This window comes from Microcaecilia unicolor, chromosome 13 (genome assembly GCF_901765095.1).
Source record: "Microcaecilia unicolor chromosome 13, aMicUni1.1, whole genome shotgun sequence".
In the NCBI taxonomy this organism is placed as follows: Eukaryota; Metazoa; Chordata; class Amphibia; order Gymnophiona; family Siphonopidae; genus Microcaecilia; species Microcaecilia unicolor.
The window spans coordinates 50,078,554-50,216,553 of record NC_044043.1 but is presented as its reverse complement, the minus strand read 5'-3'; the positions used below and the strand labels follow the sequence as shown (position 1 = coordinate 50,216,553).

At 44.5% G+C, this 138,000-nt stretch overlaps 1 protein-coding gene across 2 annotated transcripts; it reads left to right on the top strand.

The window, feature by feature from the left end:
- The first annotated feature begins 65,505 nt into the window (after positions 1-65,505).
- On the top strand, positions 65,506-130,679 carry DHX40 (DEAH-box helicase 40). 2 transcript variants are annotated; one of them, XM_030185849.1, is made up of 18 exons: positions 65,506-65,710; positions 76,963-77,158; positions 81,501-81,646; positions 86,271-86,390; positions 91,984-92,214; positions 93,045-93,111; positions 93,698-93,829; positions 96,948-97,047; positions 97,411-97,497; positions 97,641-97,823; positions 102,997-103,077; positions 107,228-107,385; positions 111,040-111,154; positions 116,174-116,282; positions 117,791-117,885; positions 119,115-119,184; positions 120,126-120,354; positions 129,449-130,679. In XM_030185849.1, exons 2-18 carry the CDS (start codon positions 76,975-76,977, stop codon positions 129,565-129,567), a joined length of 2,226 nt encoding a protein of 741 aa, XP_030041709.1. In that variant the 5' UTR covers positions 65,506-65,710; positions 76,963-76,974; the 3' UTR covers positions 129,568-130,679. The 2 variants fall into 2 exon arrangements, with proteins under 2 accessions (XP_030041709.1, XP_030041708.1); XM_030185848.1 differs by having other exon boundaries at positions 65,506-65,736.
- Positions 130,680-138,000: the final 7,321 nt, after the last annotated feature.

Here is a 138,000-nt window from a genome sequence, read left to right as displayed (position 1 = left end):
GACCGTGCAGGTCTTTTTCTGCCGTCATCTACTATGTTACTATGTTTGTTACTATACACACCTACTGCTATCATTGCATCTGTGAGAACTGGTAAATTCTGGGACAAGGGGCAAGGGCAGAAACATGCAACCCTTACCAAGACCATGGAACTGTGGAATAGATTGGCAGCCTGAATAGAACCAACACGCAGGGCTAGTCCAGTGATATCTAACACCCTAGGCAAACCTTCAGCCACACACCCCCTCATAGTCCAGCAGCATTTTCCCTTCCCAATCCCCCTATAGTCCAGCTTCTCCCCTTCCCAATCACCCTCCCCCCATAGTACAGCTTCTCTCCTTCCCAATCAAATCTCATATTCAAGCATGTCTCCTTCTGTATTCTCTGCCCATAGTCCAGTATCTCCCTTTCCTTACACCTCCATAGTCCAGCATCTCTCATTCCCTATTCTCTGCCAATAGTCCAGTATCTCATAAGTACATAAGTATTATCATACTGGGACAGACCGAAGGTCCATCAAGCCCAGCATCCTGTTTCCAACAGTGACCAATCCAGGTCACATGTACATGGCAAGATCCCAAAACAGTACAATACATTTTATGCTGCTTATCCTAGAAATAAGCAGTGGATTTTCCCCAAGTCATTTTAATAATGGCTTATGGACTTATTTTGTGAATTGCCCGATTAAGAGGATGCAGTGGATAAATGTAAATATATCTGCCTACAGATATAATTAAATACAGATATATGCAGGTATAGATGGATGGATCTGTTCTTATATCTTACAAAATACCCTCTCCCCAAATCATACCCACAATAACATCCTGTCACAATAATCTACCATATATTTAAGCCCAACTGCCAGAAACAGGAGAAACAGCTTAACAGACAGAAACAAGTAAGTCTGGAATAATCAAAGGTGAAAATACCATAGCTATCCTTTTCCCTCCCCCAACCATCTCGCTTTTTACTACCCCTCTCAATGCACATGACCCCTCCAGGCTTATTCAGACAGGAAGCACAGAAGCATCTACTGCATCCTCCCATAAAGTTGGCATTTTACTGCAGCTTAATTTATCATTGGGAATCACTAACTTGTGGCTTCTGCAGTAAAGAAATAATGCAATTTGTGATCAACCTTGTAAGCTGCATTATTTTGCTCTTCAGGAGCCCTGGGCCGCTAATGCATGGCCTGATGCTCCCAGGAAGAACGTCGTCTTAAAGGGGCTGGCATGAGTAAAAAAACAAAAAGCAGGATATGGCACACCCCCTTCCCTCTTTCCTAAGCAAAGACCTCTCCCAATGCTAGACCCACTAGACCCTCCCACCCCCAATTTCCCAGGGGCATGCCAAGTCCTGCCTCCACCCCACTGTAGGCTTTCTTTGCCCAATTCATGCTCCCTCCACTCCTCTAGGCCCCAATAGAGACCTACCTATAGGAATCATTTCTTAACTAGCTTTTGAAGGCCAGAACCTTCTTCCTCAAGTCAGGACAATAGATAATTTTGTAGCCAAAGCTCTGCTCATTTGCGAGCCTTCATGCTCCTTTTGCTTCTGCTCACCTTGTAGCTCTTGAAATGGGAGAAGCTGTTGGAGTTGGTCCTTTGTCCCATGGTAGTAATAGTCAATAAGCATGGGGCCAGACCTGTTAAGTCTCCCACTTTCATGGGTCATCTCCTGCACTCCTGCTGGGGAACCAAGAACTCCCATTCAGCAGCCTTCCCTTCTATCGGTAGCAGAAAATGTACATAAGTACGCGAGTACATAAGTATTGCCACACTGGGACAGATCAAAGGTCCATCAAGTCTAGCAACCTGTTTCCAACAGTGGCCAATCCAGGTCACAAACACCTGGCAAGATCCCAAAAATGTTCAATGCATGTTATGTACTAGTAAGATGTCATCTCCTGCTGCCTCAGGACTAGTCTCGCAGTAAGAACTGCAAAATCTCACAGCTCTTATGGTGAGACTGGTCCTGTGGCAGCAGGTAAAAATGTTTTATTAAGACATCTCCTGCTGCTGAAGGGGGAGGTGTCTTATTAGTACTGCGGTCACGGAATTGAGGCGTACCAGGGGGTGGAGCCAGGAGGTAGAGTGGGCAGGGCTCGGGTATGTCCTAAAATCTTCCTCTCAAAAATTGGGGCTCATATCACCTTCCCACAAAGACATGGTGATTGAGAAGGTGACCTGTGCATTAGCAGGATTTGGGGCGGATTCTTACCAAAACTCAGCCATGGCATGAGGATCCTGGCCCCAGCCCCTTCTCTCCCTTTGTCTCTCTTTTCCTCCTCCTCCTCCTTCTCCTAACCTTGATGCTGCAGCCTGTGCTCTGGCTGCTATTGCTGCAAGCCCCTGCCTCATAGTAGCATAGTGACATAGTAGAAGATGGCAGATAAAGACCTCTACGGTCCATTTAGTATGTCCAACAAGATAAACTCATAGTATAAGGTCTGATATGATACTACATATGCATACTTGATCTTGATTTGTCCTTGCCATTTTCAGGGCACAGACCATAGAAGTCACTAGTCTCATTCTCCGACTATTGAAGCTGTCATCAAAGCCCACTTCAGCCCATCTAAATCTCTCCAGTCATGATTGGGGTACAGACCGTAGAAATCTGCCCAGCACTGGCTTATCTATCCAGCCACGATTAGGGCACAGACTGTAGAGGTTTGCCTGGCACTGGCCTTGTTCTCCAATTACTGAAGCTGAATCTGTCCAACCATAATCAGGACATAGACTGTCAAAGTCTGCCCAGCACTGGCTTTGCTTCTCAATTACTGGTGTTGCCATCTAATCATGCTAAGCTGCTGTAAACTAATTCCAGCAGCAGAATATCCAAGTTTGTCCTCTTAAAGCACAGGAACTCATGAGCTGACAGCCTTTCTTATTGCTGGCCTGGAAATCCCACATTATGAACAATGAGCTCAGGGAAGGTGGCAGAAGCAAGGAGGGAACTAGAAATCTTATGTCCTCTTCTGAGTTACATCCAGTAATACTACTGCTGTACTTGTCCAGCATAGTTGAATCACTGGTCGTTACAAGGAGTGGCTTAACCATCAGACAATCTAGGTGAATGCCTAGGGCGGTAGCTTCTGAGAGGGTGACAAAAGCAAAACAATACCACCCTGACAGCTACTTTTACATGCAGAAAGGTAGGCAAATTTCAAATAACTGACTTTTCTAATCTTTAATATTTAAGAATTACGATGTCCAGTTACACATTTCTGCAGAACTCTTCTGGAAGAAGCAGTGTGTGGGTAACATGACTGCTGAGTTTAATTATAAAATTGTCATAGGAGGGTCTGGGGGACGGAAAGAAAATGATAATTGAGGAGGGGGGAAAGTCTGATGGTTTAGCTAGAGCGACTAATACCCTTGAATTGGCACTGGGTATAACGGAAGACTGAGAATCTGCAGCAGCATTACTAGAATCCCAAGAAAAACAAGACACAATCACTTTATTGGCAGGCCCAGAAATCAGTGCTTACTGGGAGACCTTGGCAGTTTCAGAAAGTACTTATGGTGCTGTCTCCTCAGCCTCTCTTGCCACTTGCTGATGGAAGCTGTGGTGAACCAACAGCTAAAAATGTACCTGAGCTCCTAATACATACTATCTGATTAGCAGATTGATGAGGCTGCTTGGACCCATAATCTGACCACAAGAAGGATTTGGCAGACTGGAGTCTTGGACTTGTCAAGGAGACTCCCTGCTGACAACTGAATTGGGAGGCAGGCAAGGCCACACATTGGTTCTGAGGATATGTGGGCAAAATATATGTGCTGAGGAGTTTCGAGGACCTTGAAAACTTGACTGGATGCTAGAGGACTTTCAGTAGCAGTCTCTACCTCCTAGCACAGGATAGTGCCATAGAGGCGATTTCAAATCATTTTGGAGACCCGATTCCCCAAATGGAAATGAATTTGGTGACCTCAGTCTTTCTCTTTTACAGCAGCCACAAAACACAGAAAGACCTCTTAAGGCATGTTCTGCTCCAGAACTCCCTAGGGTTGCACGTAACCCCTGTCTGATTTGAGAAAGGTGGAGGAGGGGAAGAAGAGGTCACGTATCTATGACTTCAGCACAGGTAGAGATGACCTAAGTAGAAAAAACTGACAGCTCAACCTACTGCCTGCCTCTGACAAACTACTACAGGGATTATTGTTTTATTTTGGGTCAACAAAGAAAGCATTTCCTAGAAAAAACAATCCAGTTGCTTCTGTAATATCCTATAGGAATTACACTAAAGATTTTGCCACCTTGCAAACAAACTCCTCATTTCACTGCATCTCATTCAAGCTAGGACATTCAGCAGACGGTGGTTCTACATTTAGGATCATTTTCTTTTCTTTTTTTTTAATTTATAAATTTTTATTAAACAACCATGTTAACAGCACTGTGGAGCTAGTAACTCCCATAACATTCCAAATTACATTTAGGTAAACAATTTCCATAAATCATTTTCTCCCCATATCTCCTCCGACCCGCTCATTCCCCCCCCCCCCCACACTCCCTCCTGTATTTTTTTGGTTTAACCCTCCCGGCTCTCTAAGTTTTCAGCCAAGATTAATTCTCGATGTATCCATTCTTCAGCAGTGGGACTAAATCTCCCTCTACGTTTATCGGTCATCTTTTCCATGGCTACCACCATCCTAAGCTTCTCAACCCAGTCTTTCCCTGTGGGGGCCCTTGTTTGCTTCCATTTTAAAGCCACAATCGTTTTCGGCGCTGTCAAACCCATTCGCTTAACTCTGCATTGCCATTTCTTTCTCCTTCTATTTCCCCATCCCAACAAACACCACTTAGGTTCACAAGGGACCAAGCTACCCACCGCCCTTGTTAAAAAGCCAGTTACTTCACCCCAAAATACCTGCAATATCGGCCATTCCCACCATATGTGAAAATAGGTTCCCTTCCCCTTCTCACTTCTCCAACAATTATCCGTTACATTCGGGTGCATTGCTTTTATTTTATCTGGTGTATAGCACCATCTGCTTAGTATCTTATAGGCATTTTCTTTAATAAGAACACAAATGGAAGCTTTTTTAACCTCCAGGCAGACTCTCCTCCATTCAGCTTCAGTAAGCTCTGCACCCGGGTCCCGTTCCCAAGCCAGCATAAATGGTAATTTTACAAAATCGCGTCTCCTAATGTAGTCATAAAGTTTAGAAATTCCTTTACCCTTCATGTCTATTTCCCCCCACACATTTTCAAACTTTTCAGTTGTGGCAGGGCCATCCTTCAACCATTTCTCCCTCATAATATAGTCTTTCACCTGTAGATAGGCATGACTGTCTGTCTCAGGCAAGTCATAAGCTTTGCTGAGCTCCTCAAAACTTCTGATTGAACCATTCTCCAGGAGTTCCCTAAAATGAATCAGGCCCTCTTGAAACCATGTGTGAAACACCTGATTCCCCCCCCCCCCCCTGGAAATCCTGGTTCTTGAATTATCCATGCATATGTGGATCTATATTGGGTTCCACGTAGCCTCTTCTTAAGGTCCCCCCAATAGCGTCAATAGATGGGATACAAATGGATTCAGGGACATCTTCTTATAGTTAACTTCAGGAATAGAGCTCCATAGAAAAGCATCCAACCTCCCCCCCCCCCCCCCCCCCCCCCCCCCCCCGGACAAATATCTGTTCTAATCGAGCTATCGGTGATAGGTCCACTTTAATCCACATCCCCAATCTGCTTCAGCTCTGCTGCCCAATAATACCAGAGTATATTTGGCATGCCCCTTCCACCCTGGTCCACCGCCCTCCATAAAATCATCCTGGATAATCGAGCTTGCTGCCCTCCCCAAACGAATCCACCCAATTCTGTTTGTATTTTCCATAACTCCCGCTTGGGGACTGGGATAGGCAAAGTCTGGAACAAAAACAATAGTCTAGGCAAAATATTCATCTTTATCGCGGGTATCCGTCCCCACCATGAGAGCCAGCCCAACTTCCACCTGCTTGAATCCTTTCGTATTGATCTGAGAAGGGGGACATAATTCAACAAATATAAGCTATTAAGATCTCGTGGAATACATATACCCAAATATTGAAAGCTAGCAGCTGTCATCTGAAACTCAAAATTCCTCCCCACCTGTTCCATTTCTTGGTCTGATATCGTAATCCCCATTATTTCCGATTTGTCTAAGTTCACCTTAAAACTCGACAATGCTCCAAAGGATTTTAATTCCCGCATTATTATTGGTAGAGTCAGAAGCGGGTATCCAACATAAAATAGAATATCATCAGCGAATAATGCCATTTTGTGATCCCTCCCACCCATCCGAACTTCTTTAACATCCCGTAACATTCTTATTCATTGTGCTAGCGGCTCTATGGAAATGGCAAACAATAATGGGGACAAGGGACAACTCTGTCTTGTTCCCCGCTGAATGTTAAACTGGCTAGACCAGCCCCCGTTAACTTTGATCCGTGCCACCGGTGTGGTGTAGAGGCCTTTCACCCATCCTACAAATAAACTTCCCAATCCCATCTCTATCATAACATCCCATAAATACTCCCATTCCACCCTATCGAACGCTTTCTCAGCGTCAACCGTAAGTAACGCTAAGGAATCCCCCCTTTTCTGTGCCCCCCAAATGATGTTTAAGGTGCGCCTGATGTTATCACCCACTTGTCTTTGCGCAATGAATCCTGACTGATCTTCGTGTATGAGAAAGGGGAGCATTTTCTTCAATCTGTCCGCCATTACTTTCGCTAAAATCTTAACATCAATGTTAAGCAGGGAGATCGGCCTATACGATCCACAAGTTGTGGGATCTTGTCCCGGTTTTAGCAATACCGAGATCCCCGCCTCTCGCATACTAAGTGGCGGATTTCTGTCAATAAAACAGGTGTTCCCTATCCTCACCAACAATGGTCCTATCTCCTGCTAAAATACTTTATAAAATTTTGCAGTATATCCATCTAATCCTGGGGATTTCCCTCCCTTTAAACCTTTTATGACCGAAAGCACCTTTCTCTTTATAAGCTACGTAGAACAGAACTTAGCATAATGAGATAAGGTCAAAAAGACAAAGAAAAATGGGATAGCTTAACTGGATATTAGATTTTTAACTTGTATTGATTTATTATGTAGTTTATCTTGATTGCTGTGCTTTCCTGTCATGAATGGAATTCCTATGTCTGTTTATTTGTATATACCAATTTTTTATATATATGTAAACCGTTCTGTTTTGCAGATGCAATAAGATACGGTATATAAATTAACATAAATAAATAAATAAATAAAGGGAGCTTCCAGTTCAGCCCTTTGCACTTAACTTTGGCAAATCTAAGTCCTGCAAAAATTCTCGCAGCTCTTCCTTCTGGGTCTCTGAGCCTTTAGAGTATAATTTGGTATAATATTTCACAAATTGCACCCTAATTTCTTCATCCTTCTCTGCTTTAACCTCCTAGCCAGCATATTTCCCGCCCTATTACTAAATTCAAAGAATTTCTGCTGCATTAAGCTTCTATGGAACTCCATCTTTTTCATCTGTATAGCTCTGTTCTACATTTAAGGAGCTCGTGAAGGTTGTAGGCACCCCCTTCCCTTTGGTGCCTGGCTTCGTGTCTCGCTAATTCCTTCCTAACCTGCATTTCATGCTGTTCTCGTTCCTTTTTCCGAAAGGCACCTTTTCGAATGAGGTGTCCCCGGATTACCACTTTCAATGCGTCCCATAAAGTCCCTTCCCCCACCTCCCCATTATCATTGAGTTCTAGATAATCTTTAATGGCCGCCTGAATATCCTGACCACCTCATGATCCAATAGGGTTTCATTTAGCCGCCAAACCTTTCCCTCTCCCTGTCGTCCCATTCCCTTCAATGATATCCATACTGGGGCATGATCAGAGACATGTATGCTCTCAATTTCCGCATTATTTATTGCTCCCCATAATGCTCTACTACACCAAATCATATCAAGCCTAGCATATGAGCTTTGAGCATGGGAATAATGGATGAATGTTCTTTGGGCCGGATGTTTGAGTCTCCACACATCAATCAAGTCTAATTCCCTCATCAATTTAAGTAATAAGCCTCTATTGGGTCCTCCCCCTCCTACCCATCGTTCTGAGTGGTCAATTTCAGCTATTGGGAATATTAATGAGTGTGATTGGGCCAGTATTTATCCTCCCCTTAATGGCAATACATCTCCCTTCCCCATCCTTATAGATAGCTTCTTTAACAAATTGCAGGTGATCCTTCACATAAATTGCCTGCCCTCCCGTTTTGCTCCCCTTCGGATCTGCCAATGTAAAACCTTCTCCCAGACCTGTATTCACTATTAGATGGGTGTCCTGCGCCCTTATGTGGGTTTCTTGCAGCAGAACTATGTCCCAATTCATTCTTCGGAGCTGTTATGATTGGGGTCAGAACCCCTCTCAAACTTACCTCTTTCCTGGGGGTCAGCTTCTTAGCTGGCTTCTGTTTCTTTTGTCTGTCCTGTCTGAGCTGGCTCTGTCTCTCTGTGCTGGCAGCTTCTAGCAGCATGGCTCTAATTGTTTCACTATACTGCACCTGTGTGTGTGTTGCCTGAGTTGCTCTACCTCTCTTTGGGTGTACTGGCTTCAAGTGCTTCACGGTTTTGCATTGGTGTGGGTTGGGCCTCTCTGGGTCAGTGTGCTGTTGCCTGGGGCTAGGGAGTGTGACATCATCAGGGAGGGCCTTGATAAGGAAGTGGTCTTGTTTCCTTCAGAGCCTTTGCAACAGTGGTGTTTGCTTTAGGTAGGGTGGTGCAGTGTGCACTTCTGACTTTGTGTCTAGTTTCCCTGCTTGCTTTTGCTAAGGTCCGTGTTAGTGCAGTGTGCACTGGTGTTTGGGTGTTTAGCTTTCCTGCTTTTCCCTCTTGGTTTTGGAAGCATTGCTATGTGTAGGGCTTTGGAAGCTCTGTTGCTGATAGAAGTACTTCAGGGTTTGGTGTTGTTAGGAACACTGCAGAGTTTGCTGTTAGAAATACTTCTGGTGTTTGTGCTATAGGAGCATTGCAGTCTTTGCTGTTGGTGTTTGGTGATTTAGAATCACTTTTGGCTTATGTGTTAGCTTCCCTGCTTTTCCTTGTGCCTCCCCTGTCTTCCCTTTAAATGCTAGGAGCTCTTCTGGTTGCTTGCCAGAGTAGTGCTTAGGAAGCACCTTGTTAGTTGTATCTAGCTTGCTAGAGCAGTGCTTAGGTAGCTGGTTAGTTTTGTGTTTAGCTTATTAGTGTAAAGCTCTGCTTGTAGCTTGGTGCTTAGTAGCACCTGTTTTAGCTTTGTGTTTAGTTCCCTGCTCTGTTAGTTTAGGGCTTAGGAAGTCCCTTTCTTGAGCAGGGCTTAGGGGCTCCTGTTTAGTATAGGGCTTAGGAAGTCCTTTTGTCAGTTTACTGTTAGGAACACTCCTGCTGGTTTAGGACTTGGGAGCACATAGATCAGTTTAGGTTTAGGAGTACTTCTGTTTCCAGTCCTGGTCCCTGTGTCATCCGGTATCCAGTAAGTCCTGCCGGCTACTCGAACCCAGGAGCTCAACTTCTGGGGGGCTTAGTAGCTAAGTGCAGGTGAAGCTGTACGGGCCAGTCCAGTGTGCTCCAGTCCAGTGTGTTCCGGTCCGGTGTGTTCCAGTCTGGTGCGCTCCAGTCCAGTGTGTTCCGGTCCGGTGTGTGTTCCAGTCCTGTGTCCTCCAGTCCATGTGTTCCGGTTCGCTGGGCGGTGCCTGCAGTCCCTGCCGGTGTCGTTGTGCTTGCCCAGCGTTGGTTGGTGGGTTTTGCCTGCTGCTGTTGCTCCTCGTCAGCAGCCCAAGGGCTCACGTTTGCTCCAGAGCCCAGCCCCACGGGCTTTGAACCTGAGAACCTGACAGGAGCTCTCTAAAAATAACACTTCTCTTATTTGGCTATTCAAACCATTTATATTCCACGTCCCTACCCTTAACCCGCCCCCACCCTCCCTTCCGTGAGCCTTTCCCGCAACTGGCCACCACCCCCTCCTGCCAGTTTTGCCCCTTAGGAAATGAGCCCTCCCCAGATGCCCGCTTCTTAACCTTTTAACTCAATAATGTGCACTCCCCCTCCTTTGTTTTCCCCCCATTCCACATTCCCCCCAAACAACAACCAGCAAACTTCCCCCTGTTTCTACTCCACTAGTCCTTTTTCTGTCCAAATTTTGTCCTTCAAGGCAATCATCTCTTCTGTTCAAGTTCCAGTCTCATTCCCAGGATCTCATCTTTCCACACGCTTCGATGTGCGCTCCCTCTGTGCTGTCACCTTCTGCCAGCCGGACTGTTCCTTTCGAACTGGGCTTCGCTGCTGCTGAGGTCGTGTATCCACTGCCTCTCTCGGGAGATCGTTACATCCCATCTCTCGCAGTATTTTCCATGCTCCCAAGTGTGATTGTAGCCTGCGAGTGGCATTCCACACTGTGATTTGTATGCCAAATGGATGTAGCCATCGGTACCGTAGCCCTGCCTTCTGGAGATATGTCGTAACCTCTTTAAAATCTCTCCTCCTTTGTAATGTTTTTCGAGCTAAGTCCTGGAACACTTTGATTTTCCCTGATTTCCACTCTATTTCTCCCATAGTTCTCGCTTTCCGCCACACAGCTTCTTTGACTGTAAATTTGTGGAAACAGGCTACTATGTCTCTTAGTATTCCACCTCTTTGAGGACCCAGGCTTCTATGGGTCCTCTCTTTTTCCACTTGTTCTTCTCCAGCCGTTTCCCCAGAGCTGCTGTCCTTCTGAAGCAGAAAGGCACAAATGTCTTTAACTGTTTGTACTGCATCTTTAAATTGATCTTCTTCCGGGACTCCGTTGAAACGCAGGTTACATCGCCGTGTGCGATTTTCCAAATCTTCTAACATCATCTCCATCTCCATTTCCATGTGTCACTGCTGTTCTGTTTTAAGGGATTTTTGCAACTCCCTCACCTCCTCAATTATTGCTTCTGTCTTTTCCTCCGTCTCTGCCAGCCTGTTACCTATGTCTCTCATTTCGTCCCGCAACTCCTCTACAGCCGTATGAATGCTGCGTCTTGTCGTCACAAGTTCTGTTTTTATTTCCTTGAACCATCTTATAAAGTCCTGTTTACAAATCTCCGTATCACTGGCCCCATGCTCTTCGATGTCCAGGTCTGAATGATCTGCATCAGCCGCCATTTTGTTACCTCGTGCCACCGCTCTGGCTCCTGTGCCTTTAACCACACTCGGAGCGTCGGATGTAAATTTAAATTTGGCCAGCTTTTTCTTCGTCGCCATAGTGTTTGCGGTTTCTGTGTTTGAGAGTATTTCGCTGCGTTTTCACGGGGATAGCGCCTTAGTTCGCTCCAGAGTTCACAGAGCTCTCCAGTTAAGCGGCCATCTCTAGAAGTTGACGTCACTTCCCCTCTTAGGATCATTTTCTGTCCCTTTAAAAACCTGGATCGTTTCCTTTTGAAAACTTTTAATGGTAAAGAAAAGTTGAACTAATTCAGTCTCTAAGGTCACTGTGGGTATTTTGAAAAGCAAGGGGTAGGCTCTGTTGTAAAGTTCCAGCACTGAGGAGTGAGAGCAGTTTAACCAGCCCTGGAACAAGAACAGATTTCTTCAAGAACTCTGTGAAAGGTGAGACTGCTAGAGCATAGCTGAAAAGAGTAAAGGGTCTTTATACATGACACAAAGCCCCTTCTATTCTACTGAAAAAGGCAGCTATAGTGTAAGCACAGGTCCCAGCTCTTGTGGTCACAGTGCTGGGATCTGGAGCATCCATCCCAATGTTGAAAACTTCTGTATTCAGGAAGTGTTGATTTGTGTTGAAATTAGAAAATTGACTCCTATGACATGCAAATGTATTGCTAAAGTCTGAACTGAACATCATTGTATTCCACTACTTTTCATTCCTTTTGCAGCAGTTTGCACAGGGTCCTTACAGAGCTTTGACACAGATGAAGGATTTGGTCTACTACCCTCTCCTTGATGCCCAATTTTCTTCCCATTCTCCAATCTTCCAGACTGTCCATTTTGAGGGATTATGTTTTGTCAGTAGAATGTTTGATTAATGAAGTCATCAACCTTAACACGCTAGATTGCAATGGCCAATTAAACGCCGCAGCTACCACGATCAGGCAACAACTGTCGCAAACAATTGTAAGCAATGCGATGAAACGATTCTCCTGCCAAAGCTACAGGGATTGAAATCAACAGATTCCAGATGCAAGCACTATCACCAGAACATGGCCGTGTCAAGTCTTATTGATAAATTTCCATTAAAGCTCGCCAGTCACTTCCGTTGCCTTCGCTGTTGTTTTTTGTTTGTTGCTTTTGTGCAGAGTGTGAATTCTTATTTGCTTGCTTGTCATCAGAATATCATCACCAAGGCTAACAGGTGGCGCAGCCTCTTACAACAAGTTTCACTTCTGTGCACCTATGACGAAACAGTAGGTTTCTGAGCCTATGAACTGTATTGTTTTGCTGATGACATGTATTTCTCCTGGTTGTTTTGCTGATGATATGTGTTTCTCCTGGTTGACCAGCAGATGGTGATTGTCTTTTTTTTAAAGCTGTACCAGAAGTGACAGTTTTGTCTTTTTCCCACCTAACTGTGAGGTAATTTTTGTTAGTTTCAGTTTGGAAGTAGAGGAAGAAAGACCTCTCTGTTGAAACCCTGTGATCAATTATATTCTGTAACTTGTGAGCAGCTGTATTTCCTGTACTTCCTGGGCACTATTCAGGTAGTGATAAAATGTTTAGATAATTTAATAATTGATCCATATTCAGTTACCTGTTATTATGTGCTGTTTTTGTTTTATCTGTTTAATGTTCACTGTTCAATATTTTTTATGACAATAAACTTCTTTAGTTTATTGCCTCTGCTTGTCTGGACAGACTAAGAATCCTGGTGGTTTATGGTTTGGGTCTGTGGGTGCTTTCCGGGAACTGTGGGACCCCTGGGAGTGTGGCCCCCAGTGTCCTAGAAATCACTGGGGAATAATTTGAGAGTGGGAGACTTGAACATGGGCAGTTGAGACCCAGTTGATGGTAGGAGGGTGCTAGTGTAGAGCACAAGTGGCAGGTGCAGGTGGACCTTAGCTTTGCTGGGGACAGACTCTCCAGGTGGCCGCAGGTTTGGCCCCAGGCGGGTGACTAGGTATTTCATCACAGCACCACAGTAGACAGTTGTAGATAGTGACAGGGACACTCAGCTGGTGAATTGTAAATAGAGTTAATTCTGTGAGAATATCAACATTTTCAGCAGACATTCCTTTCCGAAGGAAAATAAAGATAGTAATGTCAAACTTTGTTGTCACAATATGATTTCTGTCGTGCTGTCCCATGCTAGTGTTCATTAATCTTTCTAGGTAGTTTCAGTACAGCTATACCACCTTCGCTTCTAATCCTGTAAGAGACAGGGTCAATGTGTTGCTTGGATGACATCTCCCTGAAAAATGGAGAAATACAGAACATGGTTGGTGGATTGCTAGAAGGCATGTCCCCAAAATTTTATCAATGGCACCTACGTTTAGACATGCGATTGTATGCCCAGGATCAGTTACATGTGCAACATAATTAGCACTAATGGGAACTAATTAGCAGTTATGAACATAACTGACTTATGTAAACTGAGTGCCTATGAGGAAAGGCTGAAGTGGCTAGGGCTCTAAAGCTTGAAGAAGCAACAGCTGAGGGGAGATATAGAGCACTATAAACTACTAAGTGGAGTGGATTGAGTAAACATGAATTGCTTGTTTACTCTTTCCAAAAAAAATACAAGGATTAAGGGGCACGCAATGAAGCTACACAGAAAAAATATTTCTTCACTCAATGCGTAATTAAACTCTGGAATCTGTTTCCAAAGAATGTGGTAAAAGCACTTAGCTTAGCAGGGTTTAAAAAAGGTTTGACTAATTTCCTAAAAGAAAAGTCTATAAGCCAGTTAACTTGGGAGACTTTACTGCTAAGTCAATGGGTGGCGGTAAGGTCTCAGGCCCAAAATGGATCAACTCCAATTTTTCTTTTGACGTGCATCCATTTTCAGTTCCCCATAAAAGGCCTTTTTTGCAGGTGCGCTGAAAAATGGACCTGTGCGCGTCTACTACACATGTCCACACCAGCGCAGTCCATTTTTCAGCACACCTTAGTAAAAGGACCCCTCATTTAGAACCCAGTTATGCTATCCCTTCCCATAACACTAATCAAGTAACTGTTTCCTGTTCCACCGATGCTTTACCCTGAAAGAAAGTTTCCAATTGTTGAGCATCCAAAAATATATACTGATTATTCTCATACGTGAACATAGAAACATAGAAAATATAGAAACATGACGGCAGATAAAGGCCATATGACCCATCCAGTCTGCCCATCCTCTGTAACCCCTAATTCTTCCTGTTCCTAACGATCTCACATGCTTATCCCATGACTTTTTAAATTCTGGAACAGTCCTCGACTCTACCACCTCCACCAGGAGGCCATTCCACGCCTCCACAACCCTTTCTGTGAAATAATACTTCCTTAGGTTACTCCTAAGCCTATTCCCTCTTATCTTTGTCATAAGCCCCCTCATTCCAGAGCTCTCCTTCATTTGAAAAAGGCTCTCTTCCTATACATAAATGCCCTTGAGATATTTAAACGTTTCTATCATGTCTCCTCTCTCCCTCCTCTCTTCCAGCATATACATGTTGAGGTTCATAAGCCTGTCCCTATAATTTTTGCATTCAAGACCGCTTACTAATTTCGTAGCTGCCCTCTGGATCGACTCCATCCTGTTTATATCTTATCTTTCTGTAGGTGAGGTCTCCAGAACTGCACGCAGTACTCCAAATGAGGCCTCACCAGAGACTTATACAACGGCACTATCACCTCCTTTTTCCTGCTGGTCATGCCTCTCTTTATGCACCCAAGCATCCTTCTGGCTTTGGCTGTCGCTTTTTCTACCTGTTTGAAAGCTTTAAGGTCGTCTGACACAATCACCCCCAAGTCCCGCTTTTCCTTCGCACACTGAAGCACTACACCCCCTATACTGTACCGTTCCCTCGGATTTTTGCGACCCAAGTGCAGGACCCTGCATTTTTTTGGATTAAACCTTAGTTGCCAAATATTGGTCCATTCCTCTAGCTTCGCTAGGTCCTTCCTCATGTCATTCACACCCTCCAGGGTGTCCACCCTGTTGCAGAGTTTAGTATCATTCGCAAAGAGACAAACCTTATCCGATAGCCCTTCCGCAATATCGCTCACAAAGACGTTAAAAAGAGCCGGCCCTAGGACTGATTCCTGCGGTACTCCACTGACGACATCCTTTTCTTCAGAGCAAGCTCCATTTACCACCACCCTCTGTCTCCTACCATTCAACCAATTTTTTACCCAATCAGTTACTCCAGGTCCCACACTGAGGGCACTCAATTTATTTATCAGTCACCTGGGCGGAACCATGTCAAAGGCTTTGTTGAAATCCAAGTATACCACATCAAGCGCCCCTCCCACATCCAACTGTTTGGTCACCCAGTTGAAGAAGACAGTCAGATTCGTCTGACAAGACCTGCCACTAGTGAAGCCATGCTGCCTCGGGTCCCGCATTCCATGTAGTTCAAGAAATGTCACAATCCTCTTCTTTAGAAGCGTTTCCATTAGCTTAGTCAGCACCGCACAGACAACAGACACTAACAAGGACATTTAAGAAAGAAGGTGGCTCCAACAGCTAAAACTGTAGGCTTCAGCTGTAAAAAAAAAAAAAAAAAGCTTTCCTCTTAAGTTATTATGTTACTCTGGCCACATCAGGAAACATCACAAAATTCTCTCTGTATGATTTCAGGAGCAGCCTCAGTAGGAACCTAGATCCTGAATTTGACTCAGATGTCCAGTTCTTTTTTTTTTTTTTTTTACTTTATTTTATCTTTTATGTGTGTTGTCACCTGAGACCAGATGTGACAATCTGCAGGTCATGTGTGTGACGTTTATTAGCTGTTAAGGATGACGTGAGCAAGTTTCTGAGATTAGTTAGCTTGATAGTTTTTTTCTCTTTGCAGCTGAAGAGGCCAGAGACAGGCTACTCAAATGGCCAGATCATATTGAAACTGGGTGCAAACCAAGGCTTGGCAAGAGACAGAGAACAATGCTGGAAGCAGCAGCGCCAGCTGTCTGCCTTTTGGAGGGAGGGATACTCTTTTTTAGCCAGGCGTGTTGCTATTTTTCCCTGTTTCCCTCTTTAAAATTCCTTCCACCAGTGACTTTGCATGAGATGTTGAATCAGCTCTCTTTCTTTCTCCCCTACCTCTTTAAGTGTTTACAGATGCTAGTGTGCATGAAGAAATCCTCAGATATTCCAGTACAGTCTGAGCTTGGCCAGAGCAAGGGAACATGTGAAAAGAAATAGTATTCAAGGAGGAGGTGTTAATTGACACCAAGGTTCCTGGTAATATACTATAGCTATTTAGTCACATAGATTTTACCCATAATTCTTAGAACTTATTGGCTGTTAAATCTACTATTGTGCCTGCTTGCACCAGGGGATTTACTTGCAAACATATTTGCCTTTGGGTTATCTCTACTTACTCACAAGGATTTGGGGGTGGAGTGGGGCAAAGGGTGTTTGAGGGAAGGGGCTGCCTTAGAAGATTCTCAAATACTGTTCTAAGAATTGCAATGACTGACAGTGATGAAAGTTTTTGTTACACAGTAGTGTAACTAGTGCCTGCTTTATGTAAGATGGTTTCCAGGCTCTGGTACTGTCAAGTGCATTCGATGTGGTCGTTCATAACATCTTGTTAAACCTATTAGACCACTTTGGTATATGTGGTACAGTACATAAGAGGTTTCAAAGATTCCTGAAATCAAGATATTATAGAGTGAAAATGATGGGATCCCTATCTCCACCTTGGATCCTGAATTGTGAATTCCTGCAGGGTTCTCCACTATCTGCTATATTGTTTAATATAATGATGTCACCTTTGGAAAGCAAATTAGAGACAGTGGGTTTTAAAACATTCATTTATGCTGATGACTTCTAGAAACAGCATTCACAAAATTATATACAAAGCAAAACTCGACCTTGACCTGAGGGAATCCTGGACCTCAGAATTCAAATTGAAATTAAATAAAGATAAAACTAAATTCTTGGTCATCGGCAGCCTTTTGGATCATAATGATAATAGTAGGTTCACCACTGATATCGCATCGTATCCCGTAGACAACACTTTGAAAGTACTAGGTGTAATCATAAACAGTCACCTAACCTTTGAATCTCATCAGTAATGTCAAACTCCTTCAGGTCTCTCTGGAAATTGAAGAGAATCAGGCCCTATTTCTCATCAGAAAATTATTCCTTTTCAAACAGTTCCTTATGAAGAATAATTATCTTTAAGCTTGACTACCCTTCAGTCTTAAATTAATCTTGAACTCTATTCTTGACCCATATACAACCCTCCTGGTTACATACCCAAATTCAACGTTACATAAATTGTATTTTTTTTAATCTGCATAATTTCTCCCTGTTTAAATTCTATCAAACAGCTCTTGTCTCTTCTATGATTCAAGTATTTAATGTAACTGAATTATTGTAGCTTCTCTTATGATAGATATCATTTTAATTATATATTGTCAGCCACACTGAACTTAAGCTTGTTTGGGATAACGTGAGATATAAGTGTCTTAAATACAATAAATAATACAAATACATACTGCTGCTGTTTTGTCAATGTGAGCACAGATGGATAGGGCCTTGCAAGGGGAACTCGGGGCTATGGTGTGCTCCCCCAACAGTTTTTCTTCTTTCCCTGTTTTCTTTACTACTCTGTTTTTTTATTATTATAATTTTTTTTTTATTTACATTTGTACCCCGTGCTTTCCCACTCATGGCAGGCTCAATGCGGCTTACATGGGGCAATGGAGGGTTAAGTGACTTGCCCAGAGTCACAAGGAGCTGCCTGTGCCTGCAGTGGGAGTCGAACCCAGTTCCCCAGGACCAAAGTCCACCACTCTAACCACTAGGCCACTCCTCCACTAGCAACATTCCATGTAGAAGCCTGCCCTTGCAGCCACGCAGGCTTCTGTTTCTGTGAGTCTGACGTCCTGCACGTACGTGCAGGACATCAGACTCACAGAAACAGAAGCCTGTGTGGCTGCAAGGGCAGGCTTCTACATGGAATGTTGCTAGTGGAATAGCAACATTAACATTCCATGTAGAATCTCAAATGGTAGCAACATTCCATCTAGAATCTCCAATAGTAGCAACATTCCATGTAGAATCTGAAATAGGGAAAGGGAACTGGGACTTGACATGCTGCCTTTCTGTGGGGTTTACATAGTATATACAGGTACTTATTTGTACCTGGGGCAATGGAGGGTTAAGTGACTTGCCCAGAGTCACAAGGAGCTGCCTGTGCCTGAAGTGGGAATCGAACTCAGTTCCTCAGGACCAGAGTCCACCACCCTAACCACTAGGCCACTCCTCCACAGTAAAAATGGTGAGATGGGGTGTCTATGTGCTCGATGTTGGCAAAGTATGCCATTGGATTAGTGCAGAATGCAATAAATTCCTTCTTGCAGTGAGAAATAAGAACTGCAGTCTGTTTGCTGCTAGTTTTAGTCCTGGCTTAGATGTTTCATCACTCTAAGACAAATTTTGCTCACGTTTAAATAAAAGCAGAATCCCAAGCCTGCAGCTTTCTGTGTACTCAGTGACATGGTGCTACTATGTATGATTTCTCATAACATACCATCCAGGGGGAGGGAGGGACTCTTTTTTCTCTACTACTTTAACTTTTCATCATCTAGTGTACACATGACAAAACCTGTTGCCTTGGCATACAGATGCTGAAGGCTAGCATTCAGTGCTAGCCTATAAAGGATACTCCAGTTGAGCACCCTATGTACTGTCTGTGATCACTTAAGAATTTCATTTTAATTTAATTCCCCTGACATGTCTTCTTTGGCAACTTTTCATATCTACCAATATTTTGGGGGGATTTGCCTCCCACCTTTTTCAGTTGTAGCTTAAGGCAAGTTACATTCATGTGTAATTATCTGTAAGCAATGCACTTTTCAGTTACAAATCCACACTTTTAATGTATTCATATCTAATTGGTACTTGTGACATTTCCCCAGGTTTTATAAAGACAATGAAGACTTGGTTCCAGCAGCAATCTCTCGGGGTAGCCCACTGGTCACTTACCCTTGACTAGTATGGATCCTATTGCTTAACTGCTACATTGAGTTTCTATACTTACTTCCCCTCCCCTTTTCTTCTACCCATTGTCACTGGCATACACGTGTTCTCCCCCCCCCCCCCTCTTCCTTAATGGCACCTACACCTACCCTATCCCTGTTCACTGGGGTTGTTGCCCATAGAAATGTTCCACTACAGGTTCCTTGCACTAGGTAATAATTCTGACTTATTGATGTTCTACTTGCCTTCATTCTATGGTTGATGCATCAGTGTTTAGATTGCACTTCATCTCTCTTCTGCTTTTGATCTGGTTGATGACTACCTTCTTTCTCATCTGACTTTGGGACTCACAGGTACTGTGCTTTCTTAGGTTTTCCTCTTTTTCTCACAGCATGGTCTGCTTCTAGTCTATACTCTTCTATTGTCATCATTGGCTGTTGCTCTCAGTTTCTCCAACCTTCTTTCCGGATAATTCTGACCCAGTCAAAACTGCTCTTGTGCATTTTAACCTGACTGATCATGATATTCTACTCTCTCTCTCTTTTGGGTACCACTGCAGACAACATTTCCATCTTTATTCCATTCATACTTCGTCAGCAGAAGCTCCACTTCTGTTCATCAACAGTAGAAATGTGGTTTAAATTTTAAGTTGAATAAGGTTAAAACAAAACTTCCCTTAAGACCTTAGGGAAAACTCTCGCCTCTTGAGCTATTTCTTTTTTTTACAGCTGTTTTATTTGTTAGTACAATGTTTATTACTTTCTCAATTAGCTTATTGCAAATCCATATCTATATATTGGCTGCATGAAGAACTTAAAAAGCAAGCAACAAAGGATATAAAATGCTGCCATTTCACTTACTTTTCCAGCACTCAAATATGATTTAATTGTCTATTAATGAAACAACTGCACTGGCTATTGATAGAGGCCTGATTAGAATTTAATGTGGTAAAACTGACCCATAACATTCTTTATGGGGATGCTTCTGCCTATGTGTGTCTGATCATGTCTCCATTTACATGGAAATGGTTTGAGAACAACTGGAAAGTGTTACATACTTGCTTGTCTTCCTGTTCGACAGGTACAAGATTTTCATCCCCATAAGTCCTCTTTTCTTTATCAAGCTGCAACTAGTGGATTAAGATACCATCTTTTCCTAGACAACTGGAAAATGATACAGTTATTTAGAAAACTGCTGAAAACCTCTTTTACAAGGACCCTTGAATATCTGTTTGGTCTTAACTTGTTTTTTATGGAACATAACATGGTACTAATGAACATCATTCCTAAGCTAGGGTATGCTGAGTATGATTCTCTCTCTCTCAAATGTATTGCTAACATACTGTCCTTAGTGCTTGCATTGAGCCAAAGACAGTTTCCTTCTATAGTTCATAAGTTGTTGCATGTATAGGCACCCTGTCCAGGTGTTTTTTAAAAATTCCTTTTAATCAGGCTTCTGGTACCCCCCAAAATGAAATATTTCTGTATGCTTCTGCCACATTTTCATGGACTCCGTTTCTTGGTGTTTGAGAATCTTTTTTTTTTCTCTACACCATTCAACCCAGGAGGGGCTGTAAATGCTGCTTCTGCATCACCAAGAGGCCTAGCCACCCCAACGAGCAGAAGACCTGAACTCAGACCCAACTGCTCCTCATGCCTGTATATAGCACGGACTTCTATGAAGCACTACATTATCAAGCTGATAATACTGAGATCTACATAATTAAATATACAGCTAGATGAGAGTGAACTATAGCCTGTGGATAACATCTGGCCTGTGGAAGGGTTTTTTTTTTCCAGGCCTGAAATGGGGAAACAAATGGTCATTTTCACCCAGAAGTGATGTTGCTATGTGTCAGACAGAATTAAGAATCCTTTTATAGCTTGATTAACTGGAGTTCTGGTATGATCCCTTATTCATTTCCTCTACTGAAGCAGGGACAGGCCATCAATGTGGCCCATAGACCAAAGCCATGTTCACTCCTATATTAGACTGAATAATCCCTTCTGAAGAACTAGAAATATTTAAACACAGAATGAAGCTAAAATTCATATGCCAGGGTTAAGTTCAACAATGTGTCAAATTATGTTCCTAGTCGCTTTTTGAAATATGGCCAAGAACATTATCCGGAGATTTCAACAGTTAAAGCGGTGGCGTAGCCAAGGGTGGGCCCAGGCCCACCCACTTTGGGCTTAGGCCCGCCCAGTAGCAGCACACCTATGATGTGTCTGGCAGGGATCCCTAAGCCCCACCAGCCGAAAACTCCCAACTATGCCTCCTGCATACCTTGTAAATAGCAGATCTTCGCCTGCAGCGAGCAGCAACTGATACATACTGCTCACACCGGCCCCACAGTCTTCCTTCTGATGTATTCCCACCTATGCGGAAACAGGAAGTTACATCAGAGGGAAGGCTGTGGAGCCAACATGAGCAGTGCGTATTAGTTGCTGCTCGCTGCCGGTGAAAGTCTGTTATTTAAAAGAGTAGGGGGATGTCTGAGAGACCATATGGTATAAAGGCGAGAGAGGGAGAGACCAAAGCACTTTTGGGATAGGGCAGAGTTCTTCTGCCCACCCATCTTGGGCCCAGGCCCACCCAATATTGGGTGTCTGGCTATGCCCCTGAGTTAAAGAAGTGAAAGGGGAAAGAATAAGATCAAGGATGTTCTCTCTAATGGCTCTGTTTGGTGGAATAGCTTACCAAGCAAACTGTCTGGAAAATGATGTGCAGAAATGTAAGAAAGCATTACAAACCTGACTCTTCACCTCCTGATTTAATAGCAGAACCAGCAAGTGATTGGACATTGGTTCAAGTTGTGAGGAGGTTTTTTTTTTTGACTAGGTCAATATTATGTTGTTAGTCTTTTTGATTTTATGAGTGTTTTTTTTAATGTAAACCACTTAGATCAATCATTTATTTATACTGTGCAGTGGTATATAAGAATGTTAATAAACAAACATATGGGTGAAGTTTAAATTCTCTGTACATAAACAGAGTGCTACTACTGCTTGGAAAGGGCATTTCTATTATCCATCACTTAAAAATAAAGAACCTCAATTTACAAAGCAATGTTCTAGCAACATTTCAGTAACACCTCTCTTGGGAGTGAGGGAGGAATAATTTATCATTAGTTGCAACAATCATATTTGATGTATACTGTATGTACTATGATAGTTGAGATAAATAGACTTAAATACCCCTGTGAATTAAACAGCGTTGCACAACCCTTTATTTACTTATTTATTTATTTTATTTGTTACATTTGTACCCACATTTCCCCACTTATTAGCAGGCTCAATGTGGCTTACACAGTACCGTAACGGTGTTTGCCGGTTCCGGTATGAACAAATACAAGGTGATATTCTGGTAGAATAAGGTTCAGGTATGATGAATACTTGGGGGGAGTTTAGGGGGGAAGAGGAAGAGTTTGGATATGTCCATTACGGTCTTTGGTTTCATTATGTCGCAGATATCCAGGTTTTTAATGTTGTTTCGGTGGGGGATGCCTTTCTGAACAGCTTGGTTTTTAGGGCCTTTCGGAAATTTAAGTGGTCGAGGCATAGTTTTTACTACTTTTGGCAGTGCGTTCCATAATTGTGCGCTTAAATAGGAAAAGCTGGATGCGTAAGTTGATTTGTATTTGAGTCCTTTGCTGCTTGGGTAGTGCAGATTTAGGTATGAACGTGATGATCTTGTAGTGTTTCTAGTTGGCAGAGACACTTACACAGCTTAGTAAAAGGGTCCCAAACTCATCTACAGCTATTTCAGCTGCTTTTGGAACTCACAGGTAGATACCTCTGTCTCATTAGGTAAATAGCTCAAGTATTTCTAATTAAGATCAGCAGCAGCTCACTAAAGAAACTGACCCCTCCAAAGGGACACCACCTTGTAAGTGGTGGAGGGGCTTCTGTGTTTCAATGACTCAGAGGGCTATGCTGAAGGGTTACCCATATCAGACAGGCCTCTGAGGAGAAACCAGACAAAGAGTGTCCCAAATTAGGGAGAGGGGAAAGATGGTGACCTGAAGCTCGTACACTCAACGGCCCAGCTGTCCCAGGGGCGTAGCTACGGGTGGGCCCGGATGGGCCCAGGCCCACCCAATCACAGCCCAGGCCCACCCAATCTGTCCCGCTCCTCCAATCCAGCGCTGGTCCCCCAGGTGCCGGCCAGGCTGCAGCGAGAGTGCTGCACAGCCCCCCAGGTCCGTCCTGGCTCAGCTCCAGTCACACGTGCCTTCGCAGCCGGCAGCAAAAGCAGCAGCTCTCCAGAGATCCAGTCCTCCCACCCGCAGCAGCCATCTCCTTCCAGTGTGGGACGGGTCAAAAGCCAGGAAGTCAGCCGCTCCAGTGCCCCCACCGTTGTCGCTCGCCGCCTTTTCCTAGTGCGGGTCGAGGCCATGAAGTCAGCCGCTGCCACTGGAGCACTGTGCTCCACTGCTCCCATCGCCGTCGCTCTTCCAGCCCCAGAGCACCAGCCCCCGCCCCGCATCACTCCCCAGTGCCCCCGCTGTGTTCAGGTCGGTGCCGCCCAGAAACATCCGTGTGTACCAGTGCCGCCGGGTTTCCTCCACCGAGTCAGCAGCATCCGAAACCACTGGAAAAGACGTCATTGGGCCCTTGCCGCCTGGGTCAGCCCTCAGCTTAGAGCGAGACCCCCCAGGAGTTAGAACATGGAGCAGAGTCCGCACCCGCCACCACACACATACAAATCTGGTCTGAAGCCCAGCTGCCCAGGTAAAATAAACGCTTTTCAGCATGTACAGTGAGTGTTTGCTGGTGGTGGGCTTCTGGGTGGGGATGTGCTCCCCAAAGCCCAGGGGAAGAAAGGTACACTGAATCATTAAATATGCATTTTCCCCCCCAGGCAGTGCAGAGCCCAGCCCCACCCATAAACCCACCAACAATTAATTTTAATGTTGGTGGGTTTCTGGGTGGGAGTGCGCTCAATGCCCAGGTTAAAATAATTTTTTTTTAAAGTTGCATATCTTTTTACATTGGCGAGTTTTTGGGTGGGGAAGTTCTCTGCTGTGCCCAGCTTAAAATTAAAAAAAAAAAGTTTTATATTTAATGTAGGTAGGTTTCTGGGTGGGGGTGGGCTCTGCAGTGGTGTGCCCCAGACATGCCAGACCATGGCGGGATGAGCAGGGGGCAGGACAGGGCCGACACCAGGACACAGGGAGGAGCGGGGGTAGGGTGGGGCCGACACTCAGGCACGGGATGGATGCGGGGAAGGGGAGGGCTGATGCCAGGTTATAGGGATAGATGGGGGCAGTGCAGAGAAAGGAAGGGCCGATGCCAGGCCAAAGGGATGGACGAGGCGAGCAGGGAAGGGCAGGACCGATGTCGGGCCACAGGGAGGAATAGAGGGGCAGGGAAGGACAGAACCGATGCTGGGCAATCGATGAGGTTTGGTCCGTGCTCTGCATGTGACCAAAGTGACTCTTCTGGCATGTGGTCTGTGCTGGGATCCATATCAGTCTGAGTAGTCTGACTCCTCCAGTGATGCATATTGCTGCTGTGTAAATTCACTGCTGCCCTTCTAAAGGTACTGTTATTAGTATTTGTGTGTTCAGAATTGGCAGTGTTAAAGTTTGTTATATAGGCTTTGAGTATGTATGTGGTCCATATTGATGCTGGACAGCTGTTGGGCAGACTGTTTATTTTATTTTAGTTACATTTGTACCCCGCACTTTCCCACTCATGGCAGGTTCAATGTGACTTACATATATAGGTACTTATTTGTACCTGGGGCAATGGAGGGTTAAGTGACTTGCCCAGAGTCACAAGGAGCTGCCTGTGCCTGAAGTGGGAATCGAACTCAGTTCCTCAGTTCCCCAGGACCAGAGTCCACCACCCTAACCACTAGGCCACTCCTCCACTCCTAGAAATCCCTCATCGTGCACTCTAAGGCATCACCTAGGAGTATCTCAAGAAATGCCACTCTCACCTGTATACACAGTGCCCACCCATACCAGCCCTGGGCCCACCCAAAATGTCAGGTCTGGCTACGCCACTGAGCTGTCCTCTGAAGTTTAGTTTTTGTTCACTTGAAATTTCCTCTCTGCATTGCAGTTGCCTTAACAGAGGAAGGGGACAATGGGGGGTCAGCCGCCGATGACCAGCGTTTTGTCCCCTGTGCAGCAAGTGTGGGACTGCTGTGTGACGAGCTGCCCATAGATGACTGGGTTGATGAGTCCTTTGATTAGCGCCGACGAAGGAGCGTCGATGTTCTTGGACCTGGAAACAACTTCATCGCTCAAAAATCATTTAACCACCATGCCCAAATGAGTGGAGGAGTGAGTTAGGAGTGTATGCTGAAACGGAAGTCGTTTACAGCTGAACCCGTGTCGGCGGTGCTACTCCTAAACCCGTAAGAGTTATCAGCTTGGAGTTTTTGGCTCCCGTGGAGGTTGCATTGAATGTCATCTGGAGGGTGCTCCAGGACCTGACGGTGGTAGAGAATGACTTTGCTTCAGATATAGTCTTGTTAATGAGCCACATGGATAATCTAATCGAATCCTTTGAGAATATACAGCAAATGAAGTTCTACTGAAGTAGGAAACGGTTAAGATTTGAAAATGATAAAAGACCAGAAAAATTTGAACAAAATGAATATTGTTACAGATGATTAATATCGAGATTGTTGTTTTCCCAGAGTTCCGGGTATGACTCCAAATGTTTTTTTCCTCTGAAATGATTCCTCTTAATATATTAATTCAAAAGGAGTGAAGCCTGTGAAACTGGGATTACTTTAATCAGCGGGAATTGGATTGGAGATTCAAGGGTTTGTATTGTTAAACAATTTCTGGTTTTAAAAGGGAAAAAAAATGAAATCAGGTGTATTACTTTCACTAATATTGGACAATAAGTATGTTTCCAATGAAATTGACGGACTATGCACCGTTATGTCTTGAAGAAACCAACCAGATGATCAATGTGGAATAATGATTTAGATAAATAATAATTGGGGATAATCGGGTTAATACCACGTTTTCTTTGTTTGCTGTTTGTTGTTTAAATTGATCTTCTTGTCTTGTTTCACTCTCCCTATTTATTTTGTGGTCAAAGAAAGAGAAAGATTGTATAAAATCCATTTATCTTGTTGAGATTGTTTTCTTCTAATATTGTTTTAATGTATAATCATCTCTGTTTTACTGTTTTGCAAGTGATCCTTGTAAAATGAAAAAATTATAAATAAATGATTAAAAAAATTTAAAAAAAAGAAACTGAAATGTGCATAGTTGCAGGAGCAAAAGCCAATTTCCTTAATCCAATTAGGATGCTGGGTCTCAGGGGGCTACTTGTAATTTGAACACTTGGGATTCTGCCCATACTGCTCCCAAATCATGTCCCCAAAACATGCCTATGCACAGGATGCCTAAACATACTGCTCTCATGTCACTAAATGGCTTTTACACATGGAACCCACGGGGTACATAAGTACATAAGTATTGCCATACTGGGAAAGACCAAAGGTCCATCAAGCCCAGCATCCTGTTTCCAACAGTGGCCAATCCAGGTCACAAATACCTGGCAAGATCCCAAAAATGTACAAAACATTTTATACTGCTTATCTCAGAAATAGTGGATTGTCCCCAAGTCCATTTAATAATGGTCTATGGACTTTTCCTTTAGGAAGCCGTCCAAACCTTTTTTAAACTCCGCTAAGCTAACCGCCTTTACCACATTCTCTGGCAACGAATTCCAGAGTTTAATTACAAGTTGAGTGAAGAAACATTTTCTCTGATTCGTTTTAAATTTACTACATTGTAGCTTCATTGCATGCCCCCTAGTCCTAGTATTTTTGGAAAGCGTGAACAGACGCTTCACATCTACCCATTCAACTCCACTCATTATTTTATAAACCTCTATCATATCTCCCCTCAGCCGCTTTTTCTCCAAGCTGAAGATCCCTAGCCGCTTTAGCCTTTCCTCATAGGGAAGTCGTCCCATCCCATTTATCATTTTCGTCGCCCTTCTCTGCACCTTTTCTATTTCCACTATATCTTTTTTGAGACGCGGAGACCAGAATTAAACACAATATTCACGGTGCGGTCACACCATGGAGCGATACAAAGGCATTATAACATCCTCATTTTTGTTTTCCATTCCTTTCCTAATAATACCTAACATTCTATTTGCTTTCTTAGCCGCAGCAGCACACTGAGCAGAAGGTTTCAACGTATCATCAGCGACGACACCTAGATCCCTTTCTTGGTCTGTGACTCCTAATGTGGAACCTTGCATGACGTAGCTATAATTTGGGTTCCTCTTTCCCACATGCATCACTTTACACTTGCTCACATTAAACGTCATCTGCCATTTAGACGCCCAGTCTCCCAGTCTCTTAAGGTCCTCTTGTAATTTTTCACAATCCTCCCGCGATTTAACGACTTTGAATAACTTTGTGTCATCAGCAAATTTAATTACCTCACTAGTTACTCCCATCTCTAGGTCATTTATAAATATGTTAAAAAGCAGCGGTCCCAGCCCAGACCCCTGGGGAACCCCATCCTACCACCATGAGGTCTGGCTACGCCCCTGGTGCTATGTATCTTTCATATTAGTATAAAGGATAGGAACAGGGTTTCAAAGGAATCCATCCTTCGCTCCCTTTTGAATGGAGGTAAGAAAAGAGATTAAGAGAAAGCAAGGGGCAGATAAAGGAAGCATCACCCGGTGACATCACAAACCATGGGGTCACCAGCCAAACCAATTTGCTACAGTGTTGCAGAAAACAATCCCAATTGACACCAGCAGGATGCTGGTGGCCAAAAACTGTTCAGTAAGGCCATGAGCATCCTTCTGGGTGGATGTTTGGGCAGCAGACTCATTGGTTTTGATAATGTAAGGAAGATCATGGAAGGCAGCAGAAGGGGATCTCGGGATAGTGAACTACAAGAACCAGAAGCCCCGGGAGAGGGAGAGGCGCCCTCTGGTGGGTAGGGGACGAATGAAATACCTAAGAAAAGAAGAGAACTTTAGGACCCAGCGCTGCATGAAGGAGGGCGGGGAGCACGGGAAACAGGACTACATCTCCCAGGAGGAAGTAGGATCAGGAGGGGATTGGGAGATAGAAGACAATCAGGAAAATGAGCAGTACCTGGAGGCGGGGGAGGCAGGTGACTCTATGGATTTGGAGGAGTTTGCTCAAGGGGGAGGAAGAGAGTTGGAGGGAGGTGAGGAGCAAATGGAGTTTTTTTTTTTTGCTCAGGACAATAACTGACTGCTGGTGGAAAGAGTCTTAAAAGGGAAGTCTTGTTTTCCTGGACTGTGAGAACTTTTTACTTGGATCAGGTCAGTCTGAACATTGTGGGTGGTTGTCAGAGTATTGGTGGCAGACAAATGTGGGAGGTGAAAATGTCTCTTACTCCTGTGTGAAATTGAATAGGAGGGGAGTTAAAGACTGAACCTGATAGAGAATACTACGAGATTTCTGGGTAAGAGTGAACTTTCACTTTAGAAGAGGGTGAATAGAGGAGCGGAACGCAGAGTGGGTGAACTCTAATTACAGCTACCAGACTGCTTTTGGTGGTGGCTGTGAGGCCCAGCTAAACGGGGCTGGGAACTTTAAGATCTCCAGTTGAAAGGAGAAAGATTGACCCTAGCGGACTGCACGGATGAGGGTGGAGTTAAGGGCAGACTGTTCTAGTGTGTTGAACTGTGGACCAGAGAACAGACTGCACTAACAGAGTTTGGAGTCTAGTACAGACTGCACTAAGGAGTGTGGAGCCGGGAGCAGGCGGCACGGACGAGTGTGGAGTCGGGAGCAGGCAGCACGGACGAGTGTGGAGTCTGGAGCAGGCAGCACTAACAAGGTGGAGTCTAGTACAGACTGCACTAAGGAGTGTGGAGTTGGGAGCAGGCGGCACGGACGAGTGTGGAGTCGGGAGCAGGCAGCACGGACGAGTGTGGAGTCTGGAGCAGGCAGCACTAACAAGGTGGAGTCTAGTACAGACTGCACTAAGGAGTGTGGAGCCGGGAGCAGGCGGCACGGACGAGTGTGGAGTCGGGAGCAGGCAGCACGGACGAGCGTGGAATCTGGAGCAGGCAGCACTAACAAGGTGGATTACTGACAATAACTGTTTAGATGATTGCAAAACTTGGATCATATTCTATATGGAAACTGGCATGCTCTTCTACTCTGGGTGGTACCATGCTAATAAGGAAAACAAGCTGATCAAGTGTGATATCACGTGGTCCAGCATCTATTGTTAAACAGGAGGGAAATATCCTTAGCAGAGTGGGAAGGAATAACTAGGCATATCAGACTCCTGTCTCCTCCCTCGCAGTTTCTCTAAAGTACTTACCTGGCCTAGGAGGCAGCCTTTGTTACCAAGCTGTGTCTTTAGGCTGAGAGAGGCTTTGCTTTCCAACACGTGCTTGCTACTGGCAGCTTGAACCTCTGTCTCATCTCCAGATAAGACAAATACCTGCATTCTATCATTTGTAGGCTTTTGTTGCAAAATAGTATTGTAGTAAGGTGATTTAATACAGCATTGGAGACAGGTTTCACAGCTAACACATTCTACAGATCTTTGGTTGTTTAAGCCCTCTCATCCTACCCCTCAGCCCAACCGTCCCATGGGTGATACTTCCTATATAGTTTGCCCAATCCACTGTTTGTCTCCTAAAATTAAATCTATCCAAATCGCAGCTGGATTTTGTTTGGAAAGACAATCATTCCTGTTAGCAGTAGCTGTCTAGCCTTCTGCTTTGCATCAGGTGCTTTTCCTGTTTCAGATTAAAAAGATCTCTTTTAACATATACACAGGTTTGTTAATCTTTATTTACCTCTAATAGAAAGGTATTAATTTACCTCCTCTTACTCTTAAACTTATTCATCGCCATAATACAAGCTATTCCTTTTGCCCACTTCAAAGGGGGCAAGAGGTCATACTCTTTTGTATACCCTATAGAGATCTGTCCCTTCTGGCACTGTTAGCAGTTGCAGAATTGTTAGAGGGATAACCAAGACAAAAACATTGTCACTTAACTGTTACCTATATAATGAGATCAGTTTAATTTGTGGTCTCTGCTTTGTAAGATTAATCCTTTGAATTAGGCCTACAACCAAACACTACACATCAGGAAAAAGGAAAAATTCCTAAAACCTGACAGGATAAGCTGAATCACTATCGGGCTCATTTTCGAAAGAGATGGATGTCCAAAAAGTGACATAAATTCTGCATTTAGACATCCATTTCACAGAGATGTCCAAATTGGTATAATCAAAACCGCATTTTGGACATCTTTCTCCGAAGTCCATCAGAAGGACGTCCAAATCTCAAGGGGGTGTATCAGAGGCATGTTTAAGGCGGGTCTTGGGTGTTCCTAAGACTTGGATGTCTTTGACCCATAATGGAACAAAGCAAAAACATCCAGCACTAAAACGTAGACATTTTGAGCTGGACCTGTTTTTCTTACGAATAAGGCACAAAAAGGTGCCCGAAATGATCAGATGACCTCCCCTTACTCTCCCAGTGGTCACTAACCCCCTCCCAACCCCAAAAATTGTGATGAAGAGCATTACTTGCCAGCCTCAGATGTCATACTCAGGTCCATTACAGCACATGCAGGTCCCTGGCTGGAGTAGTTTAGTAGTAGGTGCAGTGCACTTCAGGCAGATGGACCCAGGCTCATACCCCCACTACCTGTTACACTTGTGGAGGAAACGAGTCCTCCAAAACCCACCAGAAACCACTGTACCCACCTATAGGTGCCCCTTCACCTGTAAGGGCTATGGTAGTGGTGTACAGTTGTGGGTAGTGGGTTTTGGGGGGCTCAACACACAAGGTAAGGGAGCAATGGTCAGATGTGTACCTGGGAGCTTTTTATGACGTCCACTGCAGTGCCCCCTAGGGTGCCCGATTGCTATCCTGGGATGTCAGAAGGACGAGTCTACTAAAAATTCTGGCTCCTCCCACGTTCAAATGGCTTGAATTTGGACGTTTTAGACTTGGATGTTTTCGAAAATGGCCGAAAATCAAAGACGTCCAAATTGCAAAAAACGTCTTTGTAAAACATCCAAAGTCTGACTTAGATGTTTCTTTCGAAAATGCCCCTCACTATATCCCAACAACATGCAAAGAAGTACATTGAGCTACACCCACAGAGTAAATTTGAACAGGCCCTCAGATATCACAATAAAACTACCTGCTTGCTGTAAATTAAAGAACAGGTGAGGATAAATAAGATTGGGACTTTGGCAGGCCTTTTCATTTCTTTTATCCACAGATACAAATAGCTCCTACACTTGAAGTATGGCAAAGAAACAGAGGACCCCTAAAGCTGTGGCTCTCCTTACAGATTCTGCTTCTGCCCAGACTGATTGCTTGGCCCAAGGCAAGATTCTGGACTCATGTGATAAATGCAAGCACATTGAAGCCCTCATGAAAGAAGTACAAGAACTAAGGGAGGAGGTGGCAAGACTAAGAAGCATCTGTGACAACCAGAAATCCATCCCAGACATACATGTTGAAACATTAGGGATCTCCAGCAAAGGGAGAGACATGGTCCCGCACAGGCGACTGATAAATAAACTGAGTGCCCTCGGTATGGCACCTAAAATGACTGACTAGGTTAAAACTGGTTAAATGGGAGGAGACAGAGGGTAATGGTAAATGGAGCTTCCTCTGAGGAAACGGATGTTATCAGTGGTGTACCGCAGGGGTCAGTCATTGGGCTGGCTCTTTTTGAGGTCTTCACAGGCCAGGTTATATGGTGACAGGTGATAGGCCAGCACAAGCTGCACATGTGGGCTACAAGAGCAGGCATCATTGTCTGGGTCTGGTAGCAACTGAGGTGACCTCAAGCAGAGCCGGGGGGGGGGGGGGGGGGGAAAGACAGTGACAGGCAAAGCAATACAGCTGTGTGAGAAGTCCTGGCGCTGGCAGTTGAAGGCACATGCCGACTTCTGCCTTAAAGGAAGCAGCATGAGGAGGAGGAGGGAAACCATGACACTGTATTTATTTGGCTGGCGGGTCCTCAGCATCCCTACCAGCAAAGGTAAAGGAGTGCTGCAGTTCTGGAGGGGACCTGAACCCAAATTGGGTGGGGGCCCAGCCCTCAAGGCCCCCAATGAATATCCCCTCGTATCTGAAAGTATATCCACAAATGATCTCAATTCAGTTCCCAGTATGTTGGAGGAATTTCACACCAGGCAGGACCATTTGCTCCTCTAAAAGCATCACTTGAGTGTTAAGGATATGTTGCTTGTAGGCACAGATGAACTGAGGGGCCTGTGTAAACAGAGTGACATAGACTATTTCTTTCCTGTAAATATGCCCTAACTCAGCAAAACACTCTGGAAAAACACCTACTAAGCTTCTTATTTCCAATTCATTCTCATCTTTGTTAAATTGCCATTACAGTGCTCCATCCAGCCATAAGTAGGATGGTTAATATTTTATAAAGTATTTTGTTCCTCTGTCTGCTCAATACTGTATTAGTTCAGAGTGGATCTTAACTAAGTAATATGATATATATAGACTTATCGATTGACAGAATGCAGTAGACAGGAATAGCTGCCCGGAATTAGATAGTTTTTACTTTCGAGGGCAATAGCTGTTAACATCTACTATAATAAAACTCACCCTCAACGTTCTGAGGACACTGATGTCAGTGAAGCCAAGCTCTGACTTCCTTCAAAAAGGTTTGAAGGTTCGTGGTGGTGAAGCCACCAAAATCGCTCCGGGCCCCGCCCTCGAGGGCGGAGCAATGGCAGAACAACGAAGGGGTTGGCAGGGAGGGAGGCAGGGAGGTGGGGGGGTGGGAAATCGCTCCGGGCCCCGCCCTCGAGGGCGGAGCAATGGCAGAACAACAAAGGGGTTGGCAGGGAGGGAGGCAGGGGGGTGGGAAATTGCTCCGGGCCCCGCCCTCGCGTCAAACGTCATGACATTGGGGGCGGAGCAATGCCAGAACAACAAAGGGGTTGCCCAGGGACGGAGGGGGGTGTTGGCGACGAAAACCTTGCTAGCGCCCGTTTCATTTGCTCTGAAACGGGCTTCTTTTACTAGTAAGTAATAATAGGGAGGAAAGCAGAAAGCATTTCCTTATCCTTTCCTAAATCATAGGACCCAATTCCAGCCAATCAGGTCACACAATGCTTCTACAAAGTTCAATAATACGAACACTAACTATGATTTAGCTTTTAAGCAAATAATGATGGTATTTTTCAGGGAATATAACATATGGATTTGTATCCTGCATTGTGGAAGTATGGTAAACAATCCAGATAAAAATTCTTAATGAGTGTTTGCCCACTGTCATCTTAATCTGAATCTTACATTCAAAGAAGGACAACCACAACATGACTTCTGAGGTTGCTGCAGGAATGCTGCTCCCTATAAGGCAGCGGTGGGCAACCACAGTCCTTGAGGGCCACAGTCCAGCCGGGATTTCAAGATTTCCTCAATGAATATGCTTGAGATTGATTTGCATGCACTGCTTCTATTTTATGCAAACAGATCCCATACAGATTCATTGTGGAAATCTTGAAAACCTGACTGGGTTGTGGCCCTCAAGTACCGTGGTTGCCCACCCTTGGTGTAAGGCGATGCAAGACTGTTACTGAGAGCATGTTATTTCAAAAAGCAGAACTGGATCAGATTGCTAAAGCAGACCTAGGTCAGAGGACATTTTAGATCAGACAAGAGCCTTCTGAGAAATTCCTGAGGATGTTGACTTAAGCTGCTCCAGACAGATGGTACACATTTGGCCCACAGATAATGCACTCTGGGCTCTGTGTCTGTAATGGTTTTGCCTGTGGATCAGGTGTCAAAATGCCCACTGTATGTATGTACATCTGAATGGAAAGAAGGCCCACTTTATTAAAAGAGGGTACCACTCTTACTTAGGCAGGGTTTAGGTAGAGGACTAGGCAGTGGGCAAATTAATTTCCCTCCAGTAATGTTTTCTTTATTGGGTTTTATCAGGGTCGGTCCTAGGGTCTCTGGCGCCCCCCTGCAGACTATGAGTTGGCGCCCGCGCACCCCCCCTCCGGCACCCACGCGTCCCCACCGCCCTTGGTGCTTTAAATCTTTAATTTACCTCCGTTCCAGCAGCTGCGTCATTTGAAAGCCTTGCCCCGTCTCTAGCCTTCCCTCCCTTCGTGAGTTCGTTCTGCAGTCCCGCCCTCGAGGAAATGACATCAGAAGGCGGGACTGCGGAACGAACTCACGAAGGGAGGGAAGGCTAGAGACGGGGCAAGGCTTTCAAATGACGCAGCTGCTGGAACTGAGGTAAATTAAAGATTTAAAGCACCAAGGGCGGCGCGGTATGGTGGCGCAGCGCCGCAGCAGCGCCCTTGAAGGCAGGCGCCCCCTGCGGCGCTTACCCCACTTACCGGGTTTGACCGGCCCTGGGTTTTATGAACTGCCTTTATGAAGAAATCCAGCCAAGCTGGTTTACAGCAGCTATAGCTTGACATAAATCTTACAATTTTATAAACAGCACAACAATAGTAAAATGACCAAACGTAAGCATAAATACAATCAATGAGGTCAACTTGGAATAGTAAATTAAATCCTAGTAACAGGACTAACATGATACAGTATCAGAAATGTCAACATTTAACAACACTGTAAAACAATCATATAAGAGAAATATTTTATTTATTTATTTGTTACATTATTAATAAATATCAGAATATGAATAAGTACATAAGCACTGCCATATTGGGAATAGACCAAGGGTCCATGAAGCCCAGCATCCTGTCTCCGACAGCGGCCAATCCAGGCTTCAAGAACCCGGCAACCCCCCCCCCCCCCCCCAAAAAAAAAAAATGTTCAATGGACTTTTCCCTCAGGAATCTGTCCAAACCCCCTTTAAATTCCGTAACGCAAGCTGCTGTCACTACATTCTCCGGCAACAAGTTCCAGAGTCTAACTACACGCTGAGTAAAGAAAAACTTTCTCCTATTTGGTTTAAATCTACCATATTCTAGCTTCATCTTGTGTCCCCTGGTTCTGTTGTTGTTTGAAAGTATAAACAAACGCTTCACATCTGTCCGCTCTACTCCACTCATTATCTTATAGACTTCTATCATATCACCCCTCAGCCGCCTTTTCTCCACGCTGAAGAGCCCTAACCTTCTCAGCCTTTCCTCATAGGGAAGTCGTTCCATTCCCTTTATCATTTTCGTCACCCTTCTCTGACTGTAGTAGTCAGAATGGAGGAATATTCATAGAACATAGATATGAAACTAAAGATATTAATACAATACAAATGAAATATCTTAAACAGTTACGCATTAGAACATTCAAATAACATAGATATGGTGCAAATATTGTTCATAGTGTGCAATACAATGAAACATCTTAATAGGTAGATGAAGGGGCAAACAGTTGAGATATATAGACAGGACAAGATGAGTATTACAAAGTCATTGGGATAAATAAACGGGTGGCCAAACTGAAGGCAAATTATATATACAGTTGAATAAGGTATGAGGAGCTGCTCTAAGTTACAGGATATGCAGTAAGATAGTCCATAATATGCCTGTGGAGACAACTGTGGATTGAAGTAGAATAGTTAAACACAAATTGGTCATTTTACTCTTTCAGAAAGTACAAAGATTAGGGGACATGCCATGAAGTTACGAAGTAGAATATTTAAAATAAAATCAGAGGAAAAGCATTTTTTTTCACTCAATGCATAATTAAGCTCTGAAAATTATTGCTAGAGGATGTGGTAAAAGCTCTCAGTACAGCAGGTTTACAAAAGGATTGGACATGTTCCTGGAGGAAAAGTCCATAAACAGTTATTAATGTAGACTTGGGGAAATCCACTACTTATCCCATGGATAAGTAGCAACTTTTATGGATCTTGCCAGGTACTTGTGACTTGGATTGGCCAACATATAAATATATAAGGAAAGGAGGAACCTGATTGGTGACCAAAATCACTGAGCTCCAGATTCTGCTCTGGATTTGGGCTCCACTTGCTAAGGGAACGAGGAAGGCGAACATTATCATTTTGGTCGCTCTTCTTTGAACCTTTTCTAATTCCGCTATATCTTTTTTTGAGACACAGTGACCAGAACTGAACGCAATACTCAAAGTGAGGTTGCACCATGGAGCAATACAGAATAATCCAAACCTTAGTTACCTGATGCTACGGTCCACCTTAGGAGTCTGCACTCAAGAAAAAGATCTAGGTGTCATTGTAGACAATACGCTGAAATCTTCTACCCAGTGTGCGCAGCAGCCAAAAAAGCAAACAGGATGCTAGGAATTATTAGGAAAGGTATGCAAAATAAGATCAAGAATATTATAATGCCTCTGTATTGCTCCATGAGTATTGCGTTCAATTCTGGTTGCCGTATCTCAAAAAAGATATAGCAGAATTAAAAAAGGTTCAAAGAACAGTGACCAAAATGATAAAGGGGATGGAACTCTTCCCATATAAGGAAAGGCTAAAGAGGTTAGGGCTCTTCAGTTTGGAAAAAAGATGGCTGAGGGGGGATATGATTGAGGTCTATAAAATCCTGAGTGCTGTAGAATGAGTAGAAATGAATCAATTTTTCACTCTTTCAAAAAGTACAAAAGACCTGGAGACACTCAATGAAATTACATGGAAATACTTTTAAAACAAATAAAGGAAATATTTTTTCACTCAAAGAATAGTTAAGCTCTGGAACTCGCTACTGGAGGATGTGATAACAACAGTTAGTGCATGTGGGTTTTAAAAATGGTTTGAGCAAGTTCCTGGAGGAAAAGTTCATAGTCTGTTATTGAGATGGACATGGGGGAAGCCATTGCTTGCCCTGGGATTGATAGCATGGAATGTTGCTACTATTTGGGATTCTGCTAGGTGCTTGTGACCTGGATTGGCCACTGTTGGAAGCAGGATACTGGGCTAGATGGACCATTGGTTTGACCCAGTATGGCTATTCTTATGTTCCCTGCTCTGACCTCCAGTCTCCAGCATCAAATTAGCCATCTTTGATGAGCTTTCCGGGATTTGTGGTATGTTGACAGAGGTAGAGTCTGTTGCAGGGCCAGGTGAGTGAGCTATCATCCTGTCTGAATTTGACATCTCAATAAATTTGGACTCTTGAGAGTTTCCCTTGCAACTTGTTTCTTCAGGTGCGACTACAGTGACACCATTTCCTGTAGCGGGGATTAGATTAGCCACAGATACAGTTGCTAGAGGAAGTCCTGTAGATATGGCATCCAAATTGAAAGTGAAAGTACAAACTCAATAGTCTGAAAGCTCATTGTTGCACATCAATCCCTATTTCAGCAGACGTAGGGCCACCTGTGATTGTTTGTATTAGGCTGAGGGACATCATCGAGAGGCAAGTATCTTGCTCAGTATAAAGAAATATAACCCCCTAGTGGTAGTAACACAAAACTACCACTAGGGGCACCATATTGAGGGGTCCTTTTACCAAGCTGCAGGAAAAAGGGCCCTGCGCTAGCAGCAGAGGCTGTTTATCCCACACACCAGGGCCATTTTTACCGCAGTGGGTGAAAAAGCCCCCAGCACACATGGCCATGCAGTAAGAGCCCTCACCGCCACCCATTGAGTTGGCAATAAGGGCTCCCGGTGGCAACTGGGCAATATGTGGCAGTAACTGGGCAGTATCCCACGTTGGGCTGGTTGTAGTCCCATAACAGTGAGTGGTAAGCCCACATTGGGCTTCCCACTGCTCTGTAAAAGGACCCTTGAATGAGAAAACTGGCAAGAGCAGGAGGAAATGAGGATTGCTCCTGCCTGAGGTTTACAACTTTGAATAACTTTGTGTCGTCGGCAAATTTAATTACCGCACTAGTTACTCCCGTCTCTAGATCATTTATAAATATGTTAAAAAGCAGTGGTCCCAGCACAGACCCCTGGGGAACCCTACTATCTACCCTTCTTCATTGAGAATACTGACCATTTAACCCTACTCTTCGTTTTGTATCTTTTAACCACAGTAGAACACTATCCAGTTCATTTTCGAAAGAGAAAGGTGCCCATATTCCAACCCAAATTGGGATATAAGTGTACGTGTACGGAATATATGTGTATGGGATATAAGTGTATGTGTATGGGATATAAGTGTACGTTCGATTATGCCCCTCAATATGTTCCATTTTTGCTTATATCCTATGCTATCTATTAAAGTGTTTTATTATGTACTGTGTTGACATTGTAAGTATTATGCTATGCCAAACTTTGTTTTGTTATTTGAATATTTTTACTGCTGTAATTATCTATTGCTTATGTTTGACTTATTCTTGTTCTACACTGCCTTGAGTGAATTCCTTCACAAAGGGCGGTAAATAAATCCTAATAAGTAAAGAAAATAAACCATTGGACTTTCAGAGACCTATTCTGGGAGGGCCAAAGGATCTAAGGTGGAGTTTGTTTTGGCAGGATGGGATGCCCATTATGGGAAGATTTATTATCAGGAGTTGTTGCAGGGCTTTTTTTGAGGGGGTACTTGGGGGTACTGAGTACCGGCACCTTTTTCATTGTGTGCTGAAATTGGCCCATGGTTCCCAAGTTTTAATCAAAGAGCTCAGGCTCTACACACCAATTCTGCCTTGTCATAGATTCTGTGACTGGTTGCAGGGGTCCTGGCAATTGTGGGGTGAGTCCCTCAGTGATCACCTCATCCCTGAAGGGTGGCCTGACATTTGAGTACCGGGACCTTTTTTGCTAGAAGAAGCACACGGTGTTTAGGTGATGACTGAAGTAGTTGGATTCATGTGCATAGGGGTTGGGTGTCATTGTGGGGGGGTTAGCTTCTTGTGTGTGGGGTTCTGGTATCATCGGGGAGGGTTGGGGTCTTGTGCGAAAGGGGGGGAGTGCTCACGGGGACAGGTTTCAGAGCCCCCAAAAAACACAGAGAAAGCCAGTACTCCCACTCAACTGCAGAAGCGAACCTCAAAAGTTAACAGGGATAAACTACCAAGATAATCCAAAAGTGGTGAAAACGATCTCTTTATTAATTGCTGTATATTCAGTCTTGATAAAAAAACAAGTAGAAACACAGTCCCAGATACACTTGCTCACTCAACACAGCCTGTGTTTCGGCTTTTCCAGCCTTCATCAGGAGTAGACATGACAAATAATAAATAATAATTACAACATACCTTGAGGATCACATCAATTACAAAATAACTTCTAAAGCTTAATGAAAATGTGAAATAATAAGAACCTTCTAATGAGTGAAATGTGATTGTGCAATGGTATGGAATGACCCATGTTATCAGTGCATAAAGGATATGAATGCATGCAAACAATGTTTATGAAAAATTGCCCTTTGTGATTCTACTTGTTTTTCATTAAGATTGAATTTACAGCAACTAATGAAGACATTTGTTTTTATTACTTTGGATCATCCTGGTACTTCATCCTGGACAGGTTTCAGAACTGGAACTTTAACCTGCAGCTTGGGTGCATTGAACCACGGCTTTGAGGCTTAATGCTGTCAAGCGGAAAAATAACCCAAAGCTTTAGCTGGCATTATTTTACCGGCTATACGGTGTGGAACTGCAGTATAGCATTTGTATAGTAATGAGCTGCTGTACATGCATTTGCATCTCATTACTATTTACCCCACAGTGACTTAACTGATGCTATGTTAGGGCAAGACAACCTGCATTATTGCCTTTTAAATTATGTTAAGGAGCAAATATCATGGGAAGTTGCCCTAATGCAACTAACGTCTCCTCTTTATTGGTTACATATGCAACTGGATTATGAAGCTATTTTGTAAGTGCAGAGAAACTACTTTTTTGGATGATGTGACAGTGTCAGTTTTTCCTGAGAGGCTTTATTAGACAGAATTTCTTTCTTTCTAAAGAGCAAGAAGGCTTTGTTAAAGGAGTTGCCTTTATCTTGAGGAGATTTCCTTCCTTGTGTAAGATTGTTTTTCAGGGAAATGTATAAATGTTTTATGATCATCTTCAATTACAAAATGTTCTTCAAAATAAGTCTTTACCAAATGTAATAGTTCCCCCTGGAGTAGTCCAATGAAGTCATTTTCTTGCAAGATTCTTGTGCCTCTTTTTATTAAATTTTTTATTTTATTTTATTGTTGGTGAATTTGTTCTCATTGTGGTATAGGTTCCTTCCCTTTTGGGATCTTCTTAAATTACAAGATGCTACTTTTCTTTTCGTTACACTTTTTGCTTCTAGATGGATCTCTGTTTCAGCTCTTGTAATTGTTTCTATGATCAAGGTAATCCTTGAAAAGTTTTGTAACATTTCATAAAAATTATATATATATTAGAGCTGTACTGAATAGCCATATGTGATTCGATTCTGCCCGAATAGTGCCCCAAATACATTATTCATATTTGGCTGAATAGTGATTTAAATTTCAATACGAATAATCCAGGACTCTACTGTGCTATATCCCACTGAAATAAACACTTGCTCCGGGATTCCATATATTATGCCATGATTTCTGTGCGGAAATCAAAGCATATTCCATAACAATTCGCATAAGCTAATTGGTTAACAAGCTAATCAGTGCTAATTGGATGTTAACAACCAATTATCAGCACTAATTGGTATTAATTAAAATTTACATGCACTACTTGCTAAACTCTAAGTTGCATAGTTGAAAAGGGGCTTGACCATGGGCGTGGAATAGATGGGTTGTGGGCGTATCTAAAATCTATGCATGTTATAGAATACACCTGTTCCATGCCTAATTTAGGCATCGGCATTTACACCAGGTTTTAATTGGCGCAATTGGCTGCGACTAAATCAGAGATCAAGGACTAGATTCTATACATCACGCCTAAAAATTTGGCTTCAGCTTAAGCTTATTCTATAAAGTATGCATTAATTTAGGTGTACTTTATAGAATAAACCTAAATTTCCATGCGGAACTCGTTGTATTCTATAAACCACTTGTAAATTTAATGTCTCCCTCCAGCATGTGAATCACTTGGGTATAGCAGTACTGTCCATATCTATATATTATGTGCAATTGTGCTTTCTCTGCTATCAACATCAAGTTAAGAGGAGTGGAACAGGTAGAAGTGAATCACTTATTTACTCTTTCCAAAAATACTAGGACTAGGGGGCATGCAATGAAGCTATAAAATAGTACATTTAAAACAAATTGGAGAAAATGTTTCTTCACGCAACATTTAATTAAACTCTGGAATTCATTGCCAGAGAATGTGGTAAAAAGTTAGCTTAGCGGGGTTTAAAAAAGGTTTGGATAGCTTCCTAAAAGAAAAATCCGTAAGCCAGTATTAAAATAGACTTGGGGAAAATCCACTGCTTATTGTTAGAATAAGCAGCATAAAATCTATTGTACTGTTTTGGGATCTTGCCAGATATTTGTAACCCGGCTTGGCCACTGTTAGAAACAGGATGCTGGGCGTGATGGACCTTCAGTCTGTCCCAGTACCGTAACACTTATGCACTTATGTAAGTTTGTGTGCACTTCAGGGAGAGTAAAAAGGAACCTGCTGTTTTCATGAATTCTCCTTCCCATGTAGTTTCAGCTGCTCTGCTTCTGTTCCCCAAGGCACTGAGAGAGGAGAAAATGATCACAGTGTGCAGTAGAAACTTGTAGATCTAAGCTGCAAAATCAAAATGGATCACTCTGAGCCCTCAAGAGAAATGGGACTTGATATACCGCCTTTCTGAGGTTTTTGCAACTACATTCAAAGCGGTTTACATATATTCAGGTACTTATTTTGTACCAGGGGCAATGGAGGGTTAAGTGACTTGCCCAGGGTCACGAGGAGCTGCAGTGGGAATCAAACTCAGTTCCCTAGGATCAAAGTCTACTGCACTAACCACTAGGCTACTCCTCCATTGGAAGAGAGGCCTCTGGATGTGCAACCTTCAATTTCTGTAGAGTGACCAACAAGAGTCCAGAGTCTCAATCGAAATCAACTATTTAAGAAGCAGCCAGGTGCATCGGGATGCTGCTTTGCAATCTGATGCTCCCAGGATAGAAAAATACAGCCAGCTTTATGCCCTGTTATTTAATTTACATAGTAATGAACTGTTTTGCATGTAGTTGCATGCTTGGCATCTCATTACTGTGTATCTTGCAGTGCTTAATATTAATGTGCATTACAGTAATTGCCCTTTGACACATATTAAGGGGCAAATAACGCATGATAATAAACTACCCCCTTGATTAAACTAAATAAAAATGACTGTGTTTACCTGGTCAATGGGGAATCATTTTCAGCCCTATAGCTCTAGCAGGATAATTTCGTATCCACACCACTATACAGAAACATTGTCTTGTTCAGATTATTATGATTTATGATTTATTAAACATTTTATATACTGCCTAGCTTGACCAGATCAAGACAGTTTACAAATAAAAATAAACAAATAACCAGATAGGAAAGACCTAACCACTTTCATATCAAGAAAAACACCCATATTTTCATAAACTCTTTCCAATTGTAGTGTATTCAGAAAATCCTTATATCCAAATCATTAACCACATTAAGGGGCCCTTTTACAAAAAGGCGGTAGCGCTGGCTTGGCATGCGGCAATTTGGCCCCACCACCAGGTTTCCGGGGGAGCCTGGCGGTACTTCCAACTCCCACTGTGTGCCATTTCCGGTGTGAGGAAATACTTTGTAATTTTCTAGCGCTGGGGGACTGCCCGGTGGTAATCGGTACTGCCTGGTTACCACTGGGTTACTGCCGGATCCCCTACCGCTTCCTAAATAAGAGGTGGTAAGGGCATCCCCAGGAAATGGCTGCACAGCAAGTGTTTAACATATGACACAGCCATTTCCTTATTTACAAAAGAAAAAGCCTTTTACTGGCATTGGTAAAAGGGGTCTCGGCACATAGGTTTGGGCCCCTTTTACCACTGGTTGGGAAAATGGCCCTAAAAGCCCGGCAACAAGAAAAACGTTTAAGCATAGACTTAAATTTCTCTATCTTCATTTCTGTCCGGATATATTTTGGGATTTCATTCCAAAGGCTGGGTGCAAGACAAGAGAAAGTTCTTTCTCTGAACTATTCTTGCTTTATTTTAGTCCTGAAGGGAAAAACCATTCTGTAGTCTTGTAAGGATCTTAACACCCTACCTGGGATGTATGGGATTGTTAATGAACTTAAATATAATGGCTGCAACTAATAAAATGCTTTATGTGCCAACATTAATATCTTGAAGGAAATTCTATATTTTACGGGCAACCAATGAAAATGCATAAAGAATGGGGTGACACGATCATACCTACGGTTTCAACCCAATAACCGTATTGCCACATTTTGCAGAGTCTGTAATCTTTTCAATCTATATTCAGGTATTCCTGCATAGATAATATTTGCATAATCCAACCACACAATAAATAAAACATGCAACAGCGTGTGTAATGCTGCTCCATTAAAAAGATATTTTAAAGCACACAATATTCGTAATATCATAAACCCCTCCCTAACAACTCTTCTGCAGACAGTGGGGGGGGGGGGGGGGGGGGGGAGGGGGAGGGGAACGTTTCTTCTAGTATCCTCTCTTTAGGATTTTGTGTTAATGAAGCTGGATTAGATTTAATCAATTCCATCTATTGGAAGTCCTATCTTAGATTAGTGAGGCAGGAATAAAACAAAATGTTTTTCTATTGCAATAATGCTGATCTAAACTGAATTTCTCAGAATAAAAAAAACAAACAAACAAAAAAGAACAAAATATAGCCTGGATTGAATAGAAACAATGAAGTATTCCCCTTAATTGCTCCCTCATTAAATATTTACAGTTTTGAAAGGTTGTAAAAATGTAATTATTAATCACACTCAAAAGTGGAAAAAGGGAGCAAGAGAGAGAAGAGAAGAGAATTATTTTTCTTCAGGGACAATCCATCTTTGGAAGCCAAGCCTCAGTTTGTGATAAAGCGAACATCCTCGCTTTCAGCAACAGGGACTTACAGTAGCTACTGCAATCCCATGGGGAGCTATGGCTGATGGTTACAATATCAAACCATTGCCAGGAAATTCAGAGCACAGCCTCTCTCAGCAATCCTTCTGATGCATTTGCATCTCAGGTTACTTTAATGTAAATACATGAAAAATCATTTTAAAATAACCCCACATTACCTGGTAGTAGGAAACTGTAGCCAGGGGTGGAGAAGAAGACAGAAAGGCACAGCCATGGTGGTCTGATGAAATAGAGCTCAGGGTGCTGCCCTGGCCACAGTGTGGGGCCATGAGAGCAGAGCTGGCAGTGGGAACAGACTATCAACAGCAGAGGCTGTGTATTCAGAGGAGTTTGGGCCACAATTAGCCAGATGAAGAAGAGAAAATGCAGCCCAAAGGAGCAGAGCAGTGGCATAGCTAGGACTGAATAGGCCCCAGGCGGAAAAATTGAGATGGGCCACGGCCCCCTATAACACCTTCACTCCCATGATAGTGGGGATTGGGGGGGGGGGGGGAGAGAAGGATGCACATTTCCTAAAGTTGACATATTACAATTAATAAATTCAGAAAAAAATATTTTTTTCTCCCTTTATTCTCTGAGTATTGCTTTGGTTGTAGTATCTCTCTTCTGCTTTTCTCTGTTTTGTTCTTAACTATCTCCAGGGTTTTCTGTCTTTTTGACATTTCTTCTCTCTCTATGTCCAGCGTTCATATTTTTGTATGTCCATATCCAACCCTGTCCAGTGTTTTCCCTCTGTGTCTCTCTCCCTATCTCCCCTCCCCACCATGTTCAATATCTCTTCTTTGTGTTCCTAACTTACTCAGTCCAGCAACCCCCTCTGTGTTCCTATCCCTCCCCTTGTGTTTAGTATTGCACCTGTGTCCCTGTCTCTATGTTCTCTCCACAGTCAGCATCTCTTTTGTCCCTGCCCCTCCAAGGCCAGCATCTCTTCTGTGTCGCTGTCCCTCTCCATGTCCAGCGTCTCTCTTCCCTTCATCCTGCACCCCACCTACCCCCCCCTTCCTCCTTCGTGGTCTGGCATCTTTCCCCACTCTCTCCCCTGGTCCAGGCTCTCTGTCTCTTCTCTTTACTCCCCAGTCCAGCATCTCTCCCCTTTCTTCCTCCTCCCTTTTGCTCCAGGTCTCTCTCTCTCTTCCCTCTGTTGCCCCCCAAATCCAGCATCTCTCTGCCCCCCCCCCCCATCCATTTAGGCATCATCCCCCCTCAAAATCCAGCATCTTCTCCCCTAATGCCTCCTAGACATCTAGGCATGTCGCCATTACCCCCCATATCCAGCATCTCTCCCCCTCTGCCTCCGCTGGACATTTAGGCATATCTCCATTACCCCCATATCCAGCATCTCTCCCCCTCTGCTTCCCCTGGACATTTGGGCATCTCTCCATCACTACCCTCCCAAATCCAGCATCTTTCCTCCTCTGCCCGCCCTGGACATTTAGGCGCCTCTCCAATCCCCCCTCCCTATGCCAGCATCTCTCTCTCCCAATATAGCACTGACAGCACACACTTGTGGGGAAATTCAAGCATGCTGCAGTCATCCATGCCATGCCATACCCACTGTGCTATCCTCTCCCTCTTTCTGTCTGCCCCAGGAACCCTTACCAAGATCCCGGTATTACCACGCAGCACGCCACTCCTCTCCCCAATCTCTGTTTTCCTTGAGTTCAAAGAAAAACAATTGGGGGAGACCAATGTAATTCCAACCAGGGGAAACAATTTATTGATAATACTAAAAATTGTTTAGATACAAAGGCTGATAAGTCCAAAATATCAAGAAGACTGAATGGACGCGACATAGTCCTGTGTTTCGGTGCAGCAAGCGCCTGCCTCAGGAGTCAGAGATATTCCAGTCTAGTTGACAATGGAAAATTGTTAGCCAGTGAATGGCAGTACAGGGATATCAGCCAATAAGTCACTATAACATAAAGCTGTAACACCGTCAAAATGATAAAAGAACAACATGTAGAAATGAGATCATTTTTGTGTCAAAAAAAGACAGCATAAGAGCTAGAAACTGGTCTGTATCTTGACCTTGACCTGGTTGAGGGAGCTCTTTTTCAGTAAGAGGTGCACCATAGCCCTTTGTAGTGTTATTGGCAGGTGTCCTTCTACAAGAGAGGAGTTGACAAATTTAGTGGCCCCTTCAATGATACCTTTGCTTGCTAGCTTTACTATCATTGCCTGTATTCATTTGATAAAATCAGGGAATAATTTACCATCTTTTTGCTTTGCCTAAGATGATACCACCTACTTGTTCTAGCTGTAGCTTGTAAGGTAAAGAGATCCTTTTATGGTCTATAACAGGGGTTCTTAACCTTCTTTGATTCCCACATCCTTTTAACTGATCAATGAAACCCTCGCACCCCCTTTCTTACCAACATGTCCACTACTGACAGCTACATATGTCACTGTTAGCTACTAACATGTCACTAAAATTACAATAGTGCACAAATTATACTGCCAAAATTACACTTAAAGATACAGTACGACATAAATTCTACATAATATTGTTGAATAAAATTGTCATTTACAAATAATATATACTAGATTTCAAGACCCTTCTCTGCACCCCTTTTGCCCTCTTCCTGCACCCCTAAGAGTGGTTAAGAACCCCTGGTTTATAGTATAATTCAAGTCCTTTCAATAGTCTGTTTTTCTCTAACTAGAACAGGCTCAGTTTGTACTACTATTGAGTACATACCAGCTCTTATATCTCTTTTGCTGTCATGTTGCTACCTTTTCTAATATTTGGTTTTTGTTTTTGAGAATTTTTTTTAAATCCCAGAATTAAACTATGGCCTGACAAAGGCTTACTGCAGTGAAAAGGTTGGCTCTTGCTTTCTTCTACCTCTTCCTGAGCACATGTCGGGCCTTCAGGGCTGCCGAGAGGGGGGGGGGCAAAATTCCCCAGGCCTGGCCTCCAGGGGGGCCCAGCGCCAAGGTCTCTCTCTCTCTCTCCTGCTCCTGACGGACCCCAAGTGATTGGGTTCTGACCGGAGCAGAAGAGATAAGACTCTGGCGCCGGGCCCCCCTCCAGTGCTGCTCTTTGCTCGCTTCTACCGCTACGCCGAGCAGCTGCTTTTCCCTCTTAGACGCATGCTCGGTTTTGAGTGGAGTGAAGAGCGGTGCTGAATTCTTCTGCTGGCAGGGCCTTGGGATCCCCGCCAGCCCCAAGGTACCTCAGTTGTGGCAGCAGTGATCGTGGGGAAAGGGGTGGGAGTATCGATGATCCGGGGGGTGGAGGTGGTAATCAGGGAGGGCGGCGATCATGGGGGGCAGCAGCGGCCCTGCCCCTGGCCCGGTTTAGGGTTACCATATGTCCGGATTTCCCCAGACACGTCCTCTTTTTGAGGACATGTCTGGGGTGTCCGGGCGGGTTTTGCCCTCCCGCCTGTTTATCCGGATTTCTGGACAAGCAGGCAGGCGGGCAGGTGAGCGGCGCCGTGGGTCTTCCCTCCCCTCCCCTTCCCTTACTTACTACCTGCCCTATTCTAACCACTAGGCCACTCCTCCACTCCACTCCCTTGAAATTTGGCGTCCCTGTGGAAGGGGGGGGGGGCAGTTCAGGACGTCCAAAATGTTTGAAAGAAGGACGTCCACGCCTTCGCTATGCCTCCGCTGACACACACATACCTCCCCTCCCAGTGGCGTAGCTAAGTGGGGCGCAGGGCGAGCAGTCGCTCCCCCAAATGGATTTTCTCAATAAACGGCGCCTATGCGCACTGCTGCTGCCTTCCTGTGCGGAGTCCGTGAGTGCCTGCTGCTGCTCTGCGCCAGGAGTGGGAAGGGAACAGACTTTTGAGACTCAGCTGCTGCTGCTAAGCTGAGTTTCCCGTGCATTCTCATCAGCGCTCTCGACGACATTCCTGTGTGTCCTCTTTTTTCTCCGACGCGACTCTACTGCAGCGCAGCACTGTGGGGCAGGCAGAGCCAGAGCCAGGCCCACTGCCCGCCCCAGGGGACCTCCTCTCCTCCTCAGGCACAGTGCAGCTGCTGTAGCCCATGCTGCCCACCCACGCCCTGCTGTTTGGCGCTCAGACGATCGGAGCCTCTTGGCCTTGGCTTCAACTTCAGCTGAGGTTTTCTCTGGGGTAAGGTAAGGCCAAGGGACCGCGCGCGCTGTGCTGGTAGTCCGCAGGCTGACTGACTGTGTGTGTGGAATGGAAATTGGAAGGGTTCCTCGGGCACTAGCTGTTCCAACTAAAAATAGAATATAATTCTCAGGGCCCGGGGGGGGGGGGGGGGGGGAGGTGGGTTACGTTCCAGAAGGCGATCGATGGACAGCAGGGGGAAGGGTACACACAGCCTTTATTTTTTAGCCCATAAAATAAAATAAAATAAAAAGGGGAGGGGAGGGGTGGTGTAGTCAAAACAGGACGGATCATCAAGGGAAGCAAGAGGGAGATTTCGGGGGGGGGGGGGGGGGGGGAAGCAGGGGAGATCCAGAGAGGAGGGGGGCCAGGGAAGCAAGGGGTGATGTCCAAGGAGATTGAAGAAAACAGGAGATGGGGTGTTCCTATCTAGTCCTTTATACGGACTTAAGTTCACTCAAAACAATAGCAAATGCTAAAGCAATGTCAAAAGATTATTTAAAGCTGTTCCAGTTGGATAAGCAGTGCCTTAAAAGGTGGCGGACAAACGATTTTGTTTTCTTTTTAACTTATTTGATAGCTTTTTAATGTATTTGAAAGCTTCCCATATCTAGATATAAATATCATTAAATAAAAATTGAACATCACTAAAGTAGCTTAAAAATTATTATAGCTAGGTGAAACCGCAGTTATAATCTCTGTATTTTGTGCTCATTTTTCTACACTGTTCTATACAATACAAATGGCAAAATTTCAGTGAGAATATCCTGTTTCTTGATCTTAACTGTTGCTGTAATCTGCCTTTGGGAAGCCTGGTGTTATACTGATGGAATATGCTGAAATTAAATGGAAGTAAAATTAAACTCTTCTTTCATTGGGACACATGGAACCACATCTGCATCTGATGTCTGTATTGGTGACCTTTTACTAGGTGAAAACATCTCTGCAGGAATACATGAGGGTGAGGGGGAGTCCCTATATAGCCAGAGTATTTTGTAGAATACAGGAGAAAATGCATTTCTGTTTCTCGTGTACTGATACTGCGCTGCTTATAGAGCCTAGCTTTCTTGGATAGAGAGGAGGGGGGGTCACCATTTCAGTTTTTATGAATGTTTTTTGTGGTCTCCCTATTTTGTACCAGGTGTGCTTCTGCATGTGCCTAGACCACTCGTTCTTAACCAAGGAAGTGTGTTGCGGACCAGCAGCATGCATTGCTCTCTGCGCCTTCTGAATTCCAACACAAGCTTCTTGTTGGTGTGGATATCAAAACTGTAGTGTACATGAGGTCCAAGAAGACCCTGCACTGCTTTTCCCTTGAAGCATATCATATGTGGGTTTATTTAAAGAAATTGTTGTCTAGATCTGTATTGGTTGGTTTGGGATTCAACTTTATCATTCTTGAGTTTCCTTTTTTAAGGACTTTGAGTCGCGCACTGACTGTATTTTTGGTTAACTATTTTCTGCTGTTTTGTGTGAAGATTAGTTCTTCCTTCTCTGCTGTGGGATGCTATGGCCGGCCTACCCTTCTGGCGCCTATTTTACAAAAGTCTGCTCCCCCAGACGTCAAAGCCTAGCTACACCCCTGTCCCCTCCCAGGGACCTGCATACTGCTGCAATGGACCTGAGTATGACATTTCAGGCTGGCAAAAAAAGTTTTTAAAGTTGTTTTTTTCAGGGTGGGAGGGGGTTAGTCACCACTGGGGGAGTCATGAGAGGTCATCCCCAATTCCCTCCGGTGGTCATCTGGTCAGTTCACGCACCTTTTTGAGGCTTGGTCTTAAGAAAAAATGGACCAAGTAAAGTCACCCAAGTGCTCGTCAGGGACACCCTTCTTTTTTCCATTATCGCTCGAGGATGCCCATCTGTTAGGCACGCCCCAGTCCCGCCTTCGCTACGCCTCCAACATGTCCCCGGGAACTTTGGTCATCCCCGTGATGGGAAGAAGTTGGGGACGCCTAAAATTGGCTTTCGATTATGCCGATTTGGGTGACCCTGAGAGAAGGACGCCCATCTCCCGATTTGTGTCGAAAGATGGGTGCCCTTCTCTTTCGAAAATAAGCCTGTAAGTGACCTCATTTCCATACATTTACATTTATTTCAGTACAATTTGCGGCAATGTTTAGCATACACATTAACACCTGCGCTTCAGTCTTTTGAGCATTCCGTGTACAATAACATACACGCAAATCAGGTGCTAACTGCTTCTTAGCCCTGGAGTTAGCTTTGAGTATCAGCCCCTATAAGAATATGTCCTGGTCTATTGAGCACTAGCCATTAATGCTCTATTCAAAGCACATTACATCTGCCTAATCCTGTGCAAGTTGATAAACCCTACCCTTGTTCTCAAGTCTGTTCCCCTTCCATCCAATGGGAGCCATATCCATTTTAAAATCATTGATTCCTACAGTATATTGACAATGCCACACATTTTGCTGACATCTGCAAGGAAAACAAGCAAATGGATTGCTGCATTTAAAATTTAAACAGAAACATCATGGAAGGCTGACATGCCAAGGAGCCATTGCTGCTGGATGGGTGGCACCCTCAGAGTTTTATGGAAAAAGGCAGGTTGATTAGCACAGAGAGTCTGGCTGCCATGTGCTTCTTTCCTCTGACAGGCACATGAGCCCTAATCCTCAGGGGATGTGCCTTAATGGTATCAGGCCTCTACCAGGAGGGGGGGGGGGGCTGCTTTTGTGTCAGAAAGAACAGTCAAGTCCCTTCCTTTACCCTAATGACCTTTCATTTACAGCCTGCACCTGCCAGCTCCCCTGTGCCAGGAGTATAATTTAGATATGCATCCATGTGATGGCACAGCTGTCTCTGGTTCTATTTTAATGCAAATAGAGTAACGGGGCGGATGAATGGTTCAGTATACTTTGGGGGCCAATTGAACACCTGAGGTCTGAATGGGAAAGTGCATTTTGGTTAAAAAGCACTACATACAGTTAAAAAAACATTTTTAAAAATCATAACCAGGTAAACATTCTGCTTATTTTATTTATTCATTTACACTTGATTAAACACTATCTCCTGACATTCAAAGCTATTTAACTGGCCAGACAAGGCCGCTGACCGGTTAAATAACATATCAGCACCTAACCATGGATATTCAGTGGGAGATAAACGATTATCTCCTGCTAAATATCCAAGGTTAACAGCTAACCACTAACTGACTATATCATGCAACATAGCTGGTTAGGCCAGATATTCAGCATTTCACCAGCTACGTTCAGCGGTTAAAATAGGTCATATAAATAGCAGGCCTATCTTTAACCAGTAAAATGTTAACCAGTTAGTGCTGAATATCGCTGAAATGGCCTGACATTGATTATCTAGGTTTAACGCTGGCAGCGGACAGCAAAAGCGCTGCCCACCACCGACTGAATATCGGGCCCTGTGTTTACATGCAAAATTAGTGCATTGCACAATGAAACAAGAATTAAACAATTCAGTAACATCTAGATTCTGTATAGGTTGCTCAAAGCTGGGCGTTCAATTTTGGGAGCGGGTAAGTGATAACAATCAATTATTGGCATTTAACAAATGTTAATTGATAGTCACTAGTAGTTACACATGGATCTGCCCCATGCTACTATTCTATAATCTCAATCTTGATGGCAAAAGAAGTATTTATTTCCAGCAATAATATAAACCACTGTTAGTTTTGTTGGAATTTAATAAAGAAACATAACGCTTTATAGATTTAACAAGACCTCAGCCATGCAACCCAAAGGATCAGACTCATACCATCAAGAATTAAGCTGTTCTATAATCTGCACGTCTAACTTATCTTGCAACTCCAAAAAGGGCGTGGGCAGGGGAGGGGCATGGGCGAGTCAGGGGTGTTCGCTGGATTTAGGCATGTGGTTATAGCTTACTTGCATTTCTGTGCCTAAATGACAGTAGTTGGGCGCGAGCTGGGGTGTGCTGGTAAATTTTTAACAATAGGCTTTCTCTCCAGGCGTAGCCAGCCCTGCAGTTTGGGGGAGCCAGGGATGGACTGGCAAGGGCAACACATGCCTCTCTGTTCCCCCCTAGTGCAGGCAGGCTAGGTATACCTTTGCTCAGGGCCGTGCCTAGGGTCTCTGGTGCCCCCCTGCAGACTATCAGTTGCCCCCCCCCCCCCCCCCGTGAAAATGATCACTCACCACTTGCCACACTGACAGGAATTGTCAGCAATATTCTTAGAAACAAATTGCTGTACATTGCAAAATAAGATAGCAGATGTAAATTCTCAAAGTGGACATATTCCAAACACTAAAATGAAAATAAAATGATTTTTTTCTATCTTTGTTGTCTGGTGACTTTCTTTTTCTGATCATGCTGGCCCAGTATCTGATTCTGCTGCTATCTGTCCTCTTAACTCTGTTTCCAGCAGGGCTTCCTTTCCATTTATTTCTTTCCTTTCCTCCTTTCTTCTTCATTTCTGGTCCTCAGCTTCTGCCTATTTTCTTCATCCATGTGCAGTTTTTTTCCTCTCTTCCTTTTCCCTCATTTCATCTCCTTCATCTCTCTTCCCTCCCCTCTATGTACAGCAATTTCTCCTCTCTCCCTGAGCCATGCCCTCCCATCCATGCTCCTCTGTCCCCTGCACCCTCCATTCATTCCTATCCAGCAATTCCCCTCTCTCCCTGAGCCCTGCCCTCCCATCCATGCTCCTCTGTCCCCTGCCCACCTCCATCCATCCATATTAAGCAATTTCTCCTCTCTCCCTGGCCCTGCAATCCCATCCATGTCCATCCATGCTCCTCTGTCCCCTGCACCCTCCATTCATTCCTATCCAGCAATTCCCCTCTCTCCCTGAGCCCTGCCCTCCCATCCATGCTCCTCTGTCCCCTGCCCACCTCCATCCATCCATATCCAGCAATTCCCCTCTCTCCCTGAGCCCTGCCCTCCCATCCATGCTCCTCTGTCCCCTGCCCCCTCCATTCATCCCTATCCAGCAATTCCCCTCTCTCCCTGAGCCCTGCCCTCTCATCCATGCTCCTCTGTCCCCTGCCCCCTCCATTCATCCCTATCCAGCAATTCCCCTCTCTCTCTCCCTTTCATGAACCCTGCCCTCGCATCCATGCTCCTCCTCTCTCTCATGCACTCCCGCTCTCATGTCCCAACTGCTTGCCCTCTTCTCCCCCCCAACATCCCTTTCCTTTTTTTTTTCTTTTTCTTTTAAATTTACCTCCCTCCGGCAGCACAGGCGCAGCATCAGTGAAGGAGGCGGCGCTCCCGATGTGTCTAGCCTTCCCTTCGCTCAGTGTCCCGCCTTCTTCTGACGTCATTTCCTTGACTTCAGAAGAAGGCACAACACTGAGCGAAGGGAAGGCTAGACACGTTGGGAGCGCCGCCTCCTTCACTGACGCTGTGCTGCCGGATGGAGGTAAATTTAAAGGAGAAAAAAAGGGAAGGGATCTTGCGGGAGAGAAGAGGGCGGGCAGTTGGGCAATGGGAGTGAGAGGGCGAGGTAAGCATGGTGCGGCGGCGCCCCCTAGAGGATGGCGCCCCCCTGCCGTGCTTACCCCACTTACCGTGTTGGTACGGCCCTGCCTTTGCTGGCAGGGATGCCGAGCCCCACCAGCCGATAAATGGACAGCCACCACTTCCCGCTGCTTGTTTCTGTCTCTGAGCAGCAGGCTGGGACTTCTCTCGCATGCATGACAAGTCCCAGCCTGCTGCTCAGAACTGGAAACAAGGAGTAGGGAGCAGTTGGATCAAGGGAGAATGCTAGATGTAGTAGTGTATTTAGATTTTAGCAAATCTTTTGGCATGGTTCTGCATAGATAACTAATAAACAAACTGAGTGCCCTTGGTTTGGGCCCCAAAGTGACTGACTGGGTTACGAATGGTTGAGTGGAAGACGAATGGTAGTGGTAAACGGAGCTCAGGTTTGGTTCTTGGGCCAGTTATTTTTTTTACATTTTTGTAAGCGATATTGCTGAAGGGCTGTCGGGTAAGGTTTGCTTCTTTGTGGATGATACCAAAGACTTACCACCCAGGAATGCTAAAAAATCATCCCGTACATTCCTTAATCTTCACTTCCCAAATTGTAAAGGTCTCAAATACAAACTAACGCATGCGTCAACCTTTTCCTTCCTGAGCACACAATTCTGGAATGCGTTGCCGCGAAACCTAAAAACGATCTATGAACAAGCCAACTTCCGAAGTCTACTGAAGACCCATCTCTTCAACAAGGCATACAACAAGGATCAACAAATATGAACTCATGTACACATACCCAGAACTGCCCTTACAATTCTGACTGCCAAACCACTATCATGTTTTTTTCACTATTACTAGATGCACATTTTCTATATAATTCTTATACAATTCTTAAATATTTCTTACTATGATTGCTTGCTAATGTACTATCATGTTCTACCATTCATGTTACCCCCAAATCCTTCTGTTATACTAAATGTATACTTTCTCATGTATTCTCACTATTCATGATGTATTGTAAGCCACATTGAGCCTGCAAAAAAAGGTGGGATAATGTGGGATACAAATGCAACAAATAAATAAAAAAATAAAAAAAGAGACCCTGCAGCTTTCATTTAGCTGCAGTAGCCATTCCTGATGTTTGCAGCATAAATTGCTTGTCAAGATTTGAAAGGCTGATGACTTAATCATCACAGATCTTGTCTAATTGTAGACCTATGTTCTCTGTATAAGTGTAACAGACTCCTGTCGCAGGCCCTTTCTCCGAAACATGGTCTGTGTCTAATCAGATTGAAGATTTGTTAATAAAGAACTCCAGCCACTCATCAACTCTGCTGTTTTTTTTTCCCTTGCTTGGAAGTCTTATGGTACTATGGGCCAGTAGATGCCATTTACAACTCAGCGGTAAGCCCATAGGATCAGCAGGAAAACCTCAAGGTCAATAATAATAATTTTATTTTATTTGGATTTTGTTCACACCTTTTTCAGTAGTAGCTCAAGGTGAGTTACATTCAGGTACTCTAGATATTCCCTTGTCCCTGGAGGGCTCACAATCTAATTTTATAACTGAGGCAATGGACAGTTAAGTGACTTAATTGTCTTGAAATCTGTTTCTAATACTGAATGGCAATAGGAAAAACAGGCTGTAGTGGGGACTGTTCTTGCACTCTTCCCAGGAGTGGGAGGCACCAGGGCACAGGAAAAAAACAGGCACCTGCCTGGAGCCCAAAAGTTTAGGAAAGGCCCTCTCAGATATGTAATTCAATAGCTCTGGAGGCAGATTTTTACCTTGATGAGTCAGCTGCTGGCAGAAAGGGGGAGGGACCACAGCCATCGCTGCCTGTAGAGTTCTGTCTATTCTTACCATTTCTTGTGCACTGTCCTTAGTCAAAAAGAGGAGTTAGGGTGCAGCACATCTTACCTCCTGGTTCCTCCTCTGCAGTTATAACTATGCAAGCCCTGTTTGTGGCCATTTGTATATTATTTATATTATTATAATATATCATTGTATATTATTTGTACATTATTGTTTGTGCAGAGATACCGACTAGGAGGAGAGAGATTAGTAAGCTCGACTCAGGAGAGAGATCTTGGGGGGGTTGGTGTCGGAGGATATGAAGGTGAAGAAACAATGTGGCAAGGTGATGGCCACGGCCAGAAGGATGCTAGGCTGCATAGAAAGGGGTATAACCAGCAGAAGAAAGGAGGTGTTGATGCCCCTCTACAAGTCGTTGGTGAGGCCCCACTTGGAGTATTGTGTTCAGTTTTGGAGGCCGTATCTTGCTAAAGATGTAAAAAGACTGGAAGCGGTGCAAAGAAAAACTACAAAAATGATATGGGATTTGCATTGCAAACCGTACGAGGAGAGACTTGCCGACCTGAACATGTATACCTTGGAGGAAGGGAGAAACAGTGGTGACATGATACAGACATTCAAATATTTGAAAGGTATTAATCCGCAAACGAACCTTTTCCAGAGACAGGAAGGCGGTAGTACTAGAGGACATGAATTGAGGTTGAAGGGGGGCAGAATCGGGAGTAATGTCAGGAAGTATTTTTTCACAGAGAGGGTGGTAGATACATCGAATGCCCTCCCGCGGGAGGTGGTGGAGATAAAAACGGTAATGGAATTCAAACATGCGTGGGATAAACACAAAGGAATCCTGTTTAGAAGGAATGGATCTATGAATCTTAGCAGAGATTGGGTGGCGACGTCGGTATTTGGAGAATAAAACCGGTGCAGGGCGGACTTCTAGGGTCTGTGCCTTGATCGTGACTGAATAGATATTTTTTATTTTTATTTTTTGTTACATTTGTACCCCGCGCTTTCCCACTCATGGCAGGTTCAATGCGCTTACATGGGGCAATGGAGGGTTAGATATGGAGGGGCTGGAGTGTAAATTTTAAGAGGCTTCGATGTTAGCTTCAGAACTTTTAGTACAGGAACAGTGCTGGGCAGACTTTTACGGTCTGTGACCTGAGAAAGGCAAGGACAAATCAAACTCGGGTATACATATAAAATATCACATACCACGTAAAATGAGTTTATCTTGTTGGGCAGACTGGATGGACCATTCAGGTCTTTATCTGCCGTCATTTACTATGTTACTATATATTATGAAGAGGGGGCCCAACATGCAGGGACACACATGCATTTCTTTCTTTCCAGCCGAATGACTGCTCTGAGATTTTGCCTCCCTCACATTTACTTTGAGATTCTGAGCTCAGAGCAATTATCTGTCCAGACATGTTCCTTGTAATTAATGGCGGGAGGCTCTGTCTCCAAGCAGCTATTGGAGTTTTCTCTAGCCTCACATGGCAGCAAACAAGGAAGGTGCAGGGAGAGCTCCTGGTGACTCTGACGACCTTTCTCTTTTTTTAATGTGATCTTTGCAGGGCAGCTGTGTGAAGTGACCCTTCCTGAAGTGTAACCCAAAGCAGTAAAAGGGAAGCACATGTACTGCTAGTAGGATTGGAAAAGTGAACCTGTTAGTGTGACACAGACTCCTTTCGTTTGTACAACCAACAAATGCCAGCTTCTTTTCAGCAGTTTTCTCCTTTCTTACTGAAGGTGAGAAATACCAAACCTAATACATGCAATAGCAAGTTTAAGTATCAACTACCCTGGCAGGCCAGGGAGCAGTTCAGAGTTGTTGGCGGAGGATCACTTGTGACTGAGCTTAGAATAGAGAATGGAGATGAAGTTTCTCTTCTTTTACAATATAACTGAGCTGAACCTGGAGGCAGATTAACATGATCCAGTAGTCTACTGCCCCTTACCAACAGACAGCAGGGTGTCCCAAGGCACATGGTTCAGAGCCCAGAATAGCCTACCATGGACAGAGTGTCCATAACAAGGACCAGTTGAGTCCTGTAAGTGATTTACCTTTGCTGGGAGCTAATGAGGGGTTAGTTGCCGGTTTGTCACCCCTGACCCTTCTGACTCACCTGAGGTCCTCAGACGAACGTTGCTCCTCAGCTACAGATACACACCACACACATCTGCACCCCGCTGCTGCCATTGCTCCAGACCCAGGGTCCTGTTGCACCCTGCTGACCCCTGCAGCAGGGGCATAGCCAGACACATAATTTGGCGTGGGCTTGGGCCCAAGATGGGTGAGCAGAACTCCGCTTGTCCCACAAGTGATTTGGTCTCTCCCTCTCTCTTGCCCATAGGTGTGCTGCTACTGGGTGGGCCTGAGCTCAAAGTGGGTGGGCCTGGGCCCACCCGGGCCCACCCTTGGCCATGCCACTGCCCTGCAGAATAACAAGCATTCTCATTGCAGGTTGTAACATCTGAATATTTGTCAGGTTAAACCTGGAGACAAAGAAAGTTGACACCAACCAGAGACAGAATGTTCTGTGGTTCAAGCAGAAGCATGAAAACGCCAAGACAAGGTGCACAAACACCAAGCAAAACTCTCTTCCTCATTTAAAATTTGAAAGCAAAAAGAGAGCAGGGTCATATGCCAACGTCTGTAAACAACCTTTAATATGAATGACAGACTGTGCAGAGCTCGAATACTAATAGCTCTGCACTAACCTCAATCCTATGCCATTCCACAAGCAGTACTGGAGACCTAAAAATGCAGCAGAATCTAGAAATCCTTTAATTATTAATACTGAGTGTATTTTTTTCTCATGACTCACCCCCTTTGCAAAATAGATAACCTCCAGAGTACTGCCCTATGCCGCTTTTGACTATAATATTTGAAGAGTATTGATTATGATTTAGTAGACTACTGGCAATTTGGAACTGCAGATGCTGCATTTGCCTTGCGGCATAGGCGTGCACTGCAGCTAGATCGTCACTTCTTCTGTGTGTAGAGTGTGCCACCTCCTGGGCATGTTAAATATTTTTAGTGATGCTGCTAAGGATGGGGAAGTTTGCATTTGCAAACTCTCATGCTGCTGCAGTGCAGCAGCTTCAATAGTCCATCTTAAGCAACAGATTGAATCCGTTCTGCTATGCCATTTCATTCTACCTTGCTGCAAATCCAGTTAGGGGTGGTGGAGCATCTTTTTGGTTAAGGGGGCCAAAACAATATCCAGCCCTGCTCCCAAGCACTCTAATTACTAATGCTATGTTGGGCAAAATATTAGGAGGGCCATAGTCACAGTGGCCCACCCTACTCTGCTGCCTATGAGTTCAGTTTTTCTTCAATCTCTCTGACTCTTCATAATTTGTCTGACAGGAGTGGGGTTTGGCAACTGGCTCCTGATTTTCAGGATATGTTGATCCATTTTCAGTTTTATCCCATACTAGTGAGAAATGCCCGTTTCGGATAAAAATGAAATGGGCGCTAGCAAGGTAATCCCCCCCCCATCCTCCCTCCCTCCCGAGTTCCAGACCCCCCCTCCGATTTCCACACCCCCCTCTTCCTCCCTCCGTCCCTCAGTCACTTGGTTGCGAGTTTGTGATTAAAGTTCACAGCGCTCTCCCCGCTGCTGTCACAGAATCTGTGGAACTCGTGCGTTGTGCCTTCTCTGCCCCGCCCTCTTCGTCATCGCGTTTTGACGCGAGGGCGGAAGTACAGTGACTGCAGGCCCGCCCCGCCTTCTGCATCATCGTGTTTTGACACGAGGGCAGAGCTACACTGACTGCAGGCCAAACCGGATATCTCTGGCGCCTCAAGTTTCCGGCTTGAGGCTTCATTGGAATGTTGGAGGTGCCTTTTATATATATAGATAGTTCTAATGTCTCCATTATATAAGTACATAAGTATAGCCATACTGGGACAGACTGAAGGTCCATCAAACCCAGCATCCTGTTTCCAACAGTGGCCAATCCAGGTCACAAGTACCTAGCAAGATCCCCAAACAGAACAATACATTTTATGCTGCTTATCCTAAAAATCCTATTAATTTCCCTAAGAAAAATAAGACTACATCCATTTAGGCAGTGGGGAAAAGTCAGAAGTATAATCAGGTTTTGTCACCAGGGGGAGCAGACCTTTTGTAAAACAGCCGCCAGTGTGAGGCTTATGGACCTCAACATGTATACGCTGGAAGAGAGGCGGGAGAGAGGGGATATGACAGAGATGTTTAAATACCTCAATAGCGTTAATGTACAGGAGGTGAGCCTCTTTCAAATAAAGGAAAACTCTGGAATGAGAGGACATAGGATAAAGTTAAGAGGAAATAGGCTTAGGAGGAATCTGAGAAAATACTATCAGGTGAATTTTCGAAAGAGAAAGGCGCCCATCTTCTGACACAAATTGGGAGATGGGCATCCTTCTCTCAGGGTCGCCCAAATCAGCATAATTGAAAGCCAATTTTGGGCATCCTCAACTGCTTTCCGTCGCGGGGATGACCAAAGTTCACGGGGCCGTGTCGGCACTGTACCAAAGGCGGGACTGGGGCGTAATTAAGAGATGGGCGTCCTCGGCCGATAATGGAAAAAAGAAGGGCGTCCATGACGAGCATTTGGCCGACTTTACTTGGTCCATTTTTTTTCACGACCAAGCCTCAAAAAGGTGCGCGAACTGACCAGATGACCTCCCCTTACTCCCCCAGTGGTCACCAACCCCCTCCCACCCAAAAAAAACATTTTAAAACATTTTTTGCCAGCCTCTATGCCAGCCTCAAATGTCATACCCAGTTCCATCACAGCAGTATGCAGGTCCCTGGAGCAGTTTTTAGTGGGAGCAGTGCACTTCAGGCAGGCGGACCCAGGCCCATCCCCCCCACCTCTTACACTTGTGGTGGTAAATGTTGAGCCCTCCAACCCCCCCCCAAACCCACTGTACCCACATGTAGGTGCCCCCCTTTACCCATAAGGGCTATGGTAATGGTGCACAGTTGTGGGTTTGGGGGGGGAGGGCTCAGCACACAAGGGAAGGGAGCTATGGACTTGGGAGCAATTTAGGAAGTCCACTGCAGTGCACCCTAGGGTGCCCAGTTGGTGTCCTGGCATGTGAGGGGGACCAGTGCACTACGAATGCTGACTCCTCCCATGACCAAATGCCTTGGATTTGGTAATTTTTGAGATGGGCGTCCTCAGTTTCCACTATCGGCGAAAACCGAGGTTGCCCATCTCTAAGGTCGGCGATCTCAACCATCTCTAAGGTTGACCTAAATGTTGAGATATGGGCGTCCCCGACCGTATTATTGAAACGAAAGATGGACGCCCATCTTGTTTCGATAATACAGGTTTCCCCGCCCCTTCGTGGTGCCGTCCTTAGAGATGGTCGTCCCCGTTCGATTATGCCCCTCCATGTCACAGAAAGGGTGGTAGATGCATGGACAGAAAGGGTCAGTTAAAGCATTAGCACCTTCCTGCTTGCTGTTTTAATGTCACACAGTTCACTGGAATTTCATCTTGCACACATCTTGGTGCATATATCAAAGGCAGACAGGAATAGGATGTCAAAGATAAATTAGTGGTAAATTAGTGGTTCTGGGCATGATGTTTTCATGAATATTGTGTTGACATTGGCTCTAATTATATATTAATGTTTTACTGTGCTTTTATGTGTACTGTGCTATGAATATTTATTGCATCGTGATTACGTTATTCCTGTGGAATAGTTTACTCCTTGATATTAGGACTGAAAGATCTTTTACGAAATATAAAAGTACTTTAAAGACATATCTGTGTACGAAAGCATATTCTTGATGAAGGCACCTGAGGGTAGTTTTCCACTTGCCAGTTATGTATACTGTAATAGGGTGAGTGTGATCTATCCTGTCATTTGGTTCTGTAGATAGATTTGCATACATACAAATATCCTACTACCTGGCTTGTTTAAATTCACAAAGTTTAACTTTACGTTTTGACAGCAGGATACGGGAATTTTTGGAAGGAGATGCGGTGGGTGAAATATCTATCTCTTGGTTTCAGAAAGTATTATGTAAATATCAGCCTTCAAAACTGTACATTCCAAAAAAAAAAAACCCTGTACATTCCACTGTTGGATGCATGGATTAAAGATATGGGTAGGCCATTGAGAATGACTCTATATCAAGAAATGTTTAAATCAATACCTGAATTAGTTCATAATGCAGAACTGCAGGAATGTCAGTTTTGGGTACTTAGGTCCATAGGGCCTATTTTTCACAGAAACAGGCTTTTCATGCTAGATGTGCCAATACCCCTCACTGCACAAAGTGTAAGAACAGTCACAACACCCTTTTCCTTGGTTTGTGGCAGTGTAGGCAGATATAGAGGGGCATTTTCGAAAGGGACGTCCAAGTTGCGATTTGGACGTCCTTGCAAAATGGTGAAATCCAGGGATGGGGAAACCCGTATTTTCGAAACAAGATGGACGTCCATCTTTCATTTTGAAAATACTGTCAGAGACGTCCAAATCCTTAAATTTGGACGTCTCTAGATTTGATCGTCCCTAGACATGGACATTTCTGACTTTCGGCGATTTTCAAAACCAAAGATGTTCATGACAAAAACATCCTAATGCAAGCCATTTGGTCATGGAAGGAGCCAGCATTCGTAGTGCACTGGTCCCCCTGACATGCCAGGAAACCAACCAGGCACCCTAGGGGGCACTGCAGTGGACTTTATAAATTGCTTCCAGGTACATAGCTCCCTTCCCTTGTGTGCAGAGCCCCCTCAACCCCCCACAAAACCCACTACCTACAACCGTACACCACTACCATAGCCCTAAGGGGTGAGGGGGGCACCTAGATGTGGGTACAGTGGGTTTGTGGTGGGTTTGCTCTGTTGAGCAGGGACTGTCTTTTCATGTTAATTTGTACAGCGCTACGTAAGTCTAGTAGCGCTATAGAAATGTTTAATAGTAGTAGTAGTAGTAGTAGCTTGCTGTTTCCTCCACAAATGTAACAGGTATGGGGGTATGGGCCTGGGTCTGCCTGTCTGAAAAACAATGTAGTTATACTCAGGCACTGATCTAAAATGTGTTATGTTAACTATCTTAAAGAATGGCTAATGAATTTAAATGTGGCAAGAATACCGTAGTTGTACACTTTAATATTAATAGGTAGTAGGCTCTGATAGAAACAAAAGTAATATTTTGAGACCACTGAGTGCTGAACTGTTGCTGTATCAGCAGTTGATTTGGTGCCACATCACTGAACAAAGGACAAGAGCCAGGGTTGAGCTCACACATGGTTGGTATCTTGGTTATGGTTTGATTCTCTGCATGTGTTCCTTCCTTGTACATAGGGTGACAAACTGCCCGGTTTTGGACCAAAACTTTAAAAGAGGTAGCCACAGGGCCAGTCTGACCAGTAGACACACTAGGTATACATAAAGGGCAGCACAATTTGGGGGCAGCACCAACACAGCAGTCGTGGTGTCTACAAAAGATTAATTGTATCCAGCATGGGGCCTTGACCATCTGTATATGATGAAGGCTTGCTGGCTTGCACCTGCTCCAGAACACAAAATTCAGAGCATGGTGGATGCCCAAGACTCCATGCTGGCTACAATTAGTATTTAGTAAACACCCTGACTGCCATGCTGGCACTGCCTCAGAAAGAATAGGGAAGGCAGGGAAACTGAAGAATACCTTGTGTAGTGGGGACAATGGAAGTGACATGCTTGAATACCTTGGGTAAGGTAGGGAAGGGAACAGAGAAATAATGAACATCTGGGGTGGGGGGAAGGAAAGTAAGAGACAGTGGACACCATGGCAGGGGTAAAGATGGAGAGGTATACTGGACTATGGAAGGGAAGTGAATGAAAGGAGAGATGTTGGATATGGGAATAGGGGGTGGCACAGGACTGAAGATTCACCTATGGTGCAGGGACTCTTGAGCTAGCTCTGGGTAGACATGTTAGTCTGGTGAAACAAAAATGACAGAGCTGACTCTGTGGGTGCTGTGGGTGCTTGAGCACCCCCAATATTAAGAAAATTCCTTTGGATGTGTCCAGGGAAGGGTTATTTCCATTGGACTTAGCACCCCCAATAATTTTGAAAAGTTGGCTCCTATGGACAGAGGCAAGTGCACTTTATGAACCAACCAATGTATTGAGGCATGTGCTTAGGAGGACTCTGGTTTTTGACACCTCATGCCTCACTAAATGGTTACAGACATGCCAAGTCACATACATTAGATATGTGATACACACATTTGGCCCTGTTCTCTAGCTCACATGCTGAAGGTTACTCCTCTCATGCATTTAAGCTCATCACTCCCCTACCCCATGTCTCTGTGGCGTCAAAAGGTTGAAACCAATTAGGTTAGTCTAAGTTTTCCCTTCCCCACATAGCCATCATCCATGTACACTCAAAACAAAGCAAGTAAATCCATGAGCTGCTACATCCAAGTTGTCATTCTTTGTTGCTGGTAGCATTTTTATTAATCTCACTATATTTTCAAACATGCCGGCTTGTGCAATATATGGATCTGTACATCTGCAGTGTGGAATTAATAAGGAAATAAAAATTAAATTTTGGATGTAATCTTTTTGCAATGTGATGGATGCCTGTTCTGGTGTATGCATGTGATAATCTTTGAATAACTGCCTATATTAATGGCTATGGATTTCTGAAAATGTGGTATAATTAAAGGACAAACTTTTAAATTCCCAGTTGGGTATATATGCTAATCTCAACTTTGTTAAATGTTTCAGACATACATATCCATCTATTTGTTCCCATGATATAGCTGAATTCTATTATTCTGTCTCACTGTATTTTCAAATGTATGCCACATTGAACCTGACTTTGCTTGGGATAATGTGTGATATAAATGTAAAAAAAAGAAATCCTTTATCCTCCAGCTTTTAAGACACTGCCTACCTTCCTGGCTTGTGATGGCACAAGGAGAGCAAGTTTGGTCCAGTGAAGACTAACTCAAAATAACCTGTTCCTTAGTATTACCATATTGAAAATGCGACCATACCATGCCTCTGTGGTTATGCTCCACTAATAAGTTAAAAGATTAACTGGATTTCTTGAAAGGATTATATAAATTTAGGATGCATAACTAGGGACACAAACATACACTTATTTATTCAATATCACAATTCTTCATGTACAGCCGTAAAACAACCTTTTAGGGTGGATAGTGTTCACAATAATCTCCTTTTGTTATCTATCAGAGATAAGTTTTTAGTTTTGGCACAGTATAAGTTATCATAAGAACAAAAAATAAGAAAATCAATGGGCTGCATTAGGGACATAACCCATTTATGTTTAAACAAAAGAGATCTGCATGAAACAAAATATTTATTTTTATTTTGACTTATAAAACCACTTGCCCCTGCAACATGTTCAAAACAGAATAATCCATTTGTGTATCTAAAAGGTAAACTTCTACAAAACAGATGAAGATGTGATTCCATGTGCCCAAATGAAAGGAGAGTTTAATTATACTTCCATTTAATGTCAATATATTTCATGGTCTTTGTAACACCACGCTTCCCAAGGCAGATTACAACAACAGTTAAGAATAAGATGAACCCATCAGGAAACAGGATATCCTCACTGAAATTTGGCCAGATCTGTATTGTATACCGTGTATTTATTTACGTATTTAGTTTTTAGTGTAGAAAAATGAGTACAAAATACAGAGTTTAAAACCAGCTATAATAATTTTGCAAGCTGTTTTAATGATATTCAAGTGCTATTTCATGATATTTATTTCTATATATGGGACGCTTTCAAATAAATTAAAAAGCTGTCCAATATGTAAAAAAAAATAAATCTTTTGTCCTCCACATTTTAAGGCAATGCCTTTCCAACTGAAACACGTTTAGACTTGTTAAAGATGGACCAACAATAAAGAACGACAACGTGGATACAGCAGCTCATAGGTTTGCTTGCTTTGTTTTGAGTGTACTAGAGATGACGGCTGCGCAGGGGAGTGGAAACAGAGATTAACCACATTGGCTTCCTTGCTTTCAGTGGACTAGATAGGCTCACTTCCACTCCTGTCTATTAAATTTCCTGAGTCCTTGGTGCAATCCAAGCCTCACTCCCAGTGTGTTTCAAGCCTCATTCTGGTGCTCCAATAATCTCTCCCAAACCTCATTCTGGTGGGCCAATAGTTTCTTCTCAATGTGTTCCAAGCGGCATCCCCTGAGCCTCTCACTCTAGTCTGGCGTTGCCATTATTTATTTATGTGCTTTCGGAGGTGTGTGGTGGCGGAGATCAATCTCTTTTAAAGGGGATGACTGCGGCTGGCTACCTTAGAAGGGAAGTTTGGAGTCTAGAGAACAAGGTGTCAGATAAACTGTCTCTGCACGAAGAAATTCTCGGGAGTTACTGGCTCTAGACATCTTAAGAAAAGTAAAGAAGGCTGGATATTCTTCTTGGTATTTAGATTTGTTTATCTTGTAGTTTTATATATGGGTTTTTTTTTTTGTTTTAAATATTTAAAAAAGCTGGCGTTGCAAAGTGCAAGGTTGAGCTTTTTTTGCAAAATACTACATAAGTGGAAACATTAGAAAGAGGGCTGGAGCTGTGATACTACTACTACTACTACTTATCGTTTCTATAGCGCTACAAGGCATACACAGCGCTGTACACCACACACAAAAAGACAGTCCCTGCTCAAAGAGCTTACAATCTAGATAAGACAGGAAAACAGACAGAACAATTAAGGGTAAGGGAATAAAGAGGTGAGGATAAAAGGACAGGGCAAGTGAGTAGTGGTTAGGAGTCAAAAGCAGTGGTAAAGAGGTGGGCTTTAAGTATGGACTTGAAAACGGCCAAATACGGGGCTAGACGTACATGCTCGGGAAGTTTCTGCCAGGTGTGAGGTGCAGCAAGATAAAAGGAACTAAGTCTGGAATTAGCAGTAGAGAAGGGGACAGATAAGAGAGATTTATCTACAGAATGGAGTACTCGAGGGGGGGCGTAAGGAGAGACAAGAGTGGAGAGGTACTGGGGAGCGGCAGAGTGAATGCACTTATAGGTTAATAAGATAGTGATAGTGTTCAGGTTTTGCTTGACTGCTGTTCTTCTTGCAAAAGCTCACAAATAGTGATATATTAAATGACAGCAGATAAAGACCTGTAGGGTCCATCCAATCTGCCCAACAAGAAAAACTCATAGTTATGTATAATATGTAAACTTGAGCTTGATTTGTCCTTGGCATTTTCAGGGCACAGACTGACTGCCCGACACTATCCTTGTTCTCCCGTTATGGAAACAGAATCTGTCCAGTCACAATCAGGGCACAGACCATAGAAGTCTGCCAAGTAGTGGCTTCGCTTTGCAATTACTGGTCAAGCTACTGTGTTTTAGCTTGAAAAAGAGGGAGTCAGCTGGAGACGTGAAGGCCTTTTTTTGTTAGTAGCTGGGAAGCAGGTTTTCAACTTTGTTGTGCTCTTAGGAGAGTGCACTCAATATCTGCTGCGCCATTCCTAAGTCTGCATCGCAATGAATGCGAGTGTCGACAGGGGCATTGTTCAGTCAGGTGCTGCAGAACAGCTGTGCTGGTGTACAGTTTGTCACTTTCCTAATAAAAAATATTTGTTTGTGATAGTATCTATCTTAATTAGAAAATCCCTATCTTAATTAGAAAATCCCAAGATAGGGGAACTTTGATCATATATAGTGCTAAAATTCAAAGTTTATTACTTATTCCTCTTAAATGTGATATTTTGTTTTGAGAAAAGAATATATGGGAGTACTGATAGAACTGAAAAATGTGTTTGCGGAGCTGTTGTTAGTAATATGTAATTTATCCTTAAAATCGAGCGTGGTACCAGAAGATTGGAGGGTGGCCAGTGTAACGCCGATTTTTAAAAAAGGTTCCAGAGGAGATCCAGAAAATTATAGATCGGTGAGTCTGACGTTGGTGCCAGGCAAAATGGTAGAGACTATTATTAAGAACAAAATTACAGAGCATATTCAAAAGTATGGATTAATGAGACAAAGAGGGGCATAATCGAACGGGGCGCCCAAGTTTTCCTGAGGGCGTCCTCGCGAAGGGGCGGGGAAACCCGTATTATTGAAGCAAGATGGGCATCCATCTTTCGATTCGATAATAGGGTCCGGGACGCCCAAATCTCCACATTTAGGTCGACCTTAGAGATGGCCGTCCCTGGTTTTCAGCATTAATGGAAACCGAGGATGCCCATCTCAGAAATGACCAAATCCAAGCCATTTGGTTGTGGGAGGAGCCAGCATTCGTAATGCACTGGTCGACCTCACATGCCAGGACACCAACCGGGCACCCTAGGGTGCACTGCAGTGGACTTTATAAATTGTTTCCAGGTGCATAACTCCCTTACCTTGGGTGCTGAGCCCACCAAACCCCCCCCCCCCCAAAAAAAAAAAAAACCTTCTCCCCACAACTGTACAACACTACCATAGCCCTACGGGGTGAAGGGGGGGGCACCTAGATGTGGATACAGTGGGTTTCTGGTGGGTTTTGAAGGGCTCACGTTTACCAGCACAAGTGTAACAGGTAGGGGGGGGATGGGCCTGGGTCCGCCTGCCTGAAGTGCACTGCACCCACTAAAACTGCTCCAGGGACCTGCATACTGCTGTCAGGGTAAGACATTTGAGGCAGGCAAAAAATATTTTAAAAGTTTTTTTTTTTTGAGGGTGGGAGGGGGTTTGTGACCACTGGGGGAATAAGGGGAGGTCATCCCCGATTCCCTCCGGTGGTCATCTGGTCCATTCGGGCACCTTTTTGAGGCTTGGTTGCAAGAAAAACTGGACCAAGAAAAGTCGGCCAAGTGCTCGTCAGGGACGCCCTTCTTTTTTCCATTATCGGCCGAGGACGCCCATGTGTTAAGCACGCCCCAGTCCCGCCTTCGCTATGCTTCCAACACGCCCCCGCGACGGAAAGCAGTTGAGGACGCCGAAAATTGGCTTTCGATTATGCCGATTTGGGCGACCCTGGGAGAAGGACGCCCATCTCCCGATTTGTGTCGAAAGATGGGCGCCCTTCTCTTTTGAAAATAAGCCTGAAAGTCAATATGGATTTAGGGAAGGGAAATCTTGCCTCAACAATCTACTTAATTTCTTTGAAGGGGTGAACAAACATGGATAAAGGTGAGCCGGTTGATATTGTGTATCTGGATTTTCAGAAAGCGTTTGACAAAGTACCTCATGAAAGACTCCAGAGGAAATTGGAGAGTCATGGGATAGGAGGTACTGTTCTATCAGTGGCGTAGCAAGGGCGGGGTGGTGGGAGTGGTCCACCACGGCTGTCAGCGGGTGGGGGGTGCTCCGTCGAGAGCCGACAGCTCTCGTCTCCTGCCACCACCCTGCCTTTTTTAAAAAAATCCATGCAGCGACGCAGGCAGCACCGCGTCTGCCCTGCGTGTGCTGGGAAAGGAGAAAATCGCCTCGCTGGTGTCGGGCTTTCCCTTGCTGTGTCCCGCCCTCTTCTGAGGTAACTTCCGATTTCCTCGAGGGCAGGACACAGTGAGGGAAGGTCCGATGCCAGCGAGGCGATTTTCTCCTTTCACAGCACACACAGGGCAGACGCGAGGCGCTGCCTGCGCCGCTGCATGGATTTAAAAAAAAAGGCAGGGTGGTGGCAGGAGAAGAGGGCTCTGTCGGCTCTCGACGGAGGGGGGACTGGACCAGGTCGGGGGGGGGGGGGGGCTCAGATGGGAGAGGGGGAGCTCAGAGGGGAGAAGGGGATTGGGGAGGGGTGGGGGAGCTCAGAGGGGTGCTCAGAGGGGAGAAGGGGACTGGGGAGGGGAATACTCAGATGGGAGAAGGGGTCTGAAGCTGGAACTGTGGTCTGGGGGGCAGGAGGGAAAATGGGTCCATGCCTGGGGCAGGTGGGAGAATGGGTCTGGGGCTGAAAAGGGGGGATGCAAGGCATGTGGTGGATGAAGGGGGCTGGAACTGGGGACTGAAAAGGAGGGTAGTTGGGATAAGGGGGCTAGTACTAGAACTGGGTGCTGAAAAGGGGCAGGGGCTGAAACTGTGGGGACTGGGGGCTTTAAAGGGGACAGGGAGAACTGGCTGGGGCGGAAGCTCAGGACTGGTGAGAGGAAAGGGCTGGGGTTGAAACTAGGGGCTGAAAAGGGGACAGGGAGAAGTGGCTGGGGGCTGAAGCTCGGGACTGGTGGGATAGTGGGGCTGAAAAGGGGGACAGGTGGGAGATGTGGGCTGACAGGTGGGAGATGTGGGCTGGGGCTGGAACTAGAGGCAGGTGGAATAAGGGGGCTGAAAAGAGGGGGCAGAGAGAGAGGGGACAGACCCTGGATGGAAGGGGGGCGCGTGAGGGAGGGCAGACCCTGGACGGATGGGAGAGGGAGGGCAGACGGATTGAAGGGGCAGAGAGAAAGGGCAGATGGTGGGTGGAAGGGGGAGAGAGAAAGAGGGCAGACTGGGGCAAATGATGGATGGAAGGGGCAGAGATAGAGGGCAGATGTGGATGGAAGGGAGAGAGAGAGGGCAGATTTTGATGGAAGGGGGAGAGATGGCAGACTGGGGCAGATGGTGGATGGAAGGGGCAGAAATAGAGGGCAGATGGGGATGGAAGGGAGAGAGAGGGCAGACAGTGGATGGAAGGGGCAGAGAGAGAGGGCAGACACTGGATGGAAGGGACATTGGAGAGGGCAGACACTGGATGGCAGAGAGAGAGAGAGCGACATGCTGGATGGAAGGAAGACAGTGAAAAGAAGATGAGGAAAGCAGAAACCAGAGACGACAAACTGTAAATAAAATATATATTTTAATTTTTTTGCTTTAGGATATAGTATTGTAGCTGTGTTAATAAATGTTTATAAATAGAACATGTAAATAAGGTAATCTTTTTATTGGACTAATTTTAATACATTTCGACTTAACTTTCAGAGAAGAAAACCCCCTTCCTCAGGTCAGGATAGGATACTGTAATAGTACTATACTGTATTGACCTGAGGAAGAAGATTTTGGCCTTTGGAAGCTAAATGTATTAGTCCAATAAAATGGTATTATTTTATTTTCTGTATTTGTTTTATTTCTATTTGTTAATTTGTAAAGTGGTGATTGGTATTTGTTAGTTTTTTCAAATTTACATCTGCTTTCTTTATATTTTGCACAGTACTAGGGGACATTTTCTGTTTCTGTGGTGTTGCATTGTATGCAGAGTCTGGCATCGGGAGTTCAGTTTAATTTTTGTCTAAATAGAAAGTTTATGATTACTTATTCTATAGTGGATTAGGGTGTATCTGTGTTTATGAAAAAGACATGGCTTTCGGTTGGCATTGACTGTGCAGGATCGATGAGCTGTACTAATCTGTCTGTTTTCGTTTTACAATAGGTGAATTGATGTTCTAGTGCTCACTGTAGTGTTTAAGATGCTTTCCTTTTCCTTGTGTGACTTGTACAAATTACTGCTTATGGTATGGTAGAATTGCTCTATAGGTCCTGAGTGTTTTGTATTCTCGGTATGCCTAGTACTGGATTTGGGGGGGGGGTTAAAAAATGACCGGCCCCGGGTGTCAACTACCCTAGCTATGCCACTGTGTTCTATTGTGGATTAAAAACTGGTTAAAAGATAGAAAACAGAGAGTAGGATTAAATGGTCAGTATTCTTAATGGAGAAGGGTAGTTAATGGGGTTCCCCAGGGGTCTGTGCTGGGTCCGCTGCTTTTTAACATTATAAATGACCTAGAGATGGGAGTAACTAGTGAGGTAATTACATTTGCTGATGACACAAAGTTATTCAAAGTCGTTCAATCACGGGAGGATTGTGAAAAATTACAAGAGGACCTTACAAGACTGGGAGACTGGGCGTCTAAGTGGCAGATGGCGTTTAATGTGAGCAAGAGCAAAGTGATGCATGTGGGAAAGAGGAACCCGAATTATAGCGACGTCATGCAAGGTTCCACGTTAGGAGTCACGGACCAAGAAAGGGATCTAGGTGTCGTCGTTGATACGTTGAAACCTTCTGCTCAGTGTGCTGCTGCGGCTAAGAAAGCAAATAGAATGTTAGGTATTATTAGGAAAGGAATGGAAAACAAAAATGAGGATGTTATAATGCTCCATGATGCGAGCGCACCTTGAATATTGTGTTCAATTCTGGTCGCCGCATCTCAAAAAAGATATAGTGGAATTAGAAAAGGTGCAGAGAAGGGCGACGAAAATGATAAATGGGATGGGACGACTTCCCTATGAGGAAAGGCTAAAGCGGCTACGGCTCTTCAGCTTGGAGAAAAGGCAGCTGAGGGGAGATATGATAGAGGTCTATAAAATAATGAGTGGAGTTGAACGGGTAGATGTGAAGCGTCTGTTTATGCTTTCCAAAAATACTAGGACTAGGGGGCATTCGATGAAGCTACAATGTAGTAAATTTAAACGAATCGGAGAAAATGTTTCTTCACTCAACGTGTAATTAAACTCTGGAATTCATTGCCAGAGAATGTGGTAAAGGCGGTTAGCTTAGCAAAATTTTAAAAAGGTTTGGATGGCTTCCTAAAGGAAAAGTCCATAGACCATTATTAAATGGACTTGGGGAAAATCCACTATTTCAGGGATAAGCAGTATAAAATGTTTTGTACTTTTTTGGGATCTTGCCAGGTATTTGTGACCTGGATTGGCCACTGTTGGAAACAGGATGCTGGGCTTGATGGACCTTTGGTCTTTCCCAGTATGTCAATACTTATGTATGTACAATGTTACTATGGTGCTCATTTTCAAAGCACATAGACTTGCAAAATTACATGGCGGGGCATTTTCGTTATGATGTCTCAGTTCGACTTTGGATGTTTTACAAAAAACGTTTAAAATCTGAATAGGAAAGAAGGTCATTTTCAAAAAAGAAAAATGTCTCTTTTTTTTTTTAAATACTGTTTTCGAACAAGGTTTTGTGCTTTGGACATTTTGTTTTTTTTGGTCTATATTAAAGAAAAACAAAATACCCCAAGTGCAAAATGTTTTGGTTTGTTTTATTCCATTATGGCTGAAAAATGTCCAAGTCTTAGGAATGGCCAAATCCCTCCCTTAATACACCCCCAACACCCCCCCCCCTTGAGATTTGGATGCATTGCAGACGAACAGCATAGAAAAACACCTGAAAATAGGTTTTGAATATACTGATTTGGACATTTTTGTGAGAAAAATGACCAAATGCCGCTTTCTGCCACTTTTTAGACATTTTTTGTCTTTCGAAAATGAGCTCCTTAGTAACCTATATATCTTTGTAAGCCTATGTGCTTTGAAAATGAGCCTCTATATTTCTGCAGCTGACTGTGGGGAATGAGTTTCTCAGATCCCGCATCTGAAGTCCCCTTTTGCTGTTGTGATGCTGCTCAGGGTTAGGTTTGTCCTTTTCTTAACTGTGCTTTTATTAGTTACTAGTAAAAAAGGCCCGTTTCTGTTAGAAATGAAACGGGCACTAGCAAGGTTTTCCTTGGAGTGTATGTTTCAGAAAGAGCGTGTGTGAGAGATGGAGCGTGTGTGTCAGAGAGAGAATGTGAGAGAGAGAGAGACAGAGTGTATGTGTTTGTGCGAGAGAGAGAGTGTGTGAGAGACAGTGTTTGTGTTTCTGTGTGACACTGTGTGAGAGAGAGGGACAAAGACAGTGAGTGTGTGAGTGAGAGTGTATGTGGCAGACAGAGAATGAGTGACTGCGTGTGTGGTGTGAGGAACCCCCTCCCTCTCCCCTGCCCCCTTGCAGCCAGGCATGTGCAGCGACCCTCCTCTCCCCGTGTTCCCCCTCCAGCCACCCATGTCCAGCATCCCCCTGCAGCCACCCATGCCCATCAACCCTCCTCTCCCCCTGCTGCGTCCTTCCTGTCTCCCCTGCTCCCCCTGCAGCCACCCATGTGGTCTCAGCCCCCCCCCCCTCAGCATCCCTCCTGTCCCCCTGCAGGCACGCATGTGCAGCGTCCCTCCTCTCTCCCCTGTCCCCCCTGTAGCCAGCCATGTCCAGCGACCCTTCTGTCCCCCTGCCCCCCCTGCAGCTACCCATGTCCAGCGACCCTCCTCTCCTGTGCAGCCACCCATGTCTGAGGACACTCCTCTCCTTTTTCCCTGTTCCTCCCCTGTGGCCAGCCATGTCCATCGACCCACCTGTCCCCCCTGATGACCACCAACCCTTCTGTCCCCCTGCCCACCCTGCAGTATCCGTCCTGTATCCCCTGTCCCCCTTGCAGGCACCCATGTGGTGTGTGGAGCCCCATCCCTATCTCCCTGTTCCCTGCCCCCCCTGCAGCCACCCATGTGCAGCTCCCCTCCCCTCCCCCTGCTTCCTTCCAGCCACCCATATCCAGCGAGACCCCCCTTCCCCCCCTAGCCGGCGCAGCACCCAAAGAAAGCCCCTTGTCCCCCCTCCCTTCGCGCATCCCCCAACCCCCCCCCCCCCCCACCGTGGCACATCACCAAGCCCCTCCCCCCCTCATCAACCCTCTCACCACCCGCAACCACTAATACAAACTGTGTCTGATGGATGCTGCTTCTGCTATTCAGCAGCAGCAGACCGTACATAAAGAAAACAAACAAAAAAAAAATCCTCCTAAAACGCACCTCCGTTGAGAAGCATCTCACATTGGCTGAAGTCTCAGCATGCGCTCCTCCTCTCCCCTCTGACGTCTCGGCGTTTCTCCGGGGTCTTCCGGCAGGGACACTGACGTTGAGGGGAGAGGAGGAGCGGCTGCAGAGACGTCAGCCAATGTGAGATGGTTCTCCACGGAGGTGCGTTTTAGGAGGTTGTTTTTTTGTTTGTTTGTTTTCTTTATGTACGGGCTGCTGCTGCTGAATAGAAGCAGCAGCAGCCGCTGGACAGAGTTTGTATTAGCGGTCGCGGGTGGCGAGGCGGTCGATGTGGGGGGGAGGGGCTTGGTGAAGCAGCGGGGGAGGGGTTGGGTGATGCGGCGAGGAGGGAAGGGGGGTAGGGCCTTTCTGATGCCCCGTTGCACGGGTTGTTGTGGCGATGCGGTGGGGGGGCACTTAGAGGTGCACCATCGAGGCTGTTTGTGTGTGTTTGTGTGTGTTTGTGTTTCTGTGTGTGTTTGTGTGTGTGTTTGCATTTATGTGTGTTTGCGTTTGTGTGTGTTTGCGTTTGTTTGTGTGTGTGTTTTTTGTGTTTGTGTGTGTGTGTTTGTGTGTGTGTGTGTGTGTTTGTGTGTGTGTGTTTGTGTTTGCATTTGTGTGTGTGTGTGTTTATGTGTGTTTGTGTGTTTCTGTGTGTGTGTGTTTGTGTGTGTGTTTATGTGTGTGTGTGCGTTTTTGTGTGTTTGTGTCTGTGTTTATGTGTGTGTGTGTGTGTGTTTATGTGTGTGTGTGTTTACATGTGTGTTTGCGTTTACATGTGTGTGTGTGTTTGCGTTTGTGCGTGTGTGTGTGTGTTTGCGTTTGTGTGTGTGTGTTTGTGTGTGTGTGTGTTTATGTGTGTGTGTTTATGTGTGTGTGTGTTTGTGTGTGTGTGTTTGTGTGTGTGTGTTTGCATTTGTGTGTGTGTTTGTGTGTGTGTTTGTGTGTGTGTTTGTGTGTGTGTTTGTGTGTGTGTTTGTGTGTGTGTTCGTGCGTGTGTTTGTGTTTGCGTTTGTGTGTGTGTTTGCGTGTGTGTGTGTGTTTGTGTTTGCGTTCGTGTGTTTGCGTTCGTGTGTGTGTGTTTGCGTTTGTGTGTGTGTTTGTGTTTGCGTGTGTTTGTGTTTCTGTGTGTTTGTGTGTGTTTGTGTGTTTTTTGTGTGTGTGTGTTTGCATTTGTGTGTGTGTTTATGTGTGTGTATATGTGTGTGTATGTGTTTGTGTGTGTATGTGTATGTGTTTGTGTGTGTGTGTGTGTTTGTGTGTGTGTGGGGGGGGGGTTGCGGGTGGCTTTTGTGGTCGTGTGGTTGGGGAGTTTGCCAGCAGTCTGTAGCGATTCCTAGGCAGGGGGAGGAGTACGGAAACACTCCCCCTGCCTGGGTCGTTGTTTGTTGGAGGGGGTTGCCAGTTGGTAGGGGTGCCTTTATGGATCCCTTTACTCTCTGTGTTCCGCCCTCGAGGGCGGGGCAGAGAGACATGGTGAGTTGGATGGCTTCACCACCATGAACTTACGAACTGTTTAGGGATTTTGCAGATGGCTTCAGCAGGTTGTCTTCAAAATGTTGAGGTAGCGTTTTATGTACAGATGGGGCGTGGCTGAGGGCGGGTCTATGAGTGAGGGTGACTGGTCTTAGCCTATGAAGACTACAGGATTTTTGTGCTTCTCTGCCTTAGAGTGAGCTTCTCTGCCTTGGAGTGAGCTTCAGAACGTTCAAGGTGGGATTTATTAATATAGATATTCTCTGGGCTCAATATTCAAGGAAAAAAAGCCCCCATCTTCTAAATTTATGGCATTTTTAGCCAAATTTAGGATGCAAAGTTTGGCTAAAAATTTCAGCTGAAAATTCATCCTAATTTAGGATCCTAAAAGTTATGCTTATTAATGTAGGGCAGCCCTTCATTTGCCTAGATTTATGAACCTAGTGCTGAAAATTAGTGCTAAGCTAACTTTTCTCCTTTCCCTAAATCTAACCCAGTTGCCACCTATGGCCCTAAATTTAGGTGTTTAGTGAAATCCTAAGTACAAAATTTAGGCATTCGACCCTAGTAAATTTTCAAAGAGGCCAATCTAGGAGTACAACTATCAAAGTTATGAGCATAAATCCTTTGAATATTGGGCCCCCTGGGTTTAAATAAGGATGAATCCAAGCATTCACCATGTAGGGGGTAGATAGTCAAGATGATTTAACTGTACAGGAGAGGCTCTAGAGCAGTGTTTCCCAACCAGATTTGATCAGGTGCACCACAGAGAAGTCAATATTGCCTGATACTCACATCCAAAGTAGAACCTGGATGGTGCTGTTAGCACTTCACAGCAGTAAAAGACACTGGCAGTGATTCTTAAATGTGCAGGAACTCCTTTATGAGAACATGTAAAATCATTCGTGCCTCTCCTTCAAGACATAGAACAGCATGAGCACCTGAGAATTCCTGGATGGCATTCAGAGCACAGGTAGTTCAGCTGTGCTTTATGCAGGGTACACAGTGTTTCCTCCCTCCTGAACCACTTCCCTTGATCCTCCTAGCTTCTGAGTAATACAGGGAGAGTGTGAACTGTACACTGGAATAAAACATACATAGAATAACGTAAAGCAAAAAAATGATATCTTCAACTAGGTTGAGGAGTTCTGCTGCTCAACTGTAGCAACCAAAGTACTTAACCGAGTCAGCTGCCTCCATCACACCAACTTTTCCTGCATTCTTGTGGCGAAACTGTGACTGTTTGTGCTGTGATGAACGTATTACCATAGCAGTTTTTCTGCTATATATACATATATTTTGTGGAAAGACGTTGGTGACAGTTTCACAGATGCTTTGACTCCTGAGGCAGGCATATTGTTGCCAAAACATGGGACGGTGTTGAGTCCCTTGTATCTGCCTTTTGGCAGTGAAGACTTTGTTTACCTGCATCTGGAGTCCTGCTGATTATTGGTTGACCTTCATCCCTTCCCTACTTTGTTTGGCATATATACTGTTTCCTTAGGGGATCCTTCCTTTGTTGTTTGTATGCAAATCTGTCTCATGAATATTTATTTTAAGACCAGTGTTCATCTGCATATTGTTTTCATGAAAAGTGATTCAGCATTACATTAGAAATATCTGTTTTACAGGATGAACAGTAGATGTTTACAGAAATGAATAGGAAAGTGAAGTATGATAAAGGAGTGTCATGCACCTCACACCTTCCTATTCACGAACAGCAAACGACACTGGTCCAGGCTGTCAGAGATCATCCGTTCCTTATTGTGACTGGGGAGACTGGCAGTGGCAAAACTACACAGCTCCCCCAGTTCTTGTATGGAGCAGGTAACGCAAAAACACCTTTAAATTTAACTCTTCAGGTATAATGAGTATTTTTTGGTCCCTGAAGGTCCCTGGAGGGTTAAGTGACTTGCCTAAAATCACAAGGAGCTGCAGTGGGGTTCAAACTGGCCTCCCCTGGTTCTCTGTTCTAACCAATAGGTTACACCTAAATGCTAATGCTAAGAAGCCCATAGGTATAAAATGGGCTTCATAGCATTTAGCGCACATTAGTTCACATAGCATGTGTTAAGGCCATAATGCCCGTGCAAAGGCCCGAATGCTCCTTGATGAATTAGTTGCAAAAATGTCATTTGGGTGCCTAAGTGGTATTCGACAAATAGGCGTTCAAATGGCATGGCACATAATTTTAAGGGAAGTGGGCATTCACATTGGTGGGCATAGGCAGGGCAGACATTTAGGCTGGCAACTTATAGAATGGTTGCTTGCATGCCTGCTACATATAGGTGCCCCATTTATGCCAAGTCTGAGGCAGCTGTAAATGGGGATGCCCAAGTATCCATACAGAATAGGCCAGTGATGGCGAACCTATGGCATGCGTGCCAGAGAGGGCACGCAGAGCCCTTTCTGTTGGCACGCGCGCCGTCGCCTCAGCCAGTTCCAGCCCCCCTCCGAATAAAAGTCATACCTGGTCGGGGTTAAGGTGGCGTCGGCAGCAGCAGTGAAAAGCGTGCTGGCTCGGTGCGCCTTCAGCCTTCCCTTCTGTCTCTCAAGCTGTGGTCCCGCCCTCATTTCCTGTTTCTGCAAGGGCGGGACCAGAGCTTGAGAGACAGAAGGGAAGGCGCGCCGAGCCAGCACGCTTTTCATTGCTGCTGCCGCTGCCACCTTAACCCCGACCAGGTATGACTTTTAAATTTCGGAGGGGGGGCCCTGGTGCTCAGAAGGAGGGCGGGCGACCTGGTGCTTGGGCGGCCTGGTGCTGGGTGGGAGGGAGGGAGGGGTGCCGGGTGCTGGGTGGGAGGGATGCCTGATGCTGTGAGGGAGGCCTGCCTGGTGCTGGGAGGGAGGGAGGGCGGGTGGGTGGCTGGAGGGGAGGGCAGGGGGAGAGGAGGGTGGCTGGATGAGAGGGCAGGGGGGAGAGGAGGGTGGCTGGACATGGGTGGCTGGAGGGGAGAGGAGGGTTGCTGGACATGGGTGGATGGAGGGGAGAGGAGGGTTGCTGGACATGGGTGGATGGAGGGGTGGGCAGGGAGGAGAAAAACTGCACATGGATGGAGAAAATAGGCAAAAGCTGGATCCACATTATACCTCCTCCAGTCAATTCCACAGAGGAGGACCCAGCTTTTACTTATGGATGCAGGGCAAGAAATGAAGAAGAAAGGAGGAAAGTAAAGAAATAAATGGAAAGGAAGCCCTGGAAACGGAGTTAAGAGAACAGATAGAGAGCAGCAGAATCAGAGACTAGGACCAATATGGATAGAAAAACAAAATAACCAGACAACAAAGGTAGAAAAAATCATTTTATTTTCATTTTAGTGTTTGGAATATGTCCAATTTGAGAATTTAACATCTTCTGTCTTATTTTGCACTGGGTATACTGGAGCTGTAACAGCTTACAGAAATGATTTATAATGAGGTCATTACTGTGCATTAACTCAGTTAGTGGTACCTCAAGAGGTGAGACTATTTGAATTGTGTGTTGTTGGTTGTGCTGTTAATGCATGGTAGTGGCCATTGCTCAATGTTAACTTCCTGGCTGCCTTCCCCAAAAATGCTGGGAATGCCCCCAACACTTAGCACAGAGGACTTACACTTAATGGTCTACCTTTGGACGTTCTCTGTGCTAAGGTTGTGCACCTAGGACTTGATTCTATAAACGTGCTCAGCACCGGGTCCAAACCTAACTGTAGATGCGAAGATTTGCACCAACTAAACCCTGGTGTAAATCCTCACTCCTAAATTAGGCACAGATCCTTCTTATTCTATAACAGCACGTGCAAATTGCAGGAATGCCCCTGATCTGCTCATGACCCTCCCATGGCTGTGCCCCCTTTTTGGAGCAGCCTAAAAATGCATGTGTAAATGTTAATGCCAGTTAGCACCGATAATGGATTGTTAGGGCCCAGGAATAGAGGAGTAGCCTAGTGGTTAGTGCAGCAGACTTTGATCTTGGGGAACTGGTTTCAATTCCCACTGCAGCTTCTCGTGTCTCTGGGCAAGTCATTTAACCCTCCATTGCCCCAGGTACAAGTAAGTACCTGCATGTACCATGTAAACCGCTTTGAATGTAGTTACAAAAACCACAGAAAGGCAGTCTCTCAAGTCCCACTCCCTTTCCCTCTTATCGGTGCTAATCGGCTAATTATTCAGTCAAACTGCATGCACAAATTGGACACATGCAATTTAAAGCGCAGGGCTCCTTCATGTGATGCTTGCATGTACTTTCCCCACTGTATGCAAATAGTTTCAGAAAAAACAAAGGTAATAGAAATAAATCAAAACAGTGAAAGAAAATAAGATACCTTTTTTATTGGACTAACTTAATACATCTTTTGATTAGCTTTCGAAGGTAACCCCTTCTTCATTTCCTATCTGAAGAAGAAGGGTTACCTTTGACAACTAAGGTGTAGTAAGTTATTCCAATAAAAAAAAGGTTAAGTTAGTCCAAAGATAACAGATTCCGAGAATATGTAATTTATTGTTCCATATAGTTTATTTATCAATGGTTCATACTGGTAAACCCCACACGGACTGTGTTTCGGCACAGTATCCTTCATCAGGGGTCCTCAAAAAACATAAACAGAAATACATATTATTAAGAACACTATAATATATGTATGTGAAGATAATAAATATAAATGTGTGTACATTAAAACTAATAATCATGAAATATATGTGATATAACAATAGTGAATATGAATATACAAACACAAAGGTTTTTTTTTACTAAGCCGTATAAGCGCTTACGTGCGCCCGTCAATTCTGAGTTACCACCTGGCTACATGTGACATGGGTGGTAATTTCATTTTTGACATGCGTCCGATATGCGCATCAGAAAAGTCAATGGCTGGCGGTAAGGTCTTGGACCCAAAAATGGATGCGGACCAATTTTCATCTTGCCGCATGTCCATTTTCGGCCCCCAAAAAAGGCATTTTTTTACTGGTGCGCTGAAAAATGATCCTGCGCAGAGCCAAAACCTGCACCTACACTACCACAGGCCATTTTTCAGTGCACCTTAGTAAAAGGACCCCATTAAAGTGCTATCAGACTTTGGATGTATTGTGAAGAATCCAAAAGTGAAAGCATATCATGAAACAATGGCAAGGGAAAAAGAAATTAAATGTAATGGATCTGAAAGAAATTGATCATATAAATAATGTATAAACAATAATAAATAATAACAAAAATTACCAGTTCTATACAAAAAAAGACACCAGAGGAGATATTAACAAAATCATATACCTGTATGGAACCAAAACAAACACAGATGTATCAATGAACACACACCTCTGTAGATATTAAGTGGTCCCTCAGGCTGAATGTAATTGATGATCAGATTACATATGACAGTGTAATTACATAAGATCATATGGAGTGGGGGGGGGGGGTTAGAACTGATTACTTTCTTTCTGTCCTGCATTCAATCTAAAGTTAATTTCATAGCAGTGATGCCTCCTACGATATTTTCAGCTACATGCAATAACTAGAATTTGCCAAACTTATTCTTTTACTACCTTTTTATTTGTTTGTAAAATCCGTTCATTCATTTTTATTTTTATATTTTAACTTTGAATTTTTATTGAAAATCACAAAACAGTGATACTGTACATAAGGAGAAATATACAACACTGCAGTACTGCAAAATAACCCACCAATATCCATCCTCCTGATATTAATATATGACTCCCAAACTCTTAGCTATTCTTCCAGCCCATTTTTGTAACTCCCTTTATCCCCCCAAGAACCTCCCTCTCACCCTCCTGTAATCCTGAATACAATGAACCCCCCCCCCCCCCACCCCTATGTCCGTTAAAGTTCACTTAGTAATTTGTTCATTCATTTTTTAATGTTGACTGGCCGGGCTCCTTTGCTGTGGGAGATATCTCACCTTGCTCATGTGATTTATGAATTCATTAGGTTTATTCCTTGTATGATGATGGGCAGAGGAATTACTCAGATTTAAGTTCAAACTCAGCCAAGTTTTAATCAAAACAATCTGGAGAAACTGTTAGACTGGAAAAGAAGTTCAGATTGTTCCTGATATAGTCAAAGGAGTTTGAGCGAGGGGTTTGGCTGCTGAAAGAAATGACAATAAGGAAGTGATTAAATACCAACCTTTCTAATCAAAGCTATGCATTGACAGTTAAGGTGCTGTTTCTTGTGCAGGGCTTGCAAAACATGGAATGATCGGTGTGACCCAGCCACGGCGAGTAGCTACAATAGCTGTGGCTCAAAGAGTTGCAGAGGAAATGAACTGCTCTTTGGGAAGCATCGTGGGATATCAAGTTCGCTTTGATGACTGCACTTCTCAGGTATGAGTTCAGAATTTGTGTTATCTGAGTTTTCACGGATATGCTGATGGTTCTTTGCGCAGTGTGTATTTGCGTTATGTATGGTGAATGATCCAATAAGCGTTAAAAGAAAAAACAATTTGTATTGGAAATAAAATGAGTTCCAATTTGTATACGACTTGCAGCAGACTTTTTCTGATGGTTCAAGTGTAGTCCAGGATTCTCTGAGGACAAGCAGGACTGCTAAATCCTCACAAATAGATGACGTCATCGATGGAACCTGGCATGGGAAGCACTAGTCCAGCAACTTTTCTAGAAGTCTTTGAATAGGCTCACCACCCAAGCATGCCCATTCCCACCTGCCGCTGTTGCATGGGACCTCCTCCTCAGTCTAAACTCTTCTGTAGAGCTGATCAGTTCAGTTTTTCTACCACTGTCACCTCTGCATCAAGATTTTCATATTTCAGTGTTTTTCAGTCTGTAAGTCTTGTCATTGTTGCAGGGTCTTAATTCCTTATTCAGATGTTTTGATATGTTTCAAGTTTTATTTATTTTTTCACATTAGCTTGGTGTGGGCTGCCTGTAGGCCTTGAGCTTCCAGCTGGAGACTTTTTTTTTTTTTATTTGCATGAAATCTTTATTAAACAGGAAAACAAAATAACACTGCTTCATTAACATTTAGAGTGATGCCATTCTTCATAACCAGCTGGAGACTTTTTGTCACCATCAAGTCACTTGATGTCCTTGCTGCTATTTTTCTGGATGAGATGTTCCAAATGAAGACCCCAGGAACTCTGAACGTTGTTCCTGGTGCAGTAGGATGTGTCCATTATGGATATCCATTTCCGGTGCCTGCAATGCATGGAATCCAACCATGATCCCTTTCTTTGTATTCATAGATGCAAAGAGAGGGATTCAGGGAGGAGAAAAACAGAGAGTAAACCTCTTTGGTGGTACGACCAGTCTATTGACATCAGCACTGGAAACATTGGTCTCCATTAGTCCAGGAGCTGCACAGGATGCACTGATATCAGGAGTGTCTCGATCACCCTGGACACTGAGCATCAAGTAAAGCCCACTTGGAGTGGTCATTGTCTGATTTCCATCTGCAAAAGGGGAAGGATTCAACCTCAGTGCTGAGGGAGGGAGTGTGATGCATGACATTGGGTGGGGGCTGAGACATCTTGACACTTCTCCCCATCAGAGCATGGCACTGAGGGTGCTTTGAGGACACTGGCAACCTCGATACAAGGACCACTCATCCTCCATGGCATTGAAAAGGGTGCAACATACCTCAAGTAATTCAGGAGGATGTGGTCACTCCTGCTGTAATGTTCACACATTTGTGGATGGCAGGCTTTGAGAAGCAGCTGTGCAGAAGTTCAAGGAATAAATGGAGTACTTCACTCATATGTGAGGATTTAGCAGTCCTGCTTTTCCTTGGAGAAAATGAAGTTAGTTACCTGTAGCAGATGCTCGCCAAGGACAGCAGGACTTAAAGACTCACAACTCTCCCACCTTCCCAAGGAGTTCAGTTCCTTTGTTGCATTTGTACCCCATATTTTCCCACCTATTTGCAGGCTCAATGTGGTGTATATAGTACTGTCAAAGACATTTGCCCAGTTGGTGGATAACAAATACAAAGTTGTATAGTGATCGTATGAGGTATAAGTGGAGGGTCGGAATGAATGAAGATTGCGTGAGGTCCTGTTCGATCATAGTCATGCTGTGTTGGTAGGTGAAGAGGGTTAAGTGGGGTCGTTGGGGTAGGCCTTTTTGAAGAGGTAGGTTTTTAGTGATTTCCTGAAGTTCAAGTGGTCGTGGAATGTTTTCACAGCTTTTGGGAGCCCATTCCATAGTTGTGCACTTATGTAGGGGAAGCCGGCTGTGTAAGTTGTTTTATAGCTGCTTATAATTGCCTGAGAAGGTCATGTGCCACAGTAGGAGGCAGGAACAGGTACACATGCACAGTGAGCCTACTCGAAGGATTCTAGTAAAGTTGCTGGGGTAGTGCTTCCTGTGCCGGGCTCCATCAGTGACCAGTGGCGTTCCTAGGGGGGCGGACACCCGGGGTGCCGCCCCACCCCCCCACCCCCGGGTGCACGCCGCTGGGGGGGGGGGGGTGCCACGGTGCGCGCCTTGCTCAGAGTTCCCTGACTTTGCGCGTTCGCTGGAGCTCCCTCTGACCCGAAACAGGAAGTAACCTGTTCCAGGGCAGAGGGAGCTGCAGTGATCGCGCGAAGTCAGCGAACTCAGAGCAGGCGCACGCCGCAGCACCCCCCAGCGGCGTGCACCCGGGGCGGACCGCCCCCACCGCCCCCCCCTTGGTACGCCACTGTCAGTGACATCAACCTATATGTGAGGATCTAAGTTCTGCTATTCTTGGAGACCACCTGCTTACAGGTAAGTAACTTTGTTTTAGAGGATTCTCATGAAATCTCTCTTAGAATTGATGGATAGCAATATCCCTGAAGTTCCCTCCAAAGCGGTCACAGTGTTTTATTAGAGTCTGCGTTGTATTTTCTATAGCTGTTACCATGCTTTGAAGAAGCAAAAGATTTGTGTAAGGGGAGAAGTGTGTTCCATAATGGTGGTCAATATTTTCCAGATTGACTCCTATTCTAAGTCAGCTGGAGCATTTTATTTAGCAAAGTGTGCTAAGGTTTTGCACATACCATACCGTAACTGCAAAATCTCTTTTAAATGGGAGCATTCTCTGCTCTTTGAGAAAAGCAGCTGTGCAGTTGACACTTAGAAAAAGTTGCTACCATTCATTAACAGCATGGTCAATAACACAACAGTACAGTTAGCTGCACCATATGACCAGTGGCATATCGAGGGCGGGGCAGTCCTCCCCATGTGCGCACTGCAGGGTGAGGTGAAGGGAGCAGCTGCGTGGCCTTTGGCTCCGCCGGTTCCCGCTCCCTCTGATGTTGTTTTCTGTTCTGGTACAGGGAACCGTGATGCGCTGGTTCACCCCAGGTGGCAGCCGACCTAGGAATGCTACTTTATATGGCTTTAATTCCTCTGTGTTCTTGCTGTGCTAAATGTGTAGGGCTGGATTCAGTAAATGGTACCCAAAGTTAAGCGCTGGGATGTATCCGTGCTAAGCGCTATTCTATAAAGTGGAGGAGTGGCCTAATGTGTAGTGGACTGCGGATGGCAGATAAAGACCTGTACGGTCTATCCAGTCTGCCCAACCAGATACTTTATATGTATACCTGAGTTTGATTTGTCCTTGCCTTTCTCAGGGCACAGACCATAGAAGTCTGCCCAGCACTGTTCTTGTACTAAGTTATGAAGCTAACGTCGAAGCCCCTTAAAATTTACACTCCAGCCCATCCCTATCTATTCAGTCACGATCAGGGCATAGACCGTAGAAGTCTGCCCAGCTCCCGTTTTGTTTCCCAGTTACCAGCATCACCACCCAGTCTTTGCTAAGATTCCGCAGAACCATTCCTTCTAAACAGGATTCCTTTGTCAGCAGTGGGTTGAGATCGTGGGCAATCAGATGCGATTCCTACTGCTGTTTAATGGTTGGCAGTGGATTAAGATCCTGGACAACCAGGTTTGATTCCCACTGTTGCCTAAGGGTTCAAGTCCTTCTGCAGCTCTGTGTGACCCTGGGCAAGTACCTTAGGCCTCCATTGCCTCAGGTATAAAATACTACTTAGATTATGAGCCCATTAGGGACAGTGCAAGTACCTATACAGTTGTCTGTAAACTACCTCAAAAGAAACTGTATATCAAATTAATAAATGATAAAGGGCACTCTAGGTTGAACACCCTTTATAGAATAGCGCTTAGCGTGGATTTCCATGCTCAAGTTTGGACATGAGGACTTATGCCTGCTGAAACCTGGTGTTAATGCTGGTGCACATCTCATGTCAGTTGGATGCTTAAATGAGCCTATTCTATAACACTGCACCCAAATTTTAGGAATGCCCCTGACCTGCCCATGGCCTCCCCCATGGTCATGTGACAAGATAGATGCAGTGTTATAGAATAGTGTGTAGGCAGATCTGTGCACAAGTCCTAATTAGTGCCAATTAATGTCCAATAATTAACAACTCATTTTTACCTAAGGCGCACTAGCGTTTTTAGTATGCGCTAATAATTAGGACATGCTAAATGCTACAGATGCTCATATATTCCTATGGGTGTCTCTAGCGTTTAGCGTGTCCTAATCAGCGCTCGCTACAAATGCTAGCACACCTTAGTAAAACACCCCCTAACTAATTAGTTTGTTGCATGCATCTGGGATCTGCACCCAAATTTGTGTGACCTTTTTTTTTAGAATCTAGGGGTTTTATGTATGGTTAATGACTTCCTGTGTTAACTGTAAGTTACATATCCTGCCCCCAAATTACCTTTTCTGTGTAAGTTGTTTAACATGCAACTAACATGTACTAGCATGTAACAAGCTGTGCTATTAACATGCGCTAGAAGCTGCACTAAACAGCTAACACAGCTTATTAACCAGGCCCCAGTTGAAAGCTTTGATACATACATGTGATATCTTCTAGGCTGACTAGAAATATATTTGGTAATTCATCTTAGTTTTGCTTAAAAATAAGATATATGTATATTTCAGAAGAGTTTCAGTAATTGTTACTTGTACTAAATGGGTGAATTTTTTGATTAGGGCACTGCAATCAAGTACTTGACTGATGGCTGCTTACTGCGACAAATTCTGGCAGACCCACATCTTACAAAGTATGGGATAATTATATTGGATGAAGCCCATGAAAGGAGTCTGAGCACGGTGTGTATCGGAGTAACAAAATCTGTTTAGCTGTACTTTTTGTTGAGGAGACATCATCAAATAAGTGTACGTATTTATAAAATAATAGTCAATTGCACCCAAGGCTTTTTTAATGCTAGTATGCGCTGGTACAGCGTAAAACACCCCCCCCCCCTTCTCCGCTCATCTCCCACCTCTCTCCTGCGGCCACAGCTGCTTTTCCCAGGGAGCAGCAGAGCCGAAGGCACAGTAAGGAGTAGCAGGCGAGGGGCTACAGTGCTAGGATACGCGCTGTTGTCTCTGCCGATCCCCTGCTCTGGAACAGGAAGTTGACGTCAGAAGGGCAGGGGATCAACAGAACCGACAGCACGCATCTGAGCACTGTGGCCTCATGCCTTTTACTTCTTGATTTTTCCCACCACTGCTGCTGGTTGGAAGAAGCAGCAGCGACCCTAGGACAATTGCTGGATAGGGAGAGAGGGGACAAGGGGAGAAATGCTGGATGGGGAGAGAGGGGACAAGGGGAGAAATGCTGGATGGGGAGAGAGGGGACAAGGGGAGAAATATTGGATGAGGAGAGAAGGGACAAGGGGAGAAATATTGGATGAGGGGAGAAAGGGGACAAGGGGAGAAATATTGGATGAGGGGAGAAAGGGGACAAGGGGAGAAATATTGGATGAGGGGAGAAAGGGGACAAGGGGAGAAATATTGGATGGGAGAAAGGGGACAAGGGAGAAATACTGTGGAGAGAGAGGGGGCGAGGGGAGAAATGCTGATGAGGATAAAAAGAACAAGCAAATAGAATGTTAGGTATTATTAGGAAATGAATGGAAAACAAAAATGAGGATGTTATAATGCCTTTGTATCGCTCCATGTGCGACCGCACCTCGAATATTGTGTTCAATTCTGGTCGCCGCATCTCAAAAAAGATATAGTGGAATTAGAAAAGGTGCAGAGAAGGGCGACAAAAATGATAAAGGGGATGAGACGACTTCCCTATGAGGAAAGGCTAAAGCGGCTAGGGCTCTTCAGCTTGGAGAAAAGGCGGCTGAGGGGAGATATGTCTATAAAATAATGAGTGGAGTTGAACAGGTAGATGTGAAACGTCTGTTTACGCTTTCCAAAAATACTAGGACTAGGGGGCATGTGATGAAGCTACAATGTAGTAAATTTAAAACGAATCGGAGAAAATATTTCTTCACTCAACGTGTAATTAAACTCTGGAATTTGTTGCCAGTGAATGTGGTAAAGGCGGTTAGCTTAGCGGAGTTTTAAAAAGGTTTGGACGGCTTCCTAAAGGAAAAGTCCATAGACCATTATTAAATGGACGGGGAAAATCCACTATTTCTGGGATAAGCAGTATAAAATGTTTTGTACTTTTTTGGGATCTTGCCAGGTATTTGTGACCTGGATTGGCCACTATTGGAGACAGGATGCTGGGCTTGATGGACCTTTGATCTTTCCCAGTATGGCAATACTTATGTATTTAGAGGTGCTGGATAGAGAGAGAGGACAAGGGGAGAAATGCTGGAAGATTGGATAGTAAGAAAGAACTAAGTGTGGATAAAGGCAGAAAATAAATTCAAAGAAAGCTGAAAGGAAAAGGAGGATAGAAAAATGATAAACAGGAAATCCTGGCAATAGAGTTAAGAGAAGACAAGGAAAGTAGAAACCAGAGACTGGGACCAACACAAATGAAAAGAAGTACATGGCCAGACAATAAAGGTAGAAAAGATAATTATATTTTTCTTTTAAGATAAAGTAGTGTGGTAGCTGTGCTAATTTTTTGTTTTGTTTTATTAGTAGTTGTTAATTTGTAATGTAGTGAATGGAATATTTGAAATTTATGTCTGCTATATTTATAGCAAGTGGAAAATATTTTTGTTTTTCTGATGTTATCCCGCATGCCAGAGTCTGGTTTTGGGGGGTTTCAGCTGATTTTTTTTCTACATATTTTATTAGTTTATGTTCAATCTTAAGCGTTCTTTTTGTTGGGCCCAGGGACTTGTATACTATTTTCAATGATACCTTATATGTTCCATGGCTGGTAAAACGAGTGTGACTACTGTAGGGGTGGAGCCATAGATAGTGACTCCGCCCTTAAGGTTAGCACTGTATAAGTATCGGCACCTTTTTTCCTACAAAAAAAACACCGATTACCCCTGGGTAAAACACAATTTTTCAATATAGTTACACTACAATAAGTATCCAAAATTACATTAACTATAACTTATTATCAAAAATCATATGCTCTTTATTAATACAATAAAAAATACACAAGTTAATTACAAAATTTCCATAAAATAATACTTGTAAGGAACCAACTCCCCAACAGTCAACCCTTTCCATGCTTTCCTCCATTCATTCTACTCAGTAGACCAATCATACTTAAGATAAATGTCAACCGATATTGTCACTTCAGGCGGCTATAAAACCTTCCTCAACTTGAAATAACCACATCATTTTCCATCAATTGCCCACACACAATTGTTACACAATGTATTAAAGTACCTAATTCATCTAGAAAAACATTTTTTTAAACACTTGAGGACCAATTATGATTCACAGAATGTAGTATATGGCATCCGGTGCCCCTGTGGTCTACGGTACATAGGACAAACGAAAAGAAAAGTTAAATATCGTATGGCTCAACATTTGACTAATTTACAATTAAAAAGAAAAGAAGTCCCTCTGGTTGAACATTGGGAGCTGGGTGAACATAAAGTGGAGGAGTTAAAGTTCCTAGCATTGGTTATATATATTATGTAGTTTGTATTCCATAGTTTGTGTTATTCCACAGTTTGTGTGAACAAAATCTCCCTGTGATTTGTTTCCCACGTGCTGGTCATTAGTTTGATGGCGTGCTCTCTTGTTTTCATGTTGTTTGAAATGATAACCATTCCCTATTGTAAATGGTGTCCAGTGCTATTCTTTAAAGGGTGCTCCAGGATGAACACTCTTTGTAGAATACCGTTTGTTGCCGAATTCTGCACCCAACTTTGGGTTCGAGGACTTACACTAGCTGAAACCAGGTGTGAATCATGGCACGCAAGTTGGACGTGCATCCACGATATTCTATAATACTGCACGCAATTTTCCAGAGCACCCCTGACCTGTCCAGGCCCCTCCCATGGGAACACCCCCTTTGCAGTTGTGCATGGATACATTTAGGTGCTATTCTATAGCTGAGCTCATAAGTGTATTTCTGCACTGATCTGCCATTTCAGCTTCGTTTCAGTGCCTTGCATCCGTTGAGATGTGTTTCCGTGCTGAAAGCTGGGCCCGGAATTAGCACCTAACTTTAGGCACCATTTATAGAAGTCCCCAGATAATGTCTGTACCTCGTGCAAACTTCAGACCCTGGGAACCACTCCTTTGAATTTTTTTTCTAATTTTTAATTTTATCATAGTCTCCCTTTTTAAGTGCTACAGCAGTAGGGTATATATATATATATATATATATATATATTTTTTTTGTGACCACTTTCCAGTGATGACAAATTTGATCACACTGTGATTACTATTGCCTGGCAGCCCTACCACCATTGCACCAGTTCCTGTGTACCAATAAGGACTAGATCTACAGTAGTTTCTCCTATCGTCAGTTCCTGAACTAACTGCTCTATGAAATAGTCATGTATGGAATCTCTTTAGTATGGCGCAGTTACCCAATCGATGTTAGGGGAATTGAAATGTCTTATTATTGTGTTTGAAACAAGGCACAACTCAACACAGGCCTGTGTTTCAGCCACCCGGCCTGCATCGGGAATCTATAAAATATAAAATCCATATAAACATGTACACTGATATTAAGAAAATAAAGCCTAATGTCAGTGTACATGTTTATATGGATTTTATAGATTTCTGATGCAGGCTGGGTGGCTGAAACACAGGCCTATGTCAAGTCGTCCCTTGTTTTGAATTAAAGTATTATCAACACCATCACTGTGTGTTGCTTCATTGTCATCTTCGCTGTTTTTGCATCTATGCTGTTTGCAAAGACTGTTTTTTCTGTTTTGTTTTATTGTGTTACCAATTGTTAAAAATGTGTCTCTTCATTGTACATGGAATTGCTATCCATAAAGATTCCATGTGGCATTTTGTTTTTTTGCACAACTTTTATACTATTTGACTGTCATTCTTAATGTATAGCACCACTTCTCCGCCAATTTCATCCATTCCATCATCTTGATATGATTTGTATCCAGTAGCACAGTGTCCCCTTGATGGTTTTCTTTTAATCAGGACTCTGATTACATAAGTACATAAGTATTGCCATACTGGGACAGACCAAAGGTCCATCAAGCCCTGCATCCTGTTTCCCAGAAATTTTCCCCAAGTCCAATTTAATAATGGACTTTCCTTTAGGAAGCCGTCCAAACCTTTTAAAAACTCTGCTAAGCTAACCGCCTTTACCACATTTTCTGGCAACGAATTCCAGAGTTGAATTACGCGTTGAGTGAAGAAAAATTTTCTCCGATTTGTTTTAAATTTACCACTTTTTAGCTTCATCACATGCCCCCAAGTCCTAGTATTTTTGGAAAGCGTAAAACAGATGCTTCACGTCTACCCATTCCACTCCACTCTTATTTTATAGACCTCTATCATATCTCCCCTCAACAGTCTTTTCTCCAAGCTGAAGAGCCCCAGATGCTTTAGCCTTTCCTCATAGGGAAGTTGTCCCATCCCCTTTATCGTTTTCCTATTCTTCGGATGATTTTTAATTGTGAGACAGTCAATTGTATTCCAGATTATAAATGGTAAATTTTCAATATCTATTACCCAAATATGCTCCAGAGCACTGTATTAGCTATATGAAAATATTTATTTCAATTGCTACTTGAATATAAAGCATATAGATAATATCACTCTAATCTCATTCATACCAGTCGCCCCTTTCATTCAACTCAGCACACTATTCAGTTAAACAGTCTTAACAAACAAGTCCAGTATTGTCTTATCCAGAAGCTGATGATCCAACTAAGGGATCAATTACAAAAGAAGCACCATTTTCATTGATATATCCATATCCAAGATTGTATGTAGTCAATGAAAATCTTCCAAATGCAAAAACTTCATGCAGATCATTAGGTGTTTCACTGAAGTCTCATGTGCAGCAGCTGGACTTTACAGTCTCTTTATAATAAAACCAAGTAAATGTCAGATCTGCAACATTTTTCACTATGGTTGTCTGGTCACTTGGTACATAGGTTTCATCAGCTAGACAAACTAGCAAAATGACAATACATTTGTTTCCCCCCCCCCCCCCCCCTCTTTTTTTTTTTAAATGCAGAACCGCATTTCGAGTTCTTCTTCTGGAAAAACAAGTAAACTCCCTATAAAAAAAGAAGCACACACATAATACTCCAAATCTGAACTCTTAGACACACAAATAAGATATGGTTAGAACAGTTGGACAAGTGTGTTTCACCTCTCATTCCATCTGCATAGATTTGTAAGCTCTTTGGGATAGGATCTCCCCTCTGTCTACTGCTTTGTTCACTGCTGGCAGAAAAACACTTGGTCCATTCAGTCTACACTCATGTGAAGTTCTTGTCTGGTGCTGAGTACTCAAAAAGCAATAATAGGAAGCTCTTTTCTTCCCTTTTCTCAGGACATTTTGTTCGGTTTACTGAAGAAGCTTTTTCAGCTCCAGATGTCTCCTGATAGAAAACATCCTCTGAAAGTTGTGGTCATGTCAGCCACCCTGGACATAGAAAAGCTATCAGGCTTTTTTGGAAACTGCCCCATTATTACCATTCCCGGAAGGACATATCCTGTCAGAGAGAAGTTCTGCAACTTGCTTGGTCCAAAAGACATAGGCAGCTCTGCATATATTACTGAGGTAGTGTAATAATTGGTCCATAAAATAGTAGTTCTTAATTCTGTCCTATTATTTATTTATTTGTTACATTTGTATCCCACATTTTCCCACCTATTTGCAGGCTCAATGTGGCTCACATAATACCGGTTTCGGGTGAAGCCAAAGTTAAAGGGGGTGTTTCCGCAGGGTATGGAAGGCGGGACTGGGGCGTGGTTATGAGATGGCCGGCTCTGACGAGCACTTCGCTGGCTTCATTTGGTCCATTTATTTTTAGGACCAAGCCTCAAAAAAGTGCCCCAACTGAGCACAGAGGGAATCGGGGATCACCTCCTCTTAATCCCCCTGTGGTCACCAACCCCCTCCCACCTAAAAAAAAACAATTAAAAATAATTTTTTTGCCAGCCTCTATGCCAGCCTCAAATGTCATACCCAGCTCCATCACAGCAGTATGCAGGTCCCTGGAGCAGTTTTTAGTGGGTGCAGTGCACTTCAGGTAGGTGGACCCAGGCCCATCCCCCCTCTATCTGTTACACTTATAGACAAAATTCGTGATAGTAGGCATTAAACACTTTGGTGCTGAGGCAATAAGCCATGCATTAGTGCGCTGGGCTTGAGTGCACAGTTTAACACATACAGTAAAAAAAAAGTTTTATTTCAGATACAGTAAATAATCTGTATGCAAAAAAAGAAATGAAAAGGCTTTAAAGTGAGTGCCCTGTTCTCATCAGACTGATGTTCACAGAGGTACAAGATACAGCTAGTTCTAAAGATGTTGAAACGCTGCATTTTGGTCTGTGGGATCCTCCAGACCGTTCATTCCAGAAAATAATCTCTCCCTTCTTGTCTCTCAGACTGTAAGAGTGACATTAGATATCCATTTGAGTGAGCCAGCTGGGGACATCTTGGTTTTTCTGACCGGTGAGTGCTGTTCTTCCTTTAGCAAAAATAAGGCACTTTGAGACACAGAGAAGCTGCAGTGCAGCCAAATATTTCGCCCTAGATGCATGTAGGAGAACCCAGGAGTGCACCTGATCTGTGCTTTTATCTAGTCATTTATTAGTAGCAGTTTCAAGAATAAATCAGCAACCCATTTTGTTTTAGTTTCTATTGAATTGCTGAGGGTTAAGCGTTTCGCTAGTAAATTTTGTAATAATTTATTTTAAGTCAATCTTTATTGACATTCCAAAATACAGCTGACAATCACCTATAACATAGAATAGCATAATGAGCTATAATATCCAGAATACATTTTTATATTAAACTGTAAAACAAAGAAAAATGAGAGAAAAAAACCCCCTTTGTAATAATTGATTACGTAAGCATAGTTTTGCCACAAAAACACATACTGAGATTCAATTTCTATATGCCTAATATTATATGATCCCAGAATTCTATGACTTCAGTGGGTTCTATCTTCATGTCACGTCTAGCTCTTAACGGTATGAACCAGTCCACCATCAGGATGGCTTCTGGGGTCTTAACAATATGTATGTTTCAATGATAGGTCAGTCTGAGATTGAGAAGGCCTGTAACATGTTGTTCCAGAAAGCAGAATCAATTGATTACCGCTATGATGTCCAAGACACTTCTGTTGAAGGTTTGCTTATACTGGCATTATATGGATCTATGTCAACAGGTAATGGTTTTATAACCTAGTACAATACTTAGCCACATCTGGTTTGGGTTTTCAGTGTTATAGCAGGTGGTTTTATGGAATTGGAAATCAACAAATTAGGATCCCTATTTACAAAGCTGCATTATGGCAATAATTCACATAATTTGCCAATTAACATGTATTAATTGGTAACAGTGTGCATTTCTTGCCAATAACACATCATAACATCAGGTTTTTTATTGTAATGCATATTAAATAATAATGAGCTGTGAAGCATGTAAATATATATAAACATAGGCGCCCGGTATGCTCAAAGTTGTGATTTTCCTCTCTCCCCTGCCCAAGTCGTCCTGGCAGCACAGCAATGCTCACTGAGGCAGGCATGCTCTGCTGAAGTTGCTTAAAAGAATACAACCAGTGCTATATATGTCTTTGGTGTGGGAAGAACTTCTTATTCGGGGTGAGCTTGAAGTGAATAACATTCAAATTAAAGAGAACAGGTTTGGAGGGAGGTGTGCAAGTGAGACTGGGGAGAAATAAAAAATAGTGTAACTGTTAAAATCTTTAAATGGTTCAAAGTTTTTGTTTTTTTGCTGAGCATGTACACCGAGAGGAGGGCATGACTGCAATGATGTGTGCATAATTATCAGGTAACCTGGGATATCTATAGCTAAAAGCCATTTCATTGGCTGATGGTTCCAACAGTATGTTCAAAGAGGAAGTTTAGCTGACAGTGTTGACAGAGCTGATAAGTGAAAATCTGATTGCTTTTTTTGGATAGGAAGAGTTTGTGATATGTGAAAATACATTTTGCTTTAATGAAATTGCTAAACTTTAGAGTCAGAGACTTATCAATGAGGGATACATACAGTGCTTTTTTTGTGCCGTCACTGAGTAGGGAAGGCTCAAGGCTGGTTAAGAGTGGCTGTCTGAGGTGTTCCCACTTCCTTCCCAGACCCAGACCATAATAATTCGAGGAAATTGTGGCACGCAGCGCACGTTGGATTTCAGGAGAGTTAGGTGCTGACTCTGAAGGGTTTAAGTCAAAATAAAAAAAATAATATTTTGTTTCATGCAGATCTCTTTTGTTTAATCATAACTAAATGGGCTATAAGCCCCTAATGCTTTTGGTTTTCCTATATTTTGTTTGTGATGACTTATACTGTGCCAAAATTGAAATTTGAAAACTCTTATCTCTATCTGGTCATTAATAAAAGGAGCTCATTGTGAACACTATCCACCCTAAAAGGGTGTTTTGTGGCTCTACATGAGAATTGTGATATTATGATCCCTTGTTTCATATTGTTGACGTACTGCATTTTCCGTATGGGTGGTATATTGGTGTATTAAGGTCTGCTCAGTGTAATATTTATGGTATAGTAAGGTTCTGAGTGTGTTTTTGCACAAAGTTGTGCATAGTGTTTTGTAGTTGAGCGATTGTGGTTAGTATATGCTTTGAGCAACCACTTTATTCTTTGACATGATACATATCTAATATCTAAATTTAATAAAAGGTATTAATTGTGACTATTTTATTTTTACTTATTTTTTTTCTGTGTGTTGTCAGACAATTATGGATGTAAGCTCCGCCCCTGACCACACCCCTAACCCCACCCCCTTTAGCCTCCCCAAACAGTTCGGCCACCGACTGCCTATGTATATAAAGCATCTCATTATTATTGAAAATGAATAGCACAGCTTGTGTTAAATTTGTCAATTTGTATTTATTAAACTTTTAATACCACCTTTTGAAGTAATGTCATTTACCTCATAACATCGGCCCACTAATGTGTGAACTGATGCTCCCAAGGATGCAGTCAAATGAGCCAGGCCAGGTACTCAAACCTGAAAATAAATATGGTTCTTCCCCGCCCCCCCCTATCAACCCTTCCCACCCTCCTGATCCAAAATTCTTTGAACATAAAATTCTAATGTCCTTGTCCACTGTGATACTATACCCTGCTACCTATTGGGGGCTGCCCTGGTGGGTAGTGCGGTACAGAAGTGATCCCTGGCCATTCCTCCTTCTGCAGAAATGGCAGCCGCTGACCCCTAGCAGTTGTCTAATGGTAATACCATTAGAAATCAGGGGAGCACGCCCTTATATAGTAGCCTGACTCCTAGGTCTGGAAGACTGCTGCTTGGTTAGGCCAGGTCTTGCCCAACCGTTAGGCAAGATAGAGGCTTCTGAGGGCAGAAAAGAGCAGCTGCAGTCCATTCAAATCAATAGATCCTGATAGCCGTACAAACTTGAAGAATGATCAATGCATATTTTACCTGCTGGAAGGGTGGGCAATTTTCAATAGCCTGGGTAAATAACATCTGGAAATTGCCCTCATTTTTGTGTGTGTGAGACACACAAGAAAATGTTTAATATAGTAACATAGTAAATGACAGCAGATAAAGACCTGTGTACGGTCCATCCAGTCTGCCCAACTGGCATGTAAAAGCATGATGTCATGGGGGGGATTAGGAGACTGAAACTAATGTCTTGTGATTTTAGAGTAGGATAGTTTAAGAGACTTCTTAGTGTCTTTATATGCATTCTAGCAAGCTATAACATCACAGAGCTATTTTACTATAACAAGAAAGTAGGTAGGGTTGTACCGAATATTCAGATTAGATTTCACCCCAGATACATTCAGGGCTCCACTGTGCTAAATCCTACTGAAATAAACACTTGATCTCTGATTTCACATTGCTTCTTTTATTATTTGTTATGTTAAAGCTCAATGCCCATTACTCGTATTCGGCCAAATAGTAAAATATGCTATTTGGTACAGCTCTAATTTCAGAGATTGTAATGCTTTAAGAGAGGTTAAATGTTCGCTGTCCTGTTCTGTATTTCAGAAATTCACCTGGCAAGTAGTCATATTCAGCTAGTGTGATTTAACAATGGCAATGTGCAGCCATATTTCATCATTTTCTTGCAACTGCTTTCCTACGATTCCTCTATACCACTGTGGGCATCAGTGTGCTCATGAGCGGGCCACAAATAAGTCATACAGGCATTCTAGTTTCTTATTGTTCATGTTGTGTGAAGGATGGCACCGGAAGTCCAGTATAAAGACACTTATACCAGTAATTAGGAGAAATCTGTGAGCTATAATAAAGGCTAAAATCTTTTGTTTGCTTTCAGAACAACAGAGAAATATATTTCTGCCACCGCCTGCTGGCATTAGAAAGTGTGTTGTCTCGACCAATATCGCTGCAACCTCTTTGACAATTGATGGAATCAGGTATTCTCTCCTGAAAGGTGATAGCTTAGGATATTGCAGGCCAACTCTGTTACCTAGAATATGACTGGGTGTCAGTGTGCTGGAGACACAACTTCCCTTCCAGCCTTCAAACAATAAAAGGGAGGGGAGGGTGGCTGTAGAGAAATAAAAGACAATGAATGTAGAACAGTTTCAGAGGGATTAATAATGCAGAGTGCTTTTTCTAGTTTCCATCCTGTTGAGCTCCTTCTGTTTTGTTTTGTTAATAATTTTATTTAATGAATAACAATTTTTGGGTGAGAGTAATAGACTCATTTGTAAGAGCATGGGACATTAACTTTTATAAGTTATACAGATTGACTGACTGACCTTTATCTTTTGTAGGTATGTCGTTGACAGTGGTTTTGTGAAGCAGTTGAATCACAATCCCAGAGCTCACCTAGATGTACTGGAGGTGGTTCCCATTGCAAAGTACGTTCCAAGAAAATCACTTTGTTAGTTTGCCTGACAGGTGCACTGAAAGTGAAATTGCTGGTACTTATAATTGCCATGTAGGCAGGTGCTCTGCTGTTCAAGGTACAGTTCTGTATTTACTGTTTTGTTTACTCTTCCAGAAGTGAAGCTGTGCAGCGGGCAGGCAGAGCTGGCAGAACAGCCTCTGGGAAGTGTTTCAGAGTTTACAGCAAAGAATTCTGGGACACATGCATGCCTGATCATATGATTCCAGAGATAAAGCGAAGTAGTTTGACATCTGTGATCTTGACACTGAAGTGCCTGGCAGTGCATGATGTCATCAGGTGACCAATGAAAGATTTTCCTATTTATTTTCCTAGGGCTGCTACAAAGATGTTAAGTGCCCTAGATGAACCTTCAGCCTTGCATCCCCCATCAATTAACTTTCAGATACCTAAGCTCTCCCTGAGATTTTGTTAGCTTAACGGAGCCAATTTTATAACTGGGTGCTTACATGCCTTTATAAAGTAGGCTTGTGCATTGACCTTTAGTAGCTATTTAAAAAGGGCACCGACACGTGCATTGACCGCTGATTGCGACTTCCTGTTGCTGGCGCAATTCCAATACGCAGAAATATGAGATCACATTAGATGGAGCAAAAGCTTAAAGAAAGACACTCCAGGCAAAGGGAATGAACAACTTGAGAGAAAGAGGCTATCTAGTAAAAGTCTTAAGAAAGGCCTATAAAAGAGCAAAGTATTATAATCGTGAATTATTATTTTCAACAAGTGGTCAGGGCACAGCTGAAGAGTCCATTCAGATTTGTGTATTGAGGTATTTCTCTCAAGGGACAGACGTGGCCAATGTTATAAAGAAGAATTGGGGAATGGTGCAGCTACATCCAGTGTTCCAAGATTTAGCAATGGCAGTAGTATTTTCCAGAGAGAGAAATTTTAGAGATTTTCCAGCAGCTTTTTGTTTGACTCTATAATGAATAGATCAATTTTACCAGCAGGGCATTTTAAATGTGCTACGTGTAGTATTTGTGACATCACGTTACAAATTAAAGAGTTTCAAAATCTGGTGGATGGCTAGAATTACATTTTGAAGAATTTCACTAATTGTAAGACAGGATACATTATCTGTAATTAAATGTCCTTGCTCCAGCTATATGTTGAATTAACATCAAGATGTTTGAGAATTAGAATGGCTGAGCACCAGTGGCGTAGCGGAGGGGGGCTGCCACCTAGGGCGGGGCGGTTCACCGTTGCACCCCCCCCCCCCCCCGGGTGCAGCATGAAGACATCCCCCCCCTCGGCGCATCGATACCCCCCTCCCCCCCTGACCAGCTCCCGCACCCTACCTTTATAAAGAATGTCGGAATCCGAGGTGAGGCGCAGCCCTGCACGTAAAAGAAATGTGGACCGTCGGGCCTTCCCTCGCTCTGTGTGTCCGCCCTTGCAGAAATAGGAAGTTGTGTCAGTGGAGGGTGGGACAGATAGAGCGAGGGAAGGCCCGACGGTCCACATTTCTTTTACGTGCAGGGCAGGCGCGAGGCGCCGCGCCTCACCTGGGATTCCGATATTCTTTTTAAAGGTAGGGTGCGGGAGCTGGTCGAGGGGGGGGAGCTGGCAGGGAGCACCCCCCCCCCCCCCCGAGCTGACACCAGGGGCGGATCGCCCCTCCCGCCCCCCCTTGCTACGCCACTGCTGAGCACAAACCCAGATTGAATGAGCCTTTGGTTGAGCATTGCATAGAAAAATTGCATGATTTCAACAGCTTAAGATGTTTTGCATAGAACTGTCTTGGAAGAGAGGAGGAGACCGTATGTGGAGGTTACAGCAAAGAGAATCTTGCTGGATTTACACATTAGTCGTTGACATCCCATGGATTAAACAACCAAATTGATTGGAGTGTTTTGTTTTGGTTTTTGTTTTTAAATTTGCAAAATATCTCTGAAGCAACATACATTTGTTACAGAAAAACAGATATTTTTTCAGGTTAAGTAACAATCTAACCCCCCCCCCCCACCCCCCAATTTACTAAGTGGCATGCTAATGCCAACATAGCCCATTAAAGGTGAGTGGTAACCTTTCTGGTCTGAAAAAGGTGAGCAGTATGTCAAGCATCTTTCTCCCTTCTCTTCCATCCATGAGCCAGCATTTCCTCCCTCTCTCTCCCCCACCATCCATGGGCATTTCTTCGCTTTCCTTCCTCTGTTCATGTCCAGCGTCTCCCTTCTATTCTACTTTCATCCTCTATTTCCATCCAGCATTGCTTCTTTCTCAGTGTACTCCCATCCTACATTGCCCCTCTCTTCATCTTCCCCTACCATCAAGCATCACTCCATCTCTCTCTCTCTCTTCCCTTTTCGCAGACCTCAACACACTTCTCCAGTCTCTTTCCCTGAGCTTGTCCAGAAGTCCCAGCCTCATTCCCCATAGCTCAGCCGGTTGACTGGGTTTCCTCCAATGATGCCTTCCCCTGCTGCAGAAATGTGACTCCCAAGCAGCATTGCCTGTCTCTGTACCCCTGCCTCCTTCCACCCCCACCTGTCCCCATTCCATCATCAACCAGCTTTGCTGGCCTCTCTCCCTTTCCTGTCCTGGCTCCGCATCTGAACTGCTGCTTCTTAAGTCTGCATGCCAGCCAGTGGCGTAGCGTACTAAGGTAAACTGGTGCCTGGCATTTCCATCCTCCTCCACCACTGTTTCTTAACTGCACTTCCTTCCCCACTGTACTTCTTAAATACTTCTGTTCCTCACCAGCAACAAGCAGGGTCTACTACCTGCTGCTCTTGCCAGCTCAAGCCTTCCCTCTGACATAACTTTCTGGTCCCATGAACAAGAAGTTATAGCAGAGGGAGGGGTTAGGGCCGGTGTGAGCAGCGGGTAGACATTCCTTTTCACCGCTGGCGAAAAATAGAAGCATTTAAGAGGTACTGGGTGGGGGGGGGGGGGGGGAGAGTGCAATTAAGAGACTCCCCATTGCCAGGGGGTGGGGGAGAGAAGAGATTCCGGGCTATTGTGCTGCTTCTGAGTGACGCCCCTGCCAAGATACTCCGCCCCCCCCCCCCTTACTATGCCACTGATGCCAGCGGCGGCAGTGACAACAACAGAAGGTAGAAGGCAGCAGTGTATGATATTGCCTTACATGTCCCACTCCGGGCTCTTCTGGAGCCACTTCCTCTGATGTAACTTCCTGTGTTCAGAGCTGTGGAACTGTTAGAGCCAGCAGCGGCACTCGTAGGACGGTTCTCTATACACTGCTTTCTATTTGTTGTTGGTGTTGCCGCTTGTATGCAGACCGGCGGGAGTGGAGGAGGATTCAGGACAAAGTGATTGCAGGAAAGGGAGAGAGACCGGCGAGAGTGGAGGAGAAGCCAGGACAAAGTGAGTGCAGGAAAGGGAGAGAGCCCAGTAATGCCAGATGGTTTGGGGGGTGGGAAAGACAGACAATGCTGGATGGTTGGGGGTGGGAGGCGGGAGAACCAGACAAAAACAAATGATGCAAACCTGGTGAGACAGTGGGTCCACAGGAAGCGGAAGGTTGGGACCGTTAAGCAAATTAATTTTTTTAACCCGTTAAAAGTGCAGCCCTACTCCGAATAAATGCTTTGGATACAAAAGTGTAGCAGGGATGATAAGCTCCTTAGGAATTGGCCTCTCTGTGGCGATATGACATCAGCTGTCACTCCAAATATGTTTCAAAGTCAGCATTTTAGCTTTTAGTTTCAGTTTTCTTTCTTTTTTTTTTATTTAATCTTTATTAAGTTTCAATTATACATTTACATAAAATAAATGCCAGGAAAAATGTTTGGAGACTATTTTGCTTGGAGGTAAAATATGGTCTTTCATTATTTAAATTATTATATATATTCTGGCTTGGATAATATTTGGGTGATTCTAAAGAACTTCCAGGCTCTGTTGGGTATGATGAAGATGCAGTGCTTTAATCAAACTTGTGGCATGTGGAGGCTAGATTCTAAAAGAAAGGAACCTGCAGTGATTGTTTTCAAGCACAAGTACTGGTCAGCTCATAGTGTTGGAGGAAATGATATTACAATGAAATGAAGTTTATATATTAGAAAATAATTTGAGAAATGTATTGCTCTTGATTTGTAATTTTTCAGAGCATATAGTCCTTGCATTCAGCAACTTCAATGTGCTTTTTATTCTGGACTGTGCATCAGGCTGGTATAATGTCCGCAGTGTCTGGCCACCTTTATTTTAGTAAGAATCTATATCATGCTTGTCCTTTAAATACTAAATGAGAAACGTCTCAATGCTACTTTCTCTTGTTATTTGTGTACAGTTTGGGATAACCATAAAAAGCTGGTAATCATGATTTTAACACATTCTCACAAAGGTCCTGTCTAGGAAGATATTTAACTACATCTGCATTGACTTGGGAACCTGTACGTGCCAGACTTGTTGAGATTGCCCTAGTTAAAATGGCTCTCCCAGTTGTCAGTCTGTGCTTTGCAGTTCCTGGGACTGGAGATTAATAATCTCCTGTGGGTTTAACAGAGGGCTTGCCGACTCCAAGCTCTGACAATCCCCAGTGGGCCTCATTGGTTCATATTCACACAACCAAACTTTAGTTTTTGGTTTCGGCCAAAACCAGGCAGTAAGTTTTAGCTGAAAGTGGTTAGATAGTTTCGGTTTTGGCCGAAACTGAAAAAAAAAGCAGTTTTGGTCAGCCTCTATCTGCTACTATAATGATGGCATTACATTAGAGCAGAGGTTCTCAACCCAGTCCATCATGTCAGTGTAGTTTTCAAGGTATCCATAATGAATATGCATGAGATAGATTTGCATACATTGAAGGCAGTGCATGCAAATTTATCTCATGCACATTCAGTGTGAGTATCCTGAAAACCTGTCTGGCTGGCTGGGTGTGTCCTGAAGATTTATGCCCATTTTCGCAACTTGTAATCAAAAGGCGAAAGGGTTAATGTCCCTAAAAGAGTCTACAGAGCTTTCCAGTTCCCTCTTAAATTTCACAACTATGGAAAGTCACATCAGTTGTACTCGCAAATTTCTCAGCAGATCATACAGTATATTTCCCTATCCCAGGCCTCAGGCTTTGCATTTTATATAACATCTGTACCAAAACAGGACTTAGACCAAGTGAGAATCTGCTGAGGCTGCATGCCAGGCTTTAAATGAATGATGAGGGTTATTATATTGCCTGAGAAACTCACAGCATTCCCTTGATCACTGACCCCAATAAGGGGGTCACTGGTTATGTTTAAACCCAAGAGGTCAACTATCTCAGAGTACTAGGATTATTATACATGTACATGGCACATCTTGTGGAAAAAACACTCTCCTTCAGGTGCCTCTAGGTCTCAATTTGTTTCCACTGGAGCATGGATTGCTCTCCTAAACCTACATTGTACTGAGAAAACATCACCAAGAATGAGAAGAACTTCACAAAATGTTAACTGCATAGCTTGATAAAAGATTTACTAAAAGTACAGAATGACTTTTCGGTTCAATGTGTATGATACAGGTTTCCCTACTTGGATCACCCCGAAGAGAGACACATTTTAGAGGCTTTGAAGCAACTTTATCAGTGCGGTGCAATTGACAGGTAAAAATGTCCCTAAAAAATAGCTTCCATAAGGAACTGTTAATTAATTGTAATTGGAGGAAGATGGTCATCTCAGATTTTTCAGTCCTGAAAATAAAGTGTAATTTATTTTTTGAATAAACATCTTATTTTATTTATTTTATTTAAAAATATATATTTGGTGTCCTCTAACATTCTAAGCAGATCACAAGCAAGCATAAGAAATGCGGACTAAATAACATGAAAACATTAATGTAATAATCAGTTAACTAAAACCAGCACAGAATAACATCGGATAAACAAGATAAAATAACATAATGTAATAAAACTACATGACAAAAACAAAACCAGCCACAGGTAAAATGATCTACTACTGATTGTTATTGGAGGATTAAACTGAAGGTGAAAAACTACCTCATGACAAGATGGATTGATCTAGCTAAAAGCAAAGGTGTGAACTGGGGGTTTTTTTTTTGTTTGTTTTTTCTTTCTAAAAGCAGCCCAATCCTGTCCTAACCAGTATCTTCCAGAATATTGATCCCATCACTTAAAATCTCCTTTGCTCTGCAAATGGTCTTGGACTGAACATAGGAGGAGATTCTATATATGGTGCCTAAAATAATCGGCACTGATTTAAGTGCATTCTATAATCGGCACCTAGATTTAGGTGCCGATTATAGAATAAATGTTTAGTTGATATTTCAGTGCCAGTATCTACGCGCATCCATTTACACCAAGGAAAACCTGGTGTAAATCTCAGCGCGTAGATTTAGGCTCACTGGGTCATGTTCTATAAGGTGCATAAATTTTTGGAATGGCCATTTCCCTGCCCATAACCATGCCTTTTTTTGCCTCCATGCGTTAGAAGTTCGGCGCACATCGTTAACAGAATACGCTTATCGAGTTCTGTGCCTAAATTCTAATCAGTGCCAATTAGTGCTCATTATTGCTTATTAAGTGCTGTTATCAGCGCTCATTAGCTTGTTAAGCCAATTAAGTTATGCGCAGTATTATAGAATCCATGCCAATTTTGGCACCTAAATCTAAGCGCACTGTATAGAATCCGGTGGATAATGTCCAATCATCAATAGAACATATAATGTAAGAGAGAATAACATTGGGTCACAACAACCTCAGATCAACAGGTGTAATATTTTGGAGTATCTTAAATAACAAGGTTGCAAATTTAAAATTAATATAAACTTTTTTTTCACTGGAAACCAATGCAATGATAAACTAAGAGTAATAGGTTCACAAAAAGGGAGCCAGTGAAAAGGCAGGCTGCCACGTTTTGAGCCAACTGCAATGTATTTATTTAAAAAAAACTTTAATTACGTAGCAAATTTTTGAATGTCCCATTTTTAACTTAAACGCCATATACAAAATTGAGCTTCACATTTGGAAGGTGTTGCTACCTTCTCTTTCCCATGGATCTGTGGTCTGCCCAACCACCAGCTTGCCCCTGTGGATGGTAGACTGGATCCTAATCACCTGAACCCATAGGCAGTGGAATAGAGTGGGCTACCAGGAGTATGGCCTAACCAATATTTTGCCCAACACTGCATCAACAACTAGAGAGCTTGGGGGTAAGCCATAGATGGACAAATTGGATCTTACTTGATAATTTTCTTTCCATTTAGTCCTTCCTACTATTCAAGAACCTGTGGGATAGTTGTGTCCATCAACTGGCAAGTAGAGATTGCTCCTCTGAATAGACCGAGGCCACATCAGACAAAGAGGGAGAAGCATAGATAAACCTCCAAGAGTAGACAGATGAGGCTAAATGAGATCTCTTAGGAGCCAGAGGGGCAGCAGAGCGAGAAACTGAAGCATCCTGCTGCAACTCTTGACTGTCCACGTTCCAATAAATAGGCCTGGTGTAAGAGGAATATAAACTCCAGAGAAAACAAAGATCCTGATGCAGCTGAATACTCTGTTGGGCCCTAAGGTTCTAAAATGGCAGCTATGCTCCACGTGTGATCAGACAGAGGCTGTTCCTTACTGCCAGTTGGCTTCAATAAAATGGCACCCATTCTCACACTTTCCAGCAGCAAACTTGGCACCAGCCCTGCCGGAAAGCCCCAAGTCCCCGGCATATTCAGATGATGCACCAAATCCAAAGATGTGTTGCCACCAACCATTTCGCCCATGTCCTGCGGAATTCTTGGCTTGCAGGCACTGCAACACCCCGACACCAGCTGGTTAGTCCCACAGCGGGAAAACTGCTTAACTGCCTCTGTGGGAGTCAACATTCACGTACAATGCAGTTCCAAGTGGTGAGTTAAGATCTCTCCCCTGCACCAAGTAGAACTTGCAGCCCTCCAAGCGGTTCTGAGTCGAACTTCAATTGGATGTACCACTACCAGCTGCTACCCCCCACCAAGCTCACAGCCTCTACAAGTCTTACCCCAGCTGAAAAAGAATCAGGAATGATACTCTGTCCAATGCTCTCCAGTAAACCTCTTTCCTTCTCCTTTCTTTTTTTCTTTAAAGGTGGTTATGCTGAAAAAGGAGAGCTCCATAGAAAACAGGGGAGAGGTGAAGGGAGGGAAGAAGTAAATTTGCGGGGCACCAAAGACAGGGATCTGAACACCTCCAGATATGACTCTGCAGACTCAAGCTACCCGTAATGCTCAACTGGAGACCAGTTGGCCAACTGGACCAGGAGCAAATCACTCGGAATAGTGTGTCCATCCACCTGCTGGAGATAGAAAATACTGAAGAGCTGGACTGGATGCCAAGAGAGAGAGAGAGAGATGTCTTAGCTCAGTTTCTATTCTCTATCTCCACCTACTGGTTGATGGACACAATTATCCCACAGGTTCTGGAATAGTGAGAAGCTATGTAATGGAACAGTTTGTTTGGCCCCTCCAACCAAAAAAGTATTGTGCTTCCCCTACATGCACCACAGTACACTAACATACCACCCATGCACATTCTTTTGATAATGAAATTCTGTTGGAAACTACATATAGGAGTTAAGTTAGTAGTCTGCCGTACCTCTTACAGATTGCGCATCATCAAGTCCATCCAGTCCTTAATTCAGTCTCTAGCATTAAGCATCCTTATGCACTCATTTGGTAATCTCAAAACTGGACTACTGCAACTCACTGTATAAAGGCCTTTGAAATAAAGATCGCCGACTGCAACTAATACAAAACACTTTAATCTGTGTTATTAATAAAGCGGGCAAATATGACCATATCCCTCCTTTCCTAAAGGCCGCTCACTGGCTTCCCATTACACACAGGATCATCTACAAATTCCTCCTCTTAGTAAGGTTATAGCTTCTGGTGAACCACTTTACCTTTCGCGTTATTTGATATATTATCAGCCCTCTTTCTCCCTACGCTCTCTTAATCAAAACCGGTTAAATGCCCCCTCCTATAAAGACATAGTGCACGTACATATTCGAGCCTCTATATTCTCCATAAAAGGGCCACAACTATGGAATGCATTACCATCCTCTCTCCGATTACTCACCGCTCTTGACCAATTTAAAACTGAACTTAAAACATTTTTATTTAACAATGTGTTTGGCTGATTTCCCTAAGCATTGGCTCCATTCAGGAATCTGGAGCAGATATAAAAGCTTACCTACTGTGTTTACACCCCTCCCCCTTTCGTATTATGATTGTAGGTCCTCCCCCTTTCCCTTCCCTGTCAGTCTGTCTAACTTACTACTTTTATCTTCCCTACTGTAAACAGCCTTGAAAGTAACCCCATAAGGTGAGTTAGAAATATTGGTAAACTTGAAACATGTAACCGGTTAAAGCAATTTAAAATGCCAGGTCTGTATCATAATAATAACTGCAGAAAAATTAAGCGAAGATACTCCATTCATCTGTACTCAATATGCACTGAAGAAGAGGATACAGGCAGACATTTCAGAAAAGCTTTCCTTCCTCTGCAGCATGAGTTACTCTTTTGATACTGTCTGGAAGGTATAGGCCACTGGTTCTGATGGATGTGTAAGAATAATTACATCAGAATTGCCAAGTGTAACGCCATCTCTTTTATGTCGGCATACATGGAACAGGTGATCAGGGGTGGTGGGAGACCGACTGAAAAATGTTACCCAGTGAGTTATAGTTGTGACATATTTGGACTACAGCTTATGCAATACTTACATTAAAATTGAGATTTAATGAACTTGTTTCTACTTAATCAGGAACGGTCATGTGACCAGATTAGGACACTTTATAGTGGAATTTCCTCTTCCTTGTAACCTGGCTTGTGCAGCTATAAAAGCAGCTTCCTTGGACTGTGAGGATCTTTTGCTTCCCGTGGCAGCAATGTTGTCTGTAGAAAATGTCTTCATACGACCTGGTAAGGCCAAAATAGCAGACATATTTTTCAGCAGGTTCTGTTCAATAAAAAGGCATGATACTATACTGTTCACTGATTTGAAATTTCAGAACCAGGGATCACAGTTGTTGCATGCGGCATTTTCTAATGAAATGAGCATGCGCTATTGGGTAGATATTCTAAAGCTGAAATAGCAGCTTCAGTAGGATTAATTCTGTGTTTGTACTTCATTTTAGCAAGCTTCAATTGTTAATTAATGAATGTAAGAGTCTGCCTGCATGGTCAAAACTAAGCATTTTGGAGACACCTCTGCATCTGTCTGCTATTCCAAACTACATGAGTTCCTGAACACAAATAGTATATGAGCCTCAATAGCAACAATAGAACTGTTCCCAAACAGCCTGAAATCTAAGTCTAAAAAGAGGGAGGTTAGATGAATTAGGTAAGGCCATGTGGACAGATATCAAACCTGGAGCTTCAGGTTCATAATTCGGCTTTGATGGCAAGCAGTAAGACATACAGCTGTATGCTTATAGAAACGGTACAGCATTTATCCTCTCTAGGGCTTTAGGATTTCTGTACTGTGATTAGAAGAACTGTACTGGCTACAGATTCTACTTAGCAAAATGGAGCTGAGCCTTCCCTGTCCTTCCTGTTGCCATGCCCAGTTCTGGGCTTTTATTCCATGAATAATGCAACTACACAATCTATCTTCTTCCTTGATCAGAGTTAATGTGAATATTATGTCACAGAGGGACCAATGCAGAAAGTTAATATGAGTCTTAACTGCATGGTTTCTGCAGGTTTTACAAGCACATTAGTGACTGCGCCATGCAGGAAGGGGTTGAGCTGCAGGTGTTAACTTGCACAGAAGATGTGGCTGTATACTCTGCTAAAATGTATGGTAATGTGCACATTAAAGTATTCCATGCATTACAGAGGCTTTTGAGGTGTGCACAACATTAGAAATTTTTCACCAGGTCCGAGGTAGCATAGAATGGTTAGCAGAGAGGATTTATGCCAGTTTTTGACTTTTATCTATCAGTTTTGTTGTCTTTTGCAAGCAGAAAGAAGTACCTGCAAGTTCAAAAGACTGAAGGGAGGTAACGGGTCATGTGCATGTGTCCAAACAAAAATACTACTACTACTTATCATTTCTAAAGCGCTACTAGACCTTCACAGCACTGTACACTTGAACATGAAGAGACAGTCCCTGCTCAACAGAGCTTACAATCTAATTAGGACAGACAAACAGGACAAATAAGGGAATATTAAAGTGAGGATGATAAAATAAGGGTTCTGAACAAAAATAAAAGTGTAAGTGTGCCTGTTCTTCTGTTCATAAATACCAGCCTTACAAAAAATTTACATGCAAGAAATTTTTGTGAGGCTGATATTTATGAGCCCACACTTTCGTTTTTGTTTGGACAAGCTTACCATACGAGCTTTGTGTGGTCAGCTTTCCCTGATAAACATGCAAGTTCTGCATGTTTTAAATTTGCATATCATTAGTTACCTGCATGGCGTGGAATTAAGTTTGCAATAGAAGCTGCACTCCTTTCTATATCAGCCTCCGAGTTATTTCTGTTGAAGTGTGGTTCACCGACCATTCTATGTAAGGAAAATTGCAGAATGAAATCCAGTTGCCATGATGAAAGAGTGGAACATTGTATCAGTACCTGCTGGTGTTGAACATACACACACACTGAATAATACATTAATAGTTTCCAGCAGAAGTGAGAAGGGAAGAAGCATGTGAGGAACAAGAATAAACTGAAAGAGAAATGAACAAGTGTGCGGAATGAGTCAGAGAAGGAAATAGATCGATATTGAAATCACTTATGCAGCCAGTAAGGGTGCTGTCTGCATAAGGGGATTCATCTACATGTTTTGGCAGTATAATTTTAAATATGGTGTTTAAGCATAGACTTTTGATCCTGATCTGGTAATGAGGTATGGTCAGATGCTTGGGGGGGGGGGGGGGGGGGGGGGGGTGCTGGAAGCACAGCAGTTAAATGATACTTTCTATATCTTTCTTTCTTTATGAATATTGGAGTTCTTTCCTGACCTATGGAATTTTATTGTACACCACTTTGATGGTTTCCTCTAAGCGAATAATCAAATAAAATGAACCTTGAACCATGTTGCCCCTATTTTATAAAGATGAACATAAAAAAAATAAATGACACAGACCTGGCACCTTAGAAATATGTCATTCTCTGCAGACAAGCGGTATTGTTGAGGAGAGGTTTATCATTACCCTAAGATACAAAAGGTAGGGACAGACTGCAAAGAAAGAGTAGACAGAGACGTTTGTAAATATTGCTGCCTAGGGCCACAGTTGCAGGCAGTGTAAATTATGTATTTATAAATTTTTAGTGGTGTCCATAGTGCCCATGATTACCTTATTTCAGCTTGTCTGGTTTAATAATTTGTTTCTTTGTATAATCCCCCTTTCATATGTTACTGTAAACTGCTTAGATAAGCAATTTTATGGGCAGTATATCAAAAATGAATGATGAAGGAGCATTGAGTAGTACTTGCTGATGTTAGGACATGAATGGCTGATGTCCAAAATTGTGACACAGGATTTTAAACTCAACCACATTCAAAGCCACATTTCCTGAAGTTTGCATCTGCTCTGCAAACCTACAGAACATAAGTTGGGCTTCCAAGCTGAGATCCTCAAACAGCCTAATGTTCAGGTACTGATTTAGTTGTAGCCATTTAAAATATTGAAATGGAGGGAGAGAATATTTCTTCACAAGAGCTGGGAAAGATAGAATGATACCTTCCATTAACTGTCCTATGACCCTTTACTACCCCAGAATTGCCAATTAAATCATTGTAGTAATTTTAACCTTAAGTAGCCTGTTTCAGGGCTGCCAAGAGGGGTGGGATGGGGGGGGGGGGTAAGATTCCCCTGGCTCAGCCTATGTGGAAACAGGAAGTTACTTCATAGGAGGTGGGACACGGCAGGAAGAAGGACCTATAGCTGGCAGAGCACTCTCTCTCATTCATTTCTATGGGAGGAGGCGGTGGGGCCCTTAAGATTGTTTGCCCTGGGCCCAACTTTGTCTCTTGGCGGCCCTGGCCTATCTAGTTGTCTGTCTTCTGGAAGTTTGTTTAACTTAACTAAACATTTCTCAAGACTAGGTTATTATTTTAATGATAGGGAAAGAGTAATACCTGCTGTACATCAAAGAGGAAAAAGGTGTACAAACTGTTCCTCCACTGCTGTTAAGGGTCTCACCTCTTTCAAGCCTTTCTTGTTTTGCTAGGCTTTCTCATTTTGTAAGTCTTCTTTTCTTAATTTATTTCCTTCTTCTCAGGGCCTCATCAAAAAAGCATTGTATATGGGCTCAAGTCTTTCCCCATGTAAAACAAGGGAATGCTTCTGTTCATTTGCATGGTGATGCCAGATGTGGGAGATTTGCAGTTTAGCTTAATTTACTGAAATTTGATGTTTCACCTATTTCTAAGCGAATTACATACAAACCAACAACATCTTCATTATAGTTTAAATTTAAACCATACAGTAATCATATTCATTAAGCTGTAGTGAGTTTCAAGCAGAAAAGACTGGACTGAATGTCTCTGGGTTGGATAGGCAAAAGAAGACCACAATAATCATGTGTCACAAGGAACAAAAAACCCTGTATGGTATTTCCCCAGGTGGGTCTCAAAAAGAAAAAGAAGCTGAGGAGAGGCATCAAGAGCTGTCACTGCAAGCTGGAGGATGCAATGACTTTGCAACTCTTTGGTTCATCTTTCAACAATGCAAAGGAAGGTATGTGTGCAGACTGATGTGGGTGATGTGTTAGATCGAGGATCTTCAAAGTCAGTCTTTGACGACTACAGACCTATCTAGTTATCATGAATATACATGATATATTTGCATGCACTGCCTCTATTGTATGCAAAAATACCTAATGTGTGTTTACTGTGGTTAGTCTAGAAACCAGATTTGTTTTATGGTTCTTGAGAACGGTGGGTACATGTGTGGAGTACAGACGCACATTTACACCTTTTTCATAGCAGGTATAAATTGTGCATAGGCATTTGCGCACTGTTGCGACTTGTTCTGGAAGCCTCTTTTATTAAGGATCATGTTCTTATGTTGCTTTTGTAAAACCGGGATAAAATAGGTGCTTTCTTGAACTTTCAACATATGTAGAGGGTAATTTTAAAACAGGACAATTGCATAAGTGGAGTGAGAGCTAGTTGGGGAAGAGGGGTGAGGGAGAGAGTGAAGGTGCTAGTCCTAAATATTTTTTATTCTAATTAATTTCATAGTTTGTTTTTATTATGTATGTATCTTGTATGATGGGTATTTCCTTGGATTGTTTTCAAAATAGGTGATTAATAAGTATTTATTATATATACTTAGGGGTGTGTGTATATCTGTGGGTATATAAAAAGTAAGCCTCACGCTTTATCTTACTCCCTCTCACTATCCATTCAAACCAAGAAACAACCCCTCCTGTTTTTCATTCCTTCACTTCAATTCAAGTAGAACCCCTCCATCTCATCTCTTATCCACCAAATGAAAAAATTATAACAGGCTGACAGATTATGACCACCATCCTTAATAAAATATTGTGGCCAAGTTTTCCTGAGTCACCCCACCCCTTAAAAATACCACTAGAGGGATGCCACCTGTGTTGAATATTTAGTGAATAGTAACTTGGTGAGCAGACCAATCCCTGTTCAGAGCTCAAAGTGCAATGAATGAGTAATAATGTAACTTATTACATTTGATATATCGCCTCTCGAGCATACACAAAACAAAGTGGTTCACAGTTTGAAAATAAATACAGCTAGGAACAGGCGCAAAACAAGATCTGAATCAGATGAATACATCAAAACATCAGTACCAAAGCACAAGTAGGAAAAAGAGTCAACAAGCATGCCAGCTGTCCCCTCAGCCCAGGGGTCAGCATCATTAAATCCCAAAGGCCTGCAATAAAAAGATATGTCTTCAGAGCAGCTTTCAATCAGGAACGATTAGCTGGGAGGGAATGGGATTTGATATACTGCCTTACTGCGATTACAAGCAAAGTGGTTTACATATATATATATATATAGGTACTTATTTTGTAGCTGAGGCAATGGAGAGTTAGATGACTTGTCCAGAGTCACCAGAAGCTGTAGTGGGAATTTAACCCAGTTCCCCTGGTTCTCAGGCCACTGCACTAACCATTAGGCACAATGAGTTCCATAGTACATGAGGAAACTAACTGTTGTGCATTTGAAACCATTTTTAATTGAAAGAATTCCTTGCTTTTTGGGAACTCGATATACAAAATAGGAACAATAAGACTTTAATTCAGAATCACTGTGAAATAGTAAATTAACCTTGATTTTCCATAGTACAATTGGACCCCTGTTTACTAAGCCGTGTTATCTGTTAATGCAGTAACTAGTGTGCACTAACAGTTAATTCAACGCCTTAGCAGTTAGCAAGCAGTAATTTCTGTGTTAACCACCTAAAACGGAAGGGAATGTGGAATAGGTATGGAATGAGTGATAAGTTCATGCACTGTGTATGCTACTGACAAAGAAGAGATGGTACAACTTTAATCCCCTGCTGGACTTGGGAAGGGGGAATTTGGTGACCTACCTTTAAGGTGTGTGCGTGTGTGTGGGGGAACCTGGGTCACTGGACCACTAAAAGTTTTGTTTCCTGAGTGAGACCCCTTATACTTCTAGAATTTTTTTTGTCTGGTGAGCAGGGAGAGGGGAACTTGGGAACAGGGTCTGATATTTGACAGTTTTTTGCTCCTAACCTTGAAAATGTACTAGAGCTGAGTGTTTACATATATACTCAAAATGTCATTAACTCCTAAATTTAGGAGTATAAGAAGTGGATGGCAACAGGAACAAATTTAGGGTGGAGAAAAAAAGGAGTTAAGCATGATTTTCAGTACTACGCTCATAAATCTAAGCAAATGAATGGCAGGTGTGACTTCATAGCCTTCAAAATTGGGACACAGATCCTTTAATCATACAATCTGCATTCAGAATGAAAAGGACCGTTTTCCTTCGATTGTGTGGAGCACGAAGAATTGTTTAATCTGCACTGTGTGGGGACAGATTTCCGTTTTTGTGCTTCAAGCTTTGTAGCTGTCTTTTTTTCCACAATCATATAGGACTAATAGTATTGACCCCCTGATGCAGGCGCTACGTGCCAAAACATGGCCCGTGTCGGGTCATTAAAGAAAGATTGGTGTTCAGGTTACATGATTAAAGAAAGGATCTGTGTCCCAATTATGAAGGCTCCTAGTGCTTCTTTTTGGCTACTTGGACTTTGATCTGTACTTTGGACCCTCTCTGTGTTGGCTTGAGGTCTAACTTCATAGGCATGACTTTTTAGCTCCTAAATTAAGATGGAGTTTCAGCTGAGAATTTAGGCCCCTAAGGGCTCCTTTTATAAAGTGTCGCTACCGCTTAGCGTGCGCTGAATGCAAAAAAGCCCATGGGACTTGAGTAGGCTCCTTTACATTTAGTGTATGGCTAATCGGTAGTGCCGTTTTGTAAAAGGACCCCTAAGTTTGGCTGAAAATAGGTCACAAATTTAGGAGCTCAATTTTTTTTTAAGGGCTTCAAGTGTTTTAGACACATATAGGGCTGCTATTGTAACCTCTAGTTTTGTCTAACCAGATTCATCCAATTAGTGCTGGATATTGCATTAGCTACTTTAATATCTGACTCCACCCAGCTTCCTTTTGATCTGCTAAACCTGTCTGGCACAGTCCCTCCTACTTTTAGCAAAGCTGGTGCAGTGTAGTCATATGGGACAGCAGGCTGTACTTCAGTCAAAGCTTCTTCCAGTGCTGCTCTGTGGTTGGTTCTTAGGTGCCGTGCTAAACAGAATCCTTGAGTTATCCCATAAGCTATTTTGACCCCTTCCTCAACAGCATATCAAGAGTTGAGCAGTGAGAGAGAGAAGAGCACAATCCAGGAATAAAATCAGTATCTTACACAAGGAGAGCTAATTATAAGGGATGTTTAGCCTCACCTTAAAAATGAACTTGTAGCAAAGTTATTCAAACCTAATCTTTGAGAGTACCAAATTGTGTGATCAAATAACCAGATTACATAGAATAATTTTTATTGTCACAGAATCCACAACAAATCTAGTTTTATCCTACAGTACCAATTGAGTATCACCCCCTTCCTCCTAGGATGTAGTCCAGTCATATGCCAATAACATTCAGCATTTCCTTCTGGGCAAATCCTGGATTCAATCTCTTTCGCCCCTCTATGCCCACTGGAGTGCTTATACAGATAATGCAAAAACTTAAAACATAACTCTTTCCATACACTCCACACTAAAAATTGAACTTTATTGAGTAAGCACCAAGAGCAGACACAACACAAGACCGTGTTTCAGCAGAAAACACCGCCTGCCTCGGGAGTTACCCACACTCTGTTAGATGCTGAAGCTGTGGCAATGGTGCAGTAACTGAGATGATTCTATGAAATGAACCAAAGCACAGCCGGCATATGGCTAAAAGTCAAACGATCACTGCTGCAGACAAGGCTTTACTGCACCTTGCCAGCAGCAGTGATTATTTGACTTCAGCATCTAACATAAGAATAGCCATACTGGGTCAGAACAATGGTCCATCTAGCCCAGTATCCTGCTTCTAACAGTGGCCAATCCAGGTCACAAGTACCTGGCAGAAACCCATTTAGTAGCAACATTACATGCTACCAATCTTGGGGCAAGCAGTGGCTTCCCCCATGTCCATCTTAATAATAGACAATGGACTTTTCCTCCAGGAACTTGTACAAACCTTTATTCAATCCAGATACGCTAACGCTGTTACCACATTCTCTGGCAGCAAGTTCCAGAGCTTAACTATTTTTGAGTGAAAAAGTATTTCCTCCTATTTGTTTTAAAAGTATTTCCATGCAATTTCATTGAGTGTCCCTTGGCCTTTGTACTTTTTGAAAGAGTGAAAAATCGAGTCACTTCTACCCTTTCTACACCATTCAGGGTTTTATAGACCTCAATCATATCTCCCTGAGGCAGGCGGTGTTTTCTGTTGAAACACGGTCCCGTGTCAGGTCCACTTTTGGTGCGCACTCAATAAAGTTTGTGCTTACATCAGTCTGATTGTTGGAAGTCATTGTGTCATCCCCTACTTTCCTTTTGCATCTTTGGACTTGTCGTAGGGGATCCTTTCCCGTTCATTGCTTTGTCCACACTAAAAATCATCATGACCGAATTCCATATTCAAATCACTATTCCATTTTCACTCTGTGGTGAGATAGGGCTCCCCTGCCAATTCACCAAACATCTTTCCTCCCCTTTTGGTCTTATTAAACTATATGCATCCAAAGGTCTTAATGCTGGAGCTCCCTAACTTGCCTGAACATAAATACCCATAAAAATCTGTAACTAGCCCAAATTCCTCCTTATGAAAGCAGACTTTTTCATCAGCAGAACCAGATTAATTTGCATATATTAGTAACCCTGAAAACGTTACTTGTTCTGGTTCTTGATCTAACACCAGGAACAGCCCTGGCTAGTGTACAGGGATTACTGGGGCTTTCTAGCTGAGAAAATAAATGTTAATTTTGCAATCCTAAATAATTCTCATATACTTTTCACTGTATACCCTAACTAAAGAAGGGCATTCTTCATTGAATTCTGCAGTCATGCTGCCACAGCATCTAGATCTCTCCAAAAGGGTGAAAGCTCCCACACTAGCAAACCATACATTGAGAAATGGTTTTTGGAAATGATTCCTCAGGCAGAGAATATCGCCTAGTACAGAGGTTTTGTGTGTGTTCCTAGTAATTCTCCTGCAGCATGGTGCAAGAAGAACTCTGTCCACTGGCGGGCCTTAAAGTCTGCATTCAGCGTAGAAAAACAACTGCAGGAAATCACCAGCAGACTGAAACAGGTGAGTATCATTTGTTTATCTTAACACTTCTCCTGTTTAGCTCTACACATAGGCAGTAGGTTTTACTAATTACTAGTGGAGGAAAGAACTGTCTGTTCCTCTGCAGTGTTGCCAGCCTAAATTTATGTATAATATATTTCCAAAGTATTCCCAGATTTAGAAGTATCCTCATGTTTTGGAAACTCAAAATATAAGGCTCAATTAAAAATGAATGTTGAAAAGCAGATACTTTCCAGCAGTGGCGTTCCTTGCCTGCATGGCACCCGGGGCGGAGCGCCGATGTGCCCCCCCCCACTAAATTACACCTTCCCCCCCTCCGGCGAAATGACCCCCCCCGGGTGTACGCCGCTTGGGGGGGGGTGCCGCGGCGCGCAATGCACGCCTGCTCTGAGTTCGCTAAACTTCTTTGCTCATTTGCTACAGCTCCCTCTACCCTGGAACAGGAAGTAACCTGTTCCGGGGCAGAGGGAGCTGCAGCGAATGAGCAAAGAAGTTTAGCAAACTCGGAGCAGGCGCGCGCCGCGGCACCCCCCCCCCCCCCCCACCGGCGTGCACCCGGGGCGGACCGCCCCCATCGCCCCCCCCCCCCTTGGTACGCCACTGCTTTCCAGCCCCTTTGTGTTTCAAAGGATTTTATGAGTTTTGTGAAAGTAAAATTATTTGCAGATAAAAGCAGGGACAGGCTGATAGTGATCTGGCCCCCTGGGCAATAAAGATCATTGGGGCCCCCCCATCCCATTCCATCCAGCATCGGGATGCCCTATCTCTCTCCCCCTCCTGCACTCCTGTCTCTGCCCCCCCCCCCCCCCTACCTGGAGCAAGAAAACAACTTCCAATCCAAGCGGGAAGAAGAAGTTGAGTCCGTACTTACTATCCTGAGGCCTGTCCCCCTTCTGACATAACTTCCTTCTTCTGCAAGGGTGTGCTGTGGCAGAGAGAGATTCCAGCATCAGCGGAGACCTCAGGATAGTAAGTGTAGACTCTGCCTCTTCTTCCCACTTGGATTGGAAGCTCTTTTCTCGCTCCTGATGATGGTGGTGGTGGGGGTTCAGAGACAGGATTTCAGGAGGGGGAGAGAGAGGGGGCATCCTAGTCCCAGAGGGGAGGGAGGGATGTTCTGGGCCCTCCAACTGCCCTGGGCCCTTGGGCACTGCTTGGTTGCCTGTCAGTCTGCCCCTGGATAAAGGTTAGATGAAGCCCTGTCTATCATTGTGAGATTTCATTTCCCCTCCCTGTTTTCTGCTTCTGTTCCCAGAGCATTTTACCTCATCAGTCTAATTTATTGAAAGCCTCAAAATGTGACAAATATTGGAATCTGAGGCAGAGAACCTGGACTGGTTTTCTGTGTCATGGACTATCTATTTTAGGCCCTTGTCCTGAGTGGTAAAATTGGTGCACATCAGCAGAAAAACACAAAGAATAAAAGTTTGGTTCATCAAATTAAAATAAGACAGAGTGGAAGAATGAGTTCTGTACATGTGATGTGGCTTTCTGTTGGTTTCAAACAGTTTAAAGACTTTCCGAGGGAGAGATTTGATGGCTCCAGAAATGAGATACTCCGACAGTGTTTATGTGCTGGGTACTTCACTAACGTAGCCAGAAGGTAAAATAACTGAATTTTTACAAAATTACAAAGGGGGATGGATTTCTTTCAGTTCAAGGCAATGAAAGTTCTCCTCCAGCTCAGCAGTAAGCTTTAGACGCCAAGCAATGCTGTCTTTGTGTCCTGCAGTGCTAAAATCTGTGCTTGGATGTTTCTCTTTAAGGTGAGACAACTCAGAATGTGCTATAGTTTAAATTGCATTGTTCATCTATGGGAGAAGCGCTTCTATCTAACTGGACAATCAGGGGCCTGATTTCTAGACATGAGCCTGTTTAATAAAACTTCCAAGTGCTTATTGCTCACTTCAGCAGTGGCATGGCTTGGGGTGAATGTGGAATACAAAGGTTGAAACCAAAAGCTGGAGTTTGTCGCTGGTGAAGGGAGTGAAATGAATAAAGAATGTTTGTTTATTTATTAATGAAACTAGTCTTTGTCAGGCTTTATGATAAAGAAGCTGGTAGCACAGCTAAAGTTCGTTCCCTTGTGTTTTTTAATTCCAAGTAATAAATGTACTTTTTGGAAGGTAATTGTTTCTACTCCTATTTCTTCATCATTTTTCAATATATTTGAATGAAAATAAAATCTCTTCTGCCCTGAAGTTAATGGAAACCCTTCCTCAATAGCATATCCAGAGCTAAGCTGCAAACCTGATCAAAACCCAGAACACTGCACGGTTGAAGAATGAGCTTTAGTTCTGGTGTGGTGGTTTATTTTTCTCAGTCGATTGCAAGACTTACTCTTTGTGCAAAGTGAATTTGTGCTTCAGGTAGAAACCTAATCCTTTTTTTTTTCTTCTTCTACTGCCACCCAAGTAGTCTTCCTGTAGCTGCAGGTAGAAATGTGTCTGCACAGCACTTGTGTTCACTGTCTAGAAAAATATCTTTGATGAAACATTGACCAGTTAGTGGGGTAAATGATTATAGTAAGGACCAATGATAGTTTTTTAACCATGTGTGTGTCCTATAACTAAAAGGAAAAAAAAATTAACAAAATGTGTTTAGTGGTGATATTTTTGAGTTCAACTCATTACTGTGGGAAAATATTAGGAATCATTAAAATGCTGAAAATAATTTCCTCTTAATGATCTGGTGATGTTTGATACTAACTGTACATTATCACATTCAGAACATGTTTTTGCTGGTCCTCCCAAAAAGTTTCAGAACCTGTAGAAAATCCAGCTTAGCAATTGGTAAAGCCCTAGAATATAAGGAGCATTTCTGTGTTTGCAGATCGGCTGGAAGAACATTTTACACAATGGATGGACATGGCAATGTAGTGCATATTCATCCTTCATCAGCTGTAAGTTATGTGTTTCTAAATTGTGTTGTTGGCTGTACTGCACACCTTTTGATATTTCTGAATTGCTTTAGTTATGAATAGCATAACATAAAGGAGAACAGCTTGTTAAGGACTATAGGGATATCTTAGTTAGTTAGTGATGTAATTACACTTATTGTATTGGGGTGCATGATGATCCTCTGCCTCGGAACTGCCAGCCCAGCAGTAGGAAGACAGGCCAGCATGTCCTCATTAGCTGGTGTATATTTTCAAACCCAGTCACAGCCTGTCCTCTGCACAGGTTTACTTAATGATAGCTATGCAAGAGATGAGGGGAAGGCCATAGAAGAACAGGAGAAGGATTGTTGAAGGCTATGGGGGAGGCCAGAAAGGGTGAAGGATTCTGGAAGAAGCATACAGAGGGGAAAGAAAGAAAAAAAGGACCTGGAAAGGGGCACTTGGGATATGGAAGAGAAATGAGTACTCAGGAAGGATAGAATTTCCCCCCACACCCACCCTCCTGGGGTCATGCTCAGAACCTTGTGAGGTCCCTGAAGAAAGATTCCCATCTGTCTCTCCACTTAGGTGGGGAATATTCCACAATGTTGCTTGGTGGTCTGGAATTGAACTTACACTACTTATCAGAGTAGTATAATTGTAAACTTCTGGAACATGTTGTACCAAACTCTGTTATGGCTACATTATTAAAACTTAGAAATAAATTGTTCAAGTCGTTTGAAGGACAACAGATTGGTGAGCTGGGGGGCAGCAAGAGAGAAAAATACAGGCGCAGAGGGAAGGGAGAAAGAGTGTGCCATGGGGGCTATAATCAAAGCAAACCTATTAGTGTAGTGTTGTTTTGATAGCCAGAAGTACCCCTGGAGCTCTGATTATTTACCCGCGAACTGTATGATATCTGGATCTTATTTCACCTGACCATGTAACCATGCACTTTCTTTAAGCTCTATAATCAGGAAGCACAGCTGGAGTGGATCATTTTCCATGATGTCGTGGTTACATCAAAAATTTATGTGAGAACCTTGTGTCCTGTTCGCTATGAATGGGTTAAAGATTTACTGCCCAAGTTGCATGAAGTCAATGCATATGAACTAAGCACTGTGGCCCGAGAAGAAGTGACAGAAGAAGAACTGTCAAAGTGGAGAAGAAAAGAAGCCATCAAACTGCAGCATGGTGAGAAAACAGCAGTACATTTTCATTTGAAAGGGATAGTTAGTATAGAGCTGGCTTTAAATTTCTAGCATCCACAGGCAGCTGGGGGGGTGGAGGTCTACCCCTCAAGGTCACCAGGGAGGTTGGTAAGGATGAGTGGGTGCTGGAATCTCCTTAGCCCAGATTCTTCAATCTCCCCTCACCTCTAAGTCACTGTGCTCTAAAAGAACTCGAACATTAAATTGCTGATCTGTAACAGATCATTAAGATCTTCCATAGTACTTGAAGACTGGAAAGTAGCCAATATAATGCCAATTTCCATATCATCAAGCTGATCAATCCATAGACTGGTGGGTTGTGTCCATCTACCAGCAGGTGGAGATAGAGAGCAAACTTTTGCCTCCCTATATGTGGTCATGTGCTGCCGGAAACTCCTCAGTATGTTCTCTATCTCAGCAGGTGGTGGTCACACACAGCAGCAGCTCTGGCTAGGCCTCCAAGCCTAATCCTTAGGTTTTGTTGAGGCCTGGGGTTGAGGGCTCTTTTGAGCAAGTGCAAACCTGGTGGTGCCAGGTCCCTCCTTTTCTCCCCCCTCCCGCTGGCTCCGTTTAAAAAAAAAAAAATTTGAACGTCTTTAAAGGCGTTTAATTCGACGTTTCTTTAAACGTTCATTGCAGCTACTCACTGGGACACCAGTTCGTTACAGCTCGGAGCGGCAAGCAGGTAATTTTACCTTTTTATAGCGGGCAGGGGGTTCCCCGATTCTTCTCCTCGTGGCATATGGCGTCGGAGGGCGAGGGCGCAAAGGGTCGCTCCCCGGATCGCTGGAGCGCTTCTAGAGGGGATGCGGGGGTTTTACAACCTGATTCGCCCTTGATGGGTGACAGTTTAGTGACCGATGAATGTCCCGGTCGTTCCTCTGGCGTGGCGGTTTTTCCCCGCCATAAACGCCCATCCCCCGCTCCTCGCCTCCGCCATCTTGGCCGGCCACGCGGCTCGGACGGCTTCTTCGTGGGCCGCCCTTGAGGTTGGAGACATTAATGCCATGAACGCCCTTAATTTGGGCGACGGCACAAGCGGCTAAAGTTAAGCGCCGTTCTTCCCGCGCGGCTCCTTCGCGGAGTTTCGCGCCGGACGCCATTTTGGATGCGCAGCATGTCTCTCCCCCGCTATTGCGAGCGCCGGTTGAGAGTGCGTCTAGGGCTGTTGCCCAGGCTGCGGAAGTGCACAGTCTGGGGGGTTTCTCCCCCGAGTTTGTTTTGCTGCTGCATCAGGCTTTCCTCATGCAAAACGCTGCCCCTGCTCCCTCTTCTGATAAAGAGGTTGAGGTTCCCAGAGGTAAACGCCCTCGGGTTGATTTCCAGGCCTTGGAGGACTTTGTCTCCTCCGATGTAGATGAGGGCAGCGTGTCTGAGGTCTCCCAACGGTCCTTTGCGGATTCCTTGGAGGAGATAGATCCCCGCTCGGATGGAGCGGATGACCCCTCTGCAGCGCGGCTTTTTAGCCCAGAGGATTTGCCCAACCTGTTTTTACAGGCCATGGACACTTTGAAGATTTCCTCTCCGGAGGACGTCTCTCCCTCAGCCCCTGTTGGCTCTGCCATTATGCTGGGGACGAAGCGCCCGCCTAGATCCTTCCACGTGCATGATGCCATGCACACCTTAATTGCGGCTCAATGGGATGTCCCGGAAACGAGCCTTAAAGTGGCTAGGGCTATGTCCCGCCTCTATCCTTTGGCTGTGAGTGAACGTGAGGCCTATCTGTGGCCTACCGTGGATTCTTTAATCACTGCGGTGACTAAGAAAACGGCGTTGCCGGTGGAAGGTGGCACGGCCCTAAAGGACGCCCAAGACAGAAGATTGGAGGCGGCCTTAAGGTCGTCCTTTGAGGCAGCTGCTTTAAGTTTGCAGGCCTCAGTTTGCGGCTCCTATGTGGCCAGGGCGTGCCTGACTATGGTGCAGCGGGCTTCCCCCTCGGATCTTTCCTTGAGGGCTGATTGGCCGGCCCTGGAATCGGGCTTAGCCTATTTGGCAGACTTGCTGTATGATGTCTTGAGAGCCTCAGCTAAAGGCATGGCTCAGACAGTCTCTGCGCGGCGGTGGCTTTGGCTGAAACATTGGTCTGCTGACCACGCCTCTAAATCCCGCCTGGCTAGATTGCCTTTTAAAGGCAAGCTGCTCTTTGGGGTCGAGCTGGACAAAATCGTGACCGATCTCGGCACATCTAAGGGCAAGAAATTACCAGAGGTCAGGGCTCGGGCTAGTACTCGTCCCGGTACCTCCAGAGGACGGTTGCTGGAAGCCCGTCGGTACCGCCCGGGCAAGTCGGGTTCCTCTGCCCCCTCTTCCTTCAAGAGGAATTTCTCCCCCAAGCAGCATTCCTTTCGCAGAGACCGCCGTCCCGGAGGTGCTCCCTCCGGTCCTCCCCCAGGGTCTCGTACCCAATGACGGGGCCTTGGTCCACGCCCCAGTGCAGATTGGAGGACGGCTGTCCTCGTTTCTGGGCGAGTGGACCACTATAACTTCAGACGCGTGGGTGCTGGAAGTCATCAGAGACGGCTACAAGCTAGAGTTCTGCCAACCCTTAAGAGACGGGTTTGTACTCTCTCTTGCAAGTCTCCGGTCAAGCTGTGGCAGTGCAGCAGACCTTGGACAACCTGATCCGCCTGGGTGCGGTCGTTCCGGTGCCAAAAAAAATCAGATTGGCAAGGGACGTTACTCCATTTACTTTGTGGTTCCAAAGAAAGGAGGTTCTGTCCGGCCTATCCTCGACCTCAAAGGGGTCAATCGGGCCTGGAAAGTGAGGCACTTTCGCATGGAGACTCTCCGCTCTGTTATAGCGGCAGTGAAGGCAGGAGAGTTCTTGGCTTCCTTGGACATCAAGGAAGCGTACCTGCATATTCCCATCTGGCCTCCTCTCCAACGCTTTCTGCGTTTTACAGTCCTGAGACGACACTTCCAGTTCAGAGCCCTCCCTTTCGGGTTGGCTACTGCTCCGCGGACCTTTTCCAAAGTAATGGGGGTCATAGCGGCCTTCCTGCTAAAGGAAGGAGTACAAGTCCATCCTTATCTGGACGACTGGTTGATCCGAGCCCCCTCTTATGCAGAGTGCGGCAAAGCTATGGACCGGGTAGTTGCTCTTGTGAGCTCCCTGGGATGGATCATCAACTGGAAGAAGAGCCAGCTGCGCCCGACTCAGTCCCTGGAGTATCTGGGAGTTCGATTCGACACCCAAGTGGGCAGAGTGTTCCTGCCAGACAATCGGATTGTCAAGCTTCAGGCTCAGGTGGACTAGTTCCTAGTAGCCTCTCCTATTCGGGCTTGGGACTACGTGCAGCTGTTGGGCTCTATGACGGCCATGATGGAAGTGGTGCCCTGGGCCAGGGCTCATATGAGACCACTACAGCTATCTCTGCTGCTGCGCTGGACTCCGATGTCGGAGGATTATGCTGTGCGCCTTCCCGTGGACCCAGCAGTGCGCAAGGCGCTGAGCTGGTGGACGCAGACAGACAAGTTGTCTGCAGGATTGCCTCTGGTGACCCCGGAGTGGATTGTCGTCACGACAGACGCCTCTTGGATGGGCTGGGGAGCCCACTGTTTGGGAAGGACAGCGCAGGGGCTCTAGTCTCCTGCAGAGGCAAGTGGTCTATCAACCTCCTGGAACTCAGAGCCATTCGGTTGGTGTTATTGGAGTTCATCCCGGTACTGGTGTTGTAGCCTGTACGGGTCCTGTCGGACAATGCCACGGCTGTGGCCTATATCAACCGCCAGGGAGGTACCAAGAGCGCCCCTCTAGCCAAGGAGGCTATGAGTCTTTGCCAGTGGGCGGAAGCAAACCTGGAGCAGCTTTCAGCGGCCCACATTGCCGGAGTCATGAATGTCAAGGCGGACTTTCTCAGTCGCCATACCTTGGAGCCCGGAGAGTGGCAACTATCTGCTCAGGCGTTCTTGGACATCACGAAGCGCTGGGGCCAGCCGAGCCTAGATCTGATGGCGTCATCGGCCAATTGCCAAGTGCCGCGCTTTTTCAGCAGAGGACGGGACCCTCGATCCCTGGGAGTAGATGCTCTTCTCCAACAGTGGCCGACACAAGAGCTCCTCTATGTGTTCCCGCCCTGGCCCATGTTGGGCAGGGTGCTAGACCGGGTGGCAAAGCATCCCGGCAGGGTAATCCTGGTGGGTCCGGATTGGCCCAGACGTTCCTGGTATGCGGACTTGATCAGGCTCTCAGTCGACGATCCTCTGCGGCTGTCAGTGGAGCAGGGCTTGTTACATCAGGGTCCCGTGGTGATGGAGGATCCCTCTCCCTTTGGTCTTACGGCCTGGCTATTGAGCGGCAGCGTCTGAGGAAGAAGGGCTTCTCAGACAAGGTCATCGCCACTATGCTGAGAGCGAGGAAGCGCTCTACTTCTACTGCTTACGCCAGGGTTTGGCGTATCTTTGCAGCATGGTGTGAAGCAGGCTCACTTTCTCCCTTCACTGCTCCAATTTCTTCAGTGTTGGCGTTCCTGCAAGAAGGTCTGGAGAAAGGCCTGTCGCTCAGTTCCCTTAAAGTCCAGGTAGCGGCTCTGGCTTGCTTCAGGGGCCGCCTGAAGGGTGCTTCCCTGGCTTCGCAGCCAGATGTGGTGCGCTTTCTCAAGGGAGTTAATCACCTGCGCCCTCCTCTGCACTCAGTGGTGCCTGCGTGGAATCTCAACCTGGTGCTAAGAGCATTGCAGAAGCCGCCTTTTGAACCCTTGTCGAGGGCATCTCTGAAAGACCTGACGTTGAAAGCAGTCTTTTTGGTGGCTATCACTTCAGCCAGAAGAGTTTCCGAGCTCCAGGCGCTCTCATGTCGAGAGCCTTTTCTGCAGTTCACTGAGGCAGGAGTGACTATTCGCACAGTGCCTTCCTTCCTGCCCAAGATTGTTTCTCGCTTCCATGTGAATCAGCAGCTCTGTCTCCCTTCCTTTCGTAGGGAGGACTACCCAGAGGAGTACTCTGCTCTTAAATATCTGGATGTGAGACGAGTCATCTTCAGATACTTGGAAGTGACCAATGATTTCCGGAAATCGGATCATCTGTTTGTCCTGTTTGCAGGTCCTCGTAAGGGTCTGCAGGCTGCTAAGCCTACAGTGGCAAGATGGGTCAAGGAAGCCATTGCAGCGGCTTATGTGGCCGCGGGGAAGGTGCCGCCTATCCAGCTGAAGGCTCCCTCCACGAGAGCTCAGGCGGCCTCGATGGCAGAGGCCGGATCCGTCTCCTTGGAAGAGATATGCAAGGCGGCAACTTGGGCTTCGGCTCATACATTCTCCAAGCATTACCGTTTGACTGTGGCTGCACGGGCGGAGGCCCGGTTTGGAGCTTCAGTGTTGAGGTCAGGGATTTCAATGTCCCGCCCTGGGTGAGTACTGCTTCGGTACATCCCACCAGTCTATGGATTGATCAGCTTGATGATATGGAAGGTAAAATTATGTATAATCATACCTGATAATTTTCTTTCCATTAATCATAGCTGATCAATCCATAGCCCCTCCCAGATATCTGTTCTGTTTTTATTCTGGTTGCATTTCAGGTTCAAGTTTAGTCTTCAGTTATTTCAGAAAGACTTCGTGTTCAAGTTCTTTCACTTGGATTCTTCAAGAGTTGGGACGAGTTTGTGTTACAGTGAGCTGCTGCATTCCTCTCCCCTCCGTTTTACGGGGCTGGATTGAGACATAAATTCTGCCGGCACTCCCTCCCGCTTCGTGCGGCTGTAGGGCAGCTTTGTACCCCTCCCGCTTCGGCGGTGTTAGGGTCAGTCAGCTCCTCCCGCGGTTGCGGTTGCAGGATAAGCCAGATCCCCCCGCATCGGCGGGTGTGGTGTCCCTCCCCCGCTCCGCGGGGATGAGCTGGACGGATTCCCCTCCCCCACTTGTGTGGGGATGAGCTGGGTTAATTCCCCTCCCCCGTTTCGGCGGTGGTGAGCTGGGCAGAGTGTCCCTTCGTGGGTGTAATTCTCTAAGTGCTGAGTCCTGCGGATGGAGCTTTGATATCGACATACTGAGGAGTTTCCGGCAGCACATGACCACATATAGGGAGGCAAAAGTTTGCTCTCTATCTCCACCTGCTGGTAGATGGACACAACCCACCAGTCTATGGATTGATCAGCTATGATTAATGGAAAGAAAATTATCAGGTATGATTATACATAATTTTACCTTTTAAACAGGGTTCTGGGGGTGATCTGGGAAATTGCAAACTGGTAAGCCTGATGTCAATGTGGGCAAATACTGGAAACTATTATAAAGAATAAAATTACTGAACAAATAAACATGGTTTCTTGGGACAGTCAACATGGATTCAGCCAAGGTAAGTCTTGCCTCACCAATTTGCTTCATTTCTTTCAAGGCATGAATAAACTTGTAGGTAAAGGTGAGCCAGGTGATGTAGTGTGTCTAGATTTTCAGAAAGCTTTTGACAAAGTTCATGAGGAGATGCACCAGTCTGCAGGTATCAGCCTGGCAGATGTTGAGACTGCTAGGCTGTGTCATTCTAATGGCATGCCTTGACGAGACAGGCTTAATGGACATGGTGTCCCCAGTAGGAAACAAGGAACCTGCAGGATCTAATCACTGTCATCTCCTCTGAAGGAATCTGTCTTGATAGCCTTTGATACAATACCTCAGAAGACTCATGAATAAGCTGAGAGGGCTAAACTTAGGACCCAAAGTGGTGAACTGGATTGGAAACTGGTTGACCAACAGGCGACAGAGGGTGGTGGTAAATGAAATCCACTTGGAGAAAAGGAAGGTGAGCAGTGGAGTGCCTCAGGAGTTGGTGCTGAGGCTGATTCTGTTTATTTGTGAGAGACATTGCTGAAGGATTAGAAGGAAGCCTTTTTGCAGATGACATGAAGATAGCCAACAGAGTGGATGCCCCAAAGGGACTGGAAACCATGAGAAGAGATCTTCAAAAATTAGAATAATGGTCAAAGGTCTAGCAGTTAAAATTTAATGCCAAGAAGTGTAGAGTAATGCAGAAATCCAAAGGAGATATACCAGATAGGAGGGGAGAGCTTGGTTAAGGAGAGAGACCTTGGGGTGATGATGTCTGAGGATCTGAAGATAAGGAAACAATGTGACAAGGTGGTGGCTGTGGCCAGAAGGATGCCAGGCTGCTTAGAGAGGGGTGTGACCAGCAGAAGAAAGGTGGTGTTGATGCCCCTGTACAAGTCGTTGGTGAGGCCCTACTGTGGGAGTATTGTGTTCAGTTTTGGAGGCCTTATCTTGCTAAGTATATAAAAAGACTTGAAGTGGTTCAGAAAAAAATTATGAAAATGGTATGGGGTTTGCGTCACAAGACTTATGAGGAGAGATTTGATGACCTGCACGTGTACACCTGGAGGAAAGGAGAGACAGGGATGATATGATACAGCCTTTCAAATATTTGAAAGGTATTAACCTACAAAAAAAAAAACCTTTTCCTGAGATAGAAAGTGATAGAACTAGAGGACATTAATTGAATCTGCATTGGACTGACTCAGAAATAATGTCAGGAAGTACTTTTTCACGGAGAGGGTGGTAGATACCTGGAATGCTCTCCTGCAGGAGGTGGTGGAGATGAAAATGGTAATGGAATTCAAAAAGGCATGGGATAAACACAAAGGAATCCTGTTTAGAAGGAGTGGATCCGAAGAACCTTAGCGGTGATTAGATGACAACACCAGTAATTAGAAAGCAAAGCCAGTGCTGGGCAGACTTCTACAGTCTGTGCCCTGATTGTGGCTGGACAGATTTGGATAGGCTGGAGTGGGGCTTCGAAGACAACTTCAGAAGTTGGAGAACCAAGGACAGTGCCGGGCAGACTTCTATGGTCTGTGCCCTGAAAATGGCAAGGACAAATCAAGATCAGGTATATATATGAAGTATCACAGCATACCTTATACTATGAGTTTATCTTGTTGGTCAGACTGGATGAACCGTACAGGTCTTTATCTGCTGTTATTTACTATGTTACTATGATAGCTAATTCACAAGGGACTGCCATTCCAACCTAGGATTGGGGAATTCGCTTTTTCAGTAGCTAGTCTATATTTATGGAATGCTGTATCCCCAATTTTACAGAGACAATCCAATTATTTAAATTTTAGGAAATAATTGAAAGCTCTTCTGTTTACTCAATCTTTTGATGAATAAGAAGCCTAAGGGTCCTTTTACAAAGATGTGCACTAAACGCTAGCAATGCCATAGAAATATATGGGTGACTAACATTTAAGCATGCCCTAAAAACACTAGCGCACCTTTATAAAAGGACCCCCTGGTGCCTTAATATTTTACAGGAGATGGGAGGGGGAAGTTATTTCGATGTTTTGTCTTTGTAGGACTGTGATCTGACTAGCACGTTATTGAATAGTATGGAATATAAATTAACTAGCCATTAAGCCCGTTAAAACGGGCAAGATTTCCAGCTACCCTCCTCACCGCCGCTCCCTCCCCCCTCCGTATCCGGCCCCCTGCACTGACCTGACAGCGCCTCTCACCTCTGTGTGAAAGCGCTGCAGGCAGCAGCAGATCGCTCTGCTGCTGCCTGCTGCGCTTCCACAAGGAGGTGAGAGGCGCTGTCAGGTCAGTGCAGGGGGCCTGATACGGAGGGGGGCAGGAGTGGCGGCGGGGATGGGGAAGGGAGGGTGGAGGTTGGTGCACGCGATGTTCGTTTCCAGGCTCCAGCAGCAGCGTCCGACAGTCCGACTCAGTTTCCCTCTCTGTTCCGCCCTCTGATGTTATTACGTCTTGACGCGAGGGCGGGACAGAGAGGGAAGTCTCTACTGCGCATATGAGAAATTAGAAAGTAAGATGAGTTCACAACTAAAGTGTATAATGCAAATATAAGCAGCATAAAATGAGTTAAATGGTTTAGCTTAGAACATGGGCACTTTAAAACACCTGCTCTGTCTAAATGGTACAAAGTATGTATGGTTTACGCTAAAGCATAGACACTGAAGTGAGATTTTTAATGCACCAATTCCCTGTAGCTTACTTAAAATATGATTTAAGATTTTTTTTTTAATCAGTTTTGTTTTAACTATATACTATAAAGTAATGCAGAGATTGTTTTTAGAATAGCGATGTAATATTTGGCTTTAATTTTATTTCCAGAAGCAGCAATGGAAGAATCTATAAAGAAAGTGGAAAAGAGAAACGATGATAAATCTATATCTGAAGCACGTGCTCGCTATTTACAGAGAAAACAACAGAAATCAAAGCACTTAACCTAATACATCCAGGGAGGAACTGGAATTATCCAAATGAGTTCTGTTCCAGTTCAGGAAACAGAAACAGCAAACTGGATAGTCACTGTACGCAGACAAGGGTAAAGCCAACTTAAGACTACAGAGGACCAGAGAAGGTGAACAGGCTTTTTGAAAGTGAGAAGTATGCTTCAGAAAAATGCCCCTAAAACCACTGTAAGGAAAGAGCATGCATAGTTCTTATGGGACAACATATCAAGGGACAGTTTGCTTTTCTACTGCCTCTATTCTGTTGCATTTAACTGGATCACATTTGTGCCTGTGATGAATCATCCCTATCGGGAAGGGCAGGGTCGTTCTTACAAAATAAGTTTTGGGAAAACATGTTCTTATGTTTCAGTGCCTGAAACTTGATGTCTAAAGACCATATGGAATTGGCTCTGCCTATTTTAAAGCAGACTCCGGCGCAAGAAAAACTGAGAAAGCAGCAGTCTTGCTATGCAGCACTACACATAGACCTAATTCACCTTTAAGCATAATGTCTGGCAAAACTGCCTGACAATAACAAAAAAATCTCTTTTGGATGAGGTCCCAAACACTCCTCCAAAGGACAAACCTCCATCCACCCACTGCATCGTTTGCAACCCCATTTCAGGATTGGGAGGGTGTCACACTTAAACCACAAATAAGCAGAAGACAATGGAACTGGCTGTGTATATGATGCTGAAAAGAAGCTTATGCAAAATATTAAACTGGTTTTTTTTTTGGGTTTTTTTTTTTTTTTTTTAGCATTTCTAGGATAAAGAACATCAGCTTGCTAAAGTTCTGTAAAACTGGAATATTCTGAACTAATAAAAGCTGTTCTTTAATAGAAATTTAGTACCAAGAAAGGAAGCAGGGGAATAATCGTGCTGTACCATCATGTGAGGGGATGAAAGCCACATAATCTCAAAGAAAAGTGACCATTGTGAAGTTAGGACACAATCATAAGTTAGCTTTGCTTATATGAATGAAGTGGAATTTTTTAATGTCTTTGGTTTTGGCAGAATGCCTCAGAGACCAACTGCTTTACAGACAAATTATATTTCTGAGGCTTTCCCTTATTTTGGTCCAGATCTATTAAAATGCACTACTGCTCATTAATGTGTAATATTTACTGCAGGTCCCACTTTATGCAGTGGGAACTATTTACTACTAACGTGTGCACTAAAGTGGTACATCTCTGCTGAATAGGTCTTATCTGGAAAAAGTATTCGAGAACAATGGCCCTGTTTACTAAGGTGCGCTAGCATTTTTAGCGTGTGCTAAAAATAAGCATGAGCTAACCGTATAGATTCCCATAGGACTATTATAAGCATCTACACAGGTAGAGCGTGCTAAGCTAAAACCACTAGCGGACTCTAGCATGGCTTAGTAAACAGTGCCCCAAATGACCTAATTTGTGAAGTAGTACATAACTGTAACATTTCAATTTAAACAACCTAGCAAAGAAGTACAAAATGGAGGTGTAGTTATGAAATGGAGCAATTCAAGAAAACTTGGGGCCCAGACTCCTCTGTGCACAACTGAAAATAAACAACAGCTGACATCTGCATGCGGCTCCGTCTAGCTAGCACTCCCCCCCCCCCCCCCCCCCAGTGTTACACTTTCCTGCAGCCAGCCAGCCAGCCAGCCAGCAGCGATTCACCAAGGCTAGCTCTGTGGCCTTCCTCCTGCCAAGTGCTGCAACTTCCTGTTTGACGCTAAGCAGGAAGTTGCAGTAGAGAGGGCAGGACTTGAGAGGAGGAAGGTCATGAAGCTTTACTGTAGTTTATCACGGTATATTTACGATAATGGTAAACATGTCATTCTCTAGACTGGACTCATTTGGAAATTGATGACGAGAGGGGAAACCATGGTGTTGTACCTGTGATTATAAGACAATATTGTGGAAAATATGTTCACATTGTTTCAAAATACAATATTAAGAAAAATGTGAACACATTTTCCACAATATTAAGGAAATACAGTAAGAAGAAAAGAAAATGTAATGTCATCTATTCTAAAGAGATAAGTGTGAGGTAGTAGAGGAGACATCTAAAAAAAAAAAAAAAGAATGAAAGAAAATAGCAACTGCTCACTTCATCATACAGCCTGATCTAAAACATAGATCCTCAATCTTCCAGCAACAATTAGATGTTCATAATTAACCTTATCTATTTTCCTGTCCCCAACCAAATTCTTTTGTGACTGTAATAATTTCTTCAAATAGAGTGGGTCAAAGAAACCATATTAATTCCCTTGAAATTTTAACAAACATTTTCTATGTGAGTCTTGACCCCAAATAAGGTTGCAACCTGGGCAGGTGCTCCATAGCATACCATTGATCTGCGTTGCCTAGGGGTTGCGTGCACTGTCCCAGGAGATTTTGAGTAAGAGACCTAGAGCTAAAACTTTGGGTCTCAACATAAGGTAAAATTATGTATCATACCTGATAATTTTCTTTCCATTAATCATAGCTGATCAATCCATAGACTGGTGGGTTGTGTCCATCTACCAGCAGGTGGAGATAGAGAGCAAACTTTTGCCTCCCTATATGTGGTCATGTGCTGCCGGAAACTCCTCAGTATGTCGATATCAAAGCTCCATCCGCAGGACTTAGCACTTAGAGAACTACACCCACAAAGGGACACTGCCCAGCTCACCACCGCCGAAACGGGGGAGGGGAATCAACCCAGCTCATCCCCACACAAGTGGGGGAGGGGAATCCGTCCAGTTCATCCCCGCGGAGCGGGGGAGGGACACCACACCCGCCGATGCGGGGGGATCTGGCTTATCCTGCAACCGCGGGAGGAGCTGACTGACCCTAACACCGCCGAAGTGGGAGGGGTACAAAGCTGCCCTACAGCCGCACGAAGCGGGAGGGAGCGCCAGCAGAATTTAGGTCTCAATCCAGCCCCGTAAAATGGAGGGGAGAGGAATGCAGCAGCTCACTGTAACACAAAATCGTCGCAACTCCTGAAGAATCCAATTGAAAAAACTTGAACACGAAGTCCTCCTGAACAGGAACTGAGGACTAAACTTGAACCTGAAATGCAACCAGAATATAAACAGTACAGATATCTGGGAGGTGCTATGGATTGATCGGCTATGATTAATGGAAAGAAAAATTATCAGGTATGATACATCATTTTACCTTCCATATCATCATGCCGATCAATCCATAGACTGGTGGGATGTACCGAAGCAGTACTCACCCAGGGCGGGACATAGAAATCCCTGACCGCAACACTGAAGCTCCAAACCGGGCCTCCGCCCGAGCAGCCACAGTCAAGCGGTAATGTCTGGAGAAGGTATGAGCCGATGCCCAAGTTGCCGCCCTACAAATCTCTTCCAAGGAGACGGACCCGGCCTCTGCTATCAAGGCCGCCTGTGCTCTAGTGGAGTGAGCCTTCAGCTGGATAGGCGGCACCTTCCCCGCGGCCACATACGCCGCTGCAATGGTTTCCTTGACCCATCGTGCCACTGTAGGCTTGGCAGCCTGCAGACCCTTACGAGGACCTGCAAACAGCACAAACAGATGATCCGACTTCCGGAATCATTGGTCACTTCCAAGTATCTGATGATGACTCGTCTCACATCTAGATATTTGAGAGCAGAGTACTCCTCTGGGTAGTCCTCCCTACGAAAGGAGGGTAGACAGAGCTGCTGATTCACATGGAAGCGAGAAACAATCTTGGGCAGGAAGGAAGGCACTGTGCAAATAGACACTCCTGCCTCAGAGAACTGCAGAAAGGGCTCCCGACATGATAGCGCCTGGAGCTCGGAAACTCTTCTGGCTGAAGTGATAGCCACCAAAAAGACTGCCTTCAACGTCAGGTCTTCCAGAGATGCCCTCGACAAGGGTTCACAAGGCGGCTTCTGCAAGGCTCTTAGCACCAGATTGAGATTCCATGCAGGTACCACTGAGTGCAGAGGCGGGCGCAGGTGATTAACTCCCTTGAGAAAGCGTACCACATCTGGCTGCAAGGCCAGGGAAGCACCCTTCAGGTGACCCCTGAAGCAAGCCATTGCCGCTACCTGGACCTTAAGGGAACTGAGCGACAGGCCTTTTTCCAGACCTTCTTGCAGGAACGCCAATACTGAAGAAATTGGAGCAGTGAAGGGAGAAAGGGAGAAAGTGAGCCTGCCTCACACCACGATGCAAAGGTATGCCAAACCCTGGCGTAAGCAGTAGAAGTAGAGCGCTGACCTTGTCTAAGAAGCCCTTCTTCCTCAGATGCTGCCGCTCAATAGCCAGGCCGAAAGACCAAAGGGGGAGGGATCCTCCGTTACCACGGGACCCTGATGCAACAGGCCCCGCTCCGCTGGCAGCTGCAGAGGGCCGTCCACTGAGAGCCTGATCAAGTCCGTATACCAGGGACGTCTGGGCCAGTCCGGACTCACCAGGATTATCTGGCCCGGATGCTTTGCCACCCGGCCTAGCACCCTGCCCAACATGGGCCAAGGCGGGAACACATAGAGAAGTCCTGTGTCGGCCACTGTTGGAGAAGAGCATCTACTCCCAGAGATCGAGGGTCCCGTCCTCTGCTGAAAAAGCGCGGCACTTGGCAATTGGCTGATGAGGCCATCAGATCTAGGCTTGGCTGGCCCCAGCGCTCGTGATGTCCAAGAAGGCCTGAGCAGTATTCATGACTCCCGCAATGTGGGCCGCTGACAGCTGTTCCAGGTTTGCTTCGGCCCACAGGCATAGCTTCATGGCCTCCTTAGCTAGAGGGGCACTCATGGTACCTCCCTGGCGATTGACATAGGCCACAGCCGTGGCATCGTTCGACCGGACCCGTACTGGCTTCAGCACCAGGACCGGGAGAAACTCCAAAGGCGCCAACCGAATGGCTCTGAGTTCCAGGAGGTTGATAGACCACTTTGCCTCTGCAGGGGACCAGAGCCCCTGCGCTGTCCTTCCCAAGTAGTGGGCTCCCCAGCCCGTCAAAGAGGCGTCCGCCGTGACGACAACCCACTCCGGGGTCATAAGAGGCATTCCTGTGGACAGCTTGTCTGCCTCAGCCACCAGCTCAGCGTCTTGTGCACCGCCGGATCCAAGGGAAGGCGCACAGCGTAATCCTCCGAAGCTGGAGTCCATCGCTGCAGCAGAGAGAGCTGTATAGGTCTCATATGGGCCCTGGCCCAGGGCACTACTTCCATCGTGGCCGTCATAGAGCCCAACAGCTGCACATAGTCCCAAGCCCGAAGAGGAGAGGCTGCTAGGAACTTGTCCACCTGAGCCTGAAGCTTGACAATCCGATTGTCTGGCAGGAACACTCTGCCCACTTGGGAGTCGAATCGAACTCCCAGATACTCCAGGGACTGAGTCGGGCGCAGCTGGCTTTTCTCCCAGTTGATGATCCACCCCAGGGAGCTCAAAAGAGCAATCACCCGGTCTGAAGATCTGCCGCACTCTGCATAAGAGGGGGCTCGGATCAACCAGTCATCCAGATAAGGATGGACTTGTACTCCTTACTTGCGAAGGAAGGCCGCGATGACCACCATTACTTTGTAGAAGGTCCGCGGAGCAGTAGCCAACCCGAACGGGAGGGCTCTGAACTGGAAGTGTTGGCTCAGAACTACAAAACACAGAAGGCGTTGATGAGGAGGCCAAATGGGAATATGCAAGTAAGCTTCCTTGAAGTCCAAGGATGCTAGGAAGTCTCCTGCCTGCACTGCCGCTATAACAGAGCGGAGAGTCTCCATCCGGAAGTGCCGAACTTACAAGGCCCGATTGACCCCTTTGAGGTCGAGGATAGGCCGGACAGAACCTCCTTTCTTTGGAACCTCAAAGTAAATGGAGTAACGTCCCTTGCCAAGCTGATCTTCTGGCACCGGAACGACCGCACCCAGGCGGATCAGATTGTCCAAAGTCTGCTGCACTGCCACAGCTTTGACCGGAGACTTGCAGGGAGAGTGCACAAACCCATCTCTTAAGGGTCGGCAGAACTGTAGCTTGTATCCGTCTCTGATGACTTCCAGCACCCAAGCAACTGAAGTTACCCTGGACCACTCACCCAGAAACGAGGATAGGCGTCTTCCAATCTGCTCTGGGCCATGGACCAGCGCCCCGTCATTGGGTACGAGACCCTGGGGGAGGACCGGAGGAGGCACCTCCGGGACGGCGGTCTCTGCGAAAGGAATGCTGCTTGGGGGAGAAGTTCCTTTTGAAGGAAGAGGGGGCAGAGGAGCCCGACTTGCCCGGGCGATACCGACGGGCTTTGAAACCGTCCTTTGGAGGAACCAGGGCGGGCACCACTGGCCTGAGCCCTGACCTTCGGTAACCTCTTGCCCTTAGACGTGCCAAGATCGGTCAATATCTTGTCCAGCTCGACCCCAAAGAGCAGCTTGCCTTTAAAAGGCAACTTAGCCAGGCGAGACTTAGAGGCGTGGTCAGCAGACCAATGCGTCAGCCAAAGCCAGCGCCATGCAGAGTCTGTCTGAGCCATACCTTTAGCCGAGGCTCTCAAGACATCATACAGCAAGTCTGTCAAGTAGGCCAAGCCCGATTCCAGGGCCGGCCAATCAGCCCTCAAGGAAGGATCCGAGGGGGAAGCCCGCTGCATAATCGTCAGGCATGCCCTGGCCACATAGGAGCTGCAAACTGAGACCTGCAAACTTAAAGCTGCCGCCTCGAAGGACGACTTTAAAGTCGCCTCCAGTCTTCTGTCTTGGGCGTCCTTTAGGGCCGTGCCACCTTCCACCGGCAACGCTGTTTTCTTAGTCACCGCAGTGATTAAAGAATCCACGGTAGGCCAAAGAAAAGCCTCCCGTTCACCTTCAGGCAGAGGATAGAGGCGGGACATAGCCCTAGCCACTTTAAGGCTCGCATCTGGGAAATCCCATTGAGCCAAAATCAAGGTGTGCATGGCCTCATGCACGTGGAAGGTTCTAGGCGGGCGACCCCAGCACAATGGCAGAGGCTGAGGGAGAGACGTTCTCCGGAGAGGAAATCTTCAAAATGCTCATGGCCTGCACTAACAGGTTGGGCAAATCCTCTGAGCGAAAGATCCACGCTGCAGAGGGGTCATCCGCGCCATCCGAGCGGGAATCCGTCTCTTCCAAGGAATCCCCAAAGGACCGTTGGGAGAACTCAGATACGCTGCCCTCATCTACATCAGAGGAGACAGAGTCCTCTAGGGCCTGGAAATCCACCCGAGGGTGTTTGCTTCCGGAGGCCTCAACTCCTTTATCAGACAGGGGAGCAGGGGCAGCGTTTTGCATAAGAAAAGCCTGATGCAGCAGCAAAATGAACTCAGGGGAGAAACCCCTTAAACTGTGCACTTCTGCAGCCTGGGCCACGGCCCTAGATGCACCCTCAACCGGCGCTCGCAAGAGCGGGGGAGAAACATGCTGCGCATCCAAAATGGCGTCCGGCGTGAAACTCCGAGAAGGAGCCGTGCGGGAAGAACGGCGCTTAACTTTTGCCGCTTTCTTGCCGTCGCCCGAATCAAGGGCGACCATAGCATTAACGTCTCCCACCTCGAGGGCAGCCCAAGAAGAAGCCGTCCGAGCAGAGTGGCAGGCCAAAATGGGGGGGGGGGGGGGAGCAGCGGGGGATGGGCGCTTATGGCGGGAAAAAACCCGCCGCACCAGAGGAAGAAGCGGGACACTGACCGGACTCCAAACTGACGCCCAAACAAAGGCGAGTCAGGCTTTGAAACCCCCGCATCCCCGCTAGACGCACACACGCGGTCCGGGGAGCGAATCTTCGCGCCCTCGCCCTCCAACGCCATAAGCCACGTGGAGACCGAACGGGGAACCCCCTGCCCGCTATAAAAGGTAAAATTACCTGCTTCTCGCTCCGAGCTGTAACGAACTGGTGTCCCAGTGAGCAGCTGCAATAAATGCTGATATAAACGTTGAAATAAACGCCCTTAAAGGACGTTCAAATTTTTTTTTTTTTTTTAACGGAGCCAGCGGGAGGGGGGAGAAAAGGAGGGACCTGGCACTACCAGGTTTGCACTTGCTCAAGAAGAGCCCTCAACCCCAGGTACTCAACAAAACCTAAGAATTAGGCTTGGAGACCTAGCCAGAGCTGCTGCTGTGTGTGACCACCACCTGCTGAGATAGAGAACATACTGAGGAGTTTCCGGCAGCACATGACCACATATAGGGAGGCAAAAGGCTTGCTCTCTATCTCCACCTGCTGGTAGATGGACACAACCCACCAATCTATGGATTGATCGGCATGATGATATGGAAGTTCTTGTTGAATTTCCTGAATTCTTGAAGACAGAGATATTCATAAAGGAAGTCACCATTGTACCACTATGAGTGGTCTCCCAAACATATGTGAAATTAAGATTCCGTGAATATTCCACAGTACTTCCACCCCCCCCCCCCCCCCCACACCCATCAGCTCCATCCACCCTTTTGATAGGGACATAATTAAACATGACTTTAATTAAATCACCAACGAGATCAACCAAAGCC

Excerpts from the sequence above, each read along its gene's own strand:
- DHX40 (XM_030185849.1), top strand. The coding sequence starts at position 76,975 with ATGTTTACAGAAATGAATAGGAAAGTGAAGTATGATAAAGGAGTGTCA. Across the intron at positions 86,391-91,983 it reads ATGAAAGGAGTCTGAGCACG|GACATTTTGTTCGGTTTACT; the intron begins GTGTGTATCGGA and ends CCCTTTTCTCAG. Across the intron at positions 117,886-119,114 it reads TTCACTAACGTAGCCAGAAG|ATCGGCTGGAAGAACATTTT; the intron begins GTAAAATAACTG and ends CTGTGTTTGCAG.